The sequence below is a fragment of the Somniosus microcephalus genome, chromosome 30 (assembly GCF_052327205.1).
Source record: "Somniosus microcephalus isolate GS21.2 chromosome 30, FLI_Smic_1.0, whole genome shotgun sequence".
In the NCBI taxonomy this organism is placed as follows: domain Eukaryota; kingdom Metazoa; phylum Chordata; class Chondrichthyes; order Squaliformes; family Somniosidae; genus Somniosus; species Somniosus microcephalus.
Genome location: NC_141016.1, coordinates 7,842,576 through 7,986,754, shown reverse-complemented (window position 1 = coordinate 7,986,754; position 144,179 = coordinate 7,842,576). Strand labels below are relative to the sequence as shown.

Sequence of the window (144,179 nt, the reverse complement as noted above, 5' to 3'; positions counted from 1 at the left end):
AAGGACAGGCAGGAAGGAAGGGGAGGTGGGGTGGCTATGTTAATAAAGGAAGGAATCACTGTAATACAGAGAAATGATATTGGGTCAAAAGATCAGGATAATGAAACAGTTTGGGTGGAGATAAGGAATAATAAGGGGAAAAAAACACTAGTGGGCGTAGTCTATAGGCCTCCGAACAGTTGCAACTCGGTTGGACGGAGTATCAATCAGGAAATAGTTGAGGCTTGTAATAAGGGAACATCTATAATTATGGGGGATTTTAACTATCATATTAATTGGACAAATCAAATTGGGCAGAGCAACCTTGAGGATGAGTTCATTGAGTGTATTAGGGATGGGTTTCTTGAGCAGTATGTAACTGAACCGACCAGGGGGCAAGCAACCTTAGATCTGGTCCTGTGTAACGAGACAGGATTAATTAAAAATGTCCTAGTAAAGGATCCCCTTGGAATGAGTGACCATAACATGGTTGAATTCCATATTCAATTAGAGGGTGAGGAGGTTGGATCTCAAACAAGCGTGCTAAGCTTGAATAAAGGAGACTATGAAGGTATGAGAGCGGAATTGAGTAAAGTGGATTGGGAAAATAGATTAAAGGGTAAGACGATACATGATCAGTGGTGTACATGTAAGGAGTTATTTTACAACTTCCAAAAAAATATATTCCACTGAGAAGAAAAGGGTGTAAAAGAAAAGACAGCCATCCGTGGCTAAGTAAAGAAATTAAGGATAGTATTCGACTAAAAACAAGGGCATATAAGGTAGCCAAATCTAGTGGGAGGATAGAGGATTGGGAAAACTTTAAAAGACAGCAAAAAATAACAAAAAGATTGATTAAGAAAGGGAAGATAGATTATGAAAGTAAATTAGCAAAAAATATAAAAACAGATAGTAAGAGTTTTTATAGTTATATAAAAAGAAAAAGGGTGGCTAAAGTAAATGTTGGTCCCTTAGAGGATGAGACCGGGAAATTAATGGTGGGAAACATGGAGATGGCAAAAACACTGAATGAATATTGTGTATCAGTCTTTACAGTAGAGGACACTAAGAATATCCCAACACTGGACAAGCAGGGGGCTATAGGGGGGGAGGAGATAAACACGATCAAAATCACTAAGGAAGTGGTACTCGGTAAAATAATGGGACTCAAGGTGGATAAATCACCTGGACCTGATGGCTTACATCCTAGGGTCTTGAGGGAAGTGGCGGTAGGGATTGTGGATGCATTGGTAATAATCTTCCAAAACTCCCTGGACTCAGCAAAGGTCCCGGCAGACTGGAAAACTGCTAATGTAACACCCTTATTTAAAAAGGGCAGTAGACAGAAGGCTGGAAACTATAGACCGGTTAGCCTAACATCTGTGGTAGGTAAAATTTTGGAGTCCATTATTAAGGAGACAGTAACAGGACATTTGGATAATCATAATTTAATAAGACAAAGTCAGCATGGTTTTATGAAGGGGAAGTCATGTTTGACAAATTTGCTGGAGTTCTTTGAGGAAGTAACATATAGGGTGGATAAAGGGGAACCAGTGGACGTAGTGTATTTAGACTTCCAAAAGGCATTTGGCAAGGTGCCACACAAAAGATTATTGCTTAAGATAAAAAAATCACGGGATTGGGGGTAATATTCTGGCATGGATAGAGGATTGGCTATCTAACAGAAGGCAGAGAGTTGAGATAAATGGTTCATTCTCAGACTGGCAATCAGTAACTAGTGGTGTTCCGCAGGGGTCAGTGCTGGGTCCCCAACTCTTTACAATCTATATTAACGATTTGGAGGAGGGGACCGAGTGTAACATATCAAAGTTTGCAGATGATACTAAGATGGGAGGGAAAGTAGTGAGTGAGGAGGACATAAAAAACCTGCAAAGGGACATAGACAGGCTAAGTAAGTGGGCAGAGATTTGGCAGATGGAATACAATACTGGAAAGTGTGAGGTTATGCACTTTGGCAGGAAAAATCGTAGAGCAAGTTATTATCTTAATGGCAAGAAACTGGAAAGTACTGAAGTACAAAGGGATCTGGGGGTCCTGGTGCACAAAACTCAAAAGGTTAGTATGCAGGTGCAGCAAGTGATTAAGAAGGCCAATGGAATGTTGGCTTTCATTGCTAGGGGGATAGAATATAAAAATAGGGAGGTATTGCTTCAGTTGTACAAGGTATTGGTGAGACCGCACCTGGAATACTGCATACAGTTTTGGTGTCCATACTTAAGAAAAGACATACTTGCTCTCGAGTCAGTACAAAGAAGGTTCACTCGGTTAATCCCGGGGATGAGGGGATGGACATATGAGGAGAGGTTGAGTAGATTGGGACTCTACTCATTGGAGTTCAGAAGAATGAGAGGCGATCTTATTGAAACATATAAGATTGTGAAGGGGTTGGATCGGGTGGATGCGGGGAGGATGTTCCCGATGATGGGTGAAACTAGAACTAGGGGGCATAGTCTTAGAATAAGGGGCTGCTCTTTCAAAACTGAGATGAGGAGGAACTACTTCACTCAGAGGGTGGTAGGTCCATGGAATATGCTGCCCCAAAAAGCTGTCGAAGCTACATCATTACATAAATTTAAAACAGAAATAGATAGTTTCTTAGAAGAAAAGGGAATTAAAGGTTACGGGGAGCGGGCAGGAATTTGGATATGAGTCTAGGTTCGGATCGGTCATGGCCCTGTGGGTAGCGGAGCGGGCCCAGGGGCCGTGTAGCCTGATCCTGCTCCTGTTTCGTGTGTCTAATTCTGTTAGATTCAGGAGATAGTCCTGTGATAGTGGATTGGCGGTTAGGATCAGATCAGCCATGATCTTATTGAATGGCGGAGCAGGCTCGAGGGGCCGATTGGCCTACTCCTGCTCCTATTTCTTATGTTCAGGCCAAGGCAATGCTGATAGTAGTGTAGAAAAGGAGGACCAGATTTGGGAAATTATGCCCCGGGTATAGTCCAGCTATGAGCACAATCTTTGCAGACTGGACTATTTCCCAGAGGAAGAAATGTAAGAAAAATGTTTCTAAATGAAGCATTGAACCTGAAACAAAGCCCTCATTGTTCCAGTCTTTACTTCCATTATGTTACTCACTTTGCCCTCTGTTTAATTGCCGTGACTATCTTTTGCCTCTTTCCCTGCCCGATGACATAATTATATTTGATACTTTAACCAAAGTCATAGGGTGTGGACTTCACACAGGAACTGCGAGCCCTCAATGGTGTGATTTGACTTTCACATGGTCTGGGGGGGAAAAAGGGGTCCTGGTATAAATCACAGACCGTTCCAACCAGAGGAATGAGAAATCATCGCAACAATGGGGAACAGAGGGAGGAATATAAGGAAAGATTCTCCACAAAGCTGTAACATAGGAACAGGAGGAGGCCATTCAGCCCCTCGAGCCTGTTCTGCCATTCAATGAGATCATGGCTGATCTGTGACCTAACTCCATATACCCGCCTTTGCCCCATATCCCTTAATACCTTTGGTTAACAAAAATCTATCAATCTCCGATTTAAAATTAACAATTGATCTAGCGTCAATTGCCGTTTGCAGAAGAGAGTTCCAAACTTCTACCACCCTTTGTGTGTAGAAGTGTTTCCTAATTTCACTCCTGAAAGGTCTGGCTCTAATTTTTAGACTATGCCCCCTAGTCCTAGACTCCTCAACCAGCAGAAATAGTTTCTGTCTACCTACCCTATCTATTCCCCTTAATATCATGAAAACTTCGATTACATCACCCCCTTAACCGTCTAAATTCTAGGGAAGACAACCTTAATTTGTGTAATCTCTCCTCGTAACTTAACCCTTGAAGTCCGGGTATCATTCTTGTAAATCTACGCTGTACTCTCTCCACTGAAACTACTGGAAAATTGACTATCCGCCCCACTTATCCGCATTGCTGCCGACCGCAAACTCCAATTCTAAACTTGCTCCCAGAGCCCGTTCTTCACGTGCGACCCCAGACAATGGGTCAATGGCAACATGCTATTTGACCACAGGAGCATGCCCAATCCCACCACTTCCAGTGGGAATCACCTGGCAGAAACGCCTGCTCCTCCTCATGATGGTCACACCCAGAACTTCAGATCCTGTCTGGTGTGATAAAGCCACGTCCCTCGATTTGCAACTCACCAAATCCCGTGTGGAAACGTGGCTGTTGCACTGGATTTTACAGGAGGTGCTGGAGACAACAAATGCGTCAAAGAAGTCCAAATGTAGTCTTTAAGTGTTTTCTAAAAGTTGTTTTTCTTTGCAAGTTGGAACATAAGAACATAAGAAATAAGAGCAGGAGTCGGCCATTTGGCCCTTCGAGCCTGCTCCGCCATTCAATAAGATCATGGCTGATCTTCAACCTCATCTCCACTTTCCTGCACTATCCCCATATCCCTTGATTCCCTTAATATTCAAAAATCTATCGATCTCTGTCTTGAATATAAATGACTGAGCCTCCACAGCCCTCTGGGGTAGAGAATTCCAAAGATTCACCACCCTCCGAGTGAAGAAATTTCTCCTCATCTCAGTCCTGAATGGCTGACCCCTTATTCTGAGGCTGTGACCCCTGGTTCGAGACTCCCCAGGCAGGGGAAACATCCTCCCTGCATCGACCCTGTCAAGCCCGGGAAGAATGTTGTATGTTTCAATGAGATCGCCTCTCATTCTTACTGGATTGTGATGGCAGTGCTATAAGCACATCATTGGCACTGCAAATATCATGCAAAATTGGGACTAGTGCATGAGATCAATACAAAATAAAGCACAGCTGGTCCACTCATTCTCCCGCCGCACGATAAAAGTGCTCCCACTTTTCAACTGAGTTGCGAGTCATTGGGCTTTGATCTGCATTTCCTGCTCGCCTACAGCCTCAGAGGTTTACATGACGAAAGAAAGCCATTCAGCCCATTGTAGCTGTGCCAACTCTGTGCTACAACCATCCAAAGCTAAATCCGTTACCTTGCTCTCTCCCCATAGTCCTGAATCTTCCTCTCCTTCACCTCTACACCTTTCTAACTACGCCTGAGGAAGAGAGTGTTTGAAGACCAGGACCTCAAACCCGGCACCAAGCTCATGGTCTACAGAGCAGTAGTAATACCCGCCCTCCTGTATGCTTCAGAGACACGGACCATGTACAGCAGGCACCTCAAAGCACTGGAGAGGTACCACCAACGCTGCCTCCGCAAGATCCTGCAAATCCATTGGCAGGATAGGCACAACAACGTCAGTGTTCTCGCTCAGGCCAACATCCCCAGCATCGAAGCTTTGGCCACGCTCGATCAGCTCCGATGGACGGGTCACATTGTCCGCTTGCCCAATACGAGACTCCCAAAACAAGCGCTCTACTCGGCGCTCCAACACGGCACGAGAGCCCCAGGTGGGCAGAGGAAACACTTCAAGGACACCCTCAAAGCCTCCTTGAAAAAGTGTAACATCCCCACTGACACCTGGGAATCCCTGGCCCAAGACCGCACAAAGTGGAGGAGAAGCATCTGGGAAGGTGCCGAACACCTCGAGTCTCTTTGCCGGGAGCAAGCGGAAGCCAAGCGCAAACAGTGGAAGGAGCGCACGTCAACCCAAGCACCCCACCCACCCGCCCCTTCAACCACCATCTGCCCCACCTGTGACAGAGACTGTAGGTCCCACATTGGACTCATCAGTCACCTGAGAACTCGTTTCTAATGTGGAAGCAAGTCATCCTCAGTTCCGAGGGACTGCCTAAGAAGAAGACACCTTTCTAACTACTTTTACACAGAATACATCAAGCAATTTTTTTTTAAGAAGTGTGTTAACACTGTATTTGTGGGGGGTGGGGGGGGGAAGTACAATTTTATAAAGGGGCAGCGTTAGGTCTAGGGCGACTGAATTCTTTAAATGACTAGTGGAGAGGGCACCTTGCGCAGATAAAATTCCATTTGCCTGGAACCACACTCGGAAACTTGTCTTGGCGTTTTTGCTGCCTGTCTCTGTCAGTGACACTTGCTTTCTTATCTCGTGTCAGACACCCAGCAACTAGTTGATGGACCAGTCAGACCCACGCCAGCACAGAGTCCATAAATAGGGGGGAGGGGAGCAAATACCTTCTAAAAAATCCAGGTGACAAGTCTGACCTGCGTGTACGCGTCTGCGCCAGTTCGTGTGGGCTGCACGTGCGCACTGTTCAAAGCAGCAGCGATAGGGACTCTGTCTCTGACACGGACCGTGCGATGCTACCTTGGAATGCTAGCTGACTCCTCTCCACCTGACGCTGTAGAATGTGAGATTTACGAACATAACAAAATAGGAGCAGGAGTACGGCCCCTCGAGCCTGCTCCGCCATTCAGTAAGATCATGGCTGATCTTCGACCTCAACTCCACTTTTTCTGCTCTATCCCCATATCCCTTGATTCCCTTTTCACTCATGGTTCTCAGAAGAAGGCTGAGAACCACGAGTTCTGCACTGCAAAAGTAAAACCAGGGAAATTTATCAAGCCCCCCCCAACCCGCCAGTTATTTCCAATGAGCAAACAACTCGGCCAGTGAATTGGCAGCTCCCTCTATTGTTCAGTTAGTCAATGGTCTTCGAGGTGTGGCACAGACCAGGAAATAATCTAGGGTTCAGCCCTGATCTATAAGAACATAAGAGCATAAGAATTAGGAGCAGGAGTTGGCCATTCGGCCTCTCGAGCCTGCTCCGCCATTCAATAAGATCATGGCTGATCTGATCTTGGCCTCAACTCCACTTCCCTGCCCGCTCCCCATACCCCTCGACTCCCCTGTAGTTCAAATATCTGTCTATCTCCGCCTTGAATATATTCAATGACTCCGCCTCCACAGCTCTCTGGGGTAGAGAATTCCAAAGATTCACCACCCTCTGAGAGGAAATTCTTCCTCATCTCCGTCTTAAATAGGCGACCTCTTATTCTGAAACTATGCCCCCTTGTTCTAGATTCCCTGACGAGGGGAAACATCCTCTCAGCATCTACCCTGTCCAAGCCCCCTCAGTATCTTATATGTTTCAATAAGATCCCCTCTCATTCTTCTAAACTCCAATGAGTATAGGCCCAACCTGCTCAACCGTTCTTCATAAGACAACCCCTTCATCCCAGGAATCAACCTCGTGAACCGTCTCTGAACTGCCTTCAATGCAAGTATATCCCTCCTTAAATAAGGAGACCAAAACTGTACGCAGTACTCCAGGTGTGGTCTCACCAGCGCCCTGTACAGTTGTAGCAAGACTTCCCTACTTTTATACTCCATCCCCCTTGCAATAAAGGCCAACATTCCATTTGCCTTCCTAATTACTTGCTGTACCTGCATGCTAACTTCTTAATCTGTGGTGAACTTGCTCACATCCTCAGGATATCCCAAAATGCTTTACAACCAATGACTTACTTTTGAAATGTAGCCACTTGTAATGCAGGTAAATGTGGCAGCCACCTTGTGCACAGCAGAACCTCACAAGCAGCCATGAGATTAAATAGCTAGATAATCTGACATTGTGATGTTTGTTGAGAGATCAGTATTGGCCAGGACATCAGGAGGATTCCCTTGCTGTTATCTGAATCGTGCTTTTGGACCTTTTACATCCACCTGAATGAGCAGGTAGAGTCTTGGTTTAACACCTCTTCTGAAACACTGCAATCCAGCCCTCCCTCAGTACTGTACTGCAGTGAAGTGTCAGCCAAGGTTATGTGCGCAAGTCCTGGAACAGGACTTGAACCCACATCCTTCTGACTCGGGGGCAAGAGTTCTACCAGTGATGGGTGGGTGGGTGAAATTCAACTTTGCCGGTGGTGTAAAAGGAACAGTAGCGAATCAAACGCTGTTATACTCCCCGCCCAATGTTCATTTCCATTGAAGGCTTGGATGAGGGTTTCAGCAGCAGATGGCGCCGAGGCAGGGGCGGAGAGGGGCGTTGTTACGGAGGTGGCTGTAGACCGTCCTTGTGACGTTGAGGATATGGGGGTCGGAAGCTCAGCTTGGGGTCAGTTAGGACGGCGAGGTTGTGAACAGTCTGGTTCAGCCTGAGACAGTGGCCAGGGAGGGGATGGAATTCTTGACAAGGGAACAGAGTTTGTGACAGGGCCGAAGACGATGGCTTCAGTCTTCCCAATCCTGGAAGAAACTGCTGCTCATCCAGGACTGAATGTTGGACAAGCAGCCTGACAACACAGAGGCAGTGAATAAACAGTTACTCCCGTGAGTTAACTAACCAGCCTCAGCATTGTTTTGTTGACTAGTTTATTACGAACAATTTATTTTAAACTTTATAAAAAGTTTAATCAGTCTGATGGCAAATATCCATGGATCTGTGAGTGTAAACTGGCACTCCTGGTTGGGTTGCTATGGCGAGTTGATCTCATACGATAGATTCTATTTTCTGATTTTTCACAATCATTGTGAGTCTGAGTCTGTAATTTTGGTTATTAAATTCTGCATTTTGTTTCGCCATATCAAGATGTGAATAACACTTGGTGGCTCCGTGGGTAAATGCACTGCTTGATGTGGGACTGAATCATAGGGCAGGATTTTCATTGGGCCGTGGAGGCGGGATTGGAGGCGTGTGGGGGGTTAAAATCCTGAAATCAGGGGGCACGAACCCATCCCGCCCCCAACCCGCCTCCATACCAGTTTCAAAGGAGGCGGGTACCCGACCCGCACTGGGACCCGCCTCCCCGAGGCGGGAAGGGGATTAGTGCCAATTAACTGCCTGTTAACAGGTAGTTAACAGGCAGTTTTTAGCCTAATCCCTATTTTTAATGTTGAAGTGTGGGATTCCCGACGGCTCCAAACCACGCCAAGTTAGAGGAGGCGGACCGTCGGGATGAAGGGCTTGGAGGGGTCGAGATGTCCGGTGTTCAGGTGAGTGATGGGTGCATGAGTGCAAAGGTAAGTGTGTTTGGTGTGTGTAAAGTGTTTAAAGAAGTTTTACTTACCTTTACAGCCTTCCTTCCTTCAGGTCTCGGGAGTCCCTCATCTCACCGGCACAGAAAGCAGAATGGCCGCGAGCTGTCAAAAGTTGCAGCCTCTGCTTTCTGTTCTGGAGAGATCTCTAAATCAGCCTGAGAGGAAGGAATTAACTTAGTGTACAGATTGTCAGTGTCTTGACAGATGAAATATTAATCTGTGATGTCACCTGTTGCCGGGTGGCCCTTAATTGGCCTGCTGAGCCCACTGGGCGGGCTCAACAAGGTCAATCAAGTCAAAATCACGTGGGTTGGCCACAACTCGATGGAGGCGGGACTACAACCCTGAAAGTTGTAGTCCCGCCTCCTACCCAACTCCTCAATGAAAATCCTGCCCATAGATACCACAAAGGTCCAGGTTTGATTCCTGCTCTGCGTTGAGTGAGCTGATCTTACCAAGGCGGCAATAGAAGCACTCAAATCGCCTCTAGCCTGACTGAGCTAAAGAGGCATAATCCGCAGAGTTCCCAGTCCTGATGGCTGTCCAGCAATCCACGCTAACAAGTAGCGCATGTGGACCTTGGCCGAGGGCAGGGTTTGACTCGGCCCCCTTGGCTCCCATGGTCAAAATAAGAAAGAAAGACTTGCATTTATATAGCGCCTTTCACGGCCACCGGATGTCTCAAAGCGCTTTACATCCAATGAAGTACTTTTTGAAGTGGTGTCACTGTTGTAATGTGGGAAACGTGGCAGCCAATTTGCACACAGCAAGATTCCACAAACAGCAATGTGATAAATGACCAGATAATCTGTTTTTTTTTATGTTGGTTGACAGATAAATATTGGCCAGGACACCGGGGAGAACTCCTCCTGCTCTTCTTCGAAACAGTGCCATGGGATCTTTTACATCTACCTGAGAGAGCAGACGGGGCCTCGGTTTAACATCTCATCCATAAGACAGCACCTCCAACAATGCAGCACTCCCTCAGCACTGCACTGGGATTGTCAGCCTAGATTTATGTGCTCAAGTTCCTGGAGTGGGACTTGAACCCACAACCTTCTGACTCAGAGGCGAGAGTGCTACCAACTGAGCCACGGCTGATACAAACTAACCTGCTAACCCTCAATGTCTGGGCTCCAACATGGAGAACAGCCACTTGCATGTGTGAGTGGTATTGGAAGGCAATCGGCCGGCAAGATTCAATACTTCTGGAGAAGATGGAGAAACGGGGCAAAATCCGGGACAAACAAGTTGCTTGATCTTCTAACCTTGAAGAGCCATAGAATGGTTACAGCACAGAAGGAGGCCATTCAGCCCATCGAGCCCGTGCCAGCTCTCTGCAAGAGCACTTCAGCTAGTCCCACTCCCCCGCCCTTTCCCCGTAGCCCTGCAAATTTTTTTCCTTCAGGTACTTATCCAACTCCCTTTTGAAAGCCACGATTGAATCTGCCTCCACCACCCTTTCAGGCAGTGCATTCCAGATCCCAACCACTCGCTGGGTAAAAAAGTTTTACCTCCTGTCACCTTTGGTTCTTCTGCCAATCACCTTAAATCTGTGTCCTCTGGTTCTCGACCCTTCCGCCAATGGAAACAGTTTCTCTCTATCTACTCTGTCTAGACCCCCCATGATTTTGAACACCTCTATCAAATCTCCTCTCAACCTTCTCTGCTCTAAGGAGAACAACCCCAGCTTCTCCAGTCTCTCCACGTAACAGAAGTCCCTCATCCCTGGAACCATTCTTGTAAATCTTTTCTGCACCCTCTCTAAGGCCTTCACATCCTTCCTAAAGTGCGGTGCCCAAAATTGGACACAATACTCCAATTGAGGTCGAACCAGTGTTTTATAAAGGTTCATCATAACTTCCTTGCTTTTGTACTCTATACCTCTATTTATGAAGCCCAGGATCCCGTTTGCTTTTTTAACCGCTTTCTCAACCTGCCCTGCCACCTTCAATGAATTGTGCGCATAAACCCCAAGGTCTCTCTGTTCATGCAGCCCCTATAGAATTGCCACTCCTCATTCTTCCTACCAAAATATATCACTTCGCACTTTTCTGCGTTCAACTTCATCTGCCACGTGTCCGCCCATTCCACCAGCCTGTCTCTGTCCTCTTGAAGTCTCTCACTATCCTCCTCACTGTTCACTATACTTCCAAGTTTTGTGTCATCTGCAAATTTGAAATTGTGCCCTGTACACACAAGTCCAAGTCATTGGGTGTGTGATACCATCAAGTGAAAAGTGGATTTGGGAAAATCAGGGTCAAACTCATGATATCCATGGACAGGAAGCTGTGTGCGTAATGCAAATATTGAAATCTCCTCCACACGTGAGGAGATGAGTACAGCAACCAGAAAGGCCATTCACCCAGCCAGCTCATGCATTTTTTTTTGGTCATTCAGATAACTGACCCAATTATTCAGCACAGAGACGGAAATTTCCATTCTCCAACTGGCCAGGTTTGGTGGGGCAGATAAACAAGACAACTCATCAGTCTACGAGTCACGTCAGTATATTTATCCCTCAGCCTCTGATCAGTCATTATGTTTTTTTGTCTATCGTCAATCAAATGATTTTTTAATCCCTCCACCTCTGATCCTCTAGCTCCATCACCAATCCTTTGGTTGCACCTATTTTTCCAAGAGAGTGTTTTATACTTCCACCTCTGATCTTCCAGCATGACTCTTCTACTTTCCATCCTCTGGTGTGTCTATCCCTCAATTCCCAATCACTGGTTCTTTCCTACCATCCACGATCAACAATAACATAATAACATGAGAAGTAGGAGCAGGAGTAGGTCATTCGGCCCCTCGAGCCTGCTCCGCCATTCAGTAAGATCATGGCTGATCTGATCTTGGCCTCAACTCCACTTTCCAGCCTGTTCCCCATAACCCTTGACTCCCCTGTGGCTCAGTCACCATGCCCAATCCTTTCTGATTTTGCTGATCTTCAGTGACTATTTACAGCTGTTCCCTGCCCCACTGATTCATTCCTTATTTAGTTCTGAAAAGGTCAATTTTGTTTAGTTTTCAAGATTTGGGCTTGGGTTGAAGTTCAAGTGGAGGTCTTTGGCGAGGAGTTTAACTGAGACAATTTCAAAAGAAGTCCTTGTCAAAATGTCACTTTGAAAATCTATTCCCACTGCTTCAGCAACTTGTCATTTCCGTCCCTGGCGACTTTAGTGTTAGCTTAGGACCTGATCGAGAAACCTCCGCTGACTGTTTAATATTGAGTATTCTCAGGCTGTCAACAGATCCAGATACACGAAGCATGGGGATAAGCCCACCTGTTATATGAACCAAGGGCTTCAGATAGAATTCAGACATCGGTTCACTGATGTCCTACCTTCAATTTTTGACTCTTGATAGAGTGAATTGGTGCTCTGATAAACCTCTAACTGAATAATACCCACCTAAAGATACTTCTAATGCAGCATTGGTACATCATTGAAAAATGCAGCTCATTCCCATCAGGTTTCGTCCACACGGGAGATGTTTGCTTTTCAATTGATGTATTTTCTCTGTTCATTTTGCAGCCCCATATCCTTACTGACTTAGACTTGAGGCTTCCTCTAGTATGGATACTTAGCTATTCTATTCTATTCTGATCTGCCTCTGCTCAATCATTTGGGATTCTTCCCAGATAATTCCGCTCTGCTCTGCAATCTTCCTTCAGGATGATTCCCTTTTTCTTTCATTGTATGGGCTGCATGGTTGCAAACTACTGGCATGGATGCCCTGTGTTAAGCGTTTCCTTTAACGCTGCCCTGCTTGTGGACAGTTGTCATCTGACCACTTTGCTGGTGACCTCTTGCTGCCGTTTTAATCTCCTGAGATATTTTGTCACACACCTACAGCTCTGCTTACTATTGCCCATATCTCAGCTGCTTACAGTGTAATACAACGAGCAAGAGTCTAACCACCACCCCTTGACATTCAATGGCATTACCATCGCCAAATCCCCCACCATCAACATCCTGGGGGTCACCATTGACCAGAAATTTAACTGGACCTGCCACATAAATACTGTGGCAACAAGAGCAGGTCAGAGGCTGGGTATTCTGCAGCGAGTGTCTCACCTCCTGACTCCCCAAAGCCTTTCTACCATCTACAAGGCAAAAGTAAGGAATGTGATGGAATACTCTCCACTTGCCTGGATGAGTGCAGCTCCAACAACACTCAAGAAGCTCGACACCATCCAGGACAAAGCAGCCCGCTTGATTGGCAGCCCATCCACCACCTTAAACATTCACTCCCTTCACCACCGGCGTACCGTGGCTGCAGTGTGTACCATCTACAAGATGCACTGCAGCAACTCGCCAAGGCTTCTTCAGCAGCACTTCCCAAACCCGCGACCTCTTCCACCTAGAAGGACAAGGGCAGCAGGCGCATGGGAACACCACCACCTCCAAGTTCCCCTCCAAGTCACACACCATCCTGACTTGGGAGTATATCGCTGATCCTTCATCGTCACTGGGTCACAATCCTGGAACTCCCTACCTAACAGCACCGTGAGAGTACCTTCACCACACGGGCTGCAGCAGTTCAACCACCACCTTCTCAAGGGTAATTAGGGATGGGCAATAAATGCTGGCCTTGCCAGTGACGCCCACATCCCATAAACAAATTTAAAAAAATAATGGGAACCACACTCTTGGGGAGACATTTTCTGTTACCATTGGGATTATTTACTCATGCCTTAGTCAACTTTCTGAATGATTTGACTAGTTTTAGTTTGTTATTCTTTGGTCGCATTGATGTTTAATTGTCTCTGTCTGCGAAGGGCTTTGCTCTGCTGCCTGAAGGTTCTCCCTTCTATGCTTCAAGTTGATGCTTTGTGGCTATTTCAGCTTCAATAAATGAAGCTTAATTGTCCATATTCCCAGAGAACTTTCCCTGTCCAATCATTCCCAATTCCCTTGCACAGCAATTGTCCAAGATGACTGCGTCCGCCTCCCAACACCTCAACTCTCCCGGCACAGCCATAGACATTGAAACATAGAAGCATAGAAGATAGGAGCAGGAGTAGGCCATTCGGCCCCTCGAGCCTGCTCCACCATTTAATGAGATCATGGCTGATCATCCAAATTCAGCACCCTGTCCCTGCTTCCTCCCCATATCCCTTGATCCCTTTAGCCTAGCGATGGGCCGAATGGCTGCCTTCTGTGCCATGAGTTTTTTATGATTCTCCCATTAATTGAGATTGCCACATGCCATGTGATAAAGGAATGGAATGGTTGGCAAATTAAATATCCAAAATAATTGGCTCCTAATGTGCTACGTCACTGGTTTACACACCAACAAATCAATGTTGCCCCAACACTCAAAAATCACTTTTTTTAAAATTAAAACATCACGGCATTAAAAAGCTGGCTGAAATATGTACAACATACGGAGTGTGCTAAATCTGAATAAATTGCCATAAAACAATTCATTCCAATCCTTTTGTGAGTGAGAAATGTGCTCTGACTGAAGGACCATGTTTTTTGAGTCAGACATAATATGGATCAGCAAATAATAACTGTACATTGTAACCAAAACACTGAAGATTCTAACCTGAAATTTTCTCCCAGGTATCCATTATTCTATATATAAACCATCTGAACCCCTCGATTAGATTCCAGCCTGTAACTCACTCCCAGGTATCCATTATTATTCTATATATAAACCCCCCGAACCCCTCGATTAGATTCCAGCCTGTAACTCACTCCCGGGTATCCATTGTTCTATATATAAACCACCTGAAACCCTCGATTAGATTCCGGCCTGTAACTCACTCCCAGGTATCCATTATTCTATATATAAACCACCTGAACCCCTCGATTAGATTCCAGCCTGTAACTCACTCCCAGGTATCCATTATTATTCTATATATAAACCCCCCAAACCCCTCGATTAGATTCCAGCCTGTAACTCACTCCCGGGTATCCATTGTTCTATATATAAACCACCTGAACCCCTCGATTAGATTCCAGTCTGTAACTCACTCCCAGGTATCCATCGTTCTATATATAAACCACCTGAACCCCTCGATTAGATTCCAGCCTGTAACTCACTCCCAGGTATCCATCATTCTATATATAAACCCTCTGAACCCCTCGATTAAATTCTAGCCTGAGTCATTTCTGGGTCTCAAATAATAAGTTACATCAAGCTCCTCAACAAGATTACAGCTTGTAACTCACTTCCCAGTACCTATTAATCTATATCTAAACTATCCAAACCCCGCAATGTGATAACTCCCAGGTATCCAGTATTCTCTTTAAAATCCAAAAATAAAACTTTGCGCAGATTTTGGTAACAGCTTGTGCCTTGTGTCTACATCTTCAAACCATGCCTGCACATCTCAGTGTGGTGGTTGCATGTCTGTCCAAATATTTGCTTTTAAGAATCAGAAGCCATACCACCTTGGCCCAGACCCAATTCATTTAGATGGAAGCTTGTTTTGATGCTTTCATGATTTAATAATGACAAGGATGTGCAGATCAAACAACAGAAGCACAAATGGCAATCAGAATCTGGTTCATAAAATATCCCACCCCAACCAAGATTCAAGGAAAAGACCAATAATATTTTGAAATTCGAAGACTATATGATATCTGGACATTTCTTCCTTTTGATAATAGTTATCATTGGTAGCTCACCTTACCGATAAAGTTCAATCTTGATTTTAACCCAAGGAATTTGTTGGGCCTACACTTTGCAGCAAAACGACGCAATTTGTTGCTTAGATTTCCGTGTTTGTGTTTCACCTATTTAATAAAACACTGGACTCGGCACCAAACGTGCAGTCTGTGTGGTGACCAGGGACTGTTTTTGCTGAGATGAAGTTAAGTATTTCCTTTTAATCTCACCGCTAATTGGTCATTTCCCAAGGCTCCCTTCCTCAGTGACACCTCTTCACACGGGGGGCCTTTCCCATGTTATCGTTCAGACCTGAATGGATAAATATTCAGGAAATGTTGGCTCAGAAAGCGCTCATTAGGAGCAAGCTGCAGTTTCAAATTGTTGTTGATTGGAGTTTTCAAGTGGCATAAGTTCCAAACAAGGCCGTGTTTCCTTATCACGTTCCTGGCAGTTGCCAGTGGCTTTAGGTTAACTAATTGAACTAATTGTTTCCCTGTTTTTTTTAAATTAAAAAAAGCAATTAAAAGAATATTTGCCAGCAGGTCGAGAGTTTGCCGATGTTATCCTTTCAGAAGATGAAAATTGTGCAGAAAATTGATAGAACCTGCTTGATTTAAATGTTAGGAAGAAGGGCTCAACATGAGAAGGGGGGCAGTGCCTCCCCAAAGCATGGGAATCGTCTTCTCCATTAGCCAGGAACTGAATGAGATAATGTTTATAGAATGCTCATTAAGGAAAAGGATTGAAAGATAAGAGAATCTGGTTGCAGTGCATATACCAGATAGATAAGGGGAAAATGCCATGTGAGACTACATTGGCCAATTACTGGGAGTGGGCTTTCTTGGACAGTGAGAGACCACAGACATAAGGGAAGGTTTTCCAAAAATTGTCAGCATTACATTTGAATGACACCAGCCTAGTCCTCTGAAGAGGATAAAACACCAGCGCTTGAGCAACTGTCAAACACAGTCCAGATTGTTTATGGTCAGGGGAGAGGAGACACAAAAAAAACACAGTAATAATGAATTCCTGGTCAGTGCAGCTCTTTGCTTGCCTGTGCACTGTGCTGCCCCTGGCAGCCAGCAGTCCAATCGACAACCGGGCAGAAGCAACTGAAGACCAGAGCAGGTATCTGATGGAAGACGATTTTCAAGAGGAAGATTCGGTCGATTTTAACACCCTGCTGGCAAATATGAAAGGAGAGTTCCTGAAGAGCCTGAACTTGTCTGGAAGTCTACCCATCGACGCAGCGAAAGTGGACCCACCTGAGTATATGATTGACCTGTACAACAGGTTTGCAAACGACAGGACCTCGATGCCTTCTTCCAACATAGTGAGGAGCTTCAAGAACGAAGGTAGGCAACTCCTGATTGCGGATAATGCTTTTGATACGGTGCAGTTCGCTCACTCGTGAGGTCCAGGTCTCTGACATCTTGCGCTCGCTACTGAGCTCGTCTTTTCCTTGAAGGAAGTTCAATCACTGTTGAGATCGGATCGTTGGTACAGACTGGGGGGACTACATTGATCAGGTGGTCTCCCAAAACTTAAGCCCGTTTTTTTTTGCAAATCAGATTGGAACGGTGCAAAAACTGGAATCAATTTCCAAAGAGAAACCGACCCGGGGGGGGGGGGGGGTGATCTGGACCCATCTGCGAGCTCCCAGCTTTCCCCATACCTGCATCCAGTATAAAACGCAACGCGTTTGGAAAGTTATTTTCTAAATAACCTTGTGCAACAGTTGGGCGCTGTGCACCCTTGCGGTCTGTGTGTGTGTGTTTAATGCAACATCGCCACTTCAATGTTGCAAAAATTGGAATTGAACATTTAAATTGGGGGAAAATGCTTCCTAACATCACCTCGATATTGCATTTAGTTTTGAAAAATTCTGATTTAATTCTGGAAAATATAAAGGGTAGAAAGAACGATGCGGGGCAAAAGCCACTAGATTAAGTCCACTTGCAATGAAGTTCGAGGCTGCGACCGATTATTTACTGATAAATGAGTTTAATGTTAGAAATGAAATATGTCTCTCTTGAAGTAAAGTCGGTTCCAGTTCCTTATAGGTCAGGGAAATGAGACTTGGGACTCCTGAAAATCCCAACTAGCGGTTATACACGACTTCCAATGTACGGTGGTGTTATAGATGGGGGTTCTTCACCCTTCTCGCCTCTGCCATTTTAATGCAGAAAAAAATAATCAATAGAAATATTAAAACAATCACAAGCTGTATTGAAATGGTGCTTGTGCTGAGGCAGCGGTGTACAGACAAGCAACAGTTAGTAGAGAGAGCTCGCAGGGGTTAGAAATAGCCTTTTGGTCTGGGCAAGGTAAACATAGCGAATAACAGAGCTGGAGTTTCTTACCTTGCTAGAGCAAATATTGGTGTTTCCAGCAGGGAATCCCCTCCCATTCCAGCCAGGAGAGAGAGAGAGGGGGGGGAAAGTCTCAATGTACACATGCACGCAATTCCCTGGATTTAGATTTTTATGGACCTCGAATACTGCAGCGACGTTGAACAAGGCAGCCTTCTAAACACCATCATTAATATGCTCTCCCTCCCGACTTAAAAAAAAAATAAGGTTTGGGCGAACGCAGAGAATATCCCACGTTCATCGATAGTCTTGCAGTGTTGCCATATTCCTGACGCATGTCTTTGAGGTGTCTGGTGTGCTGAGTAATATCACTACTGGGATTTCTGTCCAGTCAATGTGGTCCTTGTACGATTCATGGGGAAAATATACGAGTCTGAAGAGGGAAATGAAATGAGGAAACAGGAAGGGATTGCAGCCAACGTAACTGCAGTGAATGTAATGCCCACACTGTGCACCACGCTGAAACTTTCGAGACATTCTGATTTGTCTGATTGAGGGGCAAATGTCCCTCTTCCTCAACGATTTTGAATCCTACCCATGTTGCCGACAAACACTGGCCTGATAAATAACGACACTGAGGATAGGTGCTGTCCCTCTCTGGGACGGTAGAGTGCTGAGCTTTACCTCTAACTTCCCACAATGTAGCTGGAGTTCAACTTGACAGCGATCAGCAGGCTTTGACTGACCAATCTAATGCTAACCCACATGTAGAGGACAAGGACCATTGGCCCATCCTTCCCAAGAAACCAGCAGATGGAATACTTGCCTGGATAAGTGCAGCTCCAACAACACTCAAGAAGCTCGACACCATCCAGGACAAAGCCCATCCACCACCTTAAACATTCACTCCCTCCACCACCGGCGTACCGTGGCTGCAGTGTGTACCATCTACAAGATGCACTGCAGCAACTTGCCAAGGTTTCTTCGGCAGCACCTCCCAAACCCGCGACCTCTTCCACCTAGAAGGACAAGGGCAGCAGGCGCATGGGAACACCACCACCTCCAAGTGCCCCTCCAAGTCACACACCATCCTGACTTGGAAGTATATCGGCCGTTCTTTCATCGTCGCTGGGTCAAAATCCGGGAACCCCCTCCCTAACAGCACTGTGGGAGCACCTTCACCACACGGACTGCAGCAGTTCAAGAAGGCGGCTCACCACCACCTTCTCAAGGGCAACTAGGGATGGGCAATAAATGCTGGCCTTGCCAGCGACCCCCACATCCCATAAATGAATAAAAATAGAACCCCAGCACAGCATTGAACACCCTCTTGAATTATTTTTGTCCCCACTGCCCTAGTGGTGTGAGCCATGGCTCAGTGGGTAGCACACTTGCCTCTGAGTCAGAAATTTGTGGGTATAAGTCCCACTCCAGAGACTTGAGCACAAAATCCGAGGCTGACACTCCCAGTGCAGTGCTGAGGGAGTGCTGCACTGTCGGAGGTGCCACCTTTCAGATGAGATGTTAAACCAAGGCCCCGCCTACTCTCTCAGGTGGACATAAAAGATCCCACGGCACTATTTTGAAGAAGAGCAGGGGAGTTACCCCCAGTGTCCTGCCATTATTTATCCCTCAATCAACATCACTAAAGGCAGATTATCTGGTCATTATCACATTGCTGTTTGTGGGAGCTTGCTGTGCGCAAATTGGCTGCAGCGTTTCCTACATTACAACAGTGACTACACTTCAAAAAGTACTTCATTGACTGTAAAGTGCTTGGGGACGTCCTGAGGTTGTGAACGGCGCTATATAAATGCAAGTCTTTCTTTTAAATCTTTGCATCAGGAATGTTTTGTGACATTAATCTACAACAATCCCAAATTTCCGTGGCCCAATGAGTATGTGTGATTTTGTCGCAGAGTTAGTGGTGACTATAGACTGGAGTTGAGTTGATCTTCCTATCTCTGCAATCTCCTCCAGCCCCACAACCTCTCAAGATATCTGCGCTCCTCTAATTGTGCCCTCTTGAGCCATCCCTGATTATAATTGCTCCACCATTGGAGGCCGTGCCTTCAGCTGTCTCGGCCCTAAGCTCTGGAATTCCCTGCCTAAACCTCTCCGCCTCACTACCTCTCTTTCTTCCTTTAAGATGCTCCTTAAAACCTACCTCTTTGACCAAGCTTTTGGTCGCCTGTCCTAATTTCTCCTTATGTGACTGTGTTATAACACTCCTGTGAAGCACCTTGGGACGTTTTACTACGTTAAAGGTGCTATATAAATGCAAGTTGTTGTTGTTGTTTCTCAAAATATCATACAAGGTACAATAATCGAATATACTGTATGCACATTGAGCTGATTGAAGGACTCTTGATTAAGAGAAAGATCCAATAACATCCTGTCACCAAAAGTTTGTTTTTAAATATTTTGAGTTGAGTTCAATTCTGAAGTTTGCGGCACGTGTCAAGGTTTCAATTGTTGGCTAACTATTTCTGTGTTTTCAGACATTTCAGACTCCAACCAAACCAATGGTGTGAGGATACATTCTCTCCTCTTCAATGTGTCGGTGCCTTGCCATGAAGAAATCACCATGGCTGAACTCCGGCTATACACCTTAGTAGATACGGACAGAAAAATATATGAGGGAGTGGACCGGAAGGTCACCATCTATGAAGTGAATGAAGGGGAAGATGAAGGGAACTCGAAAGAAGAACACTCTGATCAAGTAAAATTAGCAAAAAGACAAATTTATGGCAGAGACAGCGGATGGGAGACCTTTGATGTGACGGAAGCCGTCCTGAGGTGGTCAAAATCCAAGAGGACCACCCATAGACTTGAAGTGCATATTGAAAATATGGAAGAAGAAAAGCATGAAGATGGAGAGCTTGACATAGACATGAAGCCAGAGACCAAACACGTGCCTTTGCTGATAGTGTTCTCTGATGATAGAAACAGCATCAAGAAAGAGGCCATTGAAGAGTTGGAGCAGATGATTGACCATGAGCAAGATGTGGTCTTCAAGAACTTCGATGCTGGAAATTTGGGCATCAATTTGAACGAAGAAGCTATGTTGCAAAGGCGGTCAAACATGCTCTATGACACCTCCTCAAGGATCAGAAGGAATGCCAGGGGGAGCTACTGCAAACGGAGTCCCCTCTACGTAGAATTTAAGGAGATCGGGTGGGATTCCTGGATCATAGCCCCAACAGGATATGAGGCGTACGAGTGCAAAGGCTCTTGCTACTACCCGTTGACTGAGCAAGTCACACCAACCAAGCATGCCATTGTTCAGACTCTGGTGAATCTCCGCAACCCCAAAATGGCAACTAAAGCCTGCTGTGTCCCCACAAAACTGGACCCCATCTCCATCCTCTATCTGGATGATGCAGGTGTGGTCACGTACAAGTTCAAGTACGAAGGTATGGTAGTGGCAGAGTGCGGCTGCAGATAGTACAGAAGAGTGATCAGAAAATAATTCTAATATATATTAATGTCAAAGTATTTAATGAATATGGTTGTAAATGTGTACATTTTTGATCTGCCTATTTAAGATGCTTATTTAAGGATCTGTGTACAGCTGAGTTCTAGATTTATAATGGACCCTCGTGTTTTGATGTTTCAGTTGCTGGAAGAAAAAGCAATGTTTTATAAGGTCACAGAAACTAGCTACATTGGGAATTCTCAATATGCTCCTGGAAAGTTCCACAGACAATTACAAAGAAGCAGGAAGAGTATCGGGGAATACAGTATGTTCCCTTTCCTAGAATCATAGAAGTTGCAGCATTGAAGAAGGCTTCTTGGCCCATTGTGCCTGTGCTCCACATTGGAGTTATCTCCTCTAATCCTTCGTGTCTGCACTTTTCCCAACACCCTTGAATATTTTTATTTTTTTAAATGTTAAATGAATTATTAAATGTCCTGATTAGTTGGGCTTCAGTAGCATTCCATATTCTAACAACCCTGCACCCTGCAAACGAATCGTCTAACCTCTCCTCCTATCTCTCGTCAAACGCACTGCTGAATCATTGCTCTTGCTGCTGCTTTGTCATTGTCCCCGTTTCCAAGCATAGTGAAGGATGAAGCAAGTTACCTTGCGATCGCACGTGGCTGGAACCTGTGTTCCTCTGAAGGGGATGGGAAGCTGCACCAGTTGGAAGACCAGCCACTGACCATATCCGTGTGGCAATGGGGCTACAGTAAGTCCAGTTGGGTTGCTCCAGTCTCACTCTATTGCCTTTCAGATTTGAGTCACAAATCTTAACAGGTCTCCATTAATCTTTTAAGCCTGATACTCTCAGCAACAATCAATAAGTGCAAACACGTAATATCCTACAGACATACATACTTCCAGGCCAGCTCCTCAAACGTATATAGGACAGCACATATAGACATGACTACAGAGATAATGAGCTGCATCTCAACAACAATCTGCATGTATATAGGACCTTTCTAACGTAGTAAAACATCCCAAGGCACTTCACATGAGTGTAATCAGACAAACATTGACACCGAGCTGAAGAACATTCGGGCAGGTGACCAAAAGCTTGGTCAAAGAGGTAGTTTTAAGGAGCGTCTTAAAGGAAGAGAGAGAGAGGTAGAGAGGTGCTTGAGGTTTAGGGAGGGAATCCCAGTGATGGCTAAAGGCACGGCCGCCAACAGCCTGAGCAAAGGGATGCGCAAGAGGCCAGGGTTGGAGGAATGCAGAGTTCCGGTACGAATATAGGGCTGGAAGAGGCTACAGAGATGGGGTTGAGCGAGGCCATGGAGGGACTTGAAGACACAGATGGGAATTTTAAAATTGAGGCGTTGCTGGACCGGGAGCTAATGTAGGTCAGCGAGCACAGGGGGTGATGAGTAAACGGGACTTGGTGCGAGGTAGGATACGGGCAGCAGAGTTTTGAATGAGCTCAAGTTTATGTCGGGTCGAAAGTGGGAGGACGGCCAGGAGAGCGTTGGGTTAATAAAGTCTGGAGGTAATTTAAGAGTGGATGAGAATTTCAGCAGCAGATGGACTGAGGCAGGAGCAGAGACGGGCGATATTATGGAGGAGCAAGCAGGCACTCTTGGCGATGGAGGGGATATGGGGATCAGAAGCTCAGCTCGGGGTCAAATAGCACGCCAGGGTTGTGAACAGTCTGGGTCAGCCTGAGACCGTGGCCAGGGTGCGGGAAGGAATCGGTGGCTACAGAACAGAGTTTGTGGCAGGGACCGAAGACAATGGCTTCAGTCTTTTCCCCATGTTTAATTGGAGGACATTTTGCCTGGAGGACATTTTGCCTGGATATCAGACTATCAGTTTGGCAGCACAATAGCAGTGGAGGGGTCGAGAGAGGTGGTGGTGAGGTAGAGCTGGGTGTGGTCAGCGTACGTGTAGAAACTGACGTTTTGATGTCTCGAGGGGGACCATGTGGATGGGAAATAGGAATGTGTTAATGATAGATCCTTGAGGAACTCCAAAGCCATCCCTCCCTGACAATAAAACCTGACATGAATCTTGTCATTCATGTGGAAATGATTTATGAAGTAATCCTGGGCGACCTGCTGGTGGCACTGTCCAGGGAGAGTATAAATACTCGGACATGGGCCCAGCTTGCTCAGGACATTCTTTAACAGGAACTAGTGAAGGACACAACTCGATCTCCATGTTGAAAAAGTTGATTAAAGCCTTGTTTAATACTCAGACCAAGTGCCGAGTAGTTTCCTTACGTCAAAATCTATGAGGAATATTTTACAGTATAAAAGTAATAATGCTCATATGTTCTAATTTACCGAGATTACTACTAATTTCAAAGTAAGTCAAACCGTAATCGCTTCTGTTAGGTCCTGTTTGTAAGGACGTTATAGCCTCTTCCCTTCAAATGTCACGTGTAAATGAAGTTGACTCTCTGAAAGGGTTTCTGTGACCTTAATTTGTGCTGTTTTTGTATATATTTGTTAAGATAAAATGCCTATTAATGTAAATCCTTGCATAGATTGCTCTATATTAAACAAAGAGGTAATATTTTGGTTCTTAAAGGATAACTTCACCAATATTGGGCTAGCTTCAGGTAATAGGGACCCTCAGCAGCACTATACCTTTTTAAAGGTATAGACCCTTGCCCACCAGTATTCTTTTTAAAGGTATAGCCTTTCTAACAAGAGACTCTCGCCAGCAGTGTCCCTTTAAAAGTAGCGGTATAATAGAAGAAGTTCTTTTCCCAGTTTTCATTGAATGGGGGAAAAATTGGGTATCGCCCATTTTGGGACGCTAATATCGGCCGGGTGCAAAGTTTAACGCCCGGCGCTAATTATCGCCACCAACTGCAAAATTCGCCTCTATCGCCCCTGGAGGTGATTTGAGTTCCTAGCATCCCGGGAAGGCGCTAACCAACTGAATTTCCCCCCCAATGTATTTCTGTCCATTGAAGAAAAGTGACTATTTACGCGAGCGTTATCATCCCATCCGGGTCCTGGCCTGGAGGAATAACGACAAAATGGGAAGGAGTCAAAATGATATGGACACAGACAGCAAAGTTGGTGAAGGTGTTTCCTGATCTCTGATGCCTCCCTTTCAAAACTGGGCTCAGTGACTCCACCAAGCCAGTTGGTGCCAGCATCATTCATTGTTTAACATTTCTACAGTAAGAACTATATTTTTTCTTGCGAACTTCACATGTAGGTTTTGATTTTTTTTTGTTAAAGTAGCATTATGATGGTGAGACTCCCTTTTCCAAAGTGGTTAAATGATCTTAGCCGAGGCAGTGGTGGCTATCGGTGTCCCTGGGTTATTGTTTGCAGTTGTGCCATTGGTGGGAGCCCTGCTGGATCTGGGCAAAGCATATCCTTTTCTCCTCTGCCTCTGCACTAATCCGGCAACCCTCCTCTCCCCTGTTAAATGAAGAATCTTTTCCTAGCCTTTTGTTTGAGCCCTTCAGTCGCCTCCCTTCACCAGGTGACTCTCCATTTCATGCATGAATGTTGAATCTCAAGCCAGAATGTTTGAATTCCGTGTCAGCCGTGGCTCACTGGGCAGCACCCTCACCTCTTGAGTCAGAAGGTTGTCGGTTCAAGTCCCACTCTCAGGGACTTGAGCGCATAAAGCTAGGCTGACACTCCAGTGGAGTGCTGCACTGTCGGAGGTGCCGTCTTTCGGATGAGACGTTAAACCGAGGCCCCGTCTATTCCCATGGCACTATTTCAAGGAAGAGCAGGGGAGTTCTCCCCAGCATCCTGGGCCAATAATGATCCCTCAACCAACATCACTAAAACAGATTATCAGGTCATTATCACATTGCTGTTTGTGGGAGCTTGCTGTGTGCAAATTGGTTGCCGTGTTTCCCACATTACAACAGTGACTCCACTTCAAAAATACTTCATTGGCTGTAAAGTGCTTTGTGATGTCTGGCGGTTGTGAAAGGCGCTATATAAATGCAAGTCTTTCTTTTTTTTATCTAAATAGAACCATTTTCATTGAATTTTTATGCTCTTTTTTTAAAGACTCAATTTGTCTTCACAAATCAGCAACTGTTGGACTCCATCCAAACAGCCTCCTGGTCATCATCATTGTAATAAAGGGGTCAGCAATTTTTGTAAAGTCTGGTGTTTCCTTGCTAACAAAGTAAACAACTGCAGTGGCACAAAAGGGGTCGTGCGTTCACCTGCCTTTGCAACTCCAAGCTTTAATCTGGGGCTCTAATCTCATTTGAATATCAGACGAAAGGGCTCATTCTTGGAAAAGATTGTTGGCGACTCAAGGAAAGGTGAGCAAAACACATCGCTCACGACGATGATGATGTTAAATCCAAATCCGTCCCCCCAAAAAATGGTGTGGAGAACATGCTGAGTGGCTTCCATTCCTCCCAAGCAGAGACAACGGGCTCCTTTAAACCATCAGTATTAGAGGCGCATTATTCCCGTACCTCTGGGCAGTTGAAAATTAAGAGGTTTGCAGGAGGTGGGCATGTTCAAATCTGTCTGCGTCTCCCCGGCAACCCCTACCTCACAACCAGAGAACAGTCTTCAATGTGGTCCAGGGTCGCTGAATGAATTAATGTTAATGCATCTTATAAAGGAATGCCGAATAGATATGATTAGTTAAGTCATCCTGGGGTATCTTTTATTTGGACATTGCCTCTTTTTTTAATGCCTTGTCCAGCTGTTTCCCCTTCAGCAAGTTTTCAATCCGTTCTGTGCTGTCACATGCTCTTCCCCAAACCCTGCCAACGTCGTAACTAAAGCCCAAGATAAGGAGGCGTGAGAGCTGCGAAACATTTGGACCCTGTCACTTTATTTATACTGAGCTGCAAAGTTGTCAGATTCTTGGAGAAGTGCGACTGACGTGAGCTCTCCTGGTCCCGGCTGGACTGAGCAGTAGCAACTTTACACAAGTAGGCCCGAGCTATCTCCCCCTGGGTGATAAGACACCAGCTTATGGAGAACTCCTCGGCCCCCAACTTGCGTGAGGTGACCTGAAGCACTTCATTGAATACCAGCCCGAAGTAATCTCAACTATGTCTATTTCAAACCTGAGCATTCGCCACTATTTACTGGACGCTGAGATTGGTCGAGGTAAATATCGGTGCACTCCCGGCAAAAGATTTTATTTATTTTTTAGGTTAATTGCAAAAGAAAAACCTTTTGAGGTTTTTAAATTTGTAAAAGCTGATTCTCGTGAAGCATGAGGGGGAGAAAAAGCTTCCAATTTACAATGGGAAATGTTGCAACTTTTGTTTCTGTAATTACACAGATTTTAGTGGAAATTGTTCCTCCTACACTTTTTTCCCCTTTATGGGTGCATTCCTTAATGAGATGCAATTAGAATAAATGTAGGGTGGCGCCTACTCTAATGGAGGCTTCAAGCCTCTCTGCTCAATCAATACCTATTTTCTGTAGTTAAAGGGACTCTTTGAATGTTGGCTTATCGAATGCCCATGCATTGCTAAATGCTGCATGGGGTGAAATTGTTTTGTTCACAGGGTGGAACTAATTCAGGGGGTACACGCAATAAGCCTTCGAAATGACTGCTGGTGATGTCAGCGGACAAATGTTTAATGTATTTGTAAAGAACCCTTTTACCCACTATTTTATCAGCGTTAACACCTGCGTTACAATAGCGCACAGAGGAATGCTACGTGACTGCGTGACGCGTTCGTCTGCTGGTTATTGCCGACAGTCGATCACAGAGTTGCGTGGGGTACTTTTTTGAACTTTGGAACCACAGATGGATCCCAGTTCCGTGCACTCCTGTGTCATCCATCGCGATGCTGCGCAACCTCCGCACGCTCCCACCCCACACCTAAAGGGATTCGCACTCCAGCGCGGTGCTGAGGGAGCGCTGCACTGTCGGAGGTGCTGTCTTTCGGATGAGACGTTAAACCGAGGCCCCGTCTGCCCTCTCGGGTGGATGTAAAAGATCCCATGGCCACTATTTGGAAGAAGAGCAGGGGGAGTTTCCCCTGGTGTCCTGGCCAATATTTATCCCTCAATCAACATCGCTAAAATCTGGTCATTATCACGTTGCTGTTTGTGGGAGCTTGCTGTGCGCAAATTGGCTGCCACGTTTCCCACATTACAACAATGACTACATTGGCTGTAAAGCACTTTGGGATGTCCTGAGGTCGGGAAAGGCGCTATAGAAATGCAAGTCTTTCTTTTTCTCCGCTCATTGAGAACAAAGTGGACACAATACAAATTCACTGGCCGCGTCACATTTATTTTAAGCCGGTTAATGCCTGGTTAGAATCGTGTACAAAAGAATATCCTACAAATGCATTAAGCCCGCCAGTAATTTCGAGCCTGTTCTCACTTAATCAGCCTGTTGAAGATTGTTACCCAGCGCACTCTGCTAGGAAATGCCTGTTTATAAAGCATCAAATATTTATTGAGTTTTTATTTTTAAGACTTGTAAGTTATTAAATGCAAATTGTTTGCATTGGAATGAATTATCAAAGCTATAACATGAGAGATCCATTATCTGTGTTATGTGCACTGTTTTGATATAAAATCAGTTTTAAAAAAAATTAAGAAGTTCTGTCTTTTTTTTTAACCAACTATTCAGTGTGACCCATAGTCCACGACTCCACAAAACACTGCAGAGCTTCCCCGCACGGAAAAATTGGTAATGCACTGCTTGCTTTGGTACTGAGGAGCGTTGCCAAGGCCGCTCAAGGAAGCTTTTTGCCTCAACCAGCCCTGACCTTCCCCATACCCCAACCCTGCACCCCCCGCCCCGCCGCCTGCCCCATCCACACCCGATCGCTGCCATCAGCAGGCTCCCCCTTCCCGGTCGCGGTCTGGATCCTCCAGGATGGTATGGCTGGACTGTCGCCCCTCCCTGTGTCCTGTGGGGGTTTTACCCCTCTCGCCCTGCTGGACTGTTCATCGCGAATCATAGAAGTTTACGGCAGAGAAGGAGGTCCGTTCGGCCCATCGTGTCTGTGCCGGCCGAAAAAGAGCCATCCAGCCTCATCCCACTTTCCTGTTCTTGATCCGTAGCCCTGTAAGTTACAGCATTTCAAGTGCATAGAAACATAGAAGATAGGAGCAGGAGTAGGCCATTCGGCCCCTCAAGCCTGCTCCGCCATTCAATGAGATCATGGCTGATCATCCAAATTCAGTACCCTGTCCCTGCTTTCTCCCCATATCCCTTGATCCCTTTAGCCTTAAGAAATATATCTAACTCCTTCTCGAATATATTTAATGAATTGGCCTCTACTGCCTTCTTTGGTAGAGAATTCCACAGGTTCACCACTCTCTGGGTGAAGAAATTCCTCCTCATCCCTGTCCTAAATGGCTTACCCCTTATCCTTAGACTGTGACCCCTGGTTCTGGACTCCCCGACCATCGGCAACATCCTTCCTGCATCTAGTCTGTCCAGTCCTGTTAGAATTTTATAAGTTTCAATGAGATCCCCTCTCATTCTTCTAAACTCCATCGAGTACAAGCCCAATCGACCCAATCTCTCCTCATACATCATATCTGCCATCCCAGGTATCAGCCTGGTGAAACTTTGCTGCACTCCCTCCATGGCAAGAACATCCTTCCTCAGATAAGGCGACCAAAACTGCACACAATACTCAAGATGTGGTCTCACCAAGGCCCTGTACAACTGCAGCAAGACATCCTTGTTCCTGTACTCAAACCCTCTCGCTACGAAGGCCAACATACCATTTGCCCTCTTAACCGCCTGCTGCACCTGCATGCTTACCTTCAGCGACTGGTGCACAAGGACGCCCAGGTCTTGTTGCACTTCCCCTTCTCCCAATCTATTGCCATTCAGATAATAATCTGTCTTCCTGTTTTTGAGTATATCCAAGTACTATTTGACATGAATCCGTCATTCATGAAAGAAAGACTTATGAAATAATACTGAGCGGCCTGCGGGTGGCGCTGTCCAGGGAGAGTATAAATACTCGGGCACGAGCCCAGCTTGCTCAGGACATTCTTTTACAGGAACTAGTGAAGGGCACAACTAGAACACCATGTTGTAAAACAGTTGATTAAAGCTTTGTTTAACGCTTAGACCAAGTGCCTAGTAGTTTTTTTACGTCACTATTTAAATGCGATGAGTATTTCTGCCTCTACCACCCTTTTCAGGCAGTGAGTTCCAGACCCTCACCAGCCTCTGGGTAGCAAAAAAAAGTCCTCCTCAACTTATCCTCTAATCCTTCTACCGATTACTTTAAATCTCTGCCCCCTGGTTATTGACTGTTGCCTTTCCCAGTGTCCTTTGATGGGTTTCCTCCTCTCACCTTTGTTTCTCTGGTCCTGCGGTGTTGTTATTCCCTGCGCCTTGCCTCAGTTGCAGTTTGTCTGGAAGCTGTCCCAAGTGTCTGGGCAGCACTGTTCCCATGTTGACATTGGCCGATAATTCTTGCTTGCTCACTTGTATTGGCAAGAGGATGGGGGTAGGGTGAGAAAGTCACTAAGTATTTGTCTGTTAACCTGGGAAACGCAATTACACATTCGTGGTGATTTATTTTTAACTCCAACCTTAATGGTCCTTCTGAATTGATGTTTGACCTCATCCAACACCAAGGGCAAGGAAAACTTGGAAATGCTGAGTAAGTGAGCATTCTGCAGCAAGACTCTCAGATGTTTAATTCTGCATCTCATACGAGACACACTCATCAGTGCAATACTGTCAGATAAATCAGACTCTGCTGGTACTCCCTTACAGAAAGAGAATCGGGATTAAATGTCATTTGCACCACGAAGGGGGAATAATTCAACCGTCTGTCGCTGGTGGGTTATTTGAAAAAGCAGCCCTGCTCCCCAAAACTGCAGCCGACCGCCTCAGGCTTGAAACCCTCCCCCCACCCTTCCCTGAAACTGGGAGTAGACGCAACGCCACAGGAGATCCCCAAGTTATTTATAATATGTTCAAAGATAATGAGTGCAAGCAAGGGGCACAGTACATTGTCTGACTGTTCAATGCTGGTCTGTGCTGAGACACACTGTACCATGTGTTGTGACACACTGTACCATGTGTTGTGTCCACGTGCATTCTGCTGTGTCCAGGTACACTCTATGCTCTGCTAGAAACATAGAAGATAGGAGCAGGAGTAGGCCATTCGGCCCCTCGAGCCTGCATCTAGTCTGTCTAGTCCTATTAGAATTTTATGTTTCAATGAGATCCCCTCTCATTCTTCTAAACTCCAGCGAATATAAGCCCAATCGAACCAATCTCTCCTCATACGTCATTCCTGCCATCCCAGGTGAATCTTCGCTGCACTCCTTCCATGGCAAGAACATCCTTCCTCAGATAAGGCAACCAAAACTGCGCACAATACTCAAGATGTGATCTCAACAAGGCCCTGTACAACTGCAGCAAGACATCCTTGTTCCTGTACTCAAACCCTCTCGCTACGAAGGCCAACATAACATTTGCCTTCTTAACCGCCTGCTGCACCTGCATGCTTACCTTCAGCGACTGGTGCACAAGGACGCCCAGGTCTCGTTGCACTTCCCCTTCTCCCAATCTATTGCCATTCAGATAATAATCTGCCTTCTTGTTTTTGACACCAAAGTGGATAACCTCGCATTTATCCACGTTATATTGCATCTGCCATGCTTCTGCCCAATCACCCAACCTGTCCAAATCATACTGGAGTTTCTCGGCATCCTCCTCACAGCACACACGCCCACCCAGCTTTGTGTCGTCTGCAAACTTGGAGATATTACATCTAGTTCCCTCGTCCAGATCATTAATATATATTGTGAATAGCTGGGGCCCAAGGACCGATCCCTGCCATACCCCACTAGTCACTGCCTGCCACTCAGAAAAAGAGCCGTTTATTCCAACTCTTTGCTTCCTGTCTGCCAACCAGTTCTCTATCCAAGTCAATACCTTGCCCCCAATCCCATGTGCCTTAACTTTACACGCTAATCTCTGCTCTGTCCAGGTACATTCTATGCTCAGCTGTGTCTAGGTGCGTCCAGGTACACCCTAAATTGGGGGCGGTGGGGACAATTGGAGAAAGAAATGACTGCATAAAAAAGTTCTTCAGTTAAATCCATAATGCAGCTGCTGCATCTAATCCAGACTGCACACTAACTCAGGAGCCAGCACGGAATTCAAACCAACACAGAGATCTCTCGAGATGACCGTGTCCCTTTTAAGGGAAAGAACTGTACAAAGTAAATATTTTGCTGGTAGCTGGGTGTTCCCACAAGTCGGGTTAAGGTTCGGGCACAGCAACACTAACAGCACACGGCTCAATCATTCCAAATGCACAACAGGCTCGCTGAGAATTGGTCTGTCTGGATGAGGACAGTGTTTGGATCTGACAAAACAAAAACACGAGAGTAAATAGAAATTCTATAATTGGCTGGAAACGGAGCTTTGGCTGTGGTGTGCTTTTCTGCTCCCAGATCCCAACTATAAATCGGAGGTTTGTTTAAGGTCAGGATTTGTTTTCATGTTAAGCTGGTGTCCAGATCTCTTGACACTGTACATGTTGCGCAGTTATCTGTTTGTTTATGGGTGTTCCCACTATTGAACTGCAAGCTGGAAAGAAAGTTTGCCCCTTAAGGATTGTAGACTATTTCTCAATAACCCGATGGCAATGATGTCCCCATATTTACCAGCACCTTGTGCCCAGGACCCAGAGTCATTATTCCCTCTAATTTTTTTTTTTTGCGGGGGGCCGGTGGCACGGACCCTTTAACTTGCTTTGGGGCCCATTCAAATTTTCCTTCGCCCGCAGTTCCTTTCATTGAGAAGCCGGTGAGCGGTCTGCGCTGGACCTCCAGAGCGCTGTGCGGCGGCGCAGCTTAGCGGGAATGTTGCCCAGAGTACACTTGTAATATGTGTTTACGTTGACAGTGTTGCTGGTGAGAAGTAATAGATGCAATGGAGTGAGAGGAACATCATCCATTACATGGAGCTGGATCTCAATGACTCTGTGCGTATAGAACATAGAAAACATAGAAAAATAGGAGCAGGAGTCGGCCATTCAGCCCTTTGAGCCTGCTCCGCCATTCAATATAATCATGGCTGATCCTCTATCTCAATACCATATTCCCGCTTTCTCCCCATACCCCTTGATGCCTTTTGTGTCTAGAAATCTATCTATCTCCTTCTTAAATATATTCAGTGACTTGGCCTCCACAGCCTTCTGTGGTAGAGAATTCCACAGGTTCACCACCCTCTGAGTGAAGAAATTTCTCCTCATCTCAGTCCTAAATGTCCTACCCCGTATCCTGAGACTGTGACCCCTCGTACTAGACCCCCCCCCCCCCCGCCAGGGGAAGCATCCTCCCTGCATCCAGTCTGTCTAGCCCTGTCAGAATTTTATACGTTTCAATGAGACCCCCTCTCATTCTTCTGAACTCTAGTGAATACAGGCCTAGTCTAAACTACCCAAACTTGATTAGAACCCAGCCGGTAGCCAACTCCTGGGTTTGTTTAGAGATCCATGTACTAAAATCACTCAAAACCAGTGGACAGGTACAAAACAAGGCTAATGGAATGTGAGCCTTCCTCTCAAGGGGGCTGGAAATATGAAGGGGTAGAAGTTCTGCTACAGTTGTACAGAGCTCTGGTTGGACCTCCTCTGGGGTACTGCGTTCAGTTCTGCACACCGCATCTCAGGAAGGAGACATCGGCCTTGGAGGGGGTACAGGGCAGATTCCCCAGAATGATACAGGCTAAAAGAGTTAAATTATGAGTCACATCGGAACAGGAGGAGGCCATTCAGCCCCTCGAGCCTATTCCGCCATTCAATGAGATCATGGCTGAGCTGTGACCCAACTCCATTTACCCGCCTTTGGCCCACGTTGCATAACCTAGGCTTGTGTTCCCTTGAGTATAGACGATTAAGGGGTGATCTAATTGAGGTGTTTAAGATCATTACAGGATTTGACAGAAACTATTTCGTCTGGTGGGCGGGGTGAGTCCAGAACAAGGGGACTAACCTTAAAATTAGAGCTCGGCTGTTCAGGGGTGATGTCGGGAAGCACTTATTCGCACAAAGGGTAGTGGAAATCTGGAATGCTCTCCCCCAAAGTTGTTGTGGCTGGGGGTCAATTGAAAATTTCAAAACTGAGTTTGGTAAATTTTTACTAAGTAAAGGTATTGAGGGATATGGAACCAAAGGCAGGTAAAAGGTGTTAAGATACAGAATTTCAATAAACAAACATTAAACACATAATAAATATAAATTTACATAATCAAATGACTCCATTAAACATAAAATAGACATAAATTTACATAATTGAGTCCTTATTATGCATATTTATGTTTATTGTGTTTAAACAAATAACCTCATTAAACAATCATAAATTTACATTAAAATGTGCTCATTAAACACAAAACAAACAAATTTACATAAACAAACAAACAACAACCTCATTAAACATTCAAAGGTTTAAGTGGCTTTCCAGTTTTTTCAGAAAAAATGTTAAAGGAAGATTTTTTTTAACAGAATTTTCAACCTACTGATCGAGGATAAACAATCCGTTCTTGATCGACAATGTTCGACAGACGGAATGGAAAACCGAGGGAGCTCAGGGGGGCCGCCAACCACAACGGTGTGTTCATCGCAGGGCTTGTCTGACTGGGCACTTCAGCACAGAAAAGGTGTTAGTGTTTGAAATGAAACCTACTGGAAATAAATCTTCGAAAACTCAACCTTCCAGTTTCTTTCAAAAGTCTTTGGGTGGGGGGAACACGGAGGAAACTCACAGACTGAGAGAACCCACCCCCCCATTAACCCTTCAACTCCTGGTGCTGGGAAATTCTCCAAACCGCACATGCTCAGAACCTACAAATGGCCTTCTGGAACATCCTAGAAACAGCCCACAGGCTCAGAATGCACAGGTGCCGTTGAAAGCTCCTGATTATAGTCGCAGTCCAGGCTATTGAGTGAAAATTTTACTGAAGGTAGTAAGAAAGACAGACTTGCATTTCTGTAGCGTCTTTCACGACCCCTAAGTGCTTTACAGCCAATGAAACACTTTTTGATGTGTAGTCACTGGTGTAATGTGGGAAACGCGGCAGCCAATTTGAACACAGCAAACTCCCACAAACAGAAATGTGATAATGACCAGATCATCTGTTTTTTAATTTTAAAAATTTTTTTAGATCATCTGTTTTAGGTGAAGTTGATTGAGGGATAAATATTGGCCCCAGGACACCAAGGAGAACTCCCCTGCTCTTCTTCCAAATAGTGGCCGTGGGAACTTTTACATCCACCTGAGAGAGCAGACGGGGCCTCGGTTTAACGTCTACATCCAAAAGACGGCACCTCCGACAGTGCAGCACTCCCTCAGCATTGCACTGGGGGAGTGTCGGCCTAGATTTCTGTGTTCAAGTCTCTGGAGTGGGACTTGAACCCTCAACCTTCTGACCTTAGAGGCAAGGGTGCTACCCACAGAGCCACAGCTGACACGCAAAGCAATTCAACTTGGTGTCATTTGGCAATATGTATTTTTAAATTTTGTTCAGCATGTTGTGATGGATATTATAAATTTCTGTTAGTGAGCAAAAGATAGTGCACGAAAATCTTTTGAAAAAGCGTTTTGTGCATCACAGGCATTATGGCAACTGAGAGAATTAGGGAATGTCGATGATGAATGTTGATGTAAAAGTGTGACAAAAAATCTTGATAACATGAATTTGTTTGTGTACAGGAAATGCATGTGTACAGAAACTTTAAAAAAAGATATAGATAAATGATACAAATCCTTCAATCAGATCTCAGTGTGTAAACTCCCACATATTGATTCTTCTATCTAAAGACCATCTGAACCCCTCGATTAGATTCCAAGCTGTAGCTCTCTGGCTTGTAAGGAAGGCGAGCTATATATAAATTCTTTTTTTCTGAAGCAGGAAATTGGCCTCCTCCTGTTTCATAAGGATGACAATCAGCTCCTCATGCCTGTTACATAGGAGCAGGAGGAGGTCATTCAGCCCCTCGAGCCTGTTACATAGGAGCAGGAGGAGGCCATTCAGCCCCTCGAGCCTGTTACATAGGAACAGGAGGAGGCCATTCAGCCCCTCGTGCCTGTTTCATAGGAGCAGGAGGAGGCCATTCAGCCCCTCGAGCCTGTTGCATAGGAACAGGAGGAGGCCATTCAACCCCCTTGAGTCAGTTACATAGGAACAGGAGGAGGCCAATCAGCCCCTCGAGCCTGTTACATAGGAGCAGGAGGAGGCCATTCAGCCCCTTGAGCCTGTTACATAGGAGCAGGAGGAGGTCATTCAGCCCCTCAAGCCTGTTACGTAGGAGCAGGAGGACGCCATTCAACCCCTCGAACCTGTTACATAGGAACAGGAGGAGGCCATTCAGCCCCTCGAGCCTGTTACATAGGAGCAGGAGGAGGCCATTCAGCCCCTCGAGCCTGTTACATAGGAGCAGGAGGAGGCCATTCAACCCCTCGAGCCTGTTACATAGGAACAGGAGGAGGCCATTGGGGGATCTTATTGAAACTTATAAAATTCTAACAGGACTGGACAGACTAGATGCAGGAAGGATGTTCCCGATGGTCGGGGAGTCCTGAACCAGGGGTCACAGTCTAAGGATAAGGGGTAAGCCATTTAGGACAGAAATTAGGAGGAATTTCTTCACCCAGAGAGTGGTGAACCTGTGGAATTCTCTACCACAGAAGGCAGTAGAGGCCAATTCATTAAATATATTCAAGAAGGAGTTGGATATATTTTTTAAGGCTAAAGGGATCAAGGGATATGGGGAGAAAGCAGGGACAGGGTACTGAATTTGGATGATCAGCCATGATCGCATTGAATGGCGGAGCAGGCTCGAGGGGCTGAATGGCCTACTCCTGCTCCTATCTTCTATGTTTCTATTCAGCCCCTCGAGCCTGTTGCATAGGAACAGGAGGAGGCCATTCAACCCCCTCGAGCTGGTTACATAGGAACAGGAGGAGGCCATTCAGCCCCTCGAGCCTGTTAGATAGGAACAAGAGGAGGCCATTCAACCCCTCGAGCCTGTTGCATAGGAACAGGAGGAGGCCATTCAGCCCCTCGAGCCTGTTACATAGGAACAGGAGGAGGCCATTCAGTCCCTCGAGCCTGTTCCACCATTCAGTTAGATCATGGCTGATCTGTATCCCATCTCCATTGCCCCATACCCCTTGATATACTTACCTAACAAAAATCTATCGATCTATGGCATGAACGTAAGAACATAAGATATAGGAGCAGGAGTAGGCCATATGGCCCCTAAATGGCCGGCCCCTTATCCTGAGACTATGGGGGAAAAATTCAGTATCGCCCCGTTTGGGGCGCCATTATCGGCAGTGCGCAAAGTTTAGCGCCTGGCGCTAATTATCGCCTCCGACAGCAAACTTGGCTTTTATCGCTGCTGGAGGTGATTGGAGCGCTATATCAGGCACTTCACACCTGTCTTAAGGTGCAAAGGCCGAGGAGCGAGGCGCTACCTCAGAGCGCTGGCGAAGCAAGGAAGGGCAAATCAAAATGAACCTGCAAAGTGCTGCTCAGTACCCAAAACTTCACACAGCGTTGAATCTCTCCAGAAGTCTCTCTCTCTCTCTCTCTCTCTCAGAATGCGTGGTGCAAAAATGTCACCGACAAAAAAAGGCAGGAAGCGGTCGCCTTTAAATAGTGCTCCCCTAGTCCCTCTCTAACAGCATAACGCTTCCCTCAACCTGTCGTTGCTAGCGGCAGGCGGTAAGGCAGGGGGCGCCACTCAATATCCGGTCCGGGGCGCTAACGGGGCGTTGCACGCTCGACTGACATCACAATCTGCCGGCGCAGGAGATCGTGGTGATAGTGTTTAGCGCCGCCGCAAAATGTCTAGTTAATTTCGCGAGCGGCGCAAACATCGCCGCGCCCGGGCGCCAGTTGCTTTGCGCCCCATTCGCGCCCTCTTAAGGCGCCAATGGGAGGCGCAAACAACTGAATTTTCCCCCTATGACCCCTAGTTCTAGACTCTCCAGCCAGGGGAAACAGATCTCAGCATCTATGTTGTCAAGCCTCAAAGAATTTTATACATTTCAATGGGATCACCTCTCAGTCTTCTGAACTCGAGAGAATATAGGTCTTTTCTACTCAATATTTCCTCATAGAACAGCCCTCTCATCCCAGGAATCAATCTAATAAACCTTTGTTGCACCGTCTCTAAGGCAAGTATATCCTCTTGCAGGTAGAACAAGGCAGGTTGGATCACTTCTGCCTCCCAAGGGCAGCCGGCAGCGAGTGAACCTTGAGTGTACTGCCAATTGGGGTCTAGTGATCCAAAGCAACCTCTACAGCACTGGCAGGGGCGAGGCAGGACGTGCCAGGGAAAACAAAGAGGAAAGAACAACAGGTACATATCAACTTTACTTCACAAAGACACAACTGATTAGTTTAATAGCCCGGGTAACCGGTTTGGGGAGAGGTGATACAAAATAAAAGCGCACTTTTTAAAATTTGTGCTCCTGCAGTCACCCCCACATAAAGTTAAGGCTTCCTGCGTGTCCATCTGAAATTATTCTTCACATCCTGAACTCCAAGGGATATGGTCACCAGAAGAGAGGTATTGTCATTGAATGGGTGGTGTCTCTTGCAATCAAGCCTATCGTAGCATCTTCTAATCTCACTCAGAGTCCTGCGATCTTGGCATGAGTGTTAATGTGCTGTTTACAACCATAGATAAAGGAATCGGGGAAATTATACTGGAGAAAGGATTTCCTTGAAGTCATTCAAACTTCCTCTCTTGATCCTCCGCGTCATCGCTCGTCCTCATACGTGAGAATGTCAGTGTAGGCATTTTAACTTGTTCATTTCCGGGATATTTTAAATGGATTTCAGGCCTTTCCAAACTCAGAGAGCGTTCATTAACCATGTAACCAGGTTTATTGGAGTAGGGGAACTTGCCTGTGTACTGAGTTTGATCACCATGGATTACTGTCACTCAGGAGGAGCGTCCGACTCAACAGAACTTCGGATTTTGATTCAACACCACCTGCTGCCTCGAAATCCAGGTGATTTAAGGCCTGACAAAGGTAAAGTCCAGTCTGGAGCAAAGACCGTTTAGACTGTCAGGGTGGAGTCTGGTGTCTAAATCCTGGTCTGTGAGGAGCATATCTGACACACCCTGGACAGACGGTGAGGCCAAAGGTTCATTTCTCTGTCCTGTCACCGCACACACGGCTCGTTTCATAATTATTTACAAAATGTATTTCTGACTGCATTACAGAGCTGGGATGTATTTATTTTATATTCGTTTATGGGATGTGGGCGTCGCTGGCAAGGCCGTCATTTATTGCCCATCCCTAATTGCCTTTGAGAAGGTGGTGGTGAGCCGCTGCCTTGAGCCGCTGCAGTCCGTGTGGTGAAGGTGCTCCCGCAGTGCTGTTAGGGAGGGAGTTTCAGGATTTTGACCCAGCGACGATGAAGGAACGGCCGATATACTTCTATGTCAGGATGGTGTGTGTGACTTAGAGGGGAACTTGGAGGTGGTGGTGTTCCCGTGCGCCTGCTGCCCTTGTCCTTCTAGGTGGAAGAGGTCGCGGGTTTGAGAGGTGCTGCCGAAGAAGCCTTGGCGAGTTGCTGCAGTGCATCTTGTATATGAGAGCACGCTGCCTGTTAAAAGAAAGACTTGCACTTCTCCAGTGCCTTTCACGACCTTCGGACGTCCTAAAGCGCTTCACAGCCAATTAAGTACTTTTGAAGTGTGGTCATTGTTGTAATGTAGGAAACGCAGCGGCCAATTGTGCACAGCAAGCTCCCACAAACGGCAATGTGATAATGACCAGATAAGCCATTTTTATGATGTTGATTGAGGGTTAACTATTGGCCCAGGACACCGGGGGTAACTCCCCTGCTCTTCTTCGAAATAGTGCCATCGGATCTTTTACGTTCACCTGGGAGAGCAGACGGGGCCTCAGTTTAACGTCTCATCCGAAAGACGGCACCTCCGACAGTGCAGCGCAACAGACTACAACAGACCCCGACATGAGGCGAGGAAACCCCCAGCTGTGGAGAGCTTTGGGAACCATCGGTCCAAAGTCACCTGTTCCTCCCATGCATGCTACACTCACCACATATAATCACTCATATAATGTGACCCAACATGTTATTGGGGGAATCGGGGAATTTGGCTCGACAGTGATGCCCCCATGATTGAGTAGCCTGATAATCCTATTCATATTGGAGGAACCACCTCTTGGGCAAGGCACGATGGAACTGCCGATACCCATGGAATTATAGCCTAGCTGGGGTTCCTTGAGCGATAAGCATCACCTGGGCACATAGCGTGAAGGAAAACTTGGCAGGGAGGATTGTAGTGCCACAGGATCTGAACACACCAGATTCATGAATGAGTGGAACATCCTGAGGGTTCTGCAGGGAACGTGTGATCCTCCCCGCCAGAATTTCCTTACTGCACCTCATCCAAACGTTGCTTAACGCCCAGGAGAGCTGGGTGCGGGGGCGGGGGGAGAAAAATCAGACGGAAAGCAGTTTGCAGCGAGCTGCAAAATCTGGGGAAAGGATTATTTTCCACACTTAAAGTACCTACCTCACAAAAGAACATTCTGTAATTTTAACTGTTCTGTATATTCCAACCTTCCTGGACTGTCGAGCGCCCAGACAGTCTGTCAAAGATTTCTCCGAGTTGCCAGACAGTTACTGGGGTTTGCTCACAGCAGTACTCGCCTCTGAGTCAGAAGGTTGTGGGTTCAAGTCCCACTCCAGGGACTTGAGCACAAAAATCTAGGCTAACACTCCAGTGCAGTGCTGAGGGAGCGCCGCACTGTCAGAGGTGCCGTCTTTGGAATGAGACGTTAAACCGAGGCCCCGTCTGCTCTCTCGAATGAACGTAAAAGATCCCATGGCACTATTTCGAAGAAGAGCAGGGGAGTTCTCACCGGTGTCCTGGGGCCAATATTTATCCCTCAATCCGCAGAACAAAAACAGTTTATCTGGTCATTATCACATTGCTGTTTGTGGGAGCTTGCTGTGCGCAAATTGGCTGCCGCGTTTCCCACATTACAACAGTGACTACACTCCAAAAAGTACTTCATTAGCTGTAAATTATAAAATTCTAACAGGACTAGACAGACTAGATGCAGGAAGGATGTTCCCAATGGCGGGGGAGTCCAGAACCAGTGGTCACAGTTTAAGGATAAGGGGTAAGCCATTTAGGACTGAGATGAAGAGGAATTTCTTCACCCAGAGAGTGGTGAACCTGTGGAATTCTCTGCCACAGAAGGCAGTTGAGGCCAATTCATTAAATATATTCAAGAAGGAGTTAGATATATTTCTTAAGGCTAAAGGGATCAAGGGATATGGGGAGAAAGCAGGGACAGGGTACTGAATTTGAATGGTCAGCCATGATCTCATTGAATGGCGGAGCAGGCTCGAGGGGCCGAATGGCCTACTCCTGCTCCTATCTTCTATGTTTCTATGTTAAAGCGCTTTGGGACGTCCGGTGGTCATGAAAGGCGCGATATAAATCCAAGCCTTTCTTTGTTTTCATTGATAAAGATTGATTGTTGCGATTATAACTCCATTATCATTGTGTCGGGCGACTACCAGGATGGTTAAAGGCAAACAAATCGTCGGTTGCTTCATCGTCGCTGGGTCAAAAACCTGGAACTCCCTCCCTAACAGCACTGTGGGAGCACCTTCACCACACGGACTGCAGCGGTTCAAGAAGGCAGGTCGCCACCACCTTCTCGAGGGCAACTAGGGACGGGCAATAAACGCCGGCCTTGCCCAGCGACGCCCACATCCCGTGAATGAATAAGCAAAAAAAAAACTAGATGAACCTTGATTCTTTTTTTCAACTCAGCGACCCCCCACGTTCCTGTGAGCCATTAAAAGTAAAGCACCTCAAAAAAAACCAGTTAGCTATAAAATAGCGGCTGGAATAAGTTGGTATGTGATGTGAAAGTTCACTGCCTTGCTGGGCTAACTGCACACTTTCACTTACGACTGTTCTGTTTTCATGTCCCTGGCAATCACGAATGGTTTAGGTTTATTTTGAGAGAGCCTATGTAAACTGCCAAACCCACAGCTGTGACTACAGTTGAAGAACCTTTTTAAAAATGACAAACATAGAGCGGGGTGGCGGGGGGGGCGGTGGGGGGAGAGGATTAAAAAAAAGCCAAACCCAGCGACCCTGGAAATAAACGAGAGACGATGCTCTGCCCTGCCCACTCGCCGTGAATTTTGTTTATTCTCCTTTACTTATTCTGGTTCATGCTTTTTGTTTTCTGGGCCTTAAAGCCATTTCCTGCTTTCCTTACCTCTCCCCCCACCATTACTTCTCCACCTGCCCCCCTCACCCCCCCCCCCGCCCCCGTAAGAGGTGAACTTTGACCTGGAAGCACCGCGCTAATATGGAATGTTGTGTTGAGAGGAGATTTCGAACAGCTCCGTGAAAGGAGCCCTTATTTTATTTTTAGCAAGGTCTGTAGGGAAATGTGAGGCTATTCACTTTGGTAGGAAGAATAGAAAAAACAGAGGCCTAGAAATTCGGTGTGCTGCGCCACCAGTTAGCGCCCAAAGAGGGCACTTAGTGGGTTTAGCGCCACTGGCCACACCTCCCGCGAAATTTAGCGGGGCGCTAATGGCGGCGTTAGCTGGTAGCACTGCGCCGCCACCGATGACGTCATCGGTGTGTGCAGCGCCCCGCTACCGCCCCGATCGTGAAATTTGGTAGCGCCCCCCGCTGTAACGCCAGTCGCAACTTGCGACCGGTTCAGGGGGGCCTACCTGCGGCGGTAGAGGCCCCATTTTTTTTGCTGGCCGCCTGCCAGCACCTCTTCGTGCAGCCGTCCCCAGCCTTCTGAGCACCCCCCCCCCCCCCCCGTGTTGTGCCGGCTGTCTCCCAAGAGCCCGGCACTTCTCCTCGGTGCCGGGCTCTTTTGCCGGCACTCGCGATCTCAGATCGCGCTGCAGCAGGCCCCTCCCCTTTAAGAAGGGGAGGAAGGCCTGCAGTACCGCAGCGCGCCATGTGGCGCTGCGGCACGTTGCGCTGTGAACTTCAGTTGCAGCGCCCCAAGATGGATGCGGTGCGCCTCGAGTAGCGCTGCGCTTCCGTCTGGGGCGCTGAAACTGAATTTCCGGCGGGCATTCGTGACTCCTTCCGGGGCGGTACTTCCGGCGCCCTGGTGAGACTGAAACGGGGTGCCACTGAATTTCTAGGCCAAAATATTTTTTAAACGGTGAGAAACTTTCAAATGTTGCTGTTCAGAGAGATTTGGGTGTCCTCATGCAAGAAACACAGAAAGCTTAGCATGCAGGTACAGCAAGCAGTAAGGAAGGCAAATGGCATGTTGGCCTTTATTGCAAGGGGGTTGGAGTATAAGAGTAAGGAAGTCTTGCTACAATTGTACAGGGCCTTGGTGAGACCACACCTGGAGTACTGTGCACAGTTTTGGTCTCCTTATCTAAGGAAGGATATACTTGCCTTGGAGGCGGTGCAACGAAGGTTCACTAGATTGATTCCTGGGATGAGAGGGTTGTCCTATGATGAGAGATTGAGTAGAATGGGCCTATACTCTCTGGAGTTTAGAAGAATGAGAGGTGATCTCATTGAAACATACAAGATTCTGAAGGGGATTGACAGGGTAAATGCTGAGAGGTTGTTTCCCCTGGCTGGAGTGTCTAGAACTAGGTGGCATAGTCTCAGGATAAGGGGTCGGCCATTTAGGACTGAGATGAGGAGGAACTTCTTCACTCAGAGGGTGGTGAATCTTTGGAAGTCTCTGCCCCAGAGGGCTGTGGATGCTCAGTCATTGAGTATATTCAAGGCTGAGATCGATAGATTTTTGGACTCTAGGGGAATCAAGGGATATGGGGATCGGGCAGAAAAGTGGATTTGAGGTAGAAGATCAGCCATGATCTTATTGAATGGCAGAGCAGGCCCGAGGGGGCCGTATGGCCTACTCCTGCTCCTATTTCTTATGTTCTTATGTCACTGAGCAGGGAGGGCAGGACTTCAGAAGGCAAGACACACCCAGACGCCACCCTGACATTTTCTGCAGGCTTCTCTGCCTTTTTGAGTCATCAAGCATCGGTCATAGAAGTGGGTCACGACAGAGGTGGAAACCATCGAGGTACAAACACCAAAGGCTCCTGACTCAGTGTCTGTTTCAATCGCAGCCTTACATGTGTGCCCTCCAACAGCCAGCACCTCACTGCCAACAAAGGGAGGTCTATCGCCCATGAGGTGTTGGTGCTCGTGTGTGAACAGTCCGTTGTGTCAGGCTGTGTGCGAGTGCCCAAGAACTAATCTGCTCTTCACAAATTACCTTTTCAATTAAGGCAAAATCTTAAAGGAGGTGCATGCGCTAATAAGAACATAAGGAATAGGAGCAGGAGTAGGTCATTCGGCCCCTCGAGCCCGCTCCGCCATTCAATAAGATCATGGCTGATCTTCTACCTCAACTCCACCTTCCCACGCTAACCCCATATCCCTTGATTCCCTTAATATCCAAAAATCTATCGATCTCTGTCTTGAATATGCCGGACCCGGAGGCACAGGGTCGACATGCAGCTAAGCCGAGCTGGCAGAGTCCCGCGCCCTCCGACGAGGACTCTCCACTGCTGTCCCTGTCTCCACCATCTGCTAATGCTCACTTGTGAGCTGTGGTACACCAGGTGCCAACACTACTCTATCTCGCGAAGGTCCCACCGAGGTGTGAGTGTCTGCGCTGGTGCTGGGTGCACTGAATTCTGCTGACGCTGCGCCCTCAGAGGTTGCAGCTTCCTCTGAGGAGTCTGGAAGCTCAGGCTCTTCCTCCTGGACAGTGGAGACGGGGGCTTTCGATGGTCCTGTGGGGGAGTAAAGGAAAGAGTTAGAGATGTGAGCTCAAGGTTGCATGCACATTGAATAGTGCAGATGATCATAAGTCAATCTGTTAGGGCATCAGATTCATTATCAGTGACTCATGCAATGTCAATGAGAGAGATGCCAATCTATTCTGTCACCAGCTTGCTGTGATGCGCCCGTCTGTCCGTCCCCCACTTGGGAATCCTCCTCGATCCCGGCGATTTCCAGGGCCGCCTCCTCCCAGGCGGTGAGCTGGGCTACTGAGGGTGGCCCTCCTCCTGTCATGGCTCTTTCCCTCTTATTGTGGGCTCTCTTTTCCTGCAATGAGGGACACAAGTGGAGTTTGAGTGAGAATGAAGGAGTGAGTGTAGAGAATGCCTAGCATAGATGCTTAGAAGGAGACAAAGGGCCCTCCCTGTGTGTTGTAAGTTGTTGTTGCATCACAGTGATAGGGAGTTGTGAGGGCTACATGGTCGAATAGTTAAGTGAATGTGACCATAGAGGGAGAGGCAATGGGTAAGGGTGCAGAGATGTAAGTGTCAAGTGGGCTGTGGAGGAAAAGGGTTGCAAAGCAGAGTGCTGGTGAGAAGAGGCGATGGGGATCAGATTGAGGGTGATGGGAAAATCGTACTCACTTTTCCAGTGCGGAGAACGTCATGAAACCTCTTCCTGCATTGCAGTCAGGTTCTGCGGCTCATCGATATGGAGTTGACCTCCTGGGCCACTTGCAGCCACACAGCTTTAGTCTGCTGGGGTGGCTGTTTTCGCCCTGAGGAAGGGAAGAGCACCTCCTTATTCCATCTTGCCCCCTCCACCAGAGCTTGGAGGGAGGGCTCATCGAAGCGTGGAGCACACTTTTACCTGCTGGTGGACATAGTCGATCAATGAATTCCTTACTACAATCACCATAAAGTTTGCAGTCTCCTGAAGAACCAAGGCTGATTGCAGGCCTTAAATCCAGCAGCATCGATGACGTCATCAGAGGCGACTTTGTAGATGAAAAGGCTCATTGGGCCAGGGGTTCCCACACGCTAGAAATCAACTGCCCAATTAGGGGAAAATTGCACTTTTTCCCCACTTCACTTCGGAGTCGGGGTCCTGACAGGAAAAACCCCTGACACGCCCCAGCCCGCCCACACTGGCAAAATCCAGCCCGATGGGTCGGATGGCCTCCTGTGCTGTAAAATTCTATGATTCTATTCACCTCAACTACTCCATGTGGTAGCGAGTTCCACAGGTGGTCTCTGACACTGGCTGCAGGAGTTCCCAGCTCAGGTTTGGGCCCCACACAGCAACCTTTTCCTTGCTCCTGACACCAGCAACCTTCTGCCTCATTTGCAGCCAGATTCAAGGTTGCTGCTGATTGCATGTGCCCTCCCTGCATTCGCCTGGCATCTATGGCTTTACTGGAGGGTGGCCTTCAGCCCCAAGTGGGGTCACCCTTATTTTGGTGCCCCCCCTGCAGCGAGACCGCCAACTCCCCAGCACCGAAGGGTAGCAGTATTGTGCACGTATCTCTGCTGTGCCTCTGTGAGCAATTGGGCCATTGTTCTGCCCCCACAAATCCACCTTTCACAGTGAGCTGTAGCCCATTAAAAGGCTGCTCCCTTGCTGGATTGTACTCTCTGGGCAAACCTCTCCTCTCTTGTGCCATCGAATTAGGAGGTGGCGGGGGAAGGACTCCCGCTACAGAATGTGGCGCAGCCCAACCTCCTGAGCAGTCACTACGTCTGTTGCATGATGTCCGCACTATGCCATTTGTGCCCGTGTTTACAAAATTGAGCTTGTAACTCAGTTTTAAACGCATCAAGATTCAAGATAGCTGATGTAAAAAAATACTAGGCACTTGGTTTAAGCGTTAAACAAAGCTTTAATCAACTGTTTTACAACATGGAGGTCTAGTTGTGTCCTTCACTAGTTCCTGTTAAGAATGTCCTGCGCAAGCTGGGCCCATGCCCGAGTATTTATACTCTCCCTGGACAGTGCCACCCGCAGGCCGCTCAGTACTATTTCATAAGTCTTTCTTTCATGAATGACTGATTCATGTCAATAGCGTTATTGGGTGTGAGCAGCAACACATCCTGAAGCATTTCCTCATGCCACTGTTACTGGTCTCCAGTTTCATTTGCTGGCTGGAGTGATGGACGAGAGCCTCGCAGGATCCAATCACAAGGTTTGAGTAGCATTGATATTTATGTAAATCAATCTCGTAGGACATTCAATAAGTGTCTTCGGCAGCACCTCCCGAACCCGCGACCTCTTCCACCTAGAAGGACACGGGCAGCAGGCGCACGGGAATGCCACCACCTCCAAGTTCCCCTCCACGTCACACACCATCCTGACTTGGAAATATATCGGCCGTTCCTTCATCGTCACTGGGTCAAAATCCTGTAACTCCCTCCCTAACAGCACTGTGGGAGCACCTTCACCACACGGACTGCAGCGGTTCAAGAAGGCAGCTCACCACCACCTTCTCGAGAGTAATTAGGGATGGGCAATAAATGCAACGCCCACATCCCATAAACGAATAAAAAAGAAAGGAGATGCTCACAGTCCCTTTTTTAAAAAGAAAGAAAGATTTGTATTTAAATAGCACCTTTCACGACCACCGGACGTCCCAAAGCGCTTTACAGCCAACAGAGTATTTTTGAAGTGGAGTCACTGTGTTGTAATGTAGGAAATGTGGCAGCCAATTTGCGCACAGCAAGCTCCCACAAAATGTGATAATGGCAAGATAATCTGTTTTTCTTTGTGATGTTGATTGATTTTTATACCTGCATTGTATTCCTGATTCCAATAAACTATTCACCATAAACAGCCCAATACACAAATCTGATCAAGCAACCTTTGCTGCCTGGGTTACACGTGCCATATTCAGATCTCAATCACAGAGCCAGTTGGTTTCTGAAGGAGAAATGATTTGTTGGCCTAACACCCAGCATCTAACAAGTGGATTGCCAACAAACAGCATTAGCTTTAAATTGACTTTTCAATTCTATTGTGTTGCGCTGGAGTTGAATCCACCGTGACTTCCTCGCTCTTCCCAGTATAGGCAGATGTTACGAATACTGGACCCGTGTCACCTCACAGCCCTGATAGCATCGGGTGTCAAGAATGTCCTGCGAGCCCTCATGCGGTGGTGATGGCGCATGAGTTGGCGATGCCTCAGAGATGAGCTGGAGGTGTTATCTGCTGTCATTTCACACTTGACATTGTGTTGCTGATGTCTGGAATGTGGCGTTGCACCCCATTGGATTATAAAGCCATGATGATACAGGGTTGGAATTCTACACTGCGTATACGTCAGTAGATTTTTCCAGAAGATAGTGGAGGCGAGGCGCTCTGCTATCAAGGGGAAAAGCAGAATATATCCTAATAAGAGAATAGCATCTGCCTCAGCCTCTAACCCCCGGCCAACCCAACTGACATGCCACCTACATGGTGCAATTTTTCAGGTACCAGGTTAAAAGCAGATCTATCAGAAATCATTTTCAAACAGATTGGTACGATAGCAAAATACTGCAGATGCTGGAAATCCGAAATAACAACAGAACATGCTGGAAAAACTCAGCAGGCCAGGCAACATCCGTGGAGAGAACAAAGATTCAATGTTTCGGGTCAAACCCTTTGTCAAGACTCTTGACAAAGGATTTGACCCGAAACGTTGACTCTCTTTTCTCTCCACGGATGTTGCCTGGCCTGCTGAGTTTTTCCAGCATTTTCTGTTGTTATTTCAAACAGATTGGACTTGGTTCTTGAGGATGAGCAACTTACAGGGCTAGGGACAAAAAATCGGGGGATGTGGGACTTCGTCCAGACAGCCGACACAGGCACGACGGGCCGAATGGCCTCCTCCTGTGCGGTAAGTTTCTACGAATCGGACAAATATCTGGACAGCTCAGATGCCGCAATGAGGTGCACATACAGGAGTTGGGGTGAAAAATCGGGGCCCACAGCACTGCACTTTTCCCAATTGGCAATCTCACTCAGAGGCCACAGAAAATGGCTGGTGCGGGAAATGGATGCCGCTCTGCATTTTCACTCCGCCATACGTATCTTGAAAGGGCTCAATTGTGACCCTCGCCTGGAATGCAAAGTTTTTCCATTCCCGCTGCCAAGGTCCAGTCCCTCGCCCTGCACACCACCAAAATGCACGCAAACAAAAAAACAGTTAGTTATACAATTTGTTCGATTCTATTGGAAGCAGGAGTAGGGGCTCAGAACATTGTCCTTTCATGTCTGCAACCTAAATCTAACACAAATTAATTGAATGAGCGTTCTCCCTCTCCCTCCTGTTGCGTGTATCCAAAGGAAGTGACTTTGGGGCCGTGCCAACGTAGGTCTAAATTAGTGTGGATCCGCAGCACGGTTCAGCATCATTTAGTATGAAGCATTCAGTCTCGTGCAGAGAAACCACAAGAATGGTTAATGTGGGAAATGAGTCTTCTGAGGTTGGGGAAGGAACTCTGCCTGAACTGGAATCCTTGATGCTGCCACTGTGGCAATGATGCTTTTCCATTATTGTGTTTGAGGAGCTGAGGCTCTCCCTTTGGCCACATTGGCTCTCATCTAATTCAGGACAACTTTCCCAACAGTCACCCTTCGACAACAAACGCTGTTAACCTTTCTCACCTTTTCCCACTCCCTCCCACCACCTCCTTCAGCCCAGAGGCGTTCCCCATGATTTAAAAAAATTTATTTTTTATTTTTTTATTCATTGATGGGATGTGGGCGTCGCTGGCTAGGCCTGCATTTAGTGCCCATCCCTAATTGCCCTTGAGAAGATGGTGGTGAGCCGCCTTCTTGAACCGCTGCAGTCCATATGGTGTAGGTACACCCACAATGCTGTTAGGAAGGGAGTTCCAGGATTTTGGCCCAGCGACAGTGAAGGAACGGCGATACAGGTCCAAGTCAGGATGGTGTGTAGCTTGATGGGGAACTTGTAGGTGGTGATGTTCCCATGCGTCTGCTGCCCTTGTCGCGGGTTTGGAAGGTGCTGTTGAAGGAGCTTTGGCGAGTTGCTGCAGTGCATCTTGTAGATGGTACACACTGCAGCCACAGTGCGCCGGTGGTGGAGGGAGTGAATGTTGAAGATGGTGGATGGCGTGCCAATCAAGTGGGCTGCTTTATCCTGAATGGTGTCAAGCTTCTTGAGTGTTGTTGGAGTTGCACTCATCCAGGCAAGTGGAGAGTATTCCATCACACTCCTGACTTGTGCCTTGTAGATGGTGGAAAGGCTTTGGGGAGTCAGGAGGTGAGACACTCGCCACAGAATTCCCAGCCTCTGGCCTGCTCTTGTAGCCACAGTATTTATATGGCTGGTCCAGTTCAGTTTCTGATCAATGGTAACCCCCAGGATGTTGATAGTGGGGGATTCAGCGATGGTAATGCCATTGAATGTCAAGGGGAGATGGTTAGAGTCTCGCTTGTTGGAGATGGTCATTGCCTGGCACTTGTGTGGTGCGAATTTTACTTGCCACTTATCAGCCCAAGTCTGAATGTTGTCCAGGTCTTGCTGCATATGGACACGGACTGCGTCAGTATCTGACGAGTCTCGAATGATGCTGAACAGTGTGCAATCATCAGCGAACATCCCCACTTCTGACCTTATGATGGAGGGAAGGTCATTGATGAAACAGCTGAAGATGGCTGGGCCTAGGACACTGCCCTGAGGAACTCCTGCAGTGATGTCATGTGATTGAGATGAATGACCTCCAACAACCACAGCCAACTTCCTTTGTGCTAGGTATGATTCCAACCAATGGAGAGTTTTCCCCTTGATTCCCATTGACTTCAGTTTTGCCAGGGCTCCTTGATGCCACACTCGATCAAATGCTGCCTTGATGTCAAGGGCAGTCACTCTCACCTCACCTCTTGAGTTCAGCTCTTTTGTCCATGTTTGGACCAAGGCTGTAATGAGGTCAGGAGCTGAGTGGCCCTGGCGGAACCCAAACTGGGCATCAGTTAGCAGGTTATTGCTGAGTAAGTGCCGTTTGATAGCACTGTCGACGACACCTTCCATCACTTTGCTGATGATTGAGAGTAGACTGATGGGATGGTAATTGGCTGGGTCGAATTTGTCCTGCTTTTTGTAGACAGGACATACTTGGGCAATTTTCCACATTGCCGGGTAGATGCCAGTGTTGTAGCTGTACTGGAACAGCTTGGCTAGGGGCGCGGCTAGTTCTGGAGCACAAGTCTTCAGTACAACATCTCAAACCTTTTGTGAATAGCTTATTGCTGAATGAAGACTTCCGCTCTGCACTCTGCTGCCAATGAACCCAGTGACGTAATAAAACTCACTACACACTTGGTTTGAGCATAAAGCAAGGCTTTAATCAACTTATTTCAGAACATGGAAGTCTAGTTGTACTTCACTAGTTCCTTGTCTTACAAAATGTCCCTGGCAAGCTGGGGCCAACGCCCGAGTATTTATACTCCTTGGACGGCGCCACCAGCTGGCCGTCCAGTGTTATTTCATAGGTAGTTTCTCAATGATGAGATTTATGACACCCAGTCCAGAGCGAATTAATCTCAATGCACGCCATGGGCAGGGCTGTTCATGTGCCCAGAGCCTATGGCTGCCACTAGTGCACTGATCCATTGATATATTGATGGGGAAGCTAGATAGGCACGCGAGGGAGAAAGGAATAGAAGGACACAAGCTTTCAAATGATCAACAGAATAAACATTAAAGCTGGAATCTTCCATTCTCTGTTGGGTTTCCAAGTCTAGTTAAAATGGACTGAATCTGGCTTTTAGAAAAATGAAAAGGTACAGATTGAACATTCTCACACACACACACACCCACATACGCACATGCCCCTCACACACTGTTCCTACATGCTTAGCCACTTAGGAACTGAAGATCCCAGGGAACTATTTCAAAGAAGAGCAGGGGAGTTCTCCCCGGTGTATGTGGCCAATATTTATCCCTCAATCAACTTCACCAAAAGCAGATGGATCTGGTCATTTATCACATTGCTGTTTGTGGGAGCTTGCTGTGCGCAAATTGGCTGCCGCGTTTCCCACATTACAACAGTGACTCCACTTCAAAAAGTACTTCGTTGGCTGTAAGGCACTTTGGGACGTTCTGAGGTCGTGAAAGGCGCTATAGAAATGCAAGTATTTCAAGTCTTTCTTTATATGCTGATGGGGTTTGGTGAAGGGTGTTGGGAGGAGGCTTGAGTGCAGCATAAACGCCAGCAGAGACCAGTTCGGCCGAATGGCCTGTTTCTGTGCTGTACATTCTATGATCATTCCACAGGCAGACACTAAACAAGTATTAATTGCCTCCAAAGATGGGCTGAGCCTCCTCCGACATTGCAGGTCTCGCACAGAAATGAGCTGCTCAATGACCATCAGCATCAGAAATTATTAGCAACTCTGCCAGATTATCAATCGGCGGCTTGCAAAGAGAAGAGTTGCTCGTCTGATAAAGTTAAATAGAATCAAGGCCCTCACCGAAAATAAATGGGGTCGCCCAGGTCAGACCTGGATTTGGTGCACGGGAGACTGTTGCAGAGGGCCACCCAGTCGAACAGCCGTTAGCGCTTCACGTCACTAACCGGGCCCTCATGTGGCAGACCATGCCAGCAATTCCCCGCGCCTGCTGCGTTCAGCTGAGTACACTTGGCGAAGGTGGAATTCTCCAGCCCCCAAGCTATCGCACGGCTAAAGAATGTTGCTGTCAGCTCATGTCTTGAGCAGTGCACTCCTGTTAAGTGGAAGACTGTCTTTTGACAGCGTTTTATACACTTATCAGGAGTAGACACTTAAAGAAGTAGATACGAATGATGCTGTGTTGTATTTGCAACAAGTTGGGCAGTTTGGAGATACAAAGGATGATCCTTTATATGGGAGGAATACACTCTCATTTCTTTAGATGGAGAAAACATTGTGAAGGGTCAGTGGCCATTATAAAGCACACTTCCGAAGCTGAAAAATGTAGAGACAAAATGTATTAAATTAGGGGTTAGCTGAGATCTAACTTGGGTTTTAAAAGGCATAGGAGTAAGGACAAGTGAGGGAAAGTCCACGGTTTCGAAATCCTGGGAGATCCTATGTAATGTGTCTTCATTTCAAATTTGGGATTATAAAATAATGTTTTGGCATCAAACATCCAAGTCTTCAAATGACTGACTTTTGTTCAGGTCTTCATCAGTTAAACACGCAAAGTGTTGATTCTTCTTCATGCTGTATCTGTGCAGTGTTGTGCAGGATGAGATCCATGCTCTTGACATTCAGATGAAAGACCCTACATTTTTTCTAGTGTTTGGAATGAGTCTGCAGATGGTACATCAAAGCCAACGAGCAAGTTATACAATGCAGTCTGGCCCTGTATTTTTAGCACCATTGCCCCCAAATAAAGCACGCTCGGACAGAGAAATAGATGTATTTTTAGCGAGGAGGTTTTTGTTTACGAAGCAAACGGGGTCTGGAACTCAAGACAGATTCGACGGACGTGCTGGGAAACATTTGCAGCCCTCGGGGAAATTTGCCCTCCGCAGCGGGATATTTACAGCCAGGGTCCTATCTTACTAAAATCGCGTAGTACTGCAAGCAGAGCCATCACATGTCATTGGGTGGACAGGTCGACACTGTGCCACCAGGTGCTGACCTTCTTGCAGACTACACCATCGAGGGGTGGGACTGTTCAGTTCTGATCATCGCCTGGGCTGTTTATGAACAGCGTGAAAGAAAAGAGGAACTCGCACTTAATGTCACGCCATTCATGAACTCAGGACTTCCCGAAGCGCTTATCAGCCAATGAAGCACTTTTTGAAGTGTAGTCACTGTTGTAATGTGGGAAACGCAGCAGCCAATTTGCACACAGCAAGCTCCCACAAACAGCAATGTGACAATGACCAGATCATCTGTTTTTAGTGATGTTGGTTGAGGGATAAACATTGGCCCCAGGACATTAGGGAGAACTCGACTGCTATTCTTCGAAATAGTGGCCGTGGGATCTTTTACGTCCACCTGAAAGAGCAAGACGGGCTTTAATGTCTCATCCGAATGGAAAGGAGGCAAACTGAAAACATCCTTGTCGGAGGTCACCTGGGTTTGCTCTCCGTCAGAGGGCAAATGTCAATCTAGAAGTGTGTAAAATAATCCCGTCGGCCACACCAGACTACGGGACTTGTGAAGCCAAAGTCCAGGCGTGTTGGGCAGAATGGCATCAGATATTCCTGGCCAATATCTATCCCTCTAACAACAAAAAACCCAGATTATCTGGTCATTTGTCACATTGCTGTTTGTGGGAGCTTCTGGTCGCCTGTCACTTTAATTCTCCGCTCCACTCCCACTCTGACCTCACTGTCCTCGGCCTCTTGCACTGTTCCAGCGAAGCTCAACGTAAGCTCGAGGAACAACACCTCATCTTTCAATTAGGCACTTTACAATATCGAGTTCAACAATTTCAGACCATAACCTTTGCCCCTATTTTCTCTCTCACATGGCAGCTGTCGATCATTCTGCCATTCCCATTTACACTTCATCTAGAGCCATCTTTTGTTTCTTTACTTGTCCCATTACCATCTTCTTTCACCTCGCACCATCATCCCTTTTGTCATTTAATCTCTCCTGCCTTCCACCCTATCACAGACCTTCCCCTTTTGTTCTTTCCTCCCCTCCCCGCTTTCCCAGCCCCTACACTTGCTGAAAGATCTGTTACAGCTCTAACTTTTTCCAGTTCTGACGAAGGGTCACCGACCTGAAACGTTAACTCTGTTTCTCTCTCCACAGATGCTGCCTGACTCGCTGAGTATTTCCAGCATTTTCCGTTTTTATTTCAGACTTCCAGCATCTGCCGTACTTTGCTTTTGTATCAGATATTTTGTTAATTCGTCAGTCCAAAGTTGTTCATTATTCTTTATTCACACAGCCATGAGGGGCAGAAAGACAATCATTCTTATAAACAAAAGTGTGATACAAAAGGACAAAGCAGCAGGAACCGATACTGCGAGTGGGCTTGGTGACATAGTGACATAGTATGGGTGTTGGGTGTTGAATGTTAGTTCACTGGAACTCCTCCTATCAATATAGTTGGTGCCATAAGACACTGCCAAACTCGCACCAAGTCCCGTTCACCCATCACCCCTGTGCTCACTGACCTACATTGGCTCCTGGTTAAGCAACGTCTTGATTTGAAAATTCTCATCCTTGGTTTCAAATCCTTCCACGGCCCTCGCCCCTCCCTATCTCTGTAACCTCCTCCAACCATACAACCCACCGAGATCTCTGTGCTCCTCCAATTCTGGTCTCTTGCGCATCCCCGATTTTAATCGCTCCACCATTGGCGGCCGTGCCTTCAGCTGCCTGGGCCCTAAGCTCTGGACCTCCCTCCCTAAACCTCTCCGCCTCTCTACCTCTCGCTCCTTCTTTAAGGTGCTCCTTAAATTAATGGGACTGAGAGCCGATAAATCCCCTGGACCTGATGGCCTACATCCTAGGGTTTTGAAAGAGGTGGCTATAGAGATAGTGGGTGCATTGGTTGTCATTTTCCAAAATTCCATAGATTCTAAAATGGTTCCCGCGGATTGGAAGGTAGCAAATGTAACCCCGCTATTTAAGAAAGGAGGGAGAGAGAAAATGGGGAACTACAGACCAGTTAGTCTGACATCAGTAGTCGGGAAAATGGTAGAATCTATTATTAAGGACGTGGTAACAGGGCACTTAGAAAATCAGAATAGGATTGGGCAGAGTCAACATGGTTTATGAAAGGGAAATCGTGTTTGACAAATCTATTAAGAGTGTTTTGAGGTTGTAACTAGCAGAATAGATAAGGGCAACCAGTGGATGTGGTGTATTTGGATTTCCAGAAGGCATTCTATAAGGTGCCAAACAAGAGGTTATTAAACAAAATCAGGGGTCATGGGATTGTGGGTAATATACTAGCATGGATTGAGGATTGGTTAATGGACAGAAAACAGAGAGTAGGAATAAACGGGTCATTTTCGGGATGGCAGGCTGTAACTAGTGGGGTAACGCAGGGATCAGTGCTTGGGCCTCAGCTATTCACAATTTATATCAATGATTTGGATGAGGGGACCAAATGTAATGGCCCAGAAATTCGGGTCGGGGGCTTCCCGCGGGTGCAAGCCCCCGACCTGCACTTACTTTGCGCGCCGGCAGTTGAGCTGTAGGGCCCCGTGGAATTCCACTCCGGGGCCTGGCCCAGCTGCCGGCGCGCTGTGCTTGCGTGTCCCAGGGGCGTAGTTAGTGCGATGCGTCCCCTGGGATCACGTGAGCCATGGGCAGTCAATCTGAGGAGGGAAAAGCCCATTCATAAGATTGACAGGTAGACCTGTCAAAACTTATAAATACTACGGGCCCAAAATAGCAGTAAACCTTCAAATAAATTTTTTTTTAAATCACACTTTTTAAATAAACTATAAATTACATTAAATAACTATTTTAAACAATAATTTAAATTTTTGAAAAAAATAATTTTATATTATAACAGGGCTAAAAATAAACTTACCTTGCTATAAAGTATTTAAAAATAATAAACCTGTAGAAAAAATGTTTTAATTTTAATTAATTGACCACTTACCTTGCAAAAAGCAGGCCTTGCGCCTGCTTTTTAAATGTGTAAATCCTGCAGGCTTAACCTCCCGGGAAAACCTGTAAAAAAAAACCTAAGTTCAAAGCGCACGCGCAGCCTCCCCTGCGCGCGTGTTCGACCTCTGAACCCCTTCGTTCAGAGGATCGGAAGTGCCGGTTTCCCGCGCATGTGCAGTGCATGCAGGAAACCGGCAATTCCATTCGGCCTACGGGTGAGTACCCCGTGCGTACTCACCCAGGGAGAGCCGAATTTCTGGGCCATTATATCCAAGTTTGCTGATGATACAAAGCTAGGTGGGAATGTAATTTGTGCAGAGGATGCAAGGAGGCTTCAAGGGGATATAGACAGGCTAAGTGAGTGGGCAAGAACATGGCAAATAGAATATAATGTGGAGAAATGTGAAGTTATCCACTTTGGTAGGAAAAATAGAAAAGCAGAGTATTTTTTAAATGATGAGAGATTGGGAAATGTTGGTGTTCAGAGGGACCTGGGTGTCCTTGTACACGGATCACTGAAAGTTAACAGGCAGGTACAGCAAGCAATTAGGAAAGCAAATGGTTTGTTGGCCTTTATTACAAGAGGATTTGAGTATAAGAGTAAAGACGTCTTACTGCAATTATATAGGGCCCTGGTGAGACCACACCTGGAGTATTGTGTACAGTTTTGGTCTCCTTACCTAAGGAAGGATATACTTGCCATAGAGGGAGTGCAACGAAGGTTCACCAGACTGGTTCCTGGGATGGGGGATTGTCCTATGAGGAGAGATTGAGTAGACTAGGCCTATATTCTCTAGAGTTTAGAAGAATGAGAGGTGATCTCATTGAAACATACAAAATTCTTACAAGGTTTGACAGGGTAGATGCAGGGAGGACGTTTCCCCTGGCTGGGGAGTCTCGAACCAGGGGTCACAGTCTCAGAATAAGGGGTCGGCCATTTATGACTGAGATGAGGAGAAATTTCTTCACTCAGAGGCTGGTGAATCTCTGTAATTCTCTACCCCAGAGGGCTGTGGAGGCTCAGTCGTTGAGTATATTCAAGACAGAGATCGATAGATTTTTGAATATTAAGGGAATCGAGGGATATGGGGATAGTGCAGGAAAGCGGAGATGAGGTAGAAGATCAGCCATGATCTCATTGAATGGCGGAGCAGGCTCGAGGGGCCGAATGGCCGACTCCTGCTCCTATTCCTTATGTTCTTATGTTCTCAAAACCTACCTCTTTGACCGAGCTTTTGATCATCCGTCCTGATATCTCCTTATGTGGCTCGGTGTTAAATTTTATTTGATAATCGCTCCTGTGAAGCACCTTGGGACGTTTTACTGCATTAGAGGAGCTATATAAATGCAAGTTGTTGTTGTGGGCAGTGTAGATGATGGCACCACCCTGGACGCTGAAGGTGTTGTTAAAGGGAGCTGTTTACATTTCTCGCTGTGGGCACTAGGGATGGTCCAGGAAGACTCAGTCTCTGATGTTCTTACTCCATTCTTACCTGCCCAACACTCTCTGAAACCGCCATAGCCTAGTTTCTCATCTCACCATGTGATGGCAGTCGACTGTCTCTTAGCCTGGTTTGTTGGTGCATTGAAGAGTGCGATACAGAAAAAATAGGTTAATCACGCGACAGGAAGTGACCATCATCACCATTCTTGTGACCCAGCAGGGGAGATTTTTTTTTTTTGGAAAAGGGAATCGTTGGCATTCTGGAAAACATGCATCATTGCCAACCCCAGATTGACTTTTTGCAGTGTCGCGCGGTGTGTTTTTTTTACCCTTAATTGCAGCATCATGCAGCACCTTGGTCCAGAAAGGAAAGGAGATTTGCCCACTGTGTTTCCCCGACGGCAATGCCCCTTTAAACATGGGGAAGTGGTGCCAGTGCTGTGACTGTTCACAGAAGTGGGGGGGGGAAAGAGTCAGATTCAGGCACACTGCCCCACCTACTGGAAGCACAATGCAAATGCACTTCTCGTCGCCTGTCACTTTAATTCTCCGCTTCACTCCCACTCTGATCTCTCTGTCCTCGGCCTCTTGCATTGTTCCAACGAAGCTCAACGTAAGCTCGAGGAACAGCACCTCATCTTTGGATTAGGCACTTTACAGCCTTCTGGGCTCAATAACACCGAGTTCAACAATTTCAGACAATAACCCCTGCCCTCATTTTTCATGCTGTATGATTTTGCTATTCCCATTTGCAACATTTTATCTTTCCTGCCTCTTTCAAAGGCACAGTGACATAAGAAAACTACTCGGCACTTGGTCTGAGTATTAAACAAGGCTTTAATCAACTGGTTTTGAACATGGAGATTGAGTTGTGCCCTTCACTAGTTCCTGTTAAAGAATGTCCTGAGCAAGCTGGGCCCATGCCCGAGTATTTATACTCTCCCTGGACAGCGCCACCAGCAGGCCGCCCAGTATCATTTCATAAGTCAGTTCCACATGGATGACAAGATTCATGTCACACAGTATGTTCCTTCAATGCCCTCCTGTCTCTGCACCTGCTCAATATCTGTTACATCTCCAGCTTTTTCCAGTTCTGATGAAGGGTCCCAGACCTGAAACGTTAACTCTGTTTCTCTCTCCACGGATGCTGCCTGGCCTGCCGAGTATTTCCAGCATTTTCTGTTGTTAATGCAAATGCACTCACTGCACACCGAACGCCAGACGGGTTCGGATGAAGGTGGGTCTGTCCAATACAGTGCCCAACTATTCATCCTTTGTTTCTTAACTTGTCCCATTACCATCACCTTTTGCCTCGCACCATCATCCCTTTTGTCAGTCAATCTCTCCTGCCTTCCACCCTATCACAGGCCTTCCCTTTGGTTCATTCCTCCCCTCCCCCCCTCTCCCTGCCCCTGCTTAAAAATCTCTCCTCTCTAACCTTTTCCAGTTCTGACGAAGGGTCCCCCGACTCGAATCATTGACTCTGTTTCTCCTCTCCTCCGTGCTGCCTGACCCGCTGAGTGTTTCCAGCATTTTCTGTTGTTATTTTGATTTCTTAAGTCAGTCCGCTGTCCTGGTCACCACCCTTCCTGGCATCAGCCGGGCAGGATTTCAAAACAAATTCAACGTAAAACACAGTCAACGTCCTTTGCTACGTCACAGCAGTGACTACAATCCAAAAATTTACTTAATTGGCTGTAAAGCGCTTTGAGACGTCTGGTGGTCGTGAAAGGCGCTATATAAATGCAAGTCTTTCTTTCTCTCTTTCTCCTTTCTTTTTCTTTCCTTCTTTCTCTCCATTTGCGCAATGCAAGTGACAGCACAACTGACACTCGCAATCACAGTTGGAAAACGAGCCCTCTTCAATATGGCGGGAGTCTCAAAAGGTCAAGAACAAATAGACAATTAAAAAATCATAAATGATTAAAGGACTGAAATCATTTAATGGCATAATCAGGAAGAAATAACGCATAAAATGACTAAACCTTACTGTACAATGAGCACGTGCACCAGCTCGAACACACACAGAAACCACGCCAGTCCAAACCCCCCTAAGAAGCCGTCTTTATACACTTTGTTTATACAATGATCTTTAGCAGCTATCACTGGCAGCCACAAAAACAATATCACCACATTATAAAAAGGATGTAGAGGCACTGGTGAGGGTGCGAAAACAATCTGCAAGGTTGATACCAGAACTGTGAGAGGATATACTTATCAGGAAAGGCTGAACAGGCTGGGGCTCTTTTCTCTAGAAAAGAGAAGGCTGAGGGGCGACCTGATCGAGGTCTTTAAACTTATGAAAAGGGTTCGATAGGGTAGACGTAGAGAAAATGTTTGCACTTGTGGGGGAGACCAGAACTAGGGGCCATAAAGATAAGATAGTCACTAATAAATCCAATAGGGAATTCAGGAGAAACTTTTTTAATCAGAGAAGTGAGAATGTGGAACTCACTACCGCAGGGAGTAGTTGAGGCGAATTGCATAGATTCATTTAAGGGAAAGTTAGAAAAGCACGAGGGAGAAGGGAATAGTGAGATATGTTGATAGGGTGAGATGAAGAGTGGTGGGGTGGGGGCGGGGTGACTCGTGTGGAGCATAAACACCGGCATTCAAGGACACCCTCAAAGCCTGCTTGAGAAAGTGTAACATCCCCACCGACACCTGGGAATCCCTGGCCCAAGACCGCACAAAGTGGAGGAGAAGCATCCGCGAAGGCGCCGAACACCTTGAGTCTCTTCGCCGGGAGCAAGCGGAAGCCAAGCGCAAACAGCGGAAGGAGCGCACGTCAACCCAAGCACCCCACCCACCCGCCCCTTCAACCACTGTCTGTCCCACCTGTGACAGAGACTGTAGGTCCCGCATTGGACTCATCAGTCACCTGAGAACTCATTTTTAATGTGGAAGCAAGTCATCCTCGGTTCCGAGGGACTGCCTAAGAAGAAGAGACTGGTTGGGCCGAATGGCCTGCTTCTTTGCTGTAGACTCGATGTAGTTCTTTGTAATATGTAATGGGGAAGGGGCCTAAGAGGAGAGGGAAGAATGGTTCTGGTGACTATCCGGAGTAAAATCATACACACATTTTCTGAATGCATTTCGGATGTTGCTCCATGTAGCAAACCTTCTTCCCTGGTTCTCTATTAGCAAGGGAACTTTAATATCCAAATTAGTATGTGTAGACACAGGCCATGTTACAGCCAAGAGCTCGACCAATGGCAAGTCTTTACTGGTCGCAGGAGACACGCAAGTGTCCGCTTTCACACCAGAAAGTGTGCACAGTAAGACGGAGGAGAGTGCCCGTGTAATGCATGTGCCCGAGGAAGGGTATGATTGTACCTTTTTAAAAACTAGCGAGTTTTTAATCGTATGTTCTCTCTGAGGCTGTAGTCCACAATCTGCAAAGCGTTGATACGTTTACAGAGGGCTGGTTGCTGTTAGCTGCTGGGCACAACCCAGCATCAAACGTAACGGAGCCCTTTCTGTGACCCGATAGCAGAGAGACCCTCAACTAACCCGTCAGTTAGCGTGCAGTAGAAAGGGGGTGGGGGGGTGGTGGAACGGGAAATCTGAAATAAAGACAGAAAGAGAAAAATAGATTCATGTCTCAGGTCAGGTTGGGTTGAGGAAGCTGTACTTTGCTCCCGTAGTTTGGGGTCTTTAGTACCATTCTTTGCCTCTCACACTGCCTGGGGATGAGGGGATGGACATATGAGGAGAGGTTGAGTAGATTGGGACTCTACTCATTGGAGTTCAGAAGAATGAGAGGCGATCTTATTGAAACATATAAGATTGTGAAGGGGTTGGATCGGGTGGATGCGGGGAGGATGTTCCCGATGATGGGTGAAACTAGAACTAGGGGGCATAGTCTTAGAATAAGGGGCTGCTCTTTCAAAACTGAGATGAGGAGGAACTACTTCACTCAGAGGGTGGTAGGTCCATGGAATATGCTGCCCCAAAAAGCTGTAGAAGCTACATCATTACATAAATTTAAAACAGAAATAGACAGTTTCCTAGAAGTAAAGGGAATTAAGGGTTACGGGGAGCGGGCAGGAATTTGGACATGAGTCTAGGTTCGGATCGGTCATGGCCCTGTGGGTAGCGGAGCGGGCCCAGGGGCCGTGTAGCCTGATCCTGCTCCTATTTCGTGTGTCTAATTCTGTTAGATTCAGGAGATGGTTCTGTGATAGTAGATTGGCGGTTAGGATCAGATCAGCCATGATCTTATTGAATGGCGGAGCAGGCTCGAGGGGCCGATTGGCCTACTCCTGCTCCTATTTCTTATGTTCTTATGTTCTTATTCACCCAACAGTATCCTGTAGGGAAATATGGGTTTAAAAGGTATTTGGAGAAACCGGTCCGAAAGAATATAAAAATTACAACTTGCATGTAACAGCGGGTTCAGCTTAAATTCAGCTCAGTGGGTAGCATTCTTGCCTCTGAGTCAGAAGGTTGTGGGTTCAAGTCCCACTCCATGAGACTTAAGCACACAATCTAGGCTGACACTCCACGTGCAGTACTGAGGGAGGTGCCGTATCTCGGTATGAGATGTTAAACCGAAGCCCCCGTCTGCTCCACGGCACTATTTCGAAGAAGAGCAGGGGGAGTTATCCCCAGTATTCTAGCCAATATTTATCCCTCAATCAACATCACTAAAAAAAAACAGTTGATCTGGTCATTATCACATTGCTGTTTGTGGGAGCTTGCTGTTCTGAAAATTAGCTGCTGCGTTTCCTACATTACAACAGTGACTACACTTCAAAAGTACTTAATTGGCTGTAAAGTGCTTTGAGATGTCCGGTGGTCGTGAAAGGCGCTATATAAATGCAAGTCTTTCCTTTCTTAACTGCTCCAGTTGATAAAAGGCTCCCCCAGTCTAACCAGTATGTTGTTTAATGCCTTTGCCCAATCCACAACCACTTGGATTAGTTTATAGGCTTTTTCTGTCTGACGAGTATTTCCGATACCCCCCCTTCTCCCACCTCAGCACCAATGCCAACTGGGGACCAGCTCATGCCATGCAGGGGCACTAGATCGCAGCAGCCAAGGAGCGCTAGTATTACTTGCACTAAGGGTCTTGGCAAAGTGTTTTGTTTGAAGGTACAGAATGCGTATTTATGGTAATCAGATTTATTAAAGCTGCCGTAGGAACATAGGACTCGCTAGGTTTATAAAAAGGACCGAGCTCCATCTAGTTCGCCTCCTACCCTCCTGGTAGTCGCGTGTTACGACGATAATGGAGCTGGTGATGAATCATGGCAATCGATCTCCATCAATTAGTCTACAACAGACCCAGAAATGACATGAGAAAACCCCCAGTAGTGGAGAGCTTTGGGGACCATAGGACCAGAGTCATGTTTATTCTCATAAGCACGCTCCACTTACAACAACAGCAACAACTACAACTTGCATTTATATAGCGCCTTTAACGTAGTAAAACGTCCCAAGGAGCTTCACAGGAGTGATTATCAAACAAAATTTGACACCGAGCCACATAAGGAGAAATTAGGGCAGGTGACCAAAAGCTTGGTCGAAGAGGTAGATTTTATGGAGCGTCTTAAAAGTGGAGAGAGAGGTGGAGAGGTTTAGGAAGGGAATTCCAGAGCTTAGGGCCCAGGCAGCTGAAGGCACGGCCGCCAATGGTGGAGCGATTAAAATCGGGGATGCGCAAGAGGGCAGAATTAGAGGAGCGCAGATATCTCGGTGGGGTTGTGGGGCTGAAGGAGATTACAGACATAGGGACAGGTGAGGCCGTGGAGGGATTTGAAAACAAAGATGAGGATTTTAAAATCAAGGCATTGCTTAACTGGGAGCCAATGTAGGTCAGCGAGCACAGGGGTTATGGGCGAACGGGACTTGATGCGAGTTAGGACACGGGCAGCCGAGTTTTGGATGACCTCAAGCTTACGGAGGGTAGAAACGTGGGAGGCCAGCCAGAAGTGCATTGGAATAGTCATGCCATTACCACATGGCATGTCTCAAATTACTGCTACACTTAACACGTCATGTCTCACGTTACTATTACTACTGATCTTTCAAGCATGACTAGTAAACCAGTCAACCACACTGCACAGGAGATGATTGGCACTGGTGCAAAACGCAAATCACTTCCATTGCATTATAGCAGCGTCAGTGTTCTCGCTCAGGCCAACATCCCCAGCATCGAAGCTTTGACCGCGCTCGATCAGCTCCGATGGACGAGTCACATTGTCCGCATGCCCGATGCAAGACTCCCAAAACAAGCACTCTACTCAGAGCTCCGGCACGGCAAGAGAGCCCCAGGTGGGCAGAGGAAATGCTTCAAGGACACCCTCAAAGCCTCCTTGGAAAAAGTGCAACATCCCCACGGATACCTGGGAATCCCTGGCCCAAGACTGCACAAAGTGGAGGAGAAGCATCCGGGAAGGCGCCGAACACCTCGAGCCTCTTCGCCGGGAGCAAGCGGAAGCCAAGTGCAAGGAGCGCACGTCAACCCAAGCACCCCACCCACCTGCCCCCTCAACCACCATCTGCCCCACCTGTGACAGAGACTGTAGGTCCCGCATTGGACTCATCAGTCACCTGCGAACTCATTTTTAATGTAAAAGCAAGTCATCCTCGGTTCCGAGGGACTGCCTAAGAAAGAAGAAAGAAGCAGCTAACAGTAGCTCCTCCCTCACTAACACGAACCCAGCTCTCAGACACCAGCTCCTCCAATGTAGCAGGCACACAACTTCAGCCAACACACTGACACACACACTCTGTCCATGCAAAAACTGTAAGGCACTTGAACCATAGCAAATGGCAAAATCCATTGTTATACGCCAGCCAACCATGTACTGATTGAACGCGACCCTCCCGCCGTCCGTCCGTGCGGGCGGGCAAAGGGATACTGCAGAGTTTCTGCTGTCCTTCCTCCCCCTCCGTTAACTCGGCGTAGAATGTCTCCAACATTGTGATAAACTGGCGGAAGGAAAAGTAAAAGTGGAAGATTTTTATTTCCTTGCTTGTAAACAGTCAGCTCGGCCCCACCAAAGGGGCTCCCCTCCGTCGCAAGGACCTTTGGGGAGATTTAAGCCGAGGCTTCATTTCTTGTCTGAAAGAAGTCCTTCAGCTCCTTCTCCAGGACCTGGTTGCGTTTCTCGGCATCCTCCTGTGCGCGCATGGTGTTGCGCAGCCTGATTTCCAACGCTTCGTATTGCTTCTTGTCTTGCTCCATCTGCTGGTTGAGCCGCACCACCTTGGCCCAAACTTCGTAATTCTCCTTCTCAAGGCTGCAAACAAAAGCAGATCGATTGAGTCAGCGCCAAACATCGGGGAAGATTAGCGCGCAAGTCGCAGGAACTAGGAACGCAGACACACCTCGATCGGGCCCCGGTTTTTAACTCCAGGTGGATTCCCCACTCAGGCCCCAAGTTAAAATTACAGTCGGGTCTCGATGATGTCATCGGGGCCGCAACGCGCCTATGTAAAGAAGGACCCCGTTGGCTCCGGGCGCCTGTCCTCGCCGCCTACTCAGGAGAAGCAGGTTAAAATTGCAGATGTTGCGATCATGGCGGCTTTCGGACAGACAAGAGTCCAGGGCGATTTTAACCCCCCGCCCGCCAGGTTTCTGCTGAGCGGGTAGGGTTAAAATCACAGAGTGTGCCATCTAACAGGAACCATATCAGATGCAAAGTCTGTCAACTGTCATGACCTGTAATATGGCTGATACTTTATAATTTCTTCCAATCTTCACCAGTAAGTTGCAACCTCAACAACAACAACAACAACTTGTATTTGTATAGCGCCTTTAACATAGTAAAACATCCCAAGGCGCTGCACAGGAGTATTATAAGACAAAAAAAATTGACACTGATCCACATAAGGAGAAATTAGGGCAGGCGACCAAAAGCTTGGTCAAAGAGGTAGGTTTTAAGGAGCGTCTTAAAGGAGGAAAGAGAGGTAGCGAGGCGGAGAGGTTTAGGCAGGGAATTCCAGAGCTTAGGACCTAGGCAACAGAAGGCACGGCCACCAAAGGTCATTCAAACCGGTGGAACAATTGCAAAGATCAGTATTGAGACACTCTCTCATGGGGAGAAGGAATCATCTCGTGGATGATTGCTCGTTGCTGTCAAGCACCTCTTGGCAGCTGGTTACAGAGTGGTGCTGGCACACATCTGGGAGTAAATCGCTCTCCCCCAGGAGTGGTGCAGACTGTCAGCTGTGGCTCAGTGGGCAGCACTCTCGCCTCGGAGTCAGAAGGTTGTGGGTTCAAGTCCCCACTCCAGAGACTTGAACACAAAAATCCAGACTGACACTCCAGTGCAGTGCTGAGGGAGTGCTGCACTGTTGGAGGTGCCGTCTTTTGGATGAGATGTTAAACCGAGGTCCCGTCTGCTCTGTCAGGTGGACGTAAAGAATCCCATGGCACTATTTCGAAGAAGAGCAGGGCAGTTAACCCCGGAGTCCTGGAATATTTATCCCGCAATCAACATCACTTAAACAGATTATCTGGTCATTATCACATTGCTGTTTGTGGGAGCTTGCTGTGTGCAAATTGGCTGCCGTGTTTCCCACATTACAACAGTGACTACACTTCAAAAGTACTTCATTGGCTGAAAAGCACTTTGGGACATCCTGAGGTTGTGAAAGGCGCTATAGAAATGCAAGACTTTCGATTCACTAAAATGAATGGTTCTGGACATTTGATATTCACTCACCCATCACAGCTCAGACTTACTCGTTCACAGGAAGCTCTTGTCAAGTGAATAATTTGCTTTGGCAATTACACTCCATAAGAGTGCACTTAAGCTTGATATTTTTAATCGTCTTAGCTTTTTTTCCAATTTCTCTCCCACACTACTGCACTTGCAGCCAAGAGGTCAGGAAAGAAAGGATGAACTTGGCCACCGGCAGGTCCAGTCTGAGACTGGAGCTTGAGGTGGACGACAGCCATCCAAACAAGCCCCTGCCTTTGAAATAAAAACAGAAGATGCTGGAAATACTCAGCAGGTCCGGCAGCCTTGTCTTGAAGCCGTGTCTCGCAGGCTCGCACTGCCTGCCTCATTCCCTGTTCCTAACTCCTGCCTTTGATATTCTTTCGCACCCTCGAGGGATGTTCCTTGACCCCTATGGCATGGACTTTGTGAAAAGAACCTTTTAACACTAAGGTTCACTTTTAGTTCCAATCAGTCCTGCTGCCAGGGTTCCCACCTGTCCGATTATTTTTTTTCCATGGGATTTCTGGACTTTTCTAAAAGCTAAACTGGAAACAGTGGACTATTATTTGAAAAGCCAGACTTCTGTTGGTTGCTTGTGTGATTATGAAGGCATCTATTATTGAGGTTATTGAAGTTTCTGTTCCATTTCCAGCAGCAATTTCCATTACTCCCTCCCTAACAGCACTGTGGGAGCCCCTTCACTACACGGACTGCAGCGGTTCAAGAAGGCGGCTCACCACCACCTTCTCGAGGGCAGTTAGGAATGGGCAATAAACGCTGGCCTTGCCAACGACGCCCACATCCCGAGAATTTTTTTTTTTTAAAACACAGCCAAACAAACGTGGAAATTGAAGCCATGTCTCACAGGCTTGCACTGCCTGCCTCGTTCCTTGTTCCTATCTCGCTTCCTGTCCCCCATCCCTTCCTCTGTTGCTGACCTGACACGGGTGCTAACCTGCCAAAGTACCGCAAACCAGCTGAGAACCCCGAAGGCTCAAAAAAGCCGTCCTGTTTTTTTATTATTCGTTCACAGGATGTGGGCATGGCTGGCAAGGCCAGCATTTATTGCCCATCCCTAATTGCCCCTTGAGAAGGTGGTGGTGAGCCGCCTTCTTGAACCGCTGCAGTCCGTGTGGTGAAGGTGCTCCCACAGTGCCGTTAGGTTTCTTTGTAGCGGATTGCTACAACCAAATAGGTTGCTCGACCATTAATAGGCAGTTACGAGTCAACCACATCACTGTGGGTCTGCAGACACATACAGGCTAGACCAGGTAAGGACGGCAGATTTCCTTCCCTAAAGGACATTAGTGAACCAGATGGGTTTTTACGACAATCCAGTAGTTTCATGGTCACCATTACTGATACTAGCTTTTTCTTCCAGATTTATTTAATTAACGGACTTTTAAATTCCCCAGCTGCCGTGGTGGGATTTGAACTCGTGTCTCCGGATCATTAGTCCAGGCCTCTGGATTCACTCGTCCAGTAATACCACCTGTTTTACAGACACTTACCTTTCAATTCTCTCCTCGTAGCTGTGCTTCTGGCTGTTCAGCTCCTGCCTCAGCTCCAGGAGCTGGCTCCTAATCTGCTCCATGCTAATTTCTCCCCGCCCAGCCTCTGTTTCTTCTACTTTGCTTTCCACCTTCGGTTGCTCCTGTTGGGTCTTTGCTGAGAGGCTTTGGCTTGCCTGGAGCAAGGAGTTGCCTGAGCTTCCCGTTTGACCGCTGCCCGCATCCACAGTGGGCGATGCACCGAGATCTGCAGACCACCCCGAGCCGAGAGAGTCCTTATCCTGAGAAGAAGTCGGTGTCGGGACGTTATCGTAAGTGGAGACCCGCTGGTCGGCAGACGGGGCATTCTGAATGTTCTGGGATTGAGTCCTTCTGTGCCGCTCAAAGAAGATTTCCTTGCAGCTCCTAACCTGGGAACTCTTTGGTACCTTCCAGAATTCAGTATCAGAATCGTCTGCCTGCACACTGTTGGACAGCTCGCCAACTGAACTCAAGGTGCATTTCCTGGCTGGGAGTGTTTGAGTCCTTTTCCTGGGGCTCTCATTCCAGCTATCCAATTCGCTCTCTGATGTGATGTTGCCATTCCCATCAATTTGGCAGGGCTAGAGATAAAGAAAATATTGTAAATATTCTTAATATTTTGTGGCAAAAACAGGAAGGCAGATTATTATCTGAACGGCAATAGATTGGGAGAAGGGGAAGTGCAACGAGACCTGGGTGTCCTTGTGCACCAGTCGCTGAAGGTAAGCATGCAGGTGCAGCAGGTGGTGAAGAAGGCAAATGGTATGTTGGCCTTCGTAGCGAGAGGGTTTGAGTACAAGAACAAGGATGTCTTGCTGCAGTTGTACAGGGCCTTGGTGAGACCACACCTTGAGTATTGTGTGCAGTTTTGGTCGCCTTATCTGAGGAAGGATGTTCTTGCCATGGAGGGAGTGCAGCGAAGATTCACCAGACTGATACCTGGGATGACAGGAATGACGTATGAGGAGAGATTGGGTCGATTGGGCTTGTACTCGCTGGAGTTTAGAAGAATGAGAGGGGATCTCATTGAAACTTATAAAATTCTAACAGGACTAGACAGACTAGATGCAGGAAGGATGTTCCCGATGGCCGGGGAGTCCAGAACCAGGGATCACAGTCTAAGGATAAGGGGTAAGCCATTTAGGACAGAGATAAGGAGGAATTTCTTCACCCAGAGAGTGGTGAACCTGTGGAATTCTCTACCACAGAAGGCAGTAGAGGCCAATTCATTAAATATATTCAAGCAGGAGTTGGATATATTTCTTAAGGCTAAAGGGATCAAGGGGTATGGGGAGAAAGCAGGGACCGGGTACTGAATTTGGATGATCAGCCATGATCTCATTGAATGGCGGAGCAGGCTCGAGGGGCCGAATGGCCTACTCCTGCTCCTATCTTCTATGTTTCTATGTTTCTCCGCCTCTCTTTCCTCATTTAAGACACTCCGTAAAACCTACCTCTTTGACCAAGCTTTTAGCCACCTCTCTTAACGGCTCCTTCTTTGGCTCAGTCTCAAATTTATTCTGATTGCGCTCCTGTGAAGTGGCTTGGGGCGTTTGACTAGGTTGAAGGTGCTAAGTAAATGCAAGTTGGGGTTGACTAAGAGCAAGGTGAGCTAGCAATTGTGTCAGACTTGGCTTAGTGTTCACCGATCCTACCCTGTACGTTCGGGTTGCTGTTCCTGTCACAATCTCTGCAGCACCCCATCCAACCATACTTCGTTGTACGGAGGCTTTCTTGCTCTCTGACTTTGAAGGGGAAGGAGGTTTATCCTTGTGTTTCGGAAACAGTTCATCGTGGCCGCTGATCAGCACAGTCATCAGCTTCTGAACCTGTGGTGCCCCTGTCTCAAAAAAAGGAAGATAGAAGATTGGGTTACTTTTCTGTTGGCCGGAGAAAAGTCTGAAGTTCAACATAGTGCCAACAAACTCCTTTTACTTCAAGCCTGTCAGAAGCCAAACAGAATCCACGGGTTAAAATGAGTTGCAGGATAAAGCAAATCTAATGACACGATGGCAAGAATGCTGGGCCTGCGGAAACGGCAAGGCGCGCTTTAAAGAAAGAAAAAAGAAAGACTTGCATTTCTATAGCGCCTTTCATGACCACCGGGTGTTCCAAAGCGCTTTACAGCCAATGAAGTGTTTTTTTGAAGTGTGGTCACTGTTGTAATGTGGGAAACGCGGCAGCCAATTTGCGCACAGCAAGCTCCCACAAACAGCAATGCGATAATGACCAGATCATCTGTTTTTAGTGATGTTGATTGAGGGATAAATATTGGCCCCAGGACACCCGGGGAGAGCTCCCCTGCTCTTCAGCATCACAACAATCACTGCTCCTTAAAGCAGTTCATCACATGTGAAGGGCATTGGGCCATTTCTGAGATGTGAAGTGGCCCTTTGGTCAGACGAAGCTTTGTTATCTCTTCCTGTGAGATGTTCATCTTCTCACCTTCCTCTCTCTTAGATGTGACCTGCCACACACCTGCCCTGGTCAAGAGGGAAAGGCAAGGGATCTGTTCCCAGGTGGCTATTGATGCCACTCTAACCAGCTATTGGAATGTGCACGGCATGGTATAAGGGGGTGACGCTGCCTTAACATAGAAGATAGGAGCAGGAGTAGGCCATTCGGCCCCTCGAGCCTGCTCCGCCATTCAATGCCTTTGATATCCCGACTTCCCCTCTCTCTCTGTGGGGACGTGCTTGACCTCCCTTTAGACATTTCACGAAGAAGGCACAGCTGAGATCAGGATGTGGGCAGGCAGTTGCCCACCTCCTGTCCCTCTGTGGTGCCATGTGTTAGAGCTCCAGCGCTGTGCCCCACCACGCCGCCCCAGCAAGAGCTGCTTTGAACCATTGTCATGGACCAGCTCAAGCCATTGAATTCAATGGTGGCTGAAGAATTGCTCCAGACTCTGACTCGCCTCTCATGATGGCCACGGGATCTTCGATTTTGGGTCTGAGGAGATTCACCCCGATGACCGTTGCCAGGTTGTCCACGCTCATTTTATTGATGCTGGAGTGTAGCTGGACCTCGTGGAGAAACCTGTCAGAGGAACAGAGAAGAAACATTCACTTTGCACGTTCTCGTAGGTTTGGAGCCAATCGCAAAAGCCATTTTGTTAGAGAAGAACAACATCAGGGCCAAACATGTACTGTCATAGAATCATAGAATAGCACAGCACAGAAAGAGGCCATTCGGCCTATCGAGTCTGCGCCGGCTCTTTCGAAGAGCAATCCAGTTAGTCCCACTCCCCCGCTCTTTCACCACATCCCTGCAATTTTTTCTCCTTCAACTATGTATCCAATTCCCTTTTGAAGGCTACTATTGAATCTGTGTCCACCGCCCTATCAGGCAGCGCATTCCAAATCCTAACCACTCGCTGCGTAAAAAAGTTTTTCCTCCTGTCGCCTCTGGTTCTTTTGCCAATCACCTTAAATCTGTGCCCTCTGGTTATCGACCCTTCAGCCATTGGAAACAGTTTCTCTTTATTTACTCTGTCTAAACCCTGTCATCTCCATTACAGATTTACCACGTCCCACAGACATACATAATCATTAGAGGAATCGGTAATCCTTCCCATTTTAAATTGAAACTTGCATCCAGTTTATGTAATTGGTTATCTAACAAGTGGTACATGCCGAGGATACCATGGGAAATACTATCCCGAGACCCAGGACCAGATCAGCCCGTTCCTGGCATGAAGTCACATCATGTCCTCTGAATGTTTTATCCATGCCTGCTTGGTCCGGCCAAGTGCTCTCACAGAACAAGGAGATATTGATTCTATACTGTGATCAGTTAAGTCCATCACTTTGCCCAATCTTTCAGGTTCATATCCAGAACCTTTACCAATCAGTTCCATCTCTTGCTGCCAGACCCTTCCATATCCTTCTATTCCCAGCCCCATGTTCCTCCATTCCTAATCCCACATTCCTCTATTCCCAACCCCATGCCTCTCTATTCCCAATCACACATCCATCTATTCCCAGTTCCAGATTCTTCCATTCCCAATCCTGTCATCTATTCCCAATTCCACATCCCTCATGCTAGATTGAGAAATGCTGATGTACAGAGGGTCCTGGGTGTCCTTGTACCCCAGTCACTGAAAGCAAACATGCAGGTGCAGCAAGCAGTTAGGAAGGCAAATGGTATGTTGGCCTTCATTGCAAGAGGATTTGAGTACAGGAGCAAGGATGTCTTACTACAGTTGTACAGGGGCTTGGTGAGACCACACCTGGAGTACTGTGTGCAGTTTTGGTCTCCTTACCCAAGAAAGGATATACTTGCCATAGAGAGAGTGCAGCGAAGGTTCACCAGACTGATTCCTGGGATGGCAGGACTGTCGTATGAGGAGAGGCTGGGTCGACTAGGCCTGTATTCACTAGAGTTTAGAAGAATGAGAGGGGATCTCGTTGAAATGTATAAAATTCTGACATGGCTAGACAGACTGGATGCAGGGAGGATGTTTCCCCTGGCTGGGGGGTCTAGAACAAGGGGTCACAGTCTCAGGATACAGGTAGAACATTTAGGACTGAGATGAGGGGAAATTTCTTCACTCAGAGGGTGGTGAACCTGTGGAATTCTCTACCACAGAAGGCTGTGGAGGCCAAGTCACTGAACATATTTAAGAAGGAAATAGATAGATTTCTAGACACAAAAGGCATCAAGGGGTATGGGGAGAGAGCGGGAATATGGTATTGAGATAGAGGATCAGCCATGATCTTATTGAATGGCAGAGCAGGCTCGAATGGCTGACTCCTGCTCCTATTTTTCTATGTTTCTATGTCACCCATTCCCAACCCCATATCCCTCCATTCCCAAATCCACATCCCTCTATTCCCAATCCTGTGCCAGCCATTCCCAATCCCATACCCCTCTATTTGCAACTACATATTCCTCCAGTCCCGAAGAACATTCATTAAACAAATAAGCCTCGAGTCCCCATTCTGATTTTCCGACATCAGCTGGAACAAAGACCAAGTGTGCAATAACCAAGGGGTGGGTGGGTGTCGAGGGTCTCAGGTGGGCGACCTTACCTGCAGATGTAGCTGAGCAGGTTGTAGTTTGCTTGAGGCAACAACGACACCTGTTTCATCAGCTCCTGCTGCCCCTGTTGGGAAAAGGCAACAATTCTTGGCGTTAGTTGCGTGTCAGACCAGGTTGCCGCAAAGTACATTGTGCCTCTTTTAACCCACAATTTGCTGGTACCAGAAGAAATGATTCAAGAAAATAATTTTCGTTAGATTCTGGCCCACCAACAACAACAACCTGTATTTATAAAGCGCCTTTAATGTAGTAAAACGTCCCAAGGCGCTGCACAGGAGTGTTATCAGACAAACAAAATAGACACCGAGCCACATAAGGAGAAATTAGGGCAGGTGACCAAAAACTTGGTCAAAGAGGTAGGTTTTAAGGAGCGTCTTAAAGGAGAAGAGAGAGGTAGCGAGGCGGAGAGGTTTAGGCAGGGAATTCCAGAGCTTAGGGCCTCGGCAACAGAAGGCACGGCCACCAATGGTGGAGCGATTATAATCAGGGATGCTCAAGAGGGCAGAATTAGAGGAGCGCAGATATCTCGGTCGGGGGGGTGGGGGGTGGGGGTTGTGGGGCTGGAGAAGGTTACAGAGATAGGGAGAGGCGAGGCCATGGAGGGATTTGAAAACAAGGATGAGAATTCCTGGGGAAATACCCGACAGAACCTCTCCCAGCGATGCACGAATGTCTCCTTGAGAAGGGGACTGATCAGCACAGGCAATAATCGTTCTTGATCATTGTATCGCCCCCATAAAATACGAGGAAAATAATCATTACACACAGTTTTGAAATAGCTCAGAATTAAAATGGAAGCTCCTTTTCCTTCAAAGGTAAGAAATGACCAGGCCAGCTTTGCTGATCTGGAGATTAGCCAGAGTACAGGGGCTTTGTTTTTAGGTGCTAATTAAATTGTATATCATGGCCAAGGCATCAACAGGTAGTCGGCGCCCATGGATCATGCTGGCCGGCACCAGCTCATTGGTATTCTACCCAAGCGTTTGTGCCAATGTGTCTTTAATCATGGATGACAGCTCTGACTGAAGAGGACTTGGGACTGGATCAGTCCTGAGAGTTCTTCTGTTGTCTTTTTAGTTCTGACAAGGGCTCAGTGGGTGAACAGAGATTTGCATCATCCACGTCCAGCCTCACATCTGGAAGGCTTTCCAGATCATCGCAGACAAATCAGGCTGTTTGATCCCAAAGTGCTGCCGTTTATCAGAGTGCAATAAATACTTTCTAAAGAGGGTATCAACCCCTTAAAGGATGTTTTCAATATTTATTGGCGGCCGTGCCTCCAGCTGCCTGGGCCCTAAACTCTGGAATTCCCTCCCTAAACCTCTCTGCCTCTCTTTCCTCTTTTAAGACGCTCCTTAAAACCTACCTCTCTTTTGGTCACCTGTCCCTAATATCTCCTTATGTGGCTCGGTGTCAAATTTTGTTTCATAATGCTCCTCTGAAGTGCTTTGGGATGTTTTACTACACTAAAGGCGCTAAATAAATCCAACTTGTTGTTGTTGTTTTAAAGTATTGTGATAATTCAGTATCTTACCGTATCGATTGGCTTCTAGAAGTCTAGAAATTACAGCACAGAAGGAATCCATTTGGCGCATCATGCCAGTACCAGTGAGAGTTCTTCAACTGGAGCTATCTATCTCGTCCCATTTTCCTTTGCTTTCCCTCTGATAGTCTTATCCAATTGCCTTTGCAATGATGATCTAGGCAGCTGTGGCTCAGTGGGCAGCACCCTCACCTCTGAGTCAGAAGGTTGTGGGTTCAAGTCCCACTCCAGAGACTGGAACACAATAATCCAGGCCGACACTCCCAGTGCGGGGCTGAGGGAGCGCTGCACTGTCGGAGGTGCCGTCTTTCGGATGAGACGTTAAACCGAGGCCCCCGTCTGTCCTCTCAGGTGGACTTAAAAGATCCCCGGCGCTATTGGAAAAAGTGCGGGGGAGTTCTCCCCGGTGTCCTGGGCCAATATTTATCCCTCAACCAACCTCACTAAAACTGATTATCTGCTCATTATCACACTGCTGTTTGTGGGAGCTTGCTGTGCGCAAATTGGCTGCTGCGTTTCCTACATTACAACAGTGACTACACTTCAAAAGTACTTAATTGGCTGTAAAGCGCTTTGGGACGTCTGGTGGTCATGAAAGGTGCTATAGAAATGCAAGTCTCTCTTTCTGCCTAAATATCCACTTGTGGTAAAGCATTCCATGTTCTAATAACTTCCTGGTGAAAACATTTTTTCTAATTTATTCCTTTGTTCTTCTTGGGACGATTCTCTTTCCATGCCCCGTTAACAATTTGGCGACCAATAGAAACGATGCTTCACTCTTTACCACCTCAACATCTTCAATAGTTTTGAAAACCTCAGTTAGACCGCTGCTGCAGTGGGGAAAAAGGCCTCAACTTTTCAAGCTTCTTTTAATTACCATAATCTCTCATTCCTGGTATCCTAGAAGGACAAGGGCAGCAGGCGCATGGGAACACAACCACTTCCAAGTTCCCCTCCAAGTCACACACCATCCTGACTTGGAAATATATCGGCCGTTCCTTCATCGTCGCTGGGTCAAAATCCTGGAACTCCCTCCCTAACAGCACTGCGGGAGCACCTTCACCACACGGACTGCTGCGGTTCAAGAAGGCGGCTCACCACCACCTTCTCGAGGGCAATTACGAATGGGCAATAAATGCTGGCCTTGCCAGCGACACCCACATCCCATAAACGAATTAAAAAAATAAAAAATTCTGAGAATTCTTCACTGTAAATGGTACCCTTTCCAAGGCTCCAATATCCTTCCTACTTTCATTTCTTACAATCAATTTTACAGTGGGGAAGGAGCCAATGCGCCTCGCTGAACAAGCTCTCCACTTGCAGCTACTCCCCTATCCCGTTCCCCCTTCCCTTTTTAATGTTTTCTCTTTGAAGTACTACAAATGCTGTTAATGGATTCTGCTTCCACCACTGTTTCTGACTGGGCTTTCTATGTCCTAACAATCCTCTGCATTAAACTTCCCCTAACTTTTCCCTTGTTCTTCCAGTGATCTTAAATGTATGGCCCCCAGATACTGACTCACGAACCAATGGCAATAGTTTTTCCCTACTTACCTTCTCAAAACTCCACGTAATTTTATCAGTACCCTTCCGTGTATTAATCATTCATCAATACATTTGAACAAGTCCAATAAGGAATTCCGGAGAAACTTCTTTACCCAAAGGGCGGTAAAAATGTGGAACGCGCTACCGTAAGGAGTAGTTGAGGCGAATAGCATAGATGGGAACATTTAAGGGGAAGCTTGATAAGCGCACCAGGGAGAAAGGATATAGGAGGATAAGCCGATAGGGTGAGATGAAGAGGGGTGGGAGGAGGCTCGTGTAGAGCATAAATGCCGGCACGGACCTGTTGGGCCGAATGGCCTGTTTCTGTGCTGTAGACTCAATGTAAGTATTAGCCTGTTTACATTGGTTTGTCAATCTTGGCATTTTCTGTTTTTAAAGGCTAGGCAGGAGAACATGATGGGCCTCCCATGCGAGCCGCAGTGAATAGGGGTTCACTGTTTAACCGCTGCACGCCACCCCTACACAGCACACACAAGAGCACAGGTTTTTGATTAGAGCAGAAGCCGTTTGCATATGGATTCCAACACAAGACAGCAGTGGTGGGGGATTAAAGCTTGAACCCTAACAATGGCATTGTGGCGGAGCCACTAAGGGACTCCGATCAATTGTATATAATTCCCTTTAATAATATGTTAGCTACAGTCTGAGTCTGTGGCCTAGAAATTCAGTCTGGACACTTTTGGGGCGCTAAAGTCGGGCGCTCGCTAAAGTTAGCGCCCACCGGAAAGTGCAGGCCACCTCGCCGAAATTCAGTAGAGTTGGCCAAGAGTTTGGCCGAGCGCTGAAACTGGCGTTGCAATGCTCTGTTCAGGCGCTAATCCGACGATGCGGCCTGACAACGCCGAGGCCGGGCGCAGCGCAGGTGCGGTCATGTTTTGATTGACAGCAGACACCCTGACGCCGGCCTGCTCTTAAAGGGGGAAGGGTCGACTTTGACTGCTGCCACGCCCTGCATACTGGAGCCCTGCAGCCAGGCCTCAACACTGCTGGTGGGCCAAAATAGCGCCAGGAGACATGGAGAGGGCCCGTGAACGAGCGCAGCGCTTCTCCGAGCATGCTCTGAGGGTGCTCATTAATGGTGTGGAGGACAAAACACAGATCTTGTGCCCGGACAGTGGCAACAAGGCTCCCAGGAGCGAGTACAGGAAAGCCTGGAGGAGAATCGCCCGCAGGGTGTCATCCACCTGCGATGTCCCCAGGAGTGCGGACCAATGCCGCAAGAAGTTCAACGACCTCACTCGGTTGGTGAAGGTGAGTACCCTTTCCAGTGTCCTCCTCATCCTTGCATGTGAACCTCACATTATGGGCAAAGGGACCTCAAAGGCCTAATGGGCAGCCCTCCTCCCGCAGCAATGGCACTGGCATGATCATCAATAGCACTTTCTGCACTTACCACACTGGCCAAGCTATTCCACCATGGGAGGCAGTGCACACAGCAACAGGGCACCACACTGGCCAAGCTATTCCACCATGGGAGGCAGTGCACACAGCAACAGGGCACCACACTGTACTTAGAGTCCGTCCTTTCTCTTGCAGGCCAAGCTGGCAAGGAATTTGAGGAGCCAGACTGTCACCGGTGGAGGCCGTCCCCAGTACCAGGCGCTCACTGATCTGGAGGAGAGCGTGGCTGGACTCATGCGTTCCCGGGTGACTGGCCCTGTTGCGATCGGAGATGCGGACCCTGTACTGGAACCCACTGGTAAGGACATGACCGGTTGGACCTCTCTCGTTGCCCTAGCGCTTCAGATCTAGATCCTTTCCCACTGACCGACAAATGCGCATAATGCCACCACTCAGGCCTCCCTCGCTGACGCCGTGTCCTCACTCTAAAGCTACTCTTATGCCTTCCTGCTTTCAGCTGCTGAGGAGAAGGTGGTCCCTGAAGCTCCGAGTGCCAGGCCCTTGGAGGAGGAGGACGACGAGGACCAGGAGGAAGGCGGCACATCGGGGGAACCCTCAGCCGCGCCAGGGGATGGCAATGGAGGGGGGACGTCAGGCCTGCAGGAGAGCCAGGGGGAAGTGTTGCAGGGGAGGGCAGATCCTGTGGCCAGTGGGGTTGAGGCACGCGGGAAGGGTCCGGCAGCACACCGGCCTGCTCCCCAGAGGGGGGAGGTGTTGCAGGGGAGGGCAGATCCTGGGCGCAGTGGGGTTGAGGCACGCGGGAAGGGTCCGGCAGCACGCCGGCCTGCTCCCCAGAGGGGGGAGGTGTTGCAGGGGAGGGCAGATCCTGGGCCCAGTGGGGTTGAGGCAGGCGGGAGGGTTTGGCCAGCTCGGCCGCCTTCTCCCCAGAGGGAGAGTCCTCCCTCCAGTCCGGAGAGGGTCCTCGCCCAGGAGGTGCGCCTCCTCGAAGAGATCTCGGCGGCCTCTGAGCGGCGCCACCAGGAGTTCATGGGGGTTGTGGACCAGATGCCTCAGGCCATTCAGTCCCTGGCTCAGAGTGTGGTCGCATTCGGGGAATCACAGGCCAGGGGGGTGGAACAACTCGCGGCAGCCCATGACAGGGGTGTCCAGCATCTCGCGGCAGTGCAGGACGCGACTCGCGAGATGAGTGGTGCCGTCCAGACACTGGCACAGCTGATGCGGCCACATACCAGGGCAGTTCGGGCACTCACTTCTGCCACACTCGCTGTGGCGCAGAGGCTTCGCCACGGCACCCGCCGCCCTGCTGCAGCACAGCGGTCTGGCCTCCACCAGATAGCTGCGCCTGCTGCACTGCCAGGCCGGCCGAGTGCCAGTGTCTCTGGCGAACATCGCGCGCCTGCCATCAGCCAGCTTGCCCCCCTTGGTGCAGCCGATACTGCCACTCCCCCAGCCAAGGTGCGACGAGCTGCTGCTGGCACTGATGCTGGCCAGCGACAGCTGCAGCAGTCAGCAGCCGGCCCCTCCCGGGACGTGCGTCGTCTAGGCCGACCCCCAAGGGCATCTGCCGACACGCCTCGGGGCCCTCATGAGCCTTCCCCCAGCCTTGTCCCAGCCACAGGGCCCAGGTTGAGGCGGAGCAGCAGGTCGGGCAGGGGCCGGGGAAGGCTGTCTAAGGACTCGCCCTCTCGGCACACCCACTAGAGTGTGGTGAGAGCGGTTTTTTATATATGGGGGGGCTTGTGTTTTGGGGGGGATTATTTTGGGAAGGCCGAAGATCAAGGCCTTGTTTGTTTTTATGGGGGTGTTTGTGTTGTGGAGGGGGGCCCTTATTTTTGTAAGGCCGATGTTGAAGGCCATTTGGATGGCCAAGTTTTGTAAGTCCTCCCCAGGTTTTGGGAGCAACAGATGTTTTTGACTTTTTTGGGGCTCTTGTCTGTTTTTCTGTTTCATGTGGGAAGGGCCCTGAGTTTGTGAAATAAAGCGTTTTATTTATTCAGCATGTCCAGGTGTCATGTTTCAAGTGGTTGTTGCGTTAACCGGCTGAGGGCTTGCGGAGCGGCTGCCTTCAGGTGCGTACATTTCCACAGCCCATTCCCTGACAGGGGGCCTAGAAGTGTCGAGCAATAAGCCCCCGGCGGACGGCCCTTGGACCTTGTGGCTCCCTCCTGGGCTGGTACTCCTCCTCCTCCTCCTCCTCATGGTCCTCCTGCTCGTCCTCCTGAGGTGGTGGTGCAATGTCAGGTGGCAGTGCCTGAGTCCTGCGGATAGCCAGGTGTGCAGCATGCAGCACACGACGACGAACTGGGAGACTCTATCCGGCGAGTACTGTAGAGAGCCGCCGGAACGATCCAGGCAGCGGAACCGTTGCTTGAGGACGCCTATCGTTTGCTCTATGATGTTCCTTGTGGCTTGATGGCTTTCGTTGTATGCCTCCTCCGCTGGGGTCCTCGGAGCGGGAGCGGGGTCATGAGCCATGTACACAAAGGGTAGCCCTTGTCCCCAATAAACCATCCCCTTGGTGGAGGCTGTGCCTCGAACATGTCAGCCACAGTAGTCTGGCGCAGGATGAATGCATCGTGGCTGCTTCCTGGGAAGCGGGCATTGACAGCTAGGATGCGCTGCCTGTGGTCACACACCAGCTGTACATTGAGGGAATGGTAGCCCTTCCGGTTGCGGTAATCCTCGGCATTGTGGATAGGTGCCCGCATAGCCACATGCGTGCAGTCAATGGCGCCCTGCACCATGGGGAAGCCCGCGAACCTGCCAAATCCGACTGCACGCTGCTCCTGCCTCTGTCGGGTCATGGGGAAGGAGATGAATTGGTGTCTCCTCGCGAAAAGTGCATCGGTGACCTGCCGGATGCAGCGATGCGCGGCAAACTGGGAGATGTTCGCTATGTCCCCAGCAGCGGCTTGGAAGGAGCCGCTTGCATAAAAGCTCAGAGCCACCGTGACCTTCACTTCCACCGAGAGAGACGTCCTGCACATCAGCTGTGGACGCAGATCTCTGTGAAGCAGCTGGCAGATCTCTGCAACCACCTCCCTTCTGAAGCGCAGCATCTTAACACAATGCGCCGCAGTCATGGTGAGATAGGACACCTGCTGCCGGTATTGCCTGAGTGTGTAAGGCCTACGTTGCCGACGCCTGATGGCCCCTCTGCGTCTAGGCATGGCTGGCCCTCTCGCACAGCGTCTGCGAGCCCTTCGCACATAATGCTGCAACTCAGGGTTGCACCCCCATACAGCCCCCATAATGAAGTTGAAAACAGTGAAATCACAATGAGTCAAATGTCAAAGCACTGGCCAGAAGCCAAAAATACCTCTCCTATGTTGTCCCAAATCAGTTAGCTCTGTCCCTTGGTCTCTGTCCAGAAATCCAAAGCAGTAAAGTCATTGCAGCAAAATGGCTGGGCTTTATAGGTCAGTGTAAGTGCCCTTTAATTAGCGCTCCCCGAGGCCCACAGGGCCTCTGTTGCGTTCCACTTCACAGTTCTTAGCAGCGCCACGCCCACATTGGGCGGGCGCCACTGAATTTCCGGTTTGGGGCGCACAAACAGCGTTGCGCGACGATATGACATCATAAGCTGCGCGCGCACCTGAGCGGGCGCAAACACTTTGCGCCGGCGCTAAATGTCAACTGAATTTGGGCGTCGGCGCGGATCGCGCTGCGCCCGGGCGCAAAGTGCCTAGCGCTGGAAGTAGACCCCTCTTATGGCGTTAACGGCTGGCGCTATCCACTGAATTTCTAGGCCTGTATCTTTGTTTTCACTGTTTACATGTACAGAGCGCGATCACTTTAATAGCGCGGGTAAACGCGATGACGTCACGCCGTTCATCACGTGATCCCCCACCGGCGGGAAAAACGTGATGACGTCATGACGTCAGCCACGGGACCGCCCAAGCAGTCCTCATGGAGCCTCTGAACTGACTAGACCTATATTCGATGTTCTCCTGTAATTATCCGTTAAACTCTGTTAGTTTTCATTAAACCTCGTTTATTTGATCGCCTGAGTGGACCTCAGTCTTTTGATAGGAACTAGACATTCCTACAGCATCATGCATATATAGGATTAACAATTTTTCTGAAAGCGAATGTCCTCTCTGTAAATAGACACGGTAAAGTACCATTACAGACATCTTATCGTGATAGCACGGGCACTTAAATAAAAATAAGCAGCTCTTTAGAAAATCACCAATGGATTAATGGTAATTAAAACAACTTGTATGAATAGACGTCCTATTTAAAATAAAAATATTATCACAATGCTTAGAGGTATAAAGGGATTGGAGTACAAGAGTAAAGAAGTCTTACTATAATTATATAGGGCTTTGGTGAGACCACACCTGGAGTATTGTGTACAGTTTTGGTCTCCTTACCTAAGGAAGGATATACCTGACTTAGAGAGAGTTCAGCGAAGGTTCACTAGACTGATTCCTGGGATGGGGGGCTTGTCCTATGAGGAGAGATTGAGTCGACTAGATCTATATTCCCTAGAGTTTAGAAGAATGAGAAGTGATCTCATTGAAACAAATTCTTACAGGGCTTGACATGGTCGAAGCTGAGAGGTTGTTTCCCCTGGTTGGGGAGTCTAGAACCAGGGATCACAGTCTCAGGATAAGGGGTCGGCCATTTAGGACTGAGATGTGGAGAAATGTCTTCACTCAGAGGGCGGTGAATCTTTGGAATTCTCTACCCCAGAGGGCTGTGGAGGCTCAGTCGTTGAGTATATTCAAGACAGAGATCGATAGATTTTTGGATATTAAGGGATATGGGGATATGGGGATAATGCAGGAAGGTGGAGTTGAGGTTGAAGATCAGCCATGATCTTATTGAATGGCAGAGCAGGCTTGAGGGGCCGAATGGCCGACTCCTGCTCCTATTTCTTATGTTCTTAGGTATAAAAAAGGAACAAAGTGACATTTTAAAAAGATCCGCAGGGTATTCCAGTTTCGAACCATAACTTTTAAGAAATCGAGAGCGATTCCCCAGTGCAGGTGCTGTGTGTATAGTTGTGTTTGTGCAGCTTCTGATCGTGCCGCACCCCAAGGTGGAGTGCTTAAAATAACTCTGTGTTGGCACTGAATCCATTCAGCCCTCTGGCTGCAAAAATGGACTGCACCCACTGAACCTGCGGCAGCATGTCACACATAACTGTGCTTTCGTGTAATAATAACTCTCATTATTGGAGTGGATTCTTTCAGTCTCCGCACCTGCTTTTATTCTGAACCGCAACCAACATTCTTAATTCTTTTGAACTCTCTGTTGCTGATTCTCCAGTGCGAGGCCCTGAAGTGTGGCAATGTATATTGCATGTTTTATTCCTCGTGGCCCATTCGAGATGGCTTGGCTCTAACTCAATCTAGGTTTTTATTTACCGTCTTTAGCCAACTGCGCAGAATCTACTCTCTCCATCGATCAACGTACGGCTTCACCCAGCTCTTATATCAGATTTCACTGGAGCGATACAATGAGGTGCGCGCCCGAAAGGCTTAGGGGGGAAAATTCAGTCGGTTAGCGCCTCTGGGGGTGGGGGTGGGGCGCTAACGACTTACCGCCCGCGCAATTCACCTGGCGGTTTGCGGTGGCGCTGAACACTACCCGCCACGATCTCCTGTGCCCGGAGATCGTGACATCATCCAAGCGCGCACCACCCCGGTAGCGCCCCGGACCGGAAATTGATTCCCCCCCCCCCCCCCCGCCGTCAAGCGCCTGCCGTTTGGAACGACAGGTAGAGGGGGGCGGTCGACTGGGAGCTGGGGGTGCGCTTTTTAAAGGCGTGCGCTTCCTGTTTTGTTCCACAGCCACAACCAGAGCCTCCAATGCCTGGGTCGCTGAAGCGGCGAGCTCTCTCCCTGGCCCTCTGAGCAGCCAATGATATTCCTGGTTGAAGAATCGCACCTCCTTGCAGGCTCAGGTCACAAGCAGGCATGATCAGGGTGAGACTGTGCAGCGTGATTGAAGCTCCCCGTTAAGAACTGGAAGGCGTCAGTCTGTCTGTGGACTGGGTCATTGACAGCGCCCGAGCTTGAGTAGCGATCTGAGGTAGCATAGAAACATAGAAGATAGGAGCAGGAGTAGGCCATTCGGCTCCTCGAGCCTGCTCCGCCATTCAATGCGATCATGGCTGATCATCCAAATTCAGTACCCGGTCCCTGCTTTCTCCCCATACCCCTTGATCCCTTTAGCCTTAAGAAATATGTCCAACTCCTTCTTGAAAATATTTAATGTATTGGCCTCCACTGCCTTCTGTGGTAGAGAATTCCACAGGTTCACCACTCTCTGGGTGAAGAAATTTCTCCTCATCTCTGTCCTAAATGGCCTACCCCTTATCCTTAGACTGTGATCCCTGGTTCTGGACTCCCCGCTCTGCGACGTTAGCGCCCTAAGAGAAGTGTGTAGCGCTTGATTTAGCGCTCCAATCACCTCCAGGGGCGCTGAAGACGAATACCGCCGTCGGCCGGTGCTAATTTGCGCCGGGCGCTAAGGTTTGCAGCCGGCCGATGTTAGCGCCCCAAAATGGTCGATACCGAATTTTTCCGCCTCGGTGTGGTAAGAGCACTGCGTGATTTGGGGCTGAGCCATTTAGAGGAAGAGGGCAGGACCCACGCCGGTTCTAGACTGACTCACCTGACCTGAGCTGGGGAAATCCCACCATCAAGGTGAGGTGTGGCCCATCAATGAGCTTGGCTGTGGAAGCCCTCACAATCCAATTACCTGATGACAAGAACTGCCGGAGCTCAGCTATGAAGAATGATGAGGTAGAGGTACACACTTTTCTTCCTCTCTCCAACACCAAATCATGCTTTACTAGGGGGGGAGAAATTCGGTATCGCCTCTGACTGAAAACTTGGCTTCTATCGCCCCATGAGGTGATTGGAGCGCTAAATCAGGCGCTACACACCTCTCTTAAGGCGCTAACGCTGAGGAGCGAGACGCTACCTCAGAGCGCTGACGAAGCTCGTGATGTCAGTCAGCAATGGAACACAGACACACTGGCGCCGGCCAGTTCTTAAAGGGGAGGGTCGATCTTGCTCTCCATCCACACCCTGCTCATTGCAGCCTTGAATCTCAGCCTGGAGAGACCTGTACATCAAATCTGCTGGAAAGAACAATGGAGAGGCCCAGGGAAAGAGCTCAGAGTGCAGCCCCTATAGTCTCTTCTAAATCAATACAAGGAAGGGCAAATCAAAACCAACCTGCAAAGTGCTGCTCAGTACCCAAAACTCCTTCACACAGCGTTGAATCTCTCTAGAAGTCTCTCTCTCTCTCTCAGAATGCGTGGTGCAAAAATGTCGCCGACAAAAAAAGGCAGGAAGCGGTCGCCTTTAAATAGTGCTTCCCCCAGTCCCTTCCCGACTGCAAAACGCTCCCCTCAACCTGTTGTTGCTAGCGGCAGGCGGTAAGGCAGGGGGCGCCACTCAATATCTGGTCTGGGGCGCCTCCGGGGCGCTGCACGTTCGGCTGACGTCATGATCTGCCGGCGCAGGAGATCGTGGTGGTAGTGTTTAGCGCCGCTGCAAAATGTCTAGTTAATTTCGCGAGTGGCGCAAACATCACCGCGCCCGGGCGCTAGTTGCTTTGCGCCCCATTAACGGGAGGCGCAAGCAACCGAATTTTTCCCCCTAGGTCTCCGAAACCATAGAACTCCTCAGACCCCCTTTTCTACTGGAATCTAAGCTTGTCATCACTCAAGAACCATTTCTTGATTTACCGTGTCTTCTCGCCTACTGTTTTCAAACATTAATCGGCGTCCTGCACAGATTTGCATCCCTTTTCAAAACACACAAGGAAGACCTGTATAATCAACACTGCATTTCAGAAGACAGAGATAGACAGGTAGAATAACAACGTACCCCCTCTTCATCACTGCTCATTGTCTGACTGCATGCAAGGAAGTCTTCGTACTGGGACCACGGGATGACTGGTTCCGGGAGCTCTCTGAGGTACAGCTTGAACAAAGAGGCTACAGTGTGCACATCTGTATCCCTGGAAGAAAAGTGAAGTTTCAATATATGAACTCTGAATGAAGATACAATGAACTCCACAGAAAAGGAGAAGTTTTAAAGAACTTATTCACAGATAATCGCACAGATTTAATCGCGTTTAGGACAGGCCATGAGGTAAAGGCATCGCTGGACCTAGTCGTTTGTCATTTATTACAAGGTTTTCATTGTCAGGAAGGAAGTAGAGCATTTCATACAATTCAGGGTAAAGTCAGTCACTGGATAAAATTGCATGAGTTAAATGGGAATCACATGGCGATTTCCCTGCGTAACATTAACCCAGGCTGGGATGTGTATCTTCTCTCAGTGATCAGCACTGATGTCTGGCCCATCTTTCTTTCCCCAGTTGATTTATGCCTTGAGTTCAGTTCTTTATGGGGTAAGAAGGGAGACTGTTCATGAACATGGTTTTGGGTGGGGTGGGGAGTGTATATATTGTGATACGCAAGGTACCACAGTTGTGCGAGACAGTTTGGATGGACTATATGGTCTTTACCTGTCCCCTCATTGTTCGCATGCAATGTTAGTGCTGGGGAATTTAACACCTTGCCACTCTGGGCACCCAATGTACCATGAATCACTCCTAGGTCATATATACCATGGGTTAGATGCAGCAGGAGCTCCCTCTATCCTTCCCCAATGACATTCTTCCACTTCAAGCTCAGAAAAGCCATTTCGGATCAAGATCCTTGTGCTCAAGGCGAATATAATACTTTGAATCGACATAAGAACATTTGAAATCGGAGCAGGAGTCGGCCATACGGCCCCACGAGCCTGCTCCGCCATTCAGTAAGATCATGGCTGATCTCCTACCTCCCGCAGAGTGTGAGGCATCGGGATTTTAACTCCATAACATGCATGCCATAACACTGGAGGTAATTTTGACTTTGTGAAACACGTGATCGTGAATTGCCAGCCCAGTTTGCATCTCTCCTGATTTTTATTTCTATATTACCCGATGGCGAAGATCGGGAGGGGTGTATAAAGGGCGGCCGACCTGCTCCAATGTCGCCAGTTTTACTCCGTCACCTAATGTTAAGATTACCCCCAGTGTCTTATGTAGTGTCACCAATCAAGATGGTAATGGCTTGAGCAGGGCAGTATTATAAGAGGGGCTTGCTCATTGACTTGAGGTCATCCAAAACTCGGCTGCCCGTGTCCTAACTCGCACCAAGTCCCGTTCGCCCATCACCCCTGTGCTCGCTGACCTACATTGGCTCCTGGTTAAGCAGCGCCTCGATTTCAAAATTCTCATCCTTGTTTTCAAATCCCTCCATTGCCTCACCCCTTCCTATCTCTGTAATCTCCTTCAGCCCCACAAACCCCGGAGATATCTGCGCTCCTCTAATTCTGTTTTCTTGAGCATCCCTGATTATAATCGCTCAACCTTTGGTGGCCGTGCTTTCTGTTGCCTGGGCCCTAAGCTCTGGAATTCCCTGCCTAAACCTCTCCGCCTCGCTACCTCTCTTTCCTCCTTTAAGACGCTCCTTAAAACCTACCTCTTTGACCAAGCTTTTGGTCACCTGCCCTAATTTATCCTTATGTGGATCAGGGTGTCAATTTTCTTTTTTGTTGTCTTAAAATACTTCCTGTGCAGCACCTTGGGATGTTTTACTATGTTAAAGACGCTATATAAATACAAGTTGTTGTTGTCAAAGATGGTTTCAAAGTAGCTATTTGCATACCGATCAAAAGATGGCCTCTCTCCAGAGTCAAAGGCATCCCTCAGTTCTTTTACTAGGTTGTCTTGCCCTGGTAACCGAAAGATTCCTTCCTCATTCAGTCCATGCTCCCGCATGAAATCTGCACACTGCTCCACTATAATGGGCACCAGGTGTTTCCCAAACTTTTGCTCGTACGCCACCGTGTCTGCCAGACGTTGGCCAAAGACAGCTGAGGAAAGAGAAAGAGTTGAAGTAAAGAAGACATTCTGAGCTCCGACACGTTACATTTCTTCGGCTTGAGGGTTGCGGGAAACAGAACACAGAGATAATGGCCCAGAAATTCGGGTCTCCACGCGCTGGGTACTCACCCGTAAGCCCGATGGAAGTGCCGGTTTCGTGCATGCACTGCGCATGCGTGGGAAACCGGCACTTCCGTTCCTCTGAATGAAGGGGTTCAGAGGTCGGACGCGTGCGCAGGGGAGTCTGCGCGTGTGCTTTGAACTTACATTTTTTTTTACAGGTTTTTCCGTGAGGGTAAGTCTGCAGGATTTAGAAATTTAAAAAGCAGGCGTAAGGCCTGCTTTTTACAAGGTAAGTGGTCAATTAATTAAAATTAAAACATTTTTTCCACAGGTTTATTATTTTTAAATACTTTAAAGCAAGGTAAGTCTATTTTTAGCCCCGTTAGGAAATAAAATTATTTTTTTCAAAAATTTAAATTATTGTTTAAAATAGTTATTTAATGTAATTTATAGTTTATTTAAAAAATGTGATTTAAAAAAAAAATTATTTGAAGGTTTACTGCTATTTTGGGGCCGTAGTATTTATAAGTCTTGACAGCTCTTCCTGTCAATCTTATGAATGGGCTTTTCCCTCCTCCGATTGGCGGCCCAAGGCCCACGTGATCCCAGGGGATGCATCGAACTAACTGCGCCCCTGGGATACGCAAGCACTGCGCGCTGGCAGCTGGGCCAGGCCCCGGAGCGGAATTCCACGGGGCCCTACAGCTCAACGGCCGGCGTGCTAGGTAAGTACAGGTCGGAGGCTTGCACCCGCGGGAAGCCCCCGACCCGAATTTCTGGGCCAATATCAACTTTGTGATGCTTGGCCTGTTAAAGTTCATAGAATCATAGAAACTTACAGCGCAAGAGGCCATTCGGCCCGTCGTGCCTGTGCCAGCTCTTTGAAAGATCAGTCGTGCTCAGTCCCACCCCCCCGCTTCTTGTCCGTAACCCTGTGAGTTCCTCATCCTCAAGAACACGTCCAACTCCCTTTTAAAATTATTGATGGAATCAGCTTCCACCACCTTTTCAGGTCGAGCGTTCCAGATCCCCACAACTCGTTGAGTGGGAAAAATTTCTCAAAACCCCCTCTAGACCTTTTGCAAATGATTTTAAATCCATGACGTCGGGTTATTGACCCTTTCGCTAAGTTTTGTATTAACAGTTTTTGAAGATCTGAAGCAAAGTAACCTAGATTTGAACCCTTTGTGTGTACTTAGATGCAGAATATGGAGGCTCCAATCAGCCAATCTTCTCTTCACTAGCATTATGTCCTGCTTATATATAAAATCCTAGCTTTATACAAGAGCCCGTTCGTGTTGTACATACATTACAAGCGTTTCTTCAGCTGTCCAGATCCACTGTTGGATGTAGCCACGAGTGCATACCGTTAAATTGGCCCAGTGTTGGACACCGTGGGAATGTCCTTGGAGCTGCTCCCTCTCCACCACCATAACTTCGCCGGGAGAGCAGTGGAAACTCTGTTTACTCACGGGAACAGCTCTGAGGAAATTCACAGACCCATGCCAAAGCAGGCAAACTCTGTATTTTCCCTTTCCAAAGGACACTGAAGACATCTCGCCATGGCTCAGTGTCTGCACTCTCGCCTTGCGGTCAGAAGGCTGTGGGTTCAAGTCCCTGCACCAGAGATTTGCGCGCATAATTTAGTGCAGCACTGAGGGAGTGCTGCACTGTCAGAGGTGCCGTCTTTCAGATGAGATATTCAACCGAGGCCCCGTCTGCCTTCTCAGGTGGATTTAAAGGATCCCATGGCACTATTCAGGGAAGTATCGGGGAATTCTCTCGTTGTCCTGGCCAATATTTATCCCTCACCCAACACCTAGAAAACAAATTATCTAGTCATTTATTTCATTGTTATTTGTGGGACCTTGCTGTGGGCAATTTGGCTGCCGCGTTTCCCTATATTAGAAAAGTGACTACACTTTTAAAAAAAAGTACCTCCTTGGCTGGAAAGTGCTTTGGGACATCCTGAGGTCATGAAAGGCGCTATATAAATGCAAGTTCTTTCTTTCCATCGAGAGACAAAATATAACCACAAGGAATTTCCTCGGGCGTTCCACCAATCTGCTGCTGGAGATCGATGGAAACTCCAAACGAGCTTTGCACCAAAGTTTTGGCTGCTGATCAGAGGAAGCCCAAAGGAAATTCCTGGCGCTTGTGCAAAAGATAGTGGGCTGAACTGGCAACAACTGTACCTGCATAGAAACATAGAAGATAGGAGCAGGAGTAGGCCATTTGGCCCCTCGAGCCTGCTCCGCCATTCAATGAGATCATGGCTGATCATCCAAATTCAGTACCCTGTCCCTGCTTTCTCCCCATATCCCTTGATCCCTTTAGCCTTAAGAAATATAACTAACTCCTTCTTGAATATATTTAATGAATTGGCCTCTACTGCCTTCTGTGGTAGAGAATTCCACAGGTTCACCACTCTCTGGGTGAAGAAATTCCTCCTCATCTCTGTCCTAAATGGCATACCCCTTATCTTTAGACTGTGACCCCTGGTTCTGGACTCCCCCGCCATCGGGAACATCCTTCCTGCATCTAGTCTGTCTAGTCCTGTTAGGATTTTATACGTTTCAATAAGATCCCCTCTCATTCTTCTAAACTCCAGCGAATATAAGCCCAATCGACCCAATCTCTCCTCATACGTCATTCCTGCCATCCCAGGTATCAGTCTGGTGAATCTTCGCTGCACTCCCTCCATGGCAAGAACATCCTTCCTCAGATAAGGCGACCAAAACTGCACACAATACTCAAGGTGTGGTCTCACCAAGGCCCTGTACAACTGCAGCAAGACATCCTTGCTCCTGTACTCGAATCCTCTCGCTATGAAGGCCAACATACCATTTGCCTTCTTAACCGCCTGCTGCACCTGCATGCTTACCTTCAGCGACTGGTGCACAAGGACACCCAGGTCTCGTTGCATCAGAAAGAGGAGACACTGTGTAAAGCTGCAAGCACAGCACTCCCAGGGTTACAAAGCCACCAGAGACCTGACTAACATTGATCTGTTCATGATTTTGGACCCATCGCGCCCATTCCAGTTGGTTGCAGTCATACCTGTGACAAGTAACACCCAAAGCTGCAGTAAAATCTGACCGCACAGACATATATATATATGCCAGGCACTTGAATGGACACAGGGCTCAGCTGCAGGGCTTCCACGCCAGTATTCACCCAAAGTGGCTCTGCTGAGTTCAGTCCGTTGTTCAGAACACCACTGAGCAAAGGGGCTGAAGAATGACAAATCTCGGAGTGCAGAGCGGACTGTCCCCATCTCACCTGTTTTAACACACAACCTAACCATTGTGGTGCCAGTCACAGCCCACTTCCCACTGCCTTCAACAAAAAACAACCACAACTTGCGTTTATGCAGCAAAATGTCCCGCGGCGTTTCACAAGGGGCGATTATCAAACAGAATTTGTCACTGAGCCACATAAGGAGATATTAGGACAGGTGACCAAAAATATTGGTCAAAGAGGGAGGTTTTAAGGAAGAGGTAGAGAGGCGGAGAGGTTGAGGGAGGGAATTCCAGAGCTTAGGGCCCAGGCAGTTGAAGGCATGTCCGCCGTTGGTGGAGCGATTAAAATCGGGGATGGGCAAGAGGCCAGAATCGGAGGAGATCTCGACAAAAACCAACTACAACTTGCATTTATACCATGTCTTTAATGTCAACATAGGTGTAAGGAAAACAGACGAAGAGCAAGGTGGGGGGAGTTTAGAAAGAGTGACCGAAAGTTTAGTTAGAAAAGATATACTTGCTCTCGAGGCAGTTCAGAGAAGGTTCACTCGGTTGATTCCGGAGATGAGGGGGTTGACTTATGAGGAAAAGTTGAGTAGGTTGGGCCTCTACTCATTGGAATTCAGAAGAATGAGAGGCGATCTTATCGAAACATATAAGATTGTGAGGGGGCTTGATCGGGTGGATGCGGGGAGGATGTTTGCACTGATGGGTGAGACTAGAACTAGGGGGCATAATCTTAGAATAAGGGGCTGCCCTTTCAAAACTGAGGTGAGGAGAAACTTCTTCACTCAGAGGGTAGTAAATCTATGGAATTTGCTACCTCAGCGAGCTGTGGAAGCTGCGACATTAAATAAATTTAAAACGGAGATAGACAGTTTCCTAGCAGATAAGGGAATTAGGGGTTACGGGGAGTGGGCAGGGAAGTGGACGTGAGTCTAGGTTCGGATCAGCCATGATCCTATTGAATGGCGGAGCAGGGCCGAGGGGCCGTATGGTCTACTCCTGCTCCTACTTCTTATGTTCTTATGTAGTTAAAAGAGTTGAGTTTTGAAGAGGTTATTAAAAGAGGTGCTGAGGTTAAGGGCAGAGGGAATTCCAGAGAGTAGGACCCAGGTGGCTGAAGTCTTTGCAACTAATGGAGGGACAATGGGAGCGGAGAATATAGGGCTGAAGGAGGTTGCAGGGGGCAAGGCCATGGAGGGATTTGAAGATGATCAGATGGATTTACAATGTAATGCAGTGGAGGATCTTATCTTATGTTATGTAGGATGTGGGGCCAATATAGTGAGTGACAACAGGAGTGTTGGGCGAGCGGGACTTAGTGTGGGACAGGTTATGTGCGGCAGTGTTTTGGACACATTGGAATTTATGTAGAACGGAAGCCAACCAGGAGGGCGTTGAAGCGATCGTTAGGGAATTGAAAATTCCCGAGTATGTTTTTATCAGAGAGTAAAGTGATCCACAATGTGATGTTTTGTTCCGGCAGTTCTGAAATACACCCAAAGCAGGCCGGTGAACAGATCTCTTCAATAGCACTTTAACGGTGTCATTGTTTGGGTGGGAACATCTTGACTCAAAGTGGCTTGTTCATGTAGCGGGCTGGCTCACACCTTTCATAAACTGATAGACATAGATCAGAACAGCTCAGCCTATATTTCACTTGGCAGCGCACGAGGTGCATGTGGTGTGAAATAACAGAAGCCCCATTGTCTTACCTATGATCACAGTCTCTTTGTACCACAAGTATGCTTTAAGTCAGAGCCTGGTAACTAGAAACCAGCACTGTTGCTGTCAGTCAGGTAAAGACGGCATGCTGTAGCAACATCCCCGTTGCAATTAGTTGTCTGGTCATGGATTTGGTTTGTGACCAATTTGGCAAGCTTGTGACGCCCAATCTCATGGTCAGAAAAATGAAGGGATTCTCGTGGCCGCCAGTGCTAAAGCAGCGGCTTTAGATTTGGAAAAGGCACGGCATCCTATCCTCATTGAGAAACTGATCTTTGGCGGCATCTTTTTATGAGTTATTGAGCTGGCTGCATGACTTCCTCTGATGGCCTGAAGCATCGGACCATGATAAATGGTTGACTGTCCAATTACAACACACGGAAACATGGGGTCTCTCGGGGGAAGCATGCCTGGCCTCGCTCCTCATTTTCAATCATGTGACAATGAGCAGGATGCACTTTTTCTGCTGCCCCTCTACTCCCCGACCTTATTTACACTTTTATCAATTTTAATTCATTGGATGTGGGCATCACTGGCAAGGCCAGCATTTATTGCCCATCCCTAATTGCCCTTGAGAAGGTGGTGGTGAGCCGCCTTATACAACTGAGTGTCTTGCTAGGCCATTTCAGTAGGGCAGTTAAGAGTCAACCACATTGCTGTGGGTCTGGAGTCACATACCGGCCAGACCGGGTAAGGACAGTAGATTTCCTCAGTGAACCAGATGGGTTTTTACAACAATCCAGTAGTTTCAAGGTCACCATTACTGATACTAGCTTTTTATTCCAGATTTATTTAATTAACTGAACTCATGTCTCACAGATCATTAAGTCCAGGCTTCTGGAGTACTAGTCCAGTACCTTAACCACTACACTACCGTACCCCGTATAATAGAGATGGGCAATAAATGCCAGCCTTGCCAGTGATGCCCACGTCCTGACAATGAATATTAAAAAACTGAATCAAATCTGAGATAAACATGTCCTAAAGGTCTTCTCTAGGTCTGTGAAACAAATCCTAGCCGATAACCTTTAGGAAGGACGTGAAGGCTTTGGAGAGGGTGCAGAAGAGGTTTACTGGAATGGTTCCAGGGATGAGGGACTTCAGTCACGTGGATAGACTACCAGAAGCTGGGGTTGTTCTCCTTGGAGCAGAGAAGACTAGAGGTGTTTAAAATCATGAAGCGTTTGGATAGAGTAAATAAAGAGAAACTGTTTCCAATGGCTGAAGGGTCGATAACCAGAGGGCACAGATTTAAGTTGATTGGCAAAAGAACCAGCGACGACACGAGGGGAAAGTTTTTTACGCAGCGAGTGGTTAGGATTTGGAATGCGCTGCCTGATAGGGCGGTGGAAACAGATTCAATAGTAGCCTTCAAAAGGGAATTGGATAAATACGTGAAGTAGAAAAAATTACAGGGATCTGGTGAAAGAGCGGGGGAGTGGGACTAACTGGGTTGCTCTTCGAAAGAGCCGGCGCAGACTCGATGGGCCGAATGAGGTCCTTCCTTTTGCTGTGCTATTCTGCCGCTAAAACAATGGAGAATTGACCTCTCTTGCCATCAGCTGTTTGAAACACTTGATATTTCCTAACATTTTAGCGCAGTGACTTCAGCTCTGCAACTTAAGAGTCATTCTATAGTAAGTGGGTACACCCACCAGTATAGGAATCTAGAACAACGGAAGTGAGAAGGGAGCAGAGGGCTGTGTGCCCACCAGTAGTCCTGCAGATTAAAGTTTTTGCAGAAACGTGTTACCCTGTCTGGTGTATGAACCATCCCTTCTGGGAGTCACACCTACAACTGAGGCCAGATTTCCAGTTGCGTTACTGGGGTTAAAGAGGCATCGACCTTCATCCAATCGCTGTACAACACCAGCTCCAGCGGCGATCAGCATGCAGGGGTTGACTGGCCCCTGGTAAATTAAAACCTTCTGAAAATATCTTTTGATAAGTAGGCTCATTGGGAACCGAGGCTCAAGTGTGAAAACTCTCGAGCCTTAATGAGATCAAATGTTTAGAAAGGCTTACAGTTCAGAACAAAGATCGGGAACAATGGGACCAAATGTTTGAAAAGATTTTTGCAAATGCACCTGTGCCTCCGGTAAACATGCCAACAAAAGGATTCCAAGTTCTCAGGATCATGGTAACGATATTAATCGGGCTTTGGGTGTTGGAAACCTAGTTGGTTCCCTCTTTTTATGATGGACTGTTCAGTGCCATGGCAACTGGCATCCAACTGTAGAGATGCCAGCAGACACGTGGGCTGAACAATATTCAGGTTCTCAATAAAAGCCAAATGAGTACGTTTGTGGTGTGCCACAGAGTGGGTTGATTTCACCCTGTGGCCTGGCTGGAATCATTGGGAGACATCGTATTGTGTAAAGAGTTGCAGGAAAGAACCCAGATTCCTACCACTCCATGGGGGCAGCACGCTGGCACAGTGCTGTGCTACACCAGCGGCTGGCCGATTGAAGAGTAAGTTGTGTGCATCAGACATCCAGTAAACATTCCTATCGCTGCTAACTTAGAAAACATAGAAGATAGGAGCAAGAATAGGCCATTCGGCCCCTCGAGCCTGCTCCGCCATTCAATGAGATCATGGCTGATCATCCAAATTCAGTACCCTGTCCCTGCTTTCTCCCCATATCCCTTGATCCCTTTAGCCTTAAGAAATATATCCAACTCCTTCTTGAATATATTTAATGAATTGGCCTCTACTGCCTTCTGTGGTAGAGAATTCCACAGGTTCACCACTCTCTGGGTGAAGAAATTCCTCCTCATCTCTGTCCTAAATGGCTTACCCCTTATCCTTAGACTGTGACCCCTGGTTCTGGACTCCCCGACCATCGGGAACATCCTTCCTGCATCTAGTCTGTCTAGTCCTGTTAGAATTTTATAAGTTTCAATGAGATCCCCTCTCATTCTTCTAAACTCCAGCGAGTATAAGCCCAATCGACCCAATCTCTCCTCATACGTCACTCCTGCCATCCCAGGCATCAGTCTGGTGAATCTTCGCTGCACTCCCTCCATGGCAAGAACATCCTTCCTCAGATAAGGCGACCAAAACTGCACACAATACTCAAGATGTGGTCTCACCAAGGCCCTGTACAACTGCAGCAAGACATCCTTGTTCCTGTACTCAAACCCTCTCGCTACGAAGGCCAACATACCATTTGCCTTCTTAACCGTCTGCTGCACCTGCATGCTTACCTTCAGTGACTGGTGCACAAGGACACCCAGGTCTCGTTGCACTTCCCCTTCTCCCAATCTATTGCCATTCAGATAATAATCTGCCTTCCTGTTTTTGACACCAGAGTGGATAACCTCGTTATATTGCATCTGCCATGCTTCTGCCCAATCACCCAACCTGTCCAAATCATACTGGAGCTTCTCGGCATCCTCCTTACAGCACACACGCCCACCCAGCTTTGTGTTGTCTGCAAACTTGGAGATATCACATCTAGTTCCCTCGTCTAGATCAGTAATATATATTGTGAATAGCTGGGGTCCAAGGACCGATCCCTGCGGTACCCCACTAGTCACTGCTTGCCACTCGGAAAAAGACCCGTTTATTCCAACTCTTTGCTTTCTGTCTGCCAACCAGTTCGCTATCCAAGTCAATACCTTGCCCCCAATCCCATGTGCCTTAACTTTACACGCTAATCTCTTATGCGGGACCTTATCGAAAGCCTTTTGAAAGTCCAAATACACCACACCCACTGGTTCTCCCTTATCTATTTTACCAGTTACATCCTCAAAAATTCCAGTAGATTAGTCAAGCACGATTTACCTTTTGTAAATCCATGTTGACTTTGTCCGATCCTGAATTTTTCTTCTTCTTCTTAGGCAGTCCCTCGGAACCAAGGATGACTTGCTTCCACACTAAAAATGAGTTCTCGGGTGACCGACAGTCTCTGTCGCTGTTGGGGTTGTCCACGAGGGTCCTGACATTCCAGGTCCCGAGCTTCATTTTAAAGGGTGGAAGATGCCTGTGCGTGAATTCTTTTAACGTGGGGTGGCCGTTGCACACCAGCTACCACACGGGCTTGACAGAGCAAGGTCTTGGTCCAATGACAAGGGGATCCAAGACGATTGGCGACCAGGCTCTACTAACACAACTAACTCGCTGCTAACACAACATCTATTTCTCACTGTATTTCTCAAAGTTAACTCATATTAAAGTTATGACTTTGTACACGCTCTTATAAAGCTGCAAAAGTGTTTCGTTACAAGCTTGATGAATGAACTGTCAAAACTCTAGGCAAAAACGTTCCGTTTTCCTCTGACATTAAGTGACCCGCTCTTTGCTGTCAGTGCGACAAAGCTGGCTGTACAGTATCCAAATCCCGGTGCAACCCCAGCGAAAAACCCGACAGATAAAGAAAGGAAAGGGCCTACCTTTATTGCAGGAGAAGCAGCTCTTCAGCCCATTGCAGCCAAGCTTCAAGCGGGACGCGGGGAAGGGAAAGCAGAGCAAGCCCCATTTGAAGAAGGCTTTGGCCTCAGGCATGGGACCCAAGCAGCCGAACGACTGGGAGGCAGGCGGTTCAGAACAGACCCCTTGCAACAAAAGTCAGCAGCGAGGCAGCTCCTTGCCAAGCTCCATGCCAACCGCTGAACAACTGTTCCTTCAGGACATTGAAGCATTCTTTGAGGAAAGCCACATTCCACTCTCTGGATCCCATTTTGATTGAAAGCACAATTCCTTTCTCAAAGCCACAGAGCGGGCCTGTACTTGCCTGGCTCTTTGAGGCTGTATGAATCAGTAGCGAAGGGCGGCACAAACCTGCTCATTTGCAGCTCCTCTGATCTCCAAAGTTTTCTTTTCTCTCAGATTTTAAAGTGCAAAAATAGGGGTGGGAGGGAAAAAGTGGGCTTTAAGAGGAGGTAAATGCTTTTAAAATTGACGTCGCAAATCAATATCTCTGGATTTTTTTGTTGTGTTTGCTCATTCATAAGAGATAGGAGCCGGAGTAGGCCATTCGGCCCCTCGAGCCTGCCCCGCCATTCAATAAGATCATGGCTGATCTTCGACCTCAACTCCACTTTCCCCAGATCCCTTAATTCCCCGAGTGGATTCCATTTCTATTTCTAAGAACAAATTTCCCATCTAAGTTTCTCTCTCTAGTTCTCCCATGAAGGTACTGACTGATGCTTGGTTACGGCTTCACACATACTGCCCGCCCTCATCCAAGTTACGGTTCTAGTGTCAGCCGTGGCACAGTGGGCAGCACTCACGCCTCCGAGTCAGAAGGTTGTGGGTTCACGTCGCACTCCAGAGACTTTCTAGGCCGACACTCCCAGTGCAGTGCTGAGGAGAACATAGCCTAGCGATCGAAAAAGGCAGACACAGGCAGACCAGGCTGCCAAGAGAGGACAGGATATGCTCTCACTGCAGTCAGGGAGTGGTGGAGACAGAGATGCACTTCCTCACAGCTTGTGGAAAATATCAGGGCATCAGGGAGAATTTCTACCAAAAATTCTCACAAATATGCCCTGATTTCAGAAATCTGAATGACAACCAAAAACTCCCATTCCTACTGGGAGAGGAGAGAAGCTGTATAACACTGGCGGCGCACTATGTTACAGCTTGCCATGAACAGAGGGACAACCAGTAAACTAAGAAAAAAATATATATAAACAATGCGAATGTATATTTATACACTCAGGGATATACCTGTTTATACACTGTATGAATAGAACTGCGTTTATGTGCTAAACCATAAATGTATTTTGATGCTTTGGCAACATAAGATGTAACTTATCATGCCAATAAAGCGATTTAAATTGTAAAAAAAAAAAAAAAAAAAAATTGAGTGCTGCACTGTCGGAGGTACCGTCTTTCAGATGAGATGTTAAACCGAGGCCCCGTCTGCTCTCTCAGGTGGATGTAAAAGATCCCATGCCACTATTTCGAAGAGGAGCAGGGGAGTTCTCCCCGGCGCCCTGGCCAATATTTATCCCTCAATCAGCATCACTAAAACAGATTATCCGATCATTATCACATTGCTGTTTGTGGGATCTTGCTGTGCACAAATTGGCTGTCACGTTTCCCACATTACAACAGTGACTACACTTCAAAAAGTACTTAATTGGCTGTAAAGCGCTTTGTGACGTCCAGTGGTCGTGAAAGGCGCTATAGAAATGCAAGTCTTATTTCTTTTTCTTCAAGTGGGACCTTACACAGTGTGTTCCACCTATTCAAATAAGGGCGGGGCGCTTCATAGTCTAGTCCGACCCTGTTCTCACCTGACATCCATGCACAGGTGTTTCCCAGCAGCGGCCACTGTATAATGATCAGGTATGGGGAAACACAGCAAGGCCAAATGTAGCATAAGAACATAAGAACATAAGAAATAGGAGCAGGAGGAGGCCATTCGACCCCTCGAGCCTGCTCCGCCATTCAATGAGACCATGGCTGATCTTCTGCCTCAATTCCATTCACCGGCCTTATCACCATATCCCTTGATGCCCTTACTAGTCAGAAATCTATCAACTTCTGTCTTGAATATACCCAATGACTGAGCCTCCACAGCCCTCTGGGGTAGAGAAGTCCAAAGATTCGCCACCCTCTGTGTGAAGAAATTTCTTCTCATCTCAGTCCTGAATGGCCTACCCTTTATCCTGAGGCTGTGGCCCCTGGTTCTAGACTCCCCAGCCAAGGGAAACATTCTCCCAGCAACACCTACAGTTACGATAGCAAAATACTGCGGATGCTGGAAATCTGAAATAACAACAGAAAAAGCTGGAAAAGCTCAGCAGGCCAGGCAACATCCGTGGAGAGAGAAATAGAGTCAACGTTTCAGGTCGAAGACCCTTCTTCAGAACTGAAAAAAAAAGCAGGAAATGAAACAGGAAAAAGCAAGTTGGGGGGCTGGGAAATGGGGGAGGGGATGAAAGAACAAAAGGGAAGGTCTGTGAGAGGTGAAGAGACATTAAGAGATATTCAAGGCGAGACGAGATGGTAATAGGACAGGTAAAGAAACAAAAGATGGTGCTAGATGAAGTGTGAAATGCGCTGGCAGAGTGAGAGACAGCTGCCATGTGGGAGAGAGAAAAAAAAAGAAAAGGCAACAAACCAAAAGTGTGGATAAAAATATATAAATATGATAGGGGCCGAGGTTATGATCTGAAATTGTTGAACTCCTACTGTTACCCTGACTGAGATCAACTAACGCAGAGCAGGGGGTCGAATCTTCCTGGTCTGTTTGGTTCAGTGCAATGGACCCACTCACCAAATGAGCATCAGGGGAGCGGAATCATTCCTGCTTTAAGGTACGCTTAGTAAGATGGTGGTGGTCCGTTTGATAATATCGATGGCACGACATGGTGGATCTTGGGCTGATGTGAGTCCAATACGGGTGCGATTGGAAGAAAAATACAAGAAATGTCTTGCATTTATATAGCGCCTTTTACGATCTCAGGACGTCCCAAAGAACTTTACAGCCAATGAAGTACTTTTTGAAGTGTAGTCATTGTTGTAAAGTGGGAAACGCGGCAGCCAATTTGCGCACAGCAAGCTCCCACAAACAGCAATGAGGTGATGACCAGATGATCTGTTTTAGTGATGTTGATTGAGGGATAAATATTGGCCCAGGACACCAACAACAACAACAGCAACTTGTATTTATATAGCACCTTTAACATAGCAAAACGTCCCAAGGCGCTGCACAGGAGTGTTGCAAGGCAAAACATTTGACACCGAGCCGCATAAGGAGAAATTAAGGCAGGTGGCCAAAAGCTTGGACAAAGAGGTAGGTTTTAAGGAGCATCTTAAAGGAGGAAAGAGAGGTTTAGGCAGGGAATTCCAGAGCTTAGGGCAGTGGGATAACTCCCCTGTTCTTCTTTGAAATAGTGGCCATGGGATCTTTTACATCTACCTGAGAGAGCAGATGGGACCTCGGTTTAACAACTCATCCAAAAGACGGCACCGCCGACAGTGTAGCAACTCCCTCATTACTGCACTGGGAGTGTCAGGCTAAATGTTCTTTATAAGATTCATTTGGCACTTTAGCCATTTATGGAATAGGTTTGTCCCAGCCAGAGTTTGTTTTATAAACATCAATTAAAGAGTGCCTGAATATAATATGGTACCTCCACTGGACAGAGTCCCCATTGTTCTGCGGATTGCTTTCACCCAGTCTTCCATCTCGTTCTGTGAATTGGCCATCAGCATTTGCGAGTCCTGAACACTTCCTATCCGGTCTCGGTCTCCGCAGCCCGCTGAAAAACACCAGACAGCAAACGATTCAGGGAGCATTGATTCAACCAACTTGGGATTGTACACCTAGAGTTCATCTCCTGATTACTTACCATTCAGCAACAACAACGTGGGCTTTTAATGCAGTAGATGTCTTAAAGCTCTTCACAGAAGATGCTGAATGACATGAATCTTGTCATTCATATAGAAATGACTTATGAAATAATACTGGGCGGCCTGCTGGTGGCGCTGTCCAGGGAGAGTATAAATACTCGGGCATGGGCCCAGCTTGCTCAGGACATTCTTTTACAGGAACTAGTGAAGGACACAACTAGACCTCCATGTTGTAAAACAGTTGATTAAAGCCTTGTTTAACGCTTAGACCAAGTGCCTAGTAGTTTTCTTACGTTACTGAACAATAGTGGAAAAAGAATTGGAGGAGGTGACTGCGGGTGATATAAGGAGGCTTTTGAATGTGGGTGAAGAGGGTGGAAAAATAACATGCTGGAGAGGTTTAGGAAAGGACTTGTAGAGTGTCGGGCTAAGGTGGCTGATGGTAGCGGGAAGGGAGGAAAAAGCTGGAAGAGCAAAGGGCATGATCTGGACATAGAGCTGGAGGAGGTGCTGAGCGAGCGTGGGGAAGGCTGCGGAGAGCTCTGCACAGGAGTGAGAATTTTAAATTGTGTTGGAGGATGGTGAAGTAATGGAGGTTGGGGAAGAGAGAGGCGATGGAAGAGTGGGACTTAAAGAAATGGGAGTTCAGAACAGCGCAAGAGCGGGAGAAGCACAGAGTTGAGCAGGTTGGGCCTGTACTCATTGGAGTTTAGAAGAATGAGAGGTGACCTTATTGAAACATATAAGATTCTGAGGGGGATTGACAGGGTGGATGCTGAGAGGATGTTTCCCCTCGTGGGGGTATCTAGAACTAGAGGGCACAGTTTCAGAATAAGGGGTCGTCCATTTAAGACGGAGATGAGGAGGAATTTCTTCTCTCAGAGGGTCGTGAATCTTTGGAATTCTCTACCCCAGAGAGCTGTGGAGGCGGAGTCAGTGAATATATTCAAGGCGGAGATTGACAGACATTTGAACTACAGGGGAGTCGAGGGGTGTGGGGAGAGAGCGGGAAAGTGGTGTTGAGGCCAAGATTGGATCAGCCATGATCTTATTGAATGGTGGAGCAGGCTCGAGGGACCGAATGGCCGACTCCTGCTCCTGTTTCTTATGTTCTTATGTTTGGGAAACCTGTTTGCAGTCATTTGCAATCACAAAATGTAATGGCACAAATTGACTCAAAACATACGATAACTTGCACACTCTGGTGAAAATAGCTTGTCCCTCTCCCCCAAAGATTTGCCAAATAGCTTTACTTTCATGAAGGCCTTCCTTCTTTCAAATTTCAGATGGGCAAGTTCAGACTTTACTTGAAGCCGGGCAATTAGTGAACTCCTGCAGTGGACTCCGCCCAGCCAGCCAGTGATTTCAAACTCTGTGATAATGACGGACCAGTGACTGATGTAAAGTGCCAAGTCCAACCCTTCTCTGTAGTTAGGTCCGCTGGGGTCACGCAAACAGCAGATCACTGCAACGACAAACTGAACGTTCTAAAAAGTAGATTGAAAGCTTTAATGTGACACGCTTACCTTCAAGCAGAGGAAGCGTGTTCCGTATTAACCAAGTTTAAGCTGTGAGTTTATAAAAGATCTAACAAATTAAAACTAAAAATCACAATGACTTAGAAAACGCAGCCTTGCTTTGAGTGACAAAGCACCCTTTCCGCTTATCCTGTCATTTTCAGCATCAAACAGTGGAGAGGAAGTTCCGGGTTGGTGCAGCATGTTGTGTTGAATGAAACCTACCCTCGCCTCGCGCTAACTTCGCTCACAGCGACCACATCCTCTGCAAATCCGGAAAACAGCCTTGAGCTGGAGGTGCATGTAGCCAGGCCTTGGCTGCAGATTGTTTGCTGGGTGTCTTTCATGTGTTAGAAGGGGTTGCACAGGATGATGGTCTGGTGAACCAACCATCTCACCCACACATTGCAAAAGGTCACACAAAGAGGTTTGAAATGAATGTACCCCGTGTGTCAATCCGTATCTCGTTCTCACCCCTAAATTAAACCTTGATGCAGTGATTCGCAGACGTTCTCTTCCTGGTGACTGTTTTCAATAAATTGAAGACTACATAGGTCACCAAAAAAACAGAAAAAGTATCAAATGTGATGGCCCCCCCCCTCTAAAAATCAAAGGAGATAAGACTGCAATTCAATTCAGTGAGGTAGAAATTGGACCTCGTCTCGCCTGTTTTTTGGGTGTAAACCGGAAGCAAAAATGACCAATTTTGGGGTGCTGTGTCCTGCATTCGAAGTTGAAATGCGTCCAGCATCATATTGGCTTGGGTGATATTCAGACGCCCCTCACAGCTGCTTCAAACTGGTGTTTGGCCCCCTGCATATGCTAATGAGCAGCCTTAAGCCACATTCCTGGCCTGGAGCCTATTGGTGGGGCCCACACATGTCTTTGTTGAGGCCAGTATATCTCCACTTACTTGGTATCCTGGCTGCCGCTGCAATCCTGTGGTCCCAGCTGCAGCTCAGGAGCGAGAACTCCAACTTAGGGAGTCCCTGCAATGCTCTCTGCCCCATCTCTCATTTGCCTTGGAGGCCAGTAGCACTGTCCCCTACGAGGTATTGAGCAGAACCCCCCCCAGAATCCAGGCCTCCATTGTTCTCCTGGGGGGTCATACTCATCTTCCGCTGGGTCGTTTTGATGAGCGTCTTAAAGGAGGAGAGGCAGAGAGGTTGAGGGAAGGAATTCCAGAGCTTAGGGCCGGGGCAGCTGAAGGCACGGCCGCCAATGGTGGAGTGATTAAAATCGGGGATGCGTAAGAGGCCAGAATTGGAGGAGCACAGAGATCTCGGAGGGTTGTGGGGCTGGAGGAGGCTACAGAGATAGGGAGGGGCCGAGGCCAGGGAGGGATTTGAAAACACGGATACCCTTGCCAACATTTGAGAACCTCACACCCAGATGAGCTATGACGAGAGAAATAAAAGTACAGGAAATGAACGTCAGAGAGGAAAAGAGGACAAGAATGGGGAGAGAACAAAAAATACATTTAATGTAACTGAGCCATCCCCTGCGGCCCATGTGTTGGACTCAGTTTGCTGCTTGTAGCCCTGTTTTTGTTTCTGGTTTTGGCATGACTCATGCTCAAGACTGAAAATTTGAAGCCCAGGATTGGCCAAAGTCGACACCTCAAAAGTTTGCTGAACACTTTTTTTTAAACACATGTAAGGGCCCCTTTTATTGGTGGGACTCACTGGTTTGGCGAGGCAGCTGAGCTCAATCACCTCACCAAGAGTGCAGAAAGTCTTTTTAACTATTGCGGGATTCATTTCTACTGTGTCTTCACCCACAATTCACTACAGCACAGAAACGATCCATGCCACTATCAACATCCTGGGGGTCACCATTGACCAGAAACTTAACTGGACCAGCCACATAAATACTGTGGCAACAAGAGCAGGTCAGAGGCTGGGTATTCTGCCACGAGTGTCTCACCTCCTGACTCCCCAAAGCCTTTCCACCAACTACAAGGCTCAAGTAAGGAGTGTGATGGAATACTCTCCACTTGCCTGGATGAGTGCAGCTCCAACAACACTCAAGAAGCTCGACACCATCCAGGACAAAGCAGCCCGCTTGATTGGCACCCCATCCACCACCTTAAACATTCACTCCCTCCACCACCGGCGCACCGTGGCTGCAGTGTGCACCATCTACAAGATGCTCTGCAGCAACTCGCCAAGGCTTCTTCGGCAGCACCTCCCAAACCCGCGACCTCTTCCACCTAGAAGGACAGGGGCAGCAGGTGCATGGGAACACCACCACCTCCACGTCACACACCATCCTGACTTGGAAATATATCGGCCGATCCTTCATCGTTGCTGGGTCAAAATCCTGGAACTCCCTCCCTAACAGCACTGTGGGAGTACCTTCACCACACGGACTGCAACGGTTCAAGAAGGCGGCTCACCACCACCTTCTCGAGAGCAACTAGGGATGGGCAATAAATGCTGGCCTTGCCAGCGACGCCCTGATCCCATAAAACGAATTAAACATTTTTTTTTAATGCTCCACACGAGCCTCCTCCCACCCTTCTTCACCTCACCCCATCAACATATCCTTCTATTCCTTTCTCCCTCATGTGCTGACCGAGCTCCCTCTTAAATGCATCTGTGCTATTCGCCTCAACTACTCCGTGTTTTATCTAAGCTCCGGAATTCCCTCCCTAAACCTCTCGGCCTCCCTACCCCCTCTTGCTCCTCCTTTTAAGACGCTCCTTAAAACCTTCCTTTTTGACCAAGCTTTTGGCCATCTGTCCTGATATCTCCTTCTGTGGCTCCACGTCAAAAATGTTGTGATTGCTAACGCTCCTGTGTGGCGCCATGGGATGTTTTGCTATGTTAAAGGTGCTAAATTGGGGAATTTAAATTCAGTTAATTAAATGAAGCTGGAATTAAAAAAGCTAGTTGTTATTCATGTGGTAATGGGTTCCACAATTTAACCACTCTCTGGGTAAAACTGTTTCTCCTGAATTCCCTATTGGATTTATTGGTGACTGTCTTATATTGATGGCCCCTAGTTCTGGTCTCGCCCACAAGTGGAAACATCTTCTCTACGTCTACCCTCTCGAACTCTTTCATTATCTTAAAGACCTCAATCAGGTCACTTCTCAGCCTTCTCTTTTTTAGAGAAAAGGCTCATAGCATCATAACGACACAGAAGGAGGCCATTCGGCCCATCGACTCCACGCCGGCTCTCTGCAGAGCAATCCAGTCAGTCCCATTCCCCCGCTCTATCCCCGTAGCCCTGCAAGTTTATTGCCCTCAAGTGCCTATCCCGTCCCCCCTTGAAAACATTGAGTGTCTCCGCTTCCACCACTTCCGTCGGCAGCGAGCCCCAGCCTGTTCAATCTTTCCTGATGGGTGGGTATAACCTCAAAATTATTGTGGCAACCCTTTCAAGCTTTGAAATATATTTGTATTCAAATGTTTAAGACCCCAAATGTAAACCGTACTTGCATTGTTACGCCGGCTCTCAGTAGACCCTTTCTGCGATGGTGTTGGCTTCATTGCACTATCTGTTATCGCAAAGTCCAGTCGGACAGTTGATACAAAGCGAGAGGAAGGACAACTAAACTAGCAGCCCAAGTTGAAGTTCATTCTCGAGTTTGAATTTAAGCGCGGGTTTATTCATCGTCCTAATTGTATATTGTTAGATCAATATTTTCATTTTATAACAATTTATGTCATAACATTTTAATACTCTTAGAACTGGAAGGTAGCCAACAGTATCCCATTACATGGGTAATTCACACGTGTGCCCTTATAATCAGAATCTCTGCTGAAGGTAGATTGATGCACAATGTGGCATAGTGGTTAGCACTGTTGCCTCACAGCGCCAGAGACCCGGGTTCAAATCTGGCCTCGGGCGACTGTCTGTGTGGAGTTTGCACATTCTCCCCGTGTTTGCGTGGGTTTTCTCCGGGTGCTCCGGTTTCCTCCCACAGTCCAAAGATGTGCGGGTTAGGTTGATTGGCCATGATAAAAAAATTGGCCCTTAGTGTTAGGGGGGATTAAATACGTGGGGTTACGGGGATAGGGCTTGTGTGGGATGGCTGTCGGTGTAGGGACCGGGTGCTAGGGTTTGGATGATCAGCCATGATCTCGTTGAATGGCGGAGCAGGCTCGAAGGGCCGAATGGCCTACTCCTGCTCCTATCTTCTATGTTTCTATGTTTCTATGTTAAGATGAAGTTACAACAGTTGCTGTGCTCCTGGCTTCCTATAGGGGAAGTTGCTTAAGTATTTCCATCTCTCATGCTGCTACCCTTGAAGTCTGAGTGATAGTCAAAGCTCGTGCCTTTACCACAGACACTGATAGTTCAATGATACCTCTACCAAGTGACCGTTCTTCCAAGTGTGAACCGAAATAGCAAGTATTGATCAGCAACAACAAACTTGTATTGATATAGCGCCTTTAACGTAGTAAAACGTCATGTGGCGCTTCACGGGAGCGATTATCAAACAAAACGTAACGCCGAGTCACATAAAAGAAAAAAAAGAAATAGCGCATTTATATAGCGCCTTTCACGCCCACCGGACGTCTCAAAGCGCTTTACAGCCAATGAAGTACTTTTTGAAGTGTAGTCACTGTTGTAATGTAGGAAACGCGGCAGCCAGTTTGCGCACAGCAAGATCCCACAAACAGCAATGTGATCATGACCAGATAATCTGTTTTAGCGATGTTGGTTGAGGGATAAATAATGGCCCCAGGACACCGGGGAGAACTCCCCCCTGCTCTTCTTCGAAATAGTGCCCGTGGGAGACATAGGGAGATATTAGGACAGGCGACCAAAAGCTTGGTCAAAGAGATGGGTTTTAAGGAGCGTCTGAAAGGAGCAGAGAGGTTTAGGAAAGAAATTCCAGAGCTTGTGGCCCAAGCAGCTGAAGGCACGGCCGCAAATGGCGGTTTGAAGAAAATCGGCAAAGTGCAAGAGGCCAGAATTGGAGGAGCGCAGAGATCGCTGAGGGTTGTGGTGCTGGAGGAGTCTACAGGAATAGGGAGGGGGACGAGGCTGTGATGGGATTTGAAAAAAAGGATATTAAACCATTAGAGGGCTTCACAACCAAGGCTCATTCTGTCCTCACCCAACACCCACATGCACACACCTAACAACAGGCCTCATATGAAAACAATCATAGCCCTGCCTAAATAACAACAGAAAATGCTGGAAAAACTCAGCAGGCCAGGCAACATCCGTGGAGAGAAAATAGAGTCAACGTTTCGGGTCAAACCCTTTGTCAAGACTGGAAAAGCACAGGAAATGAAATAGATTGAAAGGCCAGGCTGGGAGAGAACAAAAGAGAAGTGAAGAGACATTAAGAGGTATTCAAAACGAGACGAGATGGTGATAGGACTAGTGGAGACTAGTGGAGGACTAGTTAGCCCTGCCTAACTTTCTTCCCCTCCATGGCCCAGGAATGCTGCACCCAATTAAAGCACCCCAACTGCCTCCCTGGTCGACAGCCAATATCTCAACACAGCCTGGGGATTGAGCCAGGAGCCTTCTTTCCTGCGCTTTATGACTCAGTACCACACCAGGTGGCTGAATTAAACGCCTATAGGTTTGTGCGTTGAGGGTTTAAGAGAACAGACAGGACTTACCTGGGACGATTTCAAAGAGAAACTTCCCTGGATCTTCAGGGTTTGAAGGAAGTTCATTGACCTTGCAATCTTGGAGGACAATGTAACCCTGTAGATGACACAGACGTAACTAATGCATCACAGAGGGAGTGGTCACAGTAAGCACCTCGGTATACGGTTAAAAAATAACAATAGCTTGCATTTATATAGTGCCTTCTTCAATGTAGAAAAATGTCCCAAGGTATTTCACTGAGGCATAAAGACTCAAAACCTCATAAATCACGCTCACTGTAGGGAAAGGCTAAGCATTAACAATGCTGGTCTATGTCCATGGGGTTACAAAACATTTATGCACTAACAGATTTATTTCTCCAATTTTTAAGAGTATTAAAATTTTATGACAAATTGTTATAAAATAAAAATATTCTCAAGTGCAGCACATTATGCCTACTTTCTAACATTCAACATTCAGAATTGAGAGGACATCTCTTTTTTCAGGTGTACAATGGAAAGTGCCCATGTCTCTGAGGCTGCTTTACAAGTGTTATTGGGGTTGTGCATCTCTGATGGACGAGTTGGGGCAGTTGTTTAGTCGAGTGCATTGCAACATTTATTTCGCTGCCCCCCCACCCCAATAAGAACATAAGACGTCGGAGCAGGAGTCGGTCATTCGGCCCCTCGAGCCTGCTCCGCCATTCAATAAGATCATGGCTGATCTGATCTTGGCCTCAACTCCACTTCCCTGCCCGCTCCCCATAACCCTCGACTCCCTTATCGTTCAAAAATCTGTCTATCTTCACCGTAAATATATTCAATGACCCAGCCTCCACAGTTCTCTGGGGAAGAAAATTCCAAAGATTCACGACCCTCTGAGAGAAGAAATTCCTCCTCATTTCCGATTTAAAAGGGCGCCCCCTTATTCTGAAATCATGCTATGAATTGGCTATGCTTCCCCCAATAGCTCAGGTGGTAAGTGCACGGCCTTGTTGGAACTGAACTATTGAGGCTAGGTAAGTCCCAGATTCAATCTCTGTTGAGTCCGTCAATCTCAGCCCAGGTGGCTGTGTGGGGGGAGACTAAAATGCCGATCCCCTGTTCACGGTGCAGAGCTGGCCCTTCAGCAGCAGATGGTTGGACTCCAGTTAATGCTGAGCCTTAAAGCTCTCACAGCAAGGAAGGGCTGGAGTTCCGATCCTAGCTCCAACCTCCACTTCTCAGTCAAGTTGCTGTCTGGGAGATCTTATAATGATGGAAAGAAAGAAAAGGAAGACTTGCATTTATGTAGCGCCTCTCACGACCACCAGACGTCTCAAAGCACTTTACAGCCAATGGAGTGTAGTTGCTGCTGTAATGTGACGAGGGAAACGTGGCAGCTAATTTGCGCACAGCAAGCTCCCACAAACAGCAATGTGATAATGACCAGATGATCTGTTTTTGTTAGGTTGATTGAGGGATAAATATTGGCCCAGGACACTGGGGAGAACACCCCTGCTCTTCTTCGAAATAGTGCCCATGGGATCTTTTACATCCACCCGAGAGGGCAGATGGGGCCTCGGTTTAACGTCTCATCCAAAAGGTGTTTCTATAAAAGCCATCAAGGGGTATGGGGAGAGCGCGGGAATATGGTATTGAGATAGAGGATCAGCCATGATCATATTGAATGGCGGAGCAGGCTCGAATGGCCAACTCCTGCTCCTATTTTTCTATGTTCCTATGACGGCACTCATTGGTGAGCCTGCCCGTCCAGCCCTGCCGTGTCTCCCTCCTGTTGTGAACAATTAAGCCACCTTGGTGGTCACCCGTGGCAAAATCTGCTGCCGGGTCCTTTCAGGCACCCCATCTTAAGGAAGACTGTAGGCAGAGGAGAAGGTAATTAAAAAGGCATAAAGAATGGTCAAGAGGTTTCTAAACAAAGTCTGTGGTGCGAATAAATATTACATATTTTCTAACTCTCTCCACTTGTAACCATAATCAACCAGATACTGGCATTTTTGTGGCGATCAGAGAAATATTTCTCTTCATTCTTGCATTCCTAAGCTCCATTGTTACCCAATACCCTTACCTGAGGCTTCCCATCCTCCTCCTCCTTGTAGTAGCACAAGTAGCATCCTCGAAGAACAAACCAGCGGGACTGCCAGTGCTTTACTAGGGATCTCTTCTTCTTCAGCCAGCCTGACTTTATAGGACGGTCCAACATGTTGGGAGATGAAGGTCTATTTGATGCCGTGCTGTGGTCACCTGGCATCACACTCTTTGAACGGCCTGCAAATGGCCAACAAAAGAAAACATGTAGCTTTGGGATTTATTAAAATCTTTCAGCAGTGATTCATCCCCTTCTGTCAGTGTCTACCAAGAGAAGTTCTTCAGCATTGAGATCATGTGAGGTACATTTTTACAAACTTACATAGTTTGCACGTATAACATATCTCTCCACAAATATCAAAGTAGATTACTCTTCATTTCAGTATTAACTGCTGCATTAATTGACTCACCTCCTGACTCCCCAAAGCCTTTCCACCATCCCACTTTCTATCACTCTCTGTCACCCTTCTCTGTCACTCTCTGTCATTCTTCTCGGTCACTCTCGGTCACTCTCTGTCACCCTTCTCTGTCACTCTCGGTCACTCTCTGTCACTCTCGGTCACTCACTGTCATTCTCTGTCACTCTCGGTCATTCTCTGTCACTCTCGGTCACTCCCTGTCACTCTCGGTCATTCTCTGTCACTCTCGGTCACTCTCTGTCACTCTCTGTCATTCTCGGTCATTCTCGGTCACTCTCGGTCATTCTCTGTCACTCTCGGTCACTCTCTGTCATTCTCTGTCACCCTTCTCTGTCACTCTCGGTCACTCTCTGTCACTCTCTGCAATACTCCTCTGTCGCTCTCTGTCACTCGTCTCTGTCACTCTCTGTCACTCCCTGTCACAAGTAAGGAGTGTGATGGAATACTCTCCACTTGCCTGGATGAGTGCAGCTCCGACAACACTCAAGAAGCTCGACTCCATCCAGGACAAAGCAGCCCGCTTGATTGGCACCCCATCCACCACCTTAAACATTCACTCCCTCCACCACCGGCGTACCGTGGCTGCAGTGTGTACCATCTACAAGATGCACTGCAGCAACTCCCAAACCCAAAAGCTTCTTCGGCAGCACCTCCCAAACCCGCAACCTCTTCCACCTAGAAGGACAAGGGCAGCAGGCGCATGGGAACACCACCACCTCCAAGTTCCCCTCCAAGTCACACACCATCCTGACTTGGAAATATATCGGCCGATCCTTCATCGTCGCTGGGTCAAAATCCTGGAACAGCACTGTGGGAGCACCTTCACCACACGGGCTGCAGCAGTTCAAGAAGGCGGCTCACCACCACCTTCTCAAGGGCAATTAGGGATGGGCAATAAATGCTGGCCTTGCCAGCGATGCCCACATTCTGTGAATGAATTAAAAAAATTCATGATGCCCTTGCTCCTCTGAAGCTCTGGATACAATGTCCAACATCATTGTCTACATCCCCACTGTACGGAACTCAAAAGTCAGCGTATTGACTCATTCCTTTCAAGGAGCTTGAATCTGTGGAACCCCTTTAAGGTTGATAATACTCATATCGCACGGCATAATTTCAAGGTCACTGAATTTTACATTTACTAAGCCAAAGAAAATCGGAGGGGGAAAAATTTGGTTGCTTTGTGCCTCCTGTTAACGCCCTAAGAGGACACTAACGGGGCGCAAAGCAACTAGCGCACGGGCACGGCGCTGCCAACGCCTCCTGTGAAATTCAGCAGGAGGTTAGCGGCGGTGGTAACCGTTAGCGCCCCGCTCGCGCCCCGGCCACCATCTTTGGTAGTGCCCCCTGACTTACTGTCGGACGCTATGTCCGACGGGGTCAGGGGGGCCTACCTGCGGCCGGGGCAGCGCTAATTAAAGGCGAGGTGCCAGGCAACCATTTTTGTTGCTGGCCGCCTGCCAGCACCTGCCCACTTTGCCGTCCCTGACCTTCTGTGAAGCCCCCCCGCCGCAGAGTGCCGGCTGCGCTCCGTGAGCCTGGCACTTCTCTTGAGTGCCGGGCTCTTTTGCCAGCGTTCTGATCCCTGGTGGCCCAGCTGGGCCCCGGGTCGCGCAGCGCTAGGCCCCTCCTCTTTAAGAAGGGGAGGATGGCCTGCAATATCGTGGCACGTAGCGCCGCGATATTCCCTCACAGCGCCCCAAGAGGGAGGCGGGGCACTTCCAGTAGCACCCCGCTTCTCTCTTGGGGCGGTACCATTCAATTTTGGCCGTGGGGGCGCGACTCAATTTTTCCACCTATATGTGAGAATATTGCTTATTGAAAATAGAAGAAAGAACTTCAAACAATGCTGAGCTGCTCATCGTAATTGTCAAAAAACAGTCATGGAAATTACATAGGATTACATAGGATATACGGCACAGAAACAGGCCATTCGGCCCAACCAGTCCATGCCGTCGTTTATGCTCCACTCGAGCCTCCTCCCGTCTTTCCTCATCTAAATCTATCTGCGTAACCCTCTATTCCTGTCTCCCTTATGCACTTGTCCAGCCTCCCCTTAAATGCATCTACACTATTCGCTTCTACCACTCCCTGTGGTAGCGAGTTCCACATTCTCACCACTCTCTGGATAAAGAAGTTTCTTCTGAATTCCCTATTGGATTTCTTGGTGACTATTTTACATTGATGCCCTCTAGTTATGCTATTCCCCCACAAGTGGAAACACTCTCTCTCTGTCTATTCTATTGAAACCTTTCATCATTTTAAAGACCTCTATTAGGTCGCCCCTCGGCCGTCTCTTTTCGAGCCCCTGTTCATCCTTTCCTGATCGGCGTAGCCTCGCAGTTCTGAAGTGTTAAGCTTGAAGTTGGACAGGCTTTGGAGTTTATGAATTTATGACTTCTCTCCTCAAGTGACTCGGTGTCAAATTTTGTTTGATAGCGCTCCTGCGAAGTGCCTTGGCACGTTTTACTAAGTTAATGGCGCGGTATAAATGTAAATTGTTGTCAATCTCCAAGGCACACCATCCGGATGGCTGACTATATACTGGGGTGAGGGGGGGGCGGCGGGGCAGTAAAGAAAAGGCAGAAGGCAAGTTCAAATTTGCCTCTGGTCATATTCTGATTATACAACAGCATCAACGTGGGCCTGGACGCAGGCCCTGTGCCTGCCCTCTTGCCGCCCCCCCCCCCGACCTGTATTTCAGAAAAATGGTGACGGGAAGAAATACTACTGAGAAGTACAGAAACACGACCTTTGGTAATAATTAGGGGCCAAGGAATAAGTCAAGGTCTGTTTTTTGTACATGGGATTCTGGAATTTGGTTCATCGTGCACTGAATTGGTTGGTTGCTTAGCTTGTGTTTGAGGCGCTCTCTCTCGTGTGGCAGTTCTTGATTATAGTTTTACAGTTGGTGCGCCTATCCTGCCAATCCATTGGCAGGATAGGCGCACCAACGTCAGTGTTCTCGCTCAAGCCAACATCCCCAGCATCGAAGCTTTGACCACGCTCGATCAGCTCCGATGGATGGGTCACATTGTCCACATGCTCGATACGAGACTCCCAAAACAAGCGCGCTACTCGGAGCTCTGACACGGCAAGAGAGCCCCAGGTGGGCAGAGGAAACGCTTCGAGGACACCCTCAAAGCCGCCTTGAAAAAGTGCAACATCCCCACCGACACCTGGGAATCCCTGGCCCAAGACCGCACAAAGTGGAGGAGAAGCATCCGGGAAGGCGCCGAACACCTCGAGTCTCTTCGCCGGGAGCAAGCGGAAGCCAAGCGCAAACAGCGGAAGGAGCGCACGCCAACCCAAGCACCCCACCCACCCGCCTCTTCAACCACCGTCTGCTCCACCTGTGACAGAGACTGTAGGTCCCACATTGGACTCATCAGTCACCTGCGAACTCAGTTTTAGTGTGGGAGCAAGTCATCCTCGGTCCCGAGGGACTGCCTAAGAAGGAAGAAGATAGTTTTACCACACAGCTCGCCCAATCAATAGATTTTACTTCCAAGGGGCACGACTGAGTCATCTTTCTGTGAGACCAGTGTTAAAAAAAAAACCCTCTGAGCTGCTGTGTTTACAGTATTACATTTAAACAGTAGAATATGTAATTGGACTGCGAAAGGCACAGCTGTCCCAGACGCAGGAAGTGGTTGCTTAAAATAGACGCGAGCTTTCCAGATGCCTGCACTATCAATGCAGTGACAGGAAGCTAATGTGTTTCAACATGGGAAAGAAGAGAAGCTCACTCACCGAGTCACCACTTTAATTATAAACAATCCCTCCCTCTTCTGCTTCTAAATTTGGAATTCTTGTGGGAGGACAGACTCGCGAATTCTGGCACCACCTCGCGCATCCCTGATTTTCAGCGTTCCACCATTGGCGGTCGTGCCTTGAGCTGCCCGGGCCCTAAGCTCTGGAATTCCCCTTGCTAAACCTCTCCATCTCTCTACCCCTCTCTCCTCCTTTAAGGTAGTCCTTAAATACAGTCCTTAAAACCTACCTCTTTGACCGAGCTTTCCTAATATCTCCTCATGTGGCTCGGTGTCTCATTTTGTCTGATAATCGCTCCTGTGAAGCGCTTTGGGGCGCTTCACTTGGTTGAAGGTGCGCTATAAATGCAAGTTGTTGTTTGTAATGATGCCCTCAGGCATGAATACTGACCTCACAAGATTGGTTCAGGTGTTGACCCATTTTATCTCATCCTTTCACAATACCAAACCTACCGTCTTGCCATTACACCATCTGATTGCTTCTTAAATCAGCTCAGTGTCCTGGCCTCCACTAACCTCCTTGGAAAAATCATCCCAGCTCATGATCACTCTCTGTGGGGAGAATACAAATTTCCCGATGCCTGTCCTAAATTTGCTGCTTACAACAAAATGTCTGCCCTCTGGTTCTACTGCGGTTTTTTTGCAGTTTTACTTTCTCTATCCTTTTAAAGGTCGAATATAACTCTCTATAAGACCCTCACCAAGGCATTATCAAGAGCCGTAGTTTATCAAGTCACTATTCATCCCACTGATAACCTGCTCCAGTGCCGTCCTCTGCAATGCCTCTGGAACCTAGATGGCCTCTTACATTGCAAGGGGCAGAAACAGCATCTAACTTGTTTCAGTGTCTGTTTTGTTGCGTTTTGATACCCAGCCTGTCAAGGGTGCTCAATCCAGGAAGCAATCGCTGCTCGGTCAATCGTTAATTTTAAATCTGAGATTGCTAGATTTTTGTTAACCAGTTGAATGGTGGAACAGACTCGAGGTGCTGAACGGCCTACATAGAAACATAGAAACAAAGAAGATAGGAGCAGGAGTAGGCCATTCGGTCCCTCGAGCCTGCTCCGCCATTTAATGAGATCATGGCTGATCATCCAAATTCAGTACCCTGTCCCTGCCTTCTCCCCATATCCCTTGATCCCTTTAGCTTTAAGAAATATAGCTAACTCCTTCTTGAATATATTTAATGAATTGGCCTCAACTGCCTTCTGTGGTAGAGAATTCCACAGGTTCACCACTCTCTGGATGAAGAAATTCCTCCTCATCTCAGTTCTAAATGGCTTACCCCTTATCCTTAGACTGTGACCCCCTGGTTCTGGACTCCCCCGCCATCAGGAACATCCTTCCTGCATCTAGTCTGTCTAGTCCTGTTAGAATTTTATAAGTTTCAATGAGATCCTCTCTCATTCTTCTAAACTCTAGCGAATATAAGCCCAATCGACCCAATCTCTCCTCATACATCATTCCAGGCCTACTCCTATTCCTATGGTCTTAACCTATTATGAAGCATAATTGTACTTGAGAAAGAAGGAGAGAGTATATTGTAAAAATTGCAACATAGAGATGTGGGGCAAAGGCGGGTCTCTGGAGTTAGGATCAGCTGTGATCTTACTGAATGGTGGAACAGGCTCGAGGGGCTAAATGGCCTGCTCCTGTTCCTATGTTCCTGTTATCCAAACTGCATTCTCCAATAAATCAGAGAGACAGTAGCAATCCCATTAAAAACTCAATAGTCTTAACCATAAAGAAAACAAGCAAAAAAATAATAAAATCGCTCCGCTGCTTCCTTCCTCTTTATGCCTCTTTCCCATCTGTGGTGTGTGTCTTATGATAGGATCACTCTCTTGGATGGTTGTTGTGTCCTTTAGAGCCAGGCCGTTCAGGGGTGATGTCAGGAAGCACTTCTTCACACAAAGGGTATTGGAAATCTGGAACTCTCTCCCCCGAAAAGCTGTTGGGACAGGGGGGTCAATATAAAATTTCAAAATCGAGATTATTATTTGGTTAGGCAAGGGTATTAAAGGATCCGGAAACAAGGCGGGTAGGTGGAGTTAAGATACAGATCAGCCATGATCTAGTTGAATGGCGAAATAGGCTCGAGGGGCTGAATGGCCTCCTCCTATTTCTATGGTCCTAATCCATTATGAAGCATCATTGTACTTGAGAAAATGAAAGAGAGAGTATATTGGTAAAATTGCAATGAAGAACCATTCAAAGCCTGTACTCTGTTAAGAGCCTCATTAACCCTAATCTTCCTCTGCACCCATTCAAATTGGGTTCTGAATAGGCACAAGGGTGCAAAAGCTGTAAAATTACACCAGGTATTTTAATTTAAATACTTTTGGATGGATTCCAGGATCTTAGTGAGGCTATGGCATGAAGGGATCAGTTCAGGAGACTTTGCTGGTGTCCATAGAGCCTCAATCGATGCAAGCACGGGCCAGAGATAGGGCTATAACACAATGGCCCCATTACCCCATGTCAGCCGTGGCTCAGTGGGTCGCACTCTCTCACCTCTGAGTCAGAAGGTTGTGGGTTCAAGTCCCACTCCAGAGACTTGAGCACAAAAATCTAGGCTGCAGCTCCTGTGCACTGCTGAGGGAGTGCTGCACTGTCGGAGGTGCCGTCTTTTGGAGTGAGACGTCAGACAGAGGTCCGTCTGCTCTCTCTGGTGGACATGAAAGATCCCACGGCCACTATTTCGAAGAAGAGCGGGGGAGTTCTCCCCGGTGAAATGGCCAAATTTTATCCCCCTACCAACACCCAAAACAGATTATCTGGTCAATTACTTCATTGCTGCTTGTGGGAGCTTGCTGTGTACAAATTGGCTGCCGCGTTTCCTACATTACAACAGTGACTACACTTCAAAATTACTTCATTGGCTGTAAAGAGCTTTGGAACTTCCTGTGGTCATGAAAGGCGCTATAGAAATGCAAGTCTTTCTATTTCCTTTAGCTGTGAAATAAAGAACGGCTACCCAAGTTTTCCACCTCCCCTCCTCCCTCACATCTGTTCTGCACCTGTACAAACTGGTGCAGATCGACACTGGGGTGTTTTATGTAGGTGTTAAGCAGATAAAAGCCGTATGCGCTATATCTGACATCAGCATGCGATACTACAGCAGGGGGAATGCGCACCGTGTGTTTCACCCTCCCACTGTGACACTCCTCCATTGAGCAAACCTCGCAGAAGCTCACAGGCATTGCCCTTTTCACCCCCCTCTGCATAAAGGCTTGCGATCATCCAGCTGCAGCAGCAGATACAGAACAGGAAGCAGCTCTCAGCACCCGGCACACTCCTTCCTGTTCCATTCCAGCCCTGCTCTACTTTAAACAGTTTCTGGATTATCACATTGATTTTATTCAGTATTCGCGACCAGCTCAACCTTCAATGCAAGGAATGCAGCCACTTCTCTTCAGGCGTTTCCTTGCCTCTCCTGATGTGCTGGACACTGCCTGCGGTTAACATGTTGTTTCATCCTGTCGTTTGTCCAGAATTGGCCATTTTATTCCTAACTTATGGTCTTTTGAAAAGGTCACATCCTGCACAACGTGCTGTTTCTCCAAAGGAATTTGCTTGTCTTCCCCTTTCCTCGTTGTACCTGTGTGCTACCATCCCTGCTGAGAGCTCAGATGGACAGCCTCCACCGTGACCTCTGACCAGTGCCACTCCAGCTGGGTGCCAAGAGGTTCCCAAACATGCCCCAGTGTCAGCCGTGGCTCAGTGGGGTAGCACTCTCTCTCTCTCACCTCTGAGTCAGAAGGTTGTGGGTTCAAGTCCCACTCCAGAGACTTGAGCACAAAAATCTAGGCTGACACTCCAGTGCGGTGCTGAGGGAGCGCTGCACTGTTGGAGCTGCCGTCTTTCAGAAGAGACGTTAAACCGAGGCCCCGTCTGCCCTCTCAGGTGGACGTAAAAGATCCCATGGCCACTATTTCGAAGACGACCAGGGGAGTTATCCCCGGTGTCCTGGCCAATATTTATCCCTCAACCAACATCACAGAAACAGATTAATTCGTCATTATCACCTTGCTGTTTGTGGGAGCTTGCTGTGCACAAGTTGGCTGCTGCGTTTCCTACATTACAACAGTGACTACACGTCAAAAGTACTTCACTGGCTGTAAAGCGTTTTGGGATGTCCTGAGGTTGTGAAAGGCGCTGTAGAAATGCAAGTCTTTCTCTCAGTTTCTTCCACTTGCTCGGAGCATGAGCTTTACTTCCTCTCAGCAGGTTTCCAGGGCCAGTAGTTGTCGTATTCTCTAATACCAGCTCCTCCTTGCCCAAGACAGCCTGCCTAGACATCGGGTGCAGTACTTCAATCTCCCCTCCATGGTCCTCCATCATTAACAAGACCTGTCCCTCTCTTAGATTGCGCAGCCTGTCCCAGACATGTTGGCGCCTTATAAATGAATGGCTTTCATCTGCTCGAAGCTGATGTCAGTAAGGGCAGTAATTGGGGTGCTACAACTAGCTTTGCTGTCTGGGAGAGGTAGGAGGATAATCAGCCAGGGTTCTCGCCCTCGATCACTATCCTGCTGGGATGAGTGTGAGGTGAGAACAGCCTCAGGTTTGGCAGAGATGTGCCCCTGTGGTCGAATAGTCCGCTGGCACCCACTGTCTGGGCTCACACATGAAGAATGGCCACTTGGAGAAGATACTACTGGGGTGCCTGAGGTATTGCTCCCCAGCAAGGGAGGAAATTGGGGGGGGGGGGTGAAAAATAAAATTAATAACAGTATTAGGCAAATGCAGCAACACAGTGGCATGAATCATGTCAAAAATAAATCATTGCACTTCAGTAACTTCATTGCAGCCTGCAACCGTGTGTGTCGGTGTGCAATTGCATGTGTTTGCGTATTTGCATGTGTGCATTTGCGTGTGTTGTGTGCATTTGCACATGTGTGTGCATTTGCATGTGTGTGCATTTGCATGTCATGTGTGTGCATTTGTGTGTGCATTTGCATGTGTGCGTGTGTCTGTGAGAGCGCATGAGTGCACTACTTGGGGTAGAAACTCAGCTTGACTGGCAGCGCTAACCAGCGGTATGGCATGGACCGGCCGCTCTGCGCCCCTCTTGCTATTCAGTTTACTGAAGCCAGTGAAACTAAATAATGGGCGGAGGGTAGGACAAGCGGCCGATGCCTGACCACCCGAGATGAATTTCTACTCCCTTGCCTCTTCCACTGTTCTCCATCAGCAGCGGTAGAGATGCAGCCCCACTGACGATCGTTTAAAGAATTCCGCATAGGTAGTTTTGAGTGGCCTTGATCTTGTAGTGGGTTTCAGATACTCTTGCGTGTCTCGCACTAAACACCGTGCTGATTTTTGGCGACCTTCTCTCTCTAATAGAGAGAAGGCCAAGACCCATAAACCTGCAAAGACGTAGCATGCCTTTGCAATAAGTTTAATTATCCGACAACCCTAAAATCTAAATGTAGCTCCTTCAGTGACTTAGTGGGTGAATGTTGTTCCCTGTGTGGTATTGAGCTTTACAGGGTGGGGAGGTCTGAGCTTCATTCTCTGGTCTGAGCTGAGTTAACTGGTCAGGACAGCTTCCAATCGGGCTCAGTGACCTGAGCAGGGGAAAGTCAGTACGCTCCTGACTGCTATCCAGTGTCCCTTGCTACATGGATTGAAGAAGAAGAAGAAAGACTTTGCATTTCTATAGCGCCTTTCACGACCACTGGATGTCCCAAAGCGCTTTACAGCCAATGAAGTACTTTTTGAAGTGTAGTCACTGTTGTAATGTATGAAACGTGGCAGCCAATTTGCGCACAGCAAGCTCCCACAAACAGCAATGTGATAATGACCAGATCATCTGTTTTTGTTACGTTGATTGAGGGACAAATATTGGCCCAGGACACTGGGGAGAACTCCCCTGCTCTTCTTCAAAATAGCAGGCATGGAATCTTTTACATCCACCTGAGTGGGCAGATGGGGCCTCGGTTTAACGTCTCATCCGGAAGACGGCCCCCCCGACAGTGCGACACTCCACTGGGAGTGTCAGCCTACATTTTTGTGCTTAAGTCTCTGGAGCAGGACTCGAACCCCCAACGCTCTGACTCGGAAGCGAGGGCACTACCCACTGAGCCACGGCTGACACTAGTTTTGGGCTGCGATGAACCCTTGACTGTCCAGCAGACTGCTCACTATCAAGGGCAGGCTTGCACGTGAAGAGGAACATGCACTTGGCCCCGGTTAGAGGTTTCCACCCTGGCTGAAGGAGACCACAGAGGTGCTTTGGCCAGCCGCCCAACGTGAGAAAATGGACACTGTTCCTCATTGTACACTTGCAGTGACTCCAACACAGCAGCGTTATCGCAAACCCACATCCTGTTACAGGACTCGCCCAACCAACAGCTCTACCGTTGAGTCAGAGGTCTCAAACATTAACCAGCCTCTGCAAACAAAATGCATCCTATCAATAGCTTGTAAAAAGGGCCGTCTTTCGGGCTAGATTGCAAAATCAATTTTAGAAAACCATCTGATTTTTAATGATTTGCATTTTGCCCTGAGTCACACACGTACATATATGTTGGTCCAGGAATGGAGGTTGGAGGTGGCAGCTTATCAGAAAGGGAAAATCACACTTAATCGCGTCTGAGCAATACGCTGCAGTAGTGATAGTGTGAAGCACTTTGAGATATTTTGATAGGGTGAGGCAAAATGTGAATGCAAGAATTCTTATAATTCATACTGTGTGACTCTCCAATAATACCAGCATTTCATCACTGCTGTCCTTTCAAATATCATTAAGGAGTGTGATGGAATACTGTCCACTTGCCTGGATGAGTGCAGCTCCAACAACACTCAAGAAGCTCGACACCATCCAGGACAAAGCAGCCCGCTTGATTGGCACCCCATCCACCACCTTAAACATTCACTCCCTCCACCACCGGCGCACCGTGGCTGCAGTGTGTACCATCTACAAGATGCACTGCAGCAACTCGCCAAGGCTTCTTCGGCAGCACCTCCCAAACCCGCGACCTCTTCCACCTAGAAGGACAAGGGCAGCAGGCGCATGGGAACATCACCACCTCCAAGTTCCCCTCCAAGTCACACACCATCCTGACTTGGAAATATATAGGCCGTTCCTTCAACGTCGCTGGGTCAAAATCCTGGAACTCCCTCCTGTTAAGTATGTGTATTGTATTGAACAATTAACACAAAGACTTAAACGTATAACTCAAACAGGTCTTTACTGGTTGGAGGTAGGGACTATACATAGGTCTTTACTTCATGCCCACAGGCGGGAACTGAGGGGGATCAGTACCCACAGTACTATTTATACCCCTATGGCCAGGAGTGGTACTGCGTATCACTACGCCCAACAAGTAGTGCAGTCCTGTCCATAGGTTCAAAGTAGCACACATATTACATACACAACATTCCTCCCTTCCTAGCTTTACAGTCATCTCCCCATTTAACATAACGTAATAACATATATACATATATAACTTCAGGTTTACATAACAGAATAACATAGATACATAGATAACTTCATGTCAAAACAGATCACAGATTCAGTCTCTGCGGAAAACAGTTCACAGATTCAATCTCTGTGGTGTAGTCGGTTCACGTTGCTGGAGTGACTCATTCAATAGTCCTTCCATGGATTTAACAGTTTGAACTTCCGAACTGAATTGGCTCCGTTCGGAGAGACCACGTGTGTGATCTGGTAGAGGTGATAATGGTTCAGATGGGTCATCTTCTGTTTTTACTTTTCCTTTTCTGCTTCTTGGAGACTCTCTGGGCTCCATTGTCAGCTGCCACAGCTGCCAACTGCATGCGCAGTTCCTCCTTCTCTTCCTCCTGTTTCCGTCGTAGAGCCAGCTTCTCCCGATGTTCCGTAGACTTTTGGTGCTCCTCCATGATTTCTGCACTTTGGGAGTCGAAGTTACAAGCTGGGCAGGACAGGACATCGTAATATTCGGTGTCGTCCTGAGCTAGACCAGTGAGAGGGTCGTCTATTTCCTCCATACCCAGCTGGACGTTAGCCAGCTCTTGTTCCAAATCCAGACATCTTTCCTGAAGAGACTTCTTCATGTGTACCTCTGCATCCAGCTTTTTCTGGGCTTTCAGCAAGTCGTTTACTAGTGACCTCATTTGTGATTTTAATACTTCAACTTCCTTTGGAGATTGATTGATCGGACTATGCAATCCCTCTACCGGAGCAGCTGTTTCAGCGGTCTGTTGTTCTACGTTGACGTGAGTCAGCGTACTTTTGGCATCCAAGGGCTGCTCTGTTGCAGTCATCTCAGTCTGTGTTGCCACCTCAGCTCTTCCAATAACCTTTGAGAGCTCCGAACCCCTTTCGTTTGAATATTGAAGTTCATGTTCAAGTTTTTCCCATTTCAGAGTCCTGTCCTTCAGCATATGCAGGAGTTGGCTGACCGTTAACTCCTCTGACATCAGACGTTTTGTGTGCTCCTGCTCCATTTTCTCCATCAGCTGCTTCTGTTGTCTTTCCAGATTCTCCAACTCTATATCAAAGAACTCTTTCGTTGCATTCAACTCTTGCTCAAAACGGCGAAGCATTTGTTCTAATTGCTGTTGTAGTTTGAAATGGAGTTGAGTTCGAGCCCGGTGTCCCTCAGAAATGGGCACATCAGTAGACTTGCCAGACTCAGAATCCACAGTTAAACTATGTTGTTGTTGCTCAGTGGAATTCTGTGCTGAAACTTTGTCTTTTGCACCTGAGTTGGGCTTACCATCATCCGTTCCAGAGTCTGGGCCGACTATCTTCACCGAGTTCTCACTCGTTATTGTTTGTAGGAAATGCCAGTCCATATTCATTTTCCTAATCCACTCCCGTCCTAGTAGTGGAGGACCTCCTTCAGATATCACATATAAGTCCATTATTTGACTGTCTTCGCCCTTGTGGACCACTGCAACCTCTATTTTCCCGATGGGGTACACTCTTTGCCCCGTGTATGTTTTCAATATAATCCCCGTATCCTGTAGGGGAATATGTTGGAATAACTTTCCGTAATCTTTCTTATTTATGACCGTCAATGCCGATCCAGTGTCCAATTCCAGTTTTACTTGGACTCCTTCTATCTGAAGAGTGACCCAAATTGTCTGGAGGTCTGCACCCTTACCAGCGTTGAGTACTCTTAAGCTAGCCAGTTCATTACAGCTTAAGCTAGCCAGTTCATTACTGCTAGCGTCTGAATCGGACTCCTGTTCGGTCACCTTGTGTACCTTTGCGTATTTTCCTTGCGGTGACTTCTTGTTGCTGGTCTTCTTCCCTGACCTGCATACTCTAGCTATATGTCCAAGCCTACCACAAGTTCTACATTCTTGGTTTTTAAACCAACACTGGTTCTGATCATGCGTTGTCTTTCCACAACGATAACATTTGCCAGAACTCACACCCAATTTGTGTGCACTGAGCTCCGGTGACCGTAGCTGCATTACTGCCGTGCCTCTGGCTCACCCGCTCGGCGGCTCTTGCTCGCTCCCTCCCGGGCTCTGGCTTACCCGCTCGCGCCCTCCCAGGCTCTGGCTTACCCACGAGGTTATGGAGGCTTCAGGGTCCTAATGCCTGTCGCTTCCAGTCGCTGGAAGCTGTCAGGATTTCTGCTGCCCTTCAGTTTTCAGTGGGGTGTTGAGGATTGGAACCTCTCTTCAACGTCCTGTCTTTGGACGAAGCCGCCGTGGAATAACTGCCGCAGGGTTCGAACCGACTCGTCGCCAGTGTTAAGTATGTGTATTGTATTGAACAATTAACACAAAGACTTAAACGTATAACTCAAACAGGTCTTTACTGGTTGGAGGTAGGGACTATACATAGGTCTTTACTTCATGCCCACAGGCGGGAACTGAGGGGGATCAGTACCCACAGTACTATTTATACCCCTATGGCCAGGAGTGGTACTGCGTATCACTACGCCCAACAAGTAGTGCAGTCCTGTCCATAGGTTCAAAGTAGCACACATATTACATACACAACACCTCCCTAACAGCACTGTGGGAGCACCTTCACCACACGGACTGCAGCGGTTCAAGGCGGCGGCTCACCTCCACCTTCTCAAGGGCAACTAGGGATGGGCAATAAATGCTGGCCTTGCCAGCGATGCCCACATCTCATGAATGAATTTTTTAAAAATCATAGGGCGTAATATTCTGTTCAAGCAGGACAGGAACAGTCCCATTTAATATTGGGCGTTGTGTCCTGTAGTATTGGGGCAGGGACAGTATCTCAGTCCTGTTTAATACTACAGTATATAGCTGGAGTTCCCAAACTGTGGTACATCCCTCTGGATGGTACATGGGAGAAAGTGTCTATTGGTGGATTTTATTTATGAATTATTTTAGTTATTGATTTATTGCATTTTTATAATAGGCTGCTCTGACGAAGCTTTAAAACTCTGTGAGAATGTGTTCTACAAAGTAGCTGATTTACTGCAAGATGTAGCGATGAGATCACAGATACACAGTGAGGATGACGTACAGAGCCCTCACCTCCAATCACCATACACTGCAGCGTGGTTTCAGTTGCCCAGCAACTGTCCAGTCTAAAAGCTGTATGCTGTCAGGAGTAGGCGGCCAGCTGGTAGATCTGGAAGGAGGCTTCGCAATAAGTAAAGTTTGGGAACCTCTTCAAGCAGGACAGAAACAGTCCCGTTTAATATTGGGCTTCGTGTCCTGCAGTATTGGGGCAGGGACAGTATCTCAGTCCTGTTTAATACTACAGGAAACTCTTGTTTAAACGGCACCTAAATATCTGGAATTCTCTATTAACCGGCAAAATTCTCACTCCGCAAACAACACCTTAATAACCGGCAATGTTGCCGAGTCCGAGTCCGAGTCTCCCGCGGTGGCCGAGTTAGTCAGTGGGGATAGTTCTCCAAACAGCCGCTACTCATCTTCTTGGCGCTGTCGGAAGTCGGAACACCCCAATACCCCTGTAACAGGAGTCTGACTCTCCCGCGCTGCTGGTAGTCTCTTCTGATCCGCCATTTTACAAGGGTACTGTGTGTCTCTCACGCTGCTGGTAGTCATTGCATTGCATTACCCTCAACTGGCAGTACTGTACTTAATCAAGCATCTTCCACCATCCATTTAACACAACATTCTGTAGGTGAGTACCCAATTACTGTATACTGCACATCTCTTGATTTTTTTACATTTGTCTTTGTTAAAAATAGCCTCGGTAGATAACCTTCTCCGTCATCCGGAATTTTTGATCAACCGGCAACACGCCGGTCCCGTCGGTGCCGGATAACAAAGAGTTTCCTGTATATGGTTGCCAAACTGTGGTACATCTCTCACCACATGGACTGCAGCGGTTCAAGAAGGCGGCTCACCGCCACCTTCTCGAGGGCGATGAGGGATGGGCAATAAATGCCTGCCTTGCCAGCGACGCCCACATCCCAGGAAGGAATTCAAAAAAAATGCGGCAGCCAATTTGCGCACAGCAAGCTCCCACACACAGCAATGTGATAATGGCCAGATCTTCTGTTTGTTTTGTGATGTTGATTGGGGGATAAATATTTGCCAGGATACCGGGGATAATTCCCCTGCTTTTCTTTGAAATAGTGCCATGGGATCTTTTACGTCCACCTGAGAGGGCAGACGGGGCCTCGGTTTAATGTTTCATCCGAAAGGTCGAAGGAGGGAGTGGGTGGGGCGGGGAATTAGCCGGGGTTCCCACTCCCGAGCAGCACATCCGTGGAGCTTATCCCAGGACAGGCTCAGCGTCAACTGCAATGTCCCTCAAAGCCAGAAAAGCAGAGTGTTGGGTGGTGAGATTGCAGGGATGGGGTGGGATGAGTTTGTGCAGGGATTTATACACGAGAATAAGGATTTGGAAATGAACGCGTTGGGGGTGAGGAGCCAGGGTAAGTCAGCGAAGACGGGAGTGATAGATTAGTGGGACCTCATGCAGGGCAGAGTTTTGGACAAGTTGGAGTTGATAGAGAGACAAGGATGGGAGGCTATAAAAGGAGAGCATTGGACTAGTCGAATCTGGAAGTGGCCAAGAGTTTCAGTGGCGGGGGGCCAGTGGGGGAGTGGGGGGTGGTATCGAGCTATATCCCAGGGCCTGTAAAGGGGCACTGTGATAATAAAAAGTGTTCATCTAATTGCTTTTTTCTTTGCTTGCAAGAACATAAGACAGTGATCTCAATGTCTTTGGAACACATCCTGACAACGAGAGTGACACACCTCTTCCCAATCCCCCCCCCCCATAAAAAGGTTTTCAAAGGACCTTGTCTTCAGGGTAGTGCCCCTTTAAGGATATTGGGAAAGAACTCTGAAACTACTGGAAACAAAGCTGAAACAAATGTCAATATTTATAAAGAGCGCTTGGCAATGCACGCTCGCTAACCTGGTAGGTGGCACTGGCACTTTCTGCATGATTACGTGCAAACTGTCACAGGCTGCTAAAACAGAGGTGCCTGGAGAGGGTTGAGGGTAAGTGAGATGACTAATGCCAAGTTTTTGAGGTGACCATAAATCATCTTCCTGACCTGATGAAGTTCATCCGATGACTTTGCATAAGTTTGACATTCCATGTCTGGGGGAGTCTAAGACAATGGGGGCCTGACCTTAAACTCAAAGCCTGGCCATTCAGGAGAGAAGTTAGGAAACACTTCTTCACACAACGGGCGGTCGAAGTACGGAACTCCAGCAGATTGGAAAACTGCAAATGTAACGCCCCTATTTAAGAAGGGAGGGATCACAGAAAGCAGGAAACTATAGACCAGTTAGCCTAACATCTGTCATTGGGAAAATGTTGGAGTCCATTATTGAGGAAGCGGTAGCAGGACATTTAGAAAATCATAATACAGTCACGCAGAGTCAGCATGGTTTTAAGAAAGGGAAATCATGTTTGACAAATTTGCTGGAGTTCTTTGAGGATGTAATGAGCAGGGTGGATAAAGGGGAACCAGTGGATGTGGTGTATTTGGATTCCCAGAAGGCATTCGATAAGGTGCCATATAAAAGATTACTGCACAAGCTAAGAGCTCACGGGGTTGGGTTAATATGTTAGCATGGATAGAGGATTGGCTAACTAACAGAAAACAGAGAGTCAGGATAAATGGGTCATTTTCCGGTTGGCAAACAGTAACTAGTGGGGTGCCACAGGGATCAGTGCTGGGGCCTCAACTATTTACAATCTATGTTAATGACTTGGATGAAGGGACCGAGTGCACTGTAGCCAAATTTTCTGATGATACAAAGATGGGTGGGAAAGCAAGTTGTGAAGAGGACACAAAGAATCCGCAAAGGGATATAGACAGGCTAAGTGAGTGGGCAAACATTTGGCAGATGGAGTATAATGTGGGAAAGTGTGAGGTTATCCACTTTGGTAGGAAAAATAAAAAAGCTAATTATTATTTAAATGGAGAGAGATTACAAAATGCTGCGGTACAGAGGGATCTGGGGGTCCTTGTGCATGAAACACAAAAAGTTAGCATGCAGGTACAGCAAGCAATCAGGAAGTTAAATGGAATGTTGGCCTTTATTGCAAGGGGGTTGGAGTATAAAAGCAGGGAAGTCCTGCTACAACTGTACAGGGTATTGGTGAGACCACACCTGGAGTACTGCGTACAGTTTTGGTCCCATATTTAAGGAGGGATATACTTGCATTGGAGGCAGTTCAGAGAAGGTTCACGAGGTTGATTCCTGAGATGAAGGGGTTGACTTATGAAGAAAGGTTGAGCAGGTTGGGCCTATACTCATTGGAGTTTAGAAGAATGAGAGGTGATCTTATTGAAACATATAAGATTCTGAGGGGGCTCGACAAGGTAGATGCAGAGAGGATGTTTCCCCTCGTGGGGAAATCTAGAACTCGGGGGCATAGTTTCAGAATAAAGAGTCGCCCTTTTAGAACTGAGATGAGGAGGAATTTCTTCTCTCAGAGGGTCGTAAATCTGTGGAATTCTCTGCCCCAGAGAGCCATGGAGGCTGGGTCATTAAATATATTTAAGGTGGAGATAGACAGATTTTTGAACAATTAGGGAGTGAAGGGTTATGGGGAGCGGGCAGGGAAATGGAGCTGAGCCCTAGATCAGATCAGCCCTGATCTCATTAAATGGCGGAGCAGGCTCGAGGGGCCGAATGGCCGACTCCTGCTCCTATTTCTTATGTTCTTATGTGGAGCCCAAGGCAGGCGGATGGGGTTAAGATACAGATCCGCCACGATCCCACTGAACGACGGAACAGACTCGAGGGGCTGAATGGCCTACTCCTGTTCCTATACTTTGATCCCTTCAGTCTCTATTGCAGACACAGAGCTGTACATGCAGCAGTATGTCCTGTGCTATTCTTCCAACCCTCACCGTATTGCTATATGTAACTAGATTGACACCAAGACTCGTTGCAACTCTTCCTTCTCCAACTCATTCTTTACAGAACTCTGGGTCACCTTACCTTTTTCAGGCTTTCCTTCCCCCTGCATGATTATAGTATGATACAGCACAGAAGGAGGCCATTCGGCCCATCGTGCCTGTGCCGGCTCATTGGTAGAGCTCTCCAATTAATCTCCCTCCCCCCCCACTCCTTCCCCGAAGCCCTGCAGATTTTTTCCCTTCAAGTATTTATCCAGTTCTCTTTTGAAAGTTACTATTAAATCGGCTTCCACTGCCCTTTCAGGCAGCGCATTTCAGATCATAACGTCTCGCTACATAAAAATAAAATTCTCCTCATTTCACCTCTGGCTCTTCTGCCAGCTCCTTAAATCTGTGTCCTCTGGTTACTGTCTCTTCTCCCATTGAAAATAGTTCATCTTTATTTACTCTTGGCCACATCCTGCACTGTGTGGGTCTTGACCATTGATTTTAGTTTCATTTAAAGAAAATCCATCTTGTCCAGGCAAAAATAACAACAACTTGCATTTATATAGCACCCTTTAACGTAGTCAAACGTCCCAAGGCGCCTCACAGGAGCGATTATAAATTTGACACCGAGCCACATAAGGAGATATTAGGGCAGGTGACCAAAAGCTTGGTCAAAGAGGTAGGTTTTAAGGAGCGTCTTAAAGGAGGAGAGAGAGGCGGAGAGGTTTAGGGAGGGAATTCCAGAGCTCAGGGCCCAGGCAGCTGAAGGCACGGCCGCCAATGGTGGAGCGATTAAAATCGGGGATGCTCAAGAGGCCAGAATTAGAGGAGCGCAGATATTTCCGGGGGGTTGTGGGGCTGGCGGAGGTTACAGAGATAGGGAGGGGGCGAGGCCATGGAGGGATTTGAAAACAAGGATGAGAATTTTAAAATCGAGGCGTTGCCGGACCGGGAGCCAATGTAGGTCAGTGAGCACAGTGGGTGATGGGTGAACGGGACTTGGTGCGAGTTAGGACAGGGGGCGGCAGAGTTTTGGATGAGCTCAAGTTTATGGAGGGTGGGCCGGCCAGGAGAACATTGGAATAGTCAAGGCCAGGCAGACACGCACACGTGTTGTGGCAGGCTGCCAAACAGAGGTTCCAGAGGGCCATGTGTGTTGGGCACCCATTGGTGCCATTCTGCCCATAATACTCATGGTGATTAGGAATGGGAACCCAGCACTGACCAGGAGCTGAATGAAAGCGTTCTGATCTGTGTAATCTCAGTATTACATTGGGCAGTGACTCAAGCAGTGTATAACTTTAAAACATACTTCTAGAGTAAGTTTGGCAAAGTTAGAAAGAAATGAATGGAATCAGCAGAGTTGGAAGAGGGTGATACAAGATTTTAGGAAAGGAAGGTAAGAACGTAACTTGTGCAGGAACAGAAGAAAATGCCAGCAACACTTGAATGTGCAATGGGAGAGGCTAATGCTGATGTTTGTATATTAACATAGAAACATAGAAGATAGGAGCAGGAGTAGGCCATTCGGCCCCTCGAGCCTGTTCAGCCATTTAATGAGATCATGGCTAATCATACAAATTCAGTACCCTGTCCCTGCCTTCTCCCCATATCCCTTGATCCCTTTAGCCTTAAGAAATATATCTAACTCCTTCTTGAATATATTTAATGAATTGGCCTCAACTGCACATGTGTCTGGTCACAGTCGGGTTGCACCAGGTTCACCACTCTCTGGGTGAAGAAATTCCTCCTCATCTCTGTCCTAAATGGCTTACCCCTTATCCTTAGACTGTGACCCCTGGTTCTGGACTCCCCCGCCATCGGGAACATCCTTCCTGCATCTAGTCTGTCTAGTCCTGTTAGAATTTTATAAGTTTCAATGAGATCCCCTCTCATTCTTCTAAACTCTAGTGAATACAAGCCCAATCGACCCAATCTCTCTTCATACGTCATTCCTGCCATCCCAGGTATCAGTCTGGTGAATCTTCGCTGCACTCCCTCCATGGCAAGATCATCCTTCCTCAGATAAGGCAACCATTTAACTGCATGTTCCTTTGAAAATTAATGCTGGCAAATGTTATTTTCTATTTCATTCATTTAAGATCCCTGGGTTACAATCCCTTAAGATTCCCCTGTGTGATTCCCTGATTGTCTTCTAATCCGCCGGATTCACAGTTAAGCCTGCAGCACCACTGCACCAGTATGTGCAACTACATCATCAGACTCACTGCAAATGCTGGGTCTGCAAAATGCGCAACGGCAGCAACATCTAACCTCGTGTAAAAACTGCAACAGCAAAAACATTTCAAGTGATGCAGCACCCTGAGATATGTAAGTAGGTCACTGATTCAGTCCCTCTCTCTCCCAAAGTTGCTGCCAATGAGATTTATTGCCCCACAACCTCTCATCAAGTACAAATGAGAAGTTCATCTCCCCAAAATGTAATGCCGAAAATAAAATCCAACTTCATTGTGGCAAACCATTGTCACACACCTCTCCTCTTCACAACGAGCTCTGTGTTGGAGGTTAACCGGATGAGAAGCATTGCCTTCACTGCGCCCTTTTAAGATTTGCAACAAACAGCAAGGCTGTACAACGCTCTTGAACCCACCCCTCCAACCATCCTGTCGCACACAGATTCCTGGGAATGTCCAGACATACACAAGCTGTCACCAAATCCCACCATTTCTTGTTGTGATGCAATCAGTTCTGTGGTGCACAACTCTCGTTGGTGACAAGTTTCTCCCCTCCCCCCCCCCCCCCCGCCGCCACCTATTTCATACAACTGGATCCCGCTCCTCATGCACAGTAATTCAATGTGTATGGGGAGGGGAATCCCGTTGTCTGAAATGCGTCCCCTTATTTATCAAACTACAGTTTCTAAACCACACGCAACCAGGGAGTAGAGACAGCCAAAGGTTCTAGACAGACAGAAGGAAGCAGTAATAGATTAGAAGGTCAGACTCTCGCCCGACTGTACCTATTCGCCCGGAGTCTGCTTTCAGGTTGAAATCCCAAACATTCCGAGGTAGTTTGAGTGACATGGTCTCTCTCTTCTGAAAGGGCGGCGATCTCTTGTCTTCGAGGTGCAAGCACTTCTCTTCTGTGAGGGCTGCTCCCCGGCTAAGTCTGTGCAGATGTCTGCCAACCCACATCCTTGTTCCTGTGCAACCCGACTGTGACCAGACACATGTGCACAAGAAAGGAACGCATCTGCCCGGCTCTGTGTTTCAATTCATATTTTTTTTTAAATGATTGCGTTGGAAGGTGAAGCCTTTCTTCTCCCACTCTGTAGGTCTCAGTTCAACGGGGACAGGTGTGCCTGTGGCAATGCCTTGATAAGGTTGCAAAGAAAGTCAAGTTCCTTCTTTTCCCAACACAAGGAAGTGGGTGTTTGTTTCACATTGCACGAGAAAGTGCAGTAGATTGTATCTGAGCAGCTCCAAGTGTTAAGCAGAGCGTACTGTGCGTGTGCTATCTCCAACACAGTCAAATGCCCTTTATTGATTGGGGCCTCGCTCCCCTTTCTGTCAGTCTGACCACAGCGAGTTTCAGAATGGTGTCATAAATAAAATCAAATAGAAACCAAAGCAGAATAATGCTGATGAGATGGAGGGGGGAGAGAGAGAGAGAGAGAGAGAGAGTAGATCAGCATGATCTACATAAAACACTAGTTCGGCCCCAGCTTGAGTCTTGGGTCTAATTCTGGGCACCACACTTTTTAGGAAGGATGTGAAGGCTTTGGAGAGGATACAGAAGAGATTTACTAGACTGGTTCCAGGGATGAGGGATTACAGTTACGTGCATAGACTGGAGAGGCTGGGGTTGTTCTCCTTGGAGCAGAGAAGGCTAAGAGGAGATTTGATAGAGGTGTTTCAAATCATGAAGGATTTAGATGGAGTAAATAAAGAGAAACTGTTTCCAATGGCTGAAGGGTCGATAACCAGAGGGCACAGATTGAAGGTGATTGGCCAAAGAACCAGGGGCAACAGGAGGAAATCTTTTCTACGCAACGAGTGATTAGGATTTGGAATGTGCCGCCTGATAGGGTGGTGGAAACAGATTCAATAGTAGCCTTCAAAAGGGAATTGGATAAATACTTGAAGGAGAAAAAAATTGCAGGGATAATGACGGTGGAGTGGGACTGACTGGATTGCTTTTCGAAAGAGCCGGCGCAGACTCGATGGGCCGAATGGCCTCCTTCTGTGCTGTACTATTTTATGATGCTGAGATTGATGGGCACATTCAGTGATGGGTCCATGGCCTAAACAAAAGCAACTTGCATTTATATAGCGCTGTTAAATGTAGTAAAACATCCCAAGTCATTAGACTGAGAAAATTCCAGTCAGCCCATCCAGCTCACTCCATCCACCAAGTCAGCTTTCATAACCCACATAAGAACATAAGACGTAGGAGCAGGAGTAGGTCATTCGGCCCCTCAAGCCTGCTCCACCATTCAGTAAGATCATGGCTGATCTGATCTTGGCCTCAACTCCATTTCCCTGCCCGCTCCCCATAACCCTTGACTCCCTTATCGTTCAAAAATCTGTCTATCTCCACCTTGAATATATTCAATGACCCAGCCTCCACAGCTCTCTGGGGAAGAGAATTCCAAAGATTCACCAACCTCTGAGAGAAGAAATTCCTCCTCATTTCCGATTTAAAAGGGTACCCCCTTATTCTGAAACTATGCCCCCTAGTTCTAGATTCCCCCACGAGGGGAAACATCCTCTCTGCATCTACCCTGTCAAGCCCCTTCAGAATCTTATATGTTTCAGTAAGATCCCCTCTCATTCTTCAACTGATATTCATCTGACTTCTACCTCAAGCCCGTACCCTTATACTCGCTGCCGAATTAGGACATTCGCTTCTAAAGTCTGGGTCAACAAAGAGGCTGAACTATCAGCACTGATGACTTTGTCATGGGATGGAGTGCAGCGAAGATTCACCAGACTGATACCTGGGATGGCAGGAATGACGTATGAGGAGAGATTGGATCGATTAGGCTTATATTCGCTAGAGTTTAGAAGAATGAGAGGGGATCTCATTGAAACTTATAAAATTCTAACAGGACTAGACAGACTAGATGCAGGAAGGATGTTCCCGATGGCGGGGGAGTCCAGAACCAGGGGTCACAGTCTAAGTCTAAGGTAAGCCATTTAGGACTGAGATGAGGAGGAATTTCTTCACCCAGAGAGTGATGAACCTGTGGACTTCTCTGCCCCAGAGGGCTGTGGATGCTCAGTCGTTGAGTATATTCAAGGCTGAGATCGATCGATCTTTTTGACTCTAGGGGAATCAAGGGATACGGAGATTGGGTGGGAAAGTGGAGTTGAGGTTGATGATCAGCCATGACCTTATTGAATGGCGGAGCAGGCTCGAAGGGCCGTATGGCCTACTCCTGCTCCTATTTCTTATGTCTTATGTCTTATGTCTTGACCCTTTCCCTAAGTTTGGCCCGGTCAAAGGCAGTGGGAGCCAGTTTATTAAACAGAAAACACTCTGCCCACTGGAGGTATTCACTCTTTATACTCAATTAAAATAGTAGCTCAGCATCTTGCAGTTGCAGCTCCAGGTTCCAGCAGAATCCAACATTCCTCACTCTCAATATATTCATTTTTTCCAGCTATCAGTTGATTTTTGGGATACCCCATTAACTGGTACAAATGAACCATCTCTCAGCCAATGTCTTTGGTCCTGGCCACAAACTCTGTTCCCTCACCATTGATTCCATCCCCACTGGCTCAGCCTGAACCAGATTGTTCGCAATCTTGGCGTCCTATTCGACCCTGAGCTGAACTTCTGACCCCATTTCCTCTCCGTCGCAAAGACCGCCTACTTCCATCTCCGTACCATCGCCCGTCTCCGCCCCTGCCGCCGCTCACCTGCTGCTGAAATCCTCATCCATGCCTTTGTTACCTCTCAGCCCGACTGTTCCAACGCACTCTTGGTCAGCCTCCCATGTTCCACCCTCCATAAACTCGGGCTCAGCCAAAACTCTGCTGCCCCGTGTCCTAACTCGCACCAAGACCCGCTCACCCATCACCCGCTGGGGAGGACAGAGAGATCAGAGTGGGAGTGAAGCGGAGAATTAAAGTGACAGGCCACCAGGAGCTCGGACTCCCCCTTACGGACTGAACGGAGGTGTTCCGCAAAGCGGTCACCCAATCTGCGTTTGGTCTCCCCAGTGCTATCGTGGAGAAAATGTTACCACTTGTGGGGAGTGCAAGACTAGAGACCATAAATATGAGACAGTCACGAATGAATACAACAGGGAATTCAGAAGAAACTTCTTGACCAGAGAGTGGTGAGAATGTGGAACTCGCTACCACAGGGAGTGGTTGAGGCGAATAGTATAGATGCATTTAAGGGGAAGCTAGATAAACATACAAGGGAGAAAGGAATAGAAGGACATGCTGATGGGGTGAGATAAAGAAGGGGTGGGAGGAGGCTCGTGTGGAGCATGAACACCGGCACGGACCAGTTGGGCTGAATGGCCTGTTTCTATGCTATAGATTCTACGTAACCCTGCTATCGACTGGGAGAAAAGGTTCCGACTGAATACTCGTCAAAATTTTTAACTTGAGTCCCCTAGTGTTCAAATCTTGTGCCACAGTGAACAATTTGCCTGGAGTTTTAAAAAAAAATTAATTCCTTCGTAATGTTGAAGGACAACACAACGCAACAATATTAAATTCTGTCACAAAAGGGAAAGGGCCACTTCTCATGATGCAATGCTGTGTCTGGGCAGGTTTACCAAATTAAAAAAAATTAGAATTTTACTGAGAATCAAGACTAACTGTGATTGTTTCAGTTTAAACTGTGAGGAACTGTGTGGCAGGCATCACTGAGCCGAGAGCTGGTGTCATGGACCAGGGGAGGAGGGGAGCTTGGGCAAGCTTCACCTCACCGCCCGTCACCGGCACTCACTGTTTAAAGTGAGTGAAAGGACGCCATAATTAACCACGATTCTTTTTAACGCGTTTAATTCTTTACAGGGTTACACAAGGTATGACACCTTGCCCAAGGAGATCAAGTTTCAAAGGTTAAACATTTCACCTGCAGCTCGGTTTTCTTCACTTTGGGTTTTACGTGTCCAAGTATCATCCTTTGACAGGACCCGACCACAGTGACTCCCCTCTAAAAAAGAAAGACTTACATTTATATAGCGCCTTTCACAAACTCAGAATGACCCAAAGCACTTTACAGCCAATGAAGTACTTTTTGAAGTGTAGTCACTGTTGTAATGTAGGAAGCACAGCAGCCAATTAGACACAGCAAGCTCCCACAAACAGCAATGTGATAACGACCAGATAATCTGTTTTAGTGACGTTGATTAAGGGATAAATATTGGCCAGAACACTGGGGAGAACTCCCCTACTCTTCTTCTAAATAGTGCATGGGATCTTTTATGCCCACCTGAGAGAGCAGACGGGGCCTCGGTTTAATGTCTCATCCGAAAGCAACACCTCCGACAGTGCAGCACTCCCTCAGCACTGCACTGGAGTGTCAGCCTAGATTCTTGTGCTCAAGTTTCTGGAGTGGGACTTGAACCCACAACCGTCTGGCTCAGAGGCGAGAGAGTGCTGCCCACTGAGCCACAGCTGACACTATGACACTCTCAGCAGGGAAACTCCTGGCCTCAGTCTCACCTGTCCCAGGGTATGGAGGATTGTGCTTAAGAACCTTTCACTATCACACATTGGCGTTTACCAGCTCTAACACTCAAGGCCCTTTAACCAATATACACTTTTAGAACAGCCCAGTGGCTCAGTTGATAAATGCACTTCCCAGTGTGGAACCGAGTCAGATTAGAGCCCCTGTCCATGTCACAGTTTGTGAAGGTAAAATTCAATTGGCAACTAACGTCAGTCAGGGCTCCTGCGCCTGATCTCTATCCAGTGACCACCGTCAGAAAGCACGTCGCGTGTAGACATTGGAAAAGGAAAGGATCGACCTCATGTCATGAGCTTCATGCTCGAACAGCCTACCAATACTGTCTGAGCTCAAACTTAAGGATGGCCACGTGGGCAAAGTTCTGGAAGCTGGCCAGTGCCCAAACAACCATAGCCCAGCAAGAGTCAGTGCCTTCAGGAGAAGAAGGCTCGGGGTAAACGGCAAACCAATTTACCAGCCAGCCGTTCCCCCACTTTTCTTCCTAACGCGTCTTTTTCTGAGGACAGGATGATTTATGCAGTAGACATTTTTATGACTGGCGTCAATGGTCACCCATCAGCAGCTGTTATTCTAGTGCTGGGCTGGTTTGGGTGGGGTTGGCGTGGGGGGAGGTGGAGGAAACAGGGACTGGTGTTGCCAATGTTTTCCATTCCTGAAATGGAACATTCACTTCTGTGAGGCCACCTGTGCAGTGAGCTGGCTGAAAACTAACCAAAGCCAGTCCCGACACACAAGGCCCTGACCTCGGGGTCAGAAATGACACATTCCAGGGCTCGCACTTCCAGACCATTTATGGCGAAGCTCCCATTAGTCCATATAAGGGTGAGAGGGGAATCCGTGACTGCTCTGGACTCAGCAACAGAAGGAATGAGTAACAGCTTAATGATGGGTACCCGGGAGTGAGTTACAGGCTGGAATCTAATCGGGGGGTTCGGGGGGGTTTATATATAGAATAACAGATACCCGGGAGTGAGTTACAGGCTGGAATCTAATCGAGGGGTTCGGGGGGGTTTATATCTAGAATAACGGATACCCGGGAGTGAGTTACAGGCTAGAATCTAATCGAGGGGTTCGGGGGGTTTATATATAGAATAACGGATACCCGGGAGTGAGTTACAGGCTGGAATCTAATCGAAAGGTTCGGGGGGGGTTTATATCTCGAATAACAGATACCCGGGAGTGAGTTACAGGCTGGAATCTCATCAAGGGGTTCGGGGGGTTTATATATAGAATAACAGATACCCGGGAGTGAGTTACAGGCTGGAATCTAATCGAGAGGTTCAGAGGGTTTATATATAGAATAACAGATACCCGGGAGTGAGTTACAGGCTGGAATCTCATCGAGGGATTCGGATGGTTTATAAAACTGATACCTGTAACTCACTCCCGGGTTGTAATTGAAGGGTTTGCTATCAACCTTTTTGTACGATGTACCTGATGTTGTGAAGTTAGACTACAGCTTTACTCACTGCCTGATATTGGGTATGAATCTTATTTACTACTTCACTGTGGTAATAAAGAGACAGAAACGTCAATGAGTCATGTGAAGTGAGGTCACTGCCTTGCTGAGGTGCAATCTGGGCCCACTTCGGAGGAAGTCTGCTCTTTGTCTTTTTGTTTGCAAGATCTGCAGCGAGACAAGGGATGGCAGAGCGTTCTGCTTCAGACTCTTGGAAAGCAGCAGGACAGTCAGAATCAACAGAGGCCTGGGCAATGCCTTCGGGGGCAACCTACTGACTGACAATCTCCTCACCCCACACATCTGAACAGCGCCATGTGTTACTACATCAATCCCTTTAACCGTCCCACGGCGCTTCACAAAAGTTGACACCGAGCCACACAAGGAGATATTAAGACTAAAAGCTCAAAGAGGTCAGTTTTAAGGAGCGTCTTAAAAGGAGGAGAGAGAGGCGGAGAGGTTTAGGGAGGGAATTCCAGAGCTTAGGGCCGAGGCAGCTGAAGGCACGGCCGCCAATGGTGGGGCGAAGGAAGTGGGGGATGCACAAGAGGCCAGAGTTGGAGGAGCGCAGAGATCTCAGAGGGTTGCAGGGCTGGAGAAGGTTACACAGAGAGCGAGGGGCGATGCCCTGGAAGGATTTGAACACGTGGAGGAGAATTTTCAAATTGAGGCGTCGGCGGACTGGGAACCACTGTCGGAACAAGGGATGGCTCGAGATGAAGTGTGAATGGTGCTGGTAGAATGATGGACAGCTGCCATGTGGGAGGGAAGAAAAAAGGCCAGACGAAAGTGGATTAAAAAATATGATATAATTTAATATGATGGGGGCCGAGGTTATGATCTGAAATTGTTGAATTCTATGTTGAGTCCAGAAGGCTGTAAAGTGCCTAATCGAAAGATGAGGTGCTGTTCCTCGAGCTTACACTGAGCTTCCGTGGAACAATGGAAGAGGCCGACAGTGTCTTTATGCATTTCTCCACTTCACCTGAAGAAGGAGCAGCGCTCCGAAAGCTTGTGATTTCAAATAAAGCTGTTGGACTATAACCTGGTGTTGTGATTTCTTACATTTGTCCACCCCAGTCCAACTCCGGCATCTCCACACCATCTTAAAAAGTTGTTCTCTTGTTAAAAGTTCCACCCCAGCCTAAGTAACTTGTAGCTATACCATAGTTCTCACTCTGTGGCCATACTCTTAGGCAGTTCCTCGGAACCAAGGATGACTTGCTTCCACATTAAAAATGAGTTCTCAGGTGACTGATGAGTCCAATGCGGGACCTACAGTCTCTGTCACAGGTGGGGCAGACGGTGGTTGAAGGGGTGGGTGGGTGGGGTGCTTGGGTTGACGTGCGCTCCTTTCCCTGTTTGCGCTTGGCTTCCGCTTGCTCCCGGCGAAGAGACTTGAGGTGTTCGGCGCCTTCCCGGATGCTTCTCCTCCACTTTGTGCGGTCTTGGGCCAGGGATTCCCAGGTGTCGGTGGGGATGTTGCACTTTTTCAAGGAGGCTTTGAGGGTGTCCTTGAAGCGTTTCCTCTGCCCACCTGGGGCTCTCTTGCCGTGTTGGAGCTCTGAGTAGAGCACTTTTTTTGGGAGTCTCGTATCGGGCATGTGGACGATGTGGCCCGTCCATCGGAGCTGATCGAGCATGGTCAAAGCTTCGATGCTGGGGATGTTGGCCTGAGCGAGAACACTGACGTTGGTGCGCCTATCCTGCCAATGGATTTGCAGGATCTTGCGGAGGCAGCGTTGGTGGTACCTCTCCAGAGCTTTGAGGTGTCTGCTGTACATGGTCCATGTCTCTGAAGCATACAGGAGGGCGGGTATCACTACTGCTCTGTAGACCATGAATTTGGCGCTGGGTGTCACGTTAACTGTTGTGTTTTCTGGTGGTGTGATGGCAATGAGATGTCCCTTCAAAACGCCTCCCAAAACTGCAACAACAAAATATCATTTGTAGTATCATTGCAATGGAAAACAAAATCCCTTGTTTTCAGGGAAGGTGGTTGCTTTCTTATTTCCAGCTCCATTTCACATTTATTTATCGGTTGGCACCATCTAGTGGTGCTTTTCTAGTTCCACATTGCAGTGCATTCCAATTGCTTCAGACAGCCTAGCTCCTCATTGAGAAACCCAGGGGAAGGGCAAAGAACCCAAGCAAGTTGGAGAGAAATACCAGTTCGGTGATGCCAAGCCTGAATTTTAAAAGATTGTTGAAGGAAAGGAGAAGTCTCACAGTTTTGAGGTTTTGGAAAAGCGATTCCAACAGTGTCAGGTACAACAGTGTGTAAAAGTAAGACTTGCATTTATATAGCGCCTTTCACTACCTCAAGACGTCCCAAAGCGCTTTACAGCCAATGAAATACTTTTTGAAGTGTAGTTGCTGTTGTAATGTAGGAAATGTGGCAGCCAATTGCGCACAGCAAGCTTCCACAAACATCAATGTGATAATGACTGGATAATCTGTTTTTGTTATGTTGATTGAGGGATAAATATTGGCCCCGGGACACCGGGGTAATGCCCCCTGCTCTTTTTACGTCCACCTGAGCGAGCACGATGTATAGTTCAACTAATGTCCTTTAGGGAAGGAAATCTGCCATCCTTACCTGGTCTGGCCGATATGTGACTCCAGACCCACGGCAATGTGGTTGACTCTTAACTGCCGTCTGAAATGGCCCAGCGAGCCACTCAGTTGTATGGAACTGCTACGAAAAACAATAATAAGAATAAAACCAGACGGACCACCCGGCATCGACCTCGGCACCGGCTTCGGACACAACAACGGCACACCCAGCCCAGTCAACGCTGCATAGTCCTCCTCACTAACATCTGGGGACTTGTGCCAAAATTGGGAGAGCTGTCCCACAGACCAGTCAAGCAACAGCCTGACATAGTCATACTCACAGAATCATACCTTTCAGCCAATGTCCCAGATTCCTCCATTACCAGCCCTGGGTATGTCCTGTCCCACCGGCAGGACAGAGCCACTAGAGGTGGCGGCACAGTGGTATAGAGTTGGGAGGGAGTGGCCCTGGGAGTCCTCAACATTGACTCCAGACCCCATGAAGTCTCATGGCTTCAGGTTAAACATGGGCAAGGAAACCTCCTGCTGATTACCACCTACCGCCCTCCCTCAGCTGATGAATCAGTACGCCTCCATGTTGCACACCACTTGGGAGCAATGAGGGTAGCAAGGGCACAGAATGTACTCTGGGTGGGGGACTTCAATGTCCATCATCAAGAGTGGCTCAGTAGCACCACTGCTGACCGAGCTGGTCGAGTCCTGAAGGACATAGCTGCCAGTCTGTGGCAAGTGGTGAGAGAACCAACACGAGGGGAAAAACCTACTTGACCTCGTCCTCACCAATCTACCTGTCACAGATGCATCTGTCCATGACACTATTGGTAGCAATGACCACTGCACAGTCCTTCTGGAGACGAAATCTCATCTTCACACTGAGGACACCCTCCATCGTGTTGTGTGGCACTACCGCTGTGCTAAATGGGATAGATTCAGAACAGATCTAACAGCTCAAAACTGGGCATCCATGAGGCGCTGTGGGCCATCAGCAGCAGCAGCAGAATTGTATTCCACCACAATCTGTAACCTCATGGCCTGGCATATCCCTCACTCTACCATTACCATCAAGCCAGGGGACCAACCCTGGGTAAATGAGGAGTGCAGAAGAGCATGCCAGGAGCAGCACCAGGTGTACCTAAAAATGAGGTGCAAACCTGGAGAAGCTGCAACACAGGACTACATACGTGCTAAATAGCAGAAGCAGCATGCTATAGACAGGGCTAAGCGATCCCACAATCAACGTATCAGATCAAAGCTCTGCAGTCCTGCCACATCCAGTCGTAAATGGTGGTGGGCAATTAAACAACTAACGGGAGGAGGTTCCATGAAAACCCCATCCGAAATGATGGCAGAGCCCAGCACGCGAGTGTAAAAGACAAGGCTGAAGCGTTTGCAACCATCTTCAGCTAGAAGTGCCGAGTGGATGATCCATATCGGCCTCCTCCTGAGGTCCCCACCATCACAGAAGCCAGTCTTTAGCCAATTCGATTCACTCCACGTGATATCAAGAAACGGCTGAGCACACTGGATATAGCAAAGGCTATGGGCCCTGACAACATCCCGGCTGTTGTACTGAAGACTTGTGCTCCAGAACTAGCTGTGCCTCTAGCCAAGCTGTTCCAGTACAGCTGCAACACTGGCATCTACCTGACAATGTGGAAAACTGCCCAGGTATGTCCTGTCCACAAAAAGCAGGACAAATCCAATCCGGCCCATTACCACCCCATAAGTCTACTCTCAATCATCAGCAAAGTGATGGAAGGTGTCGTCGACAGTGTTATCAAGCAGCACTTACTCACCAATAACCTGCTCACCGATGCTCAGTTTTGGTTCCGCCAGGACCACTCGGCTCCAGACCTCATTACCGCTTTGGTCCAAACATGGACAAAAGAGCTGAATTCCAGAGGTGAGGTGAGAGTGACTGCCCTTGATATCAAGGCAGCATTTGAAATCAAGGAGTCCTAGTAAAATTGAAGTCAATGGGAATTAGGGGGAAAACTCTCCACTGGCTGGAGTCATACCTAGCACAAAGGAAGATGGTTGTAGTTGTTGGAGGTCAATCATCTCAGCCCCAGGACATCACTGCAGGAGCTCCTCAGGGCAGTGTCCTAGGCCAAACCATCTTCAGCTGCTTCATCAATGACCTTCCCACCATCATAAGGTCAGAAGTGGGGATGTTCGCTGATAATTGCAGAGTGTTCAGTTCCAGTTGGAACTCCTCAGATAATGAAGTAGTCCATGTCCGAATGCAGCAAGACCTGGATGACATTCAGGCTTGGGCCGATAAGTGGCAGGTAACATTCACGCCACACAAGTGCCAGGCAATGACTATTTCCAACAAGCGAGAGTCTAACCACCGCCCCATGACATTCAACGGCATTACCATTGCCAAATTCCCCACCATCAACATCCTGGGGCGTCACCATTGACCAGAAACTTAACTGGACCAGCCACATACTGTGGCAACAAGAGCAGGTCAGAGGCTGGGTATTCTGTGGCGAGTGTCTCACCTGCTGACACCCCAAAGCCATTCCACCATCTACAAGGCACAAGTCAGGAGTGTGATGGAATACTCTCCACTTATCTGGATGAGTGCAGCTCCAACAACACTCAAGAAGCTCAACAACATCCAGGACAAAGCAACCCGCTTGATTGGCACCCTATCCACCACCTTAAACATTCACTCCCTCCACCACCGGCGTACCGTGGCTGCAGTGTGTACTATCTACAAGATGCACTGCAGCAACTCACCAAGGCTTCTTCGGCAGTACCTCCCAAACCCGCCACCTTTCAGAAGGCTTTCGATAAGGTCCCGCATAAGAGATTAGCGTGCAAAATTAAGGCACATGGGATTGGGGGCAAGGTATTGACTTGGATAGAGAGCTGGTTGGCAGACAGAAAGCAAAGAGTTGGAATAAACGGGTCGTTTTCCAAGTGGCAGGCAGTGACTAGTGGGGTACCGCAAGGATCGGTCCTAGGACCCCAGCTGTTCACAATATATATTAATGATCTGGACGAGGGAATTGGATGTAATATCTCCAAATTTGCAGACGACACAAAGCTGGGTGGGAGGGTATGCTGTGAGGAGGATGTCGTGAAACTCCAGTACGATTTGGACAGGTTGGGTGATTGGGCAGAAACATGGCAAATGCACTATAATGTGGATAAATGTGAGGTTATCCACTTTGGTGGCAAAAACAGGAAGGCAGATTATTATTTGAATGGCAATAGATTGGGAGAAGGGGAAGTGCAAAGAGACCTGGGTGTTCTTGTGCACCAGTCGCTGAAGGCATGCAGGTGCAGCAGGCGGTTAAGAAGGCAAATGGTGTGTTGGCCTTCGTAGCAAGAGGGTTCGAGTACAAGAACAAGGATGTCTTGCTGCAGTTGTACAGGGCCTTGGTGAGACCACATCTTGAGTATTGTGTGCAGTTTTGGTCGCCTTACCTGAGGAAGGACGTTCTTACCATGGAAGGAGTGCAGCGAAGATTCACCAGGCTGATACCTGGGATGGCAGGAATGACGTATGAGGAGAGATTGTGTCGATTGGGCTTATACTCACTGGAGTTTAGAAGATTGAGAGGGGATCTCATCGAAACCTATAAAATTCTGTCAGGCCTGGACAGACTAGATGCAGGAAGGATGTTTCTGATGGCCGGGGAGTCCAGAACCAGGGGTCATAGTCTAAGGATAAGGGGTAAGCCATTTAGGACTGAAATGAGAAGGAATTTCTTCACCCAGAGAGTGGTGAACCTGTGGAATTCTCTGCCACAGAGGGCGGTGGAGGCCAGTTCATTAAATACATTCAAGAAGGAGTTGGATATATTTCTTAAGGCTAAAGGGATCAAGGGATATGGGGAGAAGGCAGGGACAGGGTACTGAATTTGGATGATCAGCCATGATCTCATTGAATGGCGGAGCAGGCTCGAAGGGCCTACTCCTGCTCCTATCTTCTATGTTTCTATGTAGAAGGACAAGGGCAGCAGACGCATGGGAACAATATCACCTGCAAGTTCCTCTCCAAGTCACACACCATCCTGACTTAGAAGTATATCGCTGTTCCTTCATCGTCGTTGAGCTAAAATCCTGGAACTCTCTAACAGCACTGTGGGAGTACCTTCACCACACGGACTGCAGCGGTTCAAGGCGGCGGCTCACCACCACCTTCTCCAAGGCAATTAGGGATGGGCAATAAATGCTGGCTATGCCAGCGACGCCCACATCCCAGGAACGAATTTTTTAAAAATTCAGCTTAGGGGGCGCGAGAGAGGAAAGTTCAGAAGCAAGTAGTAGTGAGAGAATTTAGAGACAAAAAGATTGCAATAGAGGGAAACGGCTTGGAGGTTAGAGTTGAGAGAGGGATTTATCTTTTAGCTCACAAGCTTGGCGTCCTATTTAACCCCGAGTTGAGCATCCGACCCCCATATCCTCTCCATCACCAAGCCTGCCTACTTCAGAGCTACAACAGAACCCAACTGAAGGAGGATTCAGAGCCAACTACAATTTAGCGGCTCTGTGCCAACCCTCCAGGATTGCCCTGGAGTCTCCAGGAATTGAAGACCTAATTTACAGGACACTGGTATGAGCTACCCTGGAGAAAAATCATAGGGGGGTTAAAAATTGTGCTTTAAAAAAAAAAAATTAGTTATAAAAAAAGAGACGTGGAAAAAAAAGCTGTTTGACTGTCAAAAATAATCCAATTGGGTAATGAAGAGTCCAGTCGCTGCTTGTAGTGGACATGTTGGGTGACCCATGGTGGGAGTGTGGGGGCTGGCCGGCTGGAGCTCATGTGATGACGCCTCCAGGAATAT

The 144,179-nt window shown here is 47.7% G+C and overlaps 2 protein-coding genes across 3 annotated transcripts; one reads left to right on the top strand and one right to left on the bottom strand.

The window, feature by feature from the left end:
- Nucleotides 1-16,355: 16,355 nt before the first annotated feature.
- On the top strand, nucleotides 16,356-21,252 carry bmp10 (bone morphogenetic protein 10). Of its 2 annotated transcripts, none has more exons than XM_085970847.1 (2): nucleotides 16,356-16,847; nucleotides 20,315-21,252. In XM_085970847.1, the coding sequence occupies exons 1-2, from the start codon at nucleotides 16,514-16,516 to the stop codon at nucleotides 21,250-21,252; spliced, it is 1,272 nt and encodes a 423-aa protein (XP_085826973.1). In that variant the 5' UTR covers nucleotides 16,356-16,513. The 2 variants fall into 2 exon arrangements, with proteins under 2 accessions (XP_085826973.1, XP_085826972.1); XM_085970846.1 differs by having other exon boundaries at nucleotides 20,306-21,252.
- Nucleotides 21,253-63,993: 42,741 nt separating this feature from the next.
- Nucleotides 63,994-131,032, bottom strand: LOC147097903 (rho GTPase-activating protein 25-like). Its single transcript, XM_085970958.1, has 11 exons — nucleotides 130,642-131,032; nucleotides 109,162-109,361; nucleotides 107,121-107,208; nucleotides 99,793-99,921; nucleotides 86,451-86,658; nucleotides 84,616-84,748; nucleotides 72,282-72,355; nucleotides 70,166-70,287; nucleotides 68,904-69,088; nucleotides 67,228-67,829; nucleotides 63,994-64,288 (listed from the first exon to the last, which is right to left on the bottom strand). Exons 1-11 carry the CDS (start codon nucleotides 130,814-130,816, stop codon nucleotides 64,087-64,089), a joined length of 2,118 nt encoding a protein of 705 aa, XP_085827084.1. The 5' UTR covers nucleotides 130,817-131,032; the 3' UTR covers nucleotides 63,994-64,086.
- Between the last annotated feature and the right edge of the window lie 13,147 nt (nucleotides 131,033-144,179).

Excerpts from the sequence above, each read along its gene's own strand:
- LOC147097903 (XM_085970958.1), bottom strand. The coding sequence starts at position 130,816 with ATGTGGGTTGGCAGACATCTGCACAGACTTAGCCGGGGAGCAGCCCTC. Across the intron at positions 99,922-107,120 it reads TCTCTTTGAAATCGTCCCAG|CGGGCTGCGGAGACCGAGAC; the intron begins GTAAGTCCTGTC and ends GGTGTTTTTCAG. Across the intron at positions 72,356-84,615 it reads TGAGCAGTGATGAAGAGGGG|GGGCAGCAGGAGCTGATGAA; the intron begins GTACGTTGTTAT and ends TTTTCCCAACAG.
- bmp10 (XM_085970846.1), top strand. The coding sequence starts at position 16,514 with ATGAATTCCTGGTCAGTGCAGCTCTTTGCTTGCCTGTGCACTGTGCTG. Across the intron at positions 16,848-20,305 it reads GAGGAGCTTCAAGAACGAAG|ACATTTCAGACTCCAACCAA; the intron begins GTAGGCAACTCC and ends CTGTGTTTTCAG.